The sequence below is a fragment of the Ovis aries genome, chromosome 26, assembly GCF_016772045.2.
Source record: "Ovis aries strain OAR_USU_Benz2616 breed Rambouillet chromosome 26, ARS-UI_Ramb_v3.0, whole genome shotgun sequence".
Taxonomy (NCBI): Eukaryota; Metazoa; Chordata; class Mammalia; order Artiodactyla; family Bovidae; genus Ovis; species Ovis aries.
Genome location: NC_056079.1, coordinates 25,947,843 through 26,069,738, shown reverse-complemented (window position 1 = coordinate 26,069,738; position 121,896 = coordinate 25,947,843). Strand labels below are relative to the sequence as shown.

The 121,896-nt window shown below is 40.6% G+C and overlaps 3 protein-coding genes and 1 pseudogene across 6 annotated transcripts; 2 read left to right on the top strand and 2 right to left on the bottom strand.

The window, feature by feature from the left end:
* The first annotated feature begins 2,826 nt into the window (after positions 1–2,826).
* Positions 2,827–27,034, top strand: PPP2CB (protein phosphatase 2 catalytic subunit beta). Its single transcript, XM_027962740.3, has 7 exons — positions 2,827–3,278; positions 15,787–15,996; positions 17,566–17,739; positions 19,645–19,734; positions 19,851–20,012; positions 21,691–21,809; positions 26,328–27,034. Exons 1-7 carry the CDS (start codon positions 3,177–3,179, stop codon positions 26,398–26,400), a joined length of 930 nt encoding a protein of 309 aa, XP_027818541.1. The 5' UTR covers positions 2,827–3,176; the 3' UTR covers positions 26,401–27,034.
* A 15,202-nt stretch (positions 27,035–42,236) lies between these two features.
* Positions 42,237–60,316, bottom strand: UBXN8 (UBX domain protein 8). 2 transcript variants are annotated; one of them, XM_027962726.2, is made up of 8 exons: positions 60,223–60,316; positions 55,081–55,203; positions 54,215–54,285; positions 52,436–52,558; positions 51,524–51,661; positions 49,838–49,879; positions 44,905–44,979; positions 42,237–42,824 (listed from the first exon to the last, which is right to left on the bottom strand). In XM_027962726.2, the coding sequence occupies exons 1-8, from the start codon at positions 60,308–60,310 to the stop codon at positions 42,657–42,659; spliced, it is 828 nt and encodes a 275-aa protein (XP_027818527.1). In that variant the 5' UTR covers positions 60,311–60,316; the 3' UTR covers positions 42,237–42,656. The 2 variants fall into 2 exon arrangements, with proteins under 2 accessions (XP_027818527.1, XP_042097366.1); XM_042241432.1 differs by lacking the exon at positions 51,524–51,661.
* An 11,517-nt stretch (positions 60,317–71,833) lies between these two features.
* LOC101105800 (large ribosomal subunit protein uL24-like) lies at positions 71,834–72,368 on the bottom strand (annotated as a pseudogene).
* A 4,189-nt stretch (positions 72,369–76,557) lies between these two features.
* Positions 76,558–118,427, top strand: GSR (glutathione-disulfide reductase). 3 transcript variants are annotated; one of them, XM_015104590.3, is made up of 13 exons: positions 76,558–76,866; positions 90,406–90,432; positions 92,612–92,700; positions 94,223–94,292; positions 97,128–97,275; positions 100,511–100,565; positions 105,097–105,196; positions 107,012–107,098; positions 108,939–109,097; positions 111,738–111,849; positions 113,897–114,028; positions 114,821–114,954; positions 117,482–118,427. In XM_015104590.3, exons 1-13 carry the CDS (start codon positions 76,570–76,572, stop codon positions 117,629–117,631), a joined length of 1,560 nt encoding a protein of 519 aa, XP_014960076.3. In that variant the 5' UTR covers positions 76,558–76,569; the 3' UTR covers positions 117,632–118,427. The 3 variants fall into 3 exon arrangements, with proteins under 3 accessions (XP_014960076.3, XP_060263107.1, XP_060263108.1); XM_060407124.1 differs by having other exon boundaries at positions 114,821–118,427; XM_060407125.1 differs by lacking the exons at positions 113,897–114,028; positions 114,821–114,954.
* The last annotated feature ends 3,469 nt before the right edge of the window (positions 118,428–121,896 follow it).

Here is a 121,896-nt window from a genome sequence, read left to right as displayed (position 1 = left end):
CACTCAGGGCCAGTGCACTGGGATGACCCTGAGGGATGGGATGGAGAGGGAGGCGGGAGGGGGGTTCAGGATGGGGGACACATGTACATCCATGGCTGATTCATGTCAATGTAGGGCAAAACCCACTACATTATTGTAAAGTAATTAGCCTGCAATTAAATAAATTAAATTTTTTTAAGTATCAGAATAAATGCCAAGAAATGCTGCTCAGGCTAAGGGCTCTTCTGATATTTATGATAAGTAATATAGAAAAGTATGTGTGTGTTAGGGGAAATAGTGGATTATTGTTTAATCGGTACAGAGATTCTGTTTGGGATGATGAAAAAGTACTGAAATGATTGTCGTAAGTGTTGCTCAACACTGTGAGTGTTCCTAATGCTATTGAATTATATGTTTTAAAAGGGTTAAAATAGTAAATATATTTTACCACAATTCAAAAGTTGCCCCCAAAAAATTATTGTAAGGAAATTTTAGTAGAAAATTTAGAGTAAACCCTGTATGTCATTTATATATGTATATAAAATACATAATAAGAGACCCATGTAATTTTGAGGCAGAGGAGGCATTTTAAATCTCCTTAAAAGTTATTGACAGGACTGGTGGCAGAGCATAACAGACCATGGGTCTGGCTACCCGGTTTCATTTCCCAGCTCCAAATGTTTGGGCCCAGGCCCCTCACTTATTTTCTCTACCTCAGTACCCTCATTTAATTAATTGAAACTATAATGATAGCACCTACTTCATAAGGTTGCAGTGACACAACTAAATGAGATAACAATCTAAGAAGTTAGAATACTGTCTGGCATAAGAAATACTCTTATTATGAATGGCAAGACTCTTATAAACAAACATAAAATCCAAGGAACACTGCGTGAAATATTGAAACAAGTATGTCAAACAGCCTAGAAATCAATCATAAGGATGTGAAAAAGCTGCTGCTACTGCTAAGTCACTTCAGTCGTGTCCAACTCTGTGCAACCCCATAGACAGCAGCCCACCAGGCTCCCCCGTCCCTGGGATTCTCCAGGCAAGAACACTGGAGTGGGTTGCCATTTCCTTCTCTAATGCATGAAAGTGAAAAGTGAAAGGGAAGTCGCTCAGTTGTGTCCCACCCTTAGCATGGACTGCGGCCTACCAGGCTCCTCCATCCATGGATTTTCCAGGCAAGAGTACTAGTAAACACTCAATTCACATACACAGTATAGATGTTCAAAAAATATTTTAAAAAATCATAACTTTTCACCTATTTATTTAGTCAATGCTAAAAATCAGTAGTATCTGAATGTATCATTCAGGCTTGTGTTTAGATGTCAGTAACAAAATCCCCAAACGTAGCTTCAACAAATTATGAGTTTTCTCTTTCACTCATTTCTGAAGCATCATCCTCACAAACTCAGCTCCGTACTCTCAGCTTTAAGAGCATTCTCTCACATTAATCTCAAACACATTTGCTTAGGAAGGACCTCCCTCCCTAAACACAATCTGTCCTTCCCATCTCTCCTCAAGGTATATTTTGATTCTCAATCCATCTTCTCCAGGAACTCCAAAAACACTATTCTTACTCTCATTTCATTCTGAGCTTGACAGGTTTAGCTGAAACTCAACCTTTCAACCTTTATAGACGAACCTCCTCGGAGACCGCAAATCTCCTGAATCACGGCAGGTATCCTGTTTGTTCAGTACTGTTTCGCCATCTTTTCACGTTCTGTCCTCAACTGCTTTGCTGCTATTTACAAGGCACTTGAGAACAGGAGCTTTCCAGCCATATTTCCCACCATATGACTGACTTCCGACGCTAGGAGTATTTATAGCTTCCCGAAAAGACCTCAGTCTTTCACACATTTGTCCTCTGCCACCGTCCAAAAAACAAATCGGTGTAATTTCTTTTCCCTTCTCCAGGCAACTTCAACGTTTTGCCCCGGGGAGAAAACCTTTCGGTAGCTGTTGCCTAGTAGGGATAGTAAGGCAAGGAACATGAGTTCCATTCTGTACTATCGGATAAGCTCTTGTAGAATTTAATCTTCACAACTTGAAAAGGCAGGCCTTACCGCACCTTTGCAACAAATGAGGACTCAGAGGCTGGGGGCAATCTGGTCATTGTCCAAGGACACAGCGAGGAGGTTGGCGATGCCAAGAGGGGGCTCTTGCCTTCTGATAAAGGATGCTGCCTGCCGCCACTTGTCTAGTAGAGGAAGTATGGTTGGTGACCACCTGCTCTCCAGGGTATCTGGCAGTTAGCAGTTGCTCGATGAACATTTGCTGAGTGAACAAATCAATAGAGCTCAGTAAACACTGCATAAATGTGGTGAAGAATGCTGGAGCTGGAAGGGACAACTGATTGATAATCACAGAGTAATCGATTCGTGTTTCTGATGCCTAAAGGGAGGATTCGAGATGTCGGTGCCCTACAGCTTGCTTAATGACAAAGCTAAGATATGGAAGAATTTACGTATGTATCTGTTTAATAGGTAATGAACGCCGGCTATGGGACAGTGCTAGACTCTGGGGAGACTATGTGGTCAAGGAGAAGCACAAGCTTCCCAGTTCTCTCTCCATAGCGCTAAAAAAGAAGAAGAAAAAAAAATTCTCAGAGAAAAGGACGTAAAGGGAAAAGCGAGGAGAGACTGGTCTGGACCCGAGTGGAGAAGTACGATACAAAAGGGAAAAGCGAGACAGCGGCGCGCCCGTCGGCCTGTTTCTCCGCCGCGCCACACGGGGCGCTGCAGGCCTTCTCGAGTCCCGGGCCCGGCGGCGCCGCCCGCTCGCCTTTTTTCCCGGCGGAAATGCCCGGGCGATGACGGAAAGCCGGAGGGAGGGGAGAGAAAGAGCGAGAGAGAAGGAGCCAGGGAGGCGAGAGCGGCTGGCGGGCGGCAGGCGGCGGGTGCCCATCCTCCGGCGGCAGCTGCGCGGAAGCCCCGCACGTCCCCGCGGCCTTCACCGACTCTCGGGGCGCGCGGGCCGGCGGGCCGGGGCGGGCGGGGGTCTCCCGGAGGCCGCGCGCTCGGAGCCGCCCGAGGGGCTTGGGCGGGGCGCGGGGTCCGCAGTGCCCGGCTCCTCCCTCCCCCGCCGGGAGCTGGGCGGCGGCGGCGGCGGCGGCGGGGGGCTAGGGGAGCGGCGCCCGGGGCGGGGGCGCGCGGGGGGCGGGAGGAGGCGGCGGCGGAGGGGCGGGGGCCGCCATGGACGACAAGGCGTTCACTAAGGACCTGGACCAGTGGGTCGAGCAGCTGAATGAGTGTAAACAGCTTAACGAGAACCAAGTCCGGACGCTGTGTGAAAAGGTGAGCGAGAAGAGGGGCGAGGTGCGGCCGGGGAGCTTCGGCTGGGTGCGGGGTGGGCGGTGCGGGGACCCCTCGTCTTTCCCCTCCCGGGCCGCCCGCCCGCCTTCATCCCGGCACCGGGTCCAGACGGAGCTGCGTCTCATGCTCGGCTTCAGCCCCTGGGCGGGGCCGGGCCTTTCCAGGACCCCTCTCGGGACACAGCCCTTGGTTAGGCCCGGACCCCCCCCCCCCCCCCGCACCGCCCCGGATCCAGACCTAAGGCGTCTGGGATGGGTGGGCGGGGGCTCCGTGACACCTGGAATTCATCACCCAAGTGTGATTGTGGGGTGACCGGCGCTCTAGTGAGGGTTGCTGACAACCCCAGCATTAACCCGGGCGGACTGGCAATCCCGAAGCTTCAGCCGCCAAGCAGATTAATCTCCTGCAGCCTCGTAATGGAAAGTGCACCGAAATGAGCCTGGGTGTTGTGAATTATCAACGCGCGTGGTAATAATAAACAGAGGCTTTTTCTCAGGTGACTCGGCCCTTCAAACATCGCTAATACTTGGTAACGCGTCAGGCATTTGTTTGTAGAGAGGTGGGTGTGATGGCAGACTGTGATTTTTTAAAATAGAAGTTGACTCTAGTTGAGACAGATGGTGGCTGGTCTTCACGTTGAGAGGCTCTTTGGAAGCAAAAATGTTTGATTTTTCAGAAACAAGACGGCAAGTCTTAAGTTTGGCAACAGTGCTTACCTGAAATGATAAGTGGGGTATGTGTTTCTCCTGAAGGGTAGCACTTTTCAGAAGGTTATTTCTGTTGCTGTTACATGTAAGGTTTTTTTTTCATTTCCAAAAAGTAATAAAATATGCAGGTGGTTTACTGTTTTCAGTCGCTCTTGATTGTGTGATCGTAGACAATCTTCTGAATTCTGTATCCATTTTTTTCTTAATCACTGGAATTATTTTGGACTTTACATTTTTTCTCATTCATCTTTTATAGCCTAGACTATTTTTATGTAAAAAGGTCTCGTGGAGGAGTAACAAAATTATTTATTCTTTAATGCTTTTGAATTGTTATTTATTTTTAAGCCATACTCCCTAAGACTTTCTTGATTTTGTTTGGAAAGCAGGATGCTTCAGAAAGGCATTGAAGGAAAGATTTTATTAATATTATTTATAGAGTACCCTTAAAATTAAATGTCTTAGGAATGGAAGAGTTAATGCTAAGTTTAAAATAGTGTTTTATTTTTTAAATTAAGTGTAACGTTGTTTTGGGTTTTTATGTACTAACAATTTTTTTTTAAAAGTATAATGTTGCATTTAAGTGTTCAACAAACTTGTTCAGCTATAAATACACAATATTCTTTTTCAGGTTCTTTTTCATTATAGGTTATTACGTGACATTGGGTATAGTTCTCTGTGCTATACAGAAGGTTCTTGTTTCTTTTACATAAAGTAGTGTGTATATGTTAATCGCAAACTGCTAATTTATCCCCTCCCCATCCCCTTTTGGTAACCCTTAGTTTGTTTTCTATGTCTGTGAGTCTACTAAATAGCTGTGTATTGATACAGGAGGATGTATTTCTGTAAATAGAACTACCAAAAAGTGGTATATTTGTGTTTCTGAGACAAATTGCTTATGGACTGCTTCAGGTTCTGGCTACATTCAATTTTCTTGTGTGATAACCTGTAATTTCACGTTTTAAGATTGATGTTTTAAATCGCTGTCTCTCTCAGGCTTGACTGTCGGGTGAAATACCCAGTTGTGAAATTAGCTGAGTCAGTTAACCTCTCTGTGACTAGTAGACATAGACTTTAAGTGGTGGGCAAAGTTGGTAGTTGAATCAGTTTTTCCCTCTGACTGTCTGATAATTTTAAGACGTCTTTCGGGAGAAGAATGTTGCACCCCTCCTCGATCACACTTGATCCTTCGTCACCTGAGCAAGCTTTCTGAATTTGTCCAGAGAGATTATTTTGACTTCAGCTCCTAAATAAGTTGAACTGCCAGTCCCTAGTTTCTTTGAGGTATATTTAAGCTTATATCTTACCTACTTTTTTCTCTGAATATTTGTACTTTTCCACCAAACACGAATTTTTAAGTGGCAGTGCTTTGTCATTTATCTTTATCCTCTGCTTTTGCCAGGGATGTGGAGGGCTGGAGCAGAGTGGCGTGCCCCCCGCAGCCCCTACCCTTCTCAGCGGTGCTTAGTGTGGAGCCCCTTGCCAGCAGCTGTGGCAAACCTTTGTGGTGTTGATTTTCTGTCATCTAACCTTACAGCTCCATTTTACTTCCCTACCTCTGCCCTCCTTTTTCCTGCTGAGTGCAGCATTTGTTTATAATGGCCAGCCTGCGTTCAGACCCTGGCTCCACAGCTTGATGGCTGCGCAGCCCTGCCCCTCCTACTCCTTATCGCTAAGGCTGGGGTGATCACTGACCTCCTGGTTTGCTGACCTCCCGAGGCAGTTGTATTAAGACTCCACTGGAGTGAAGTCCTAACAAGAAATTTGCAGTAGATACTAAATGAAGAAAACAAAAAAAACAAAACAAGTGTAAAACAAACAAAAAACAGCTGTTCTATCTGCTTTTAAGTGTCATCCTGTTTTCTTTTGGAAGAAGCTGCAAAATAAGTGGATTTGTCGATATGACTTCTCTGTGGAGAACGTACTTCAAGAGAGGTTTTCCATCTAGTGGCTCTAGAACTCTGAAAAATAGTTTCGTTATTTCTTGTGGTCCCTGTTACCTGAAGCACAAACTGCTGGGATTAGTAGTAGTTCCTCACTTGGTCTACTTAATATATGTTCTCCCCTTCCAGGTCAAGAATGGCAGGCATAAAGAAAGAATATAAGAGAAAATGAAAAGCCTAATGTTTTAAAACTATAAAAATCACCTTTTTGTTTAATTTTTTGTGACTAGATTTTAGTTTTTTCAATAACATGATTTTTTGAGAGTCTATTAGAAATATTACTCTATAGAAAGTTACATCATAGGATGGTGATTTCTCCCTCAAAATTAAATTTCTGTTCTAACCCAGATTGCCTGAATCACAAAGATGCCTGAATCACAAAGAAATCAGCTGAAATTAAAGACCAGAGTGGTACCGGGAAATAGCCCTGTTTCGAGGTAGTGGCAAAATAAAATCCATCCAAATGCCGATTGGAGAATAACTATTGATTAAAAAATATGTATGGGTATGAGTGATATGGTATGTCTGGCCTTCAAGTTTAGTTTCTGTCTAGAGAAAAACTGTTTGCATAAAATAGTTGAGACATGTCTTCCAAGAAGATGACCAGCTCTTAACATGAACTTAAATTAGCAGTCCAGGGGCTTCCCTGGTGGTCCAGTGGTTAAGACTCCACCTTGCAGTACAGGGGACACAGCGTCGGTCCCTGATCCGGGTCCCACACGCCACGGAGCGACTAAGCCCGTTCGCACTTCCGAACCCATGTGCTGCAACCACTGACGCCTGCATGCTCTAGGGCCCCTGCTCCACAACAAGGGGAAGCCCATGTGAAGCAGCGAAGACCCAGCACAGCCAAAAATTAGATTTAAAATTTTTTAATTAAAAAAAAAACGAGCAGTGGAACTTTGGGGCCAGTGGCACGTTTTGCCCCCTTAGTGTGTAGAGTGGTTGCTTCTGCGTTTGTGCACGGTGTGCACCGTGATGTGTAAAGATAGGGTGCCTGGAGAGCCAGCCTGGCACAGCTGAGGACATTCTGTGACTAGAACTATATTTAACGTTTGGTAGAGTCTCAGGAGGAGACATTTTTAGGCTCTTCGACCTGATAAACTTTATTTTATGCTGTAGAACCTTGGTGATGATATTCTAAGCAGGGAGGGAAATTTTAGCCCCTGTGTGTGCCAGCAGAGCTTTATGCTGATTATACAGTGGCTACTTAGAAACAGTTTGAGGTTTGTATAGATACATATGTAAATTATGTATTGGTCTAATGGATATGTTCCTGGGTCCTGGCCTCAGCCTTGAAAGAAGCAGAATTCTCTGTAGGGTATTACTTCACTGATGTGAAATAGCATGTGTAAATTCATGAATGCCTAAAACCATCTTAATGAAAATTAGGTCCTGGTAAAAATGATTTTTCTGAGTCAAGAAAAGCTCTCGAGTAGTTTTCTTTAATAGTTTGTACTTAAAATTGGTGTTAACAGCCAAAAAGCCTTGTTACTTTCATTTTAATTCCCTTGAGCAAGTATTGGTGCCAGCTCTGGTGGCCCATTGATAGAGTTGAAAAGGCAGTGATGTAGAGGACGTCCCTGGTGGTCTGTTGAGGAAGCACCTGCCTTCCAGTTCAGGGGCGCCGTTCGGTCCCTGGTCAGGGAGCTAAGATCGCACATGCCACAGCGAAACGGCCCACGAGCTGCAGCTGCTGAGCTCCCGTGCCACACCCAGGACCTGACACAGCCGGATACAAATAAGTCATTCTTTTAATTCAGTGATCGAGATAGAGAGTAGCGTGTTTCTTTCTTACTATAACAAAAAATAGCATGACTACGCTGAAATACGAGGTTAAAACCCAGTATTACCGACTGAACAAATCATTTTCCATGCTTATCTAAGCCATCCTTCATGTCAGACAGGTAAAGAAACTAAACCAGACTAGACTAGCATGAACTACTGCTTCTGACTAGAAAGCAGCCTTTTTAAAAATCAGTTCATCATTTCTCAGATGTCCATAGGATGTGTAAAATCATATTCACAGATAAAATGAAGAAAATTATAAACTACTTTCACATGGAGTAGTTTTATTTGCAACATATGTCATTTATTCTGCTTTGAAAATCTTGCAGAGATTTTTTTCTTCATTTTTTTTTTAGGACAAATGCTAAGAAGGACTTGGTAGATGGCGTCATCTTTGATTAAAGGAAATCAAAATTCTATAAATTGAAGCTAAAATTAATACCAAAACAGTCACTGCATTTTAGACTATATAAACTATGTGTATTTCTTGGACTTAGTTTTTCTAACAAAAATGGCATTAAATTCACTGTCGTCCTTTCCTGGCAGTCCAGTGGTTGGGACGCCATGCTTTCACTGCAGGGCATACCAGCTGAGTCCCTGCTCAGGGAGCCAGGATCCCACATGCTGTGTACTGCCGAAAAAGAAAAAAAAAGATCCCTGTCCTCTCTCCAAGAAGGCTAGTTCAGAGCTACAGCAGCGTTTCACATTTAGGTTTGGGCTTTCCTTGTATGTTTAAATTGAGATACAATTCGTATACTATAAATGTTTGCCCTATAAAGTGTACAACTCAGTGGTTTTAGTATATTCCTAGTTTTGTGGTTATCTCTACCATATAATTGCAGGACATTTTCGTCACTCCAGAAAATAAACCTTGTGCTCACTAGCAGTCACTCCTCATTCTTCCTTCTCCATCCCCTGGCGGCCACTGGTGGACTTCTGTCTCTATGAATTTGCCTGTTGTAGATGCTTTATATCAGCGTCATCACGTGATACATCATGTTTTGTGGCTGAATAACATTCCCTTATATGAATATAGCATGCGGTTGTTTTCATAATTAGGTTATTGCCATTAGAATTTGTTTCAAAGTTCAAAAAGTTACTTTTTCTGATTGAAAAAGTGCTTAATCGCCCAGTCGTGTCCAACTCTTCGTGACTCCATGGACTGTAGCCCGCCAAGCTCTTCTGTCCATGGGGGTTCTCCAGGCAAGAATACTCAGGTGGGCTGCATACTGTCCTCCAAGGGATCTTCCCAACCCAGGCATCAGTCCCAGGTCTCCTGCATTACAGGCAGATTCTTTAACATCTGAGCCATCAGGGAAGCCCATTGAAATAGTAATACATTTTTTTTTTAATTTAAGCATCTCAAAAATGTAGGGAAGGAAACCAGCGGGCTCCACTGCTAAACGCACCTTCCCCTCCCATTACCGCCCTACCTCAGGGACAAACCTGAGGTTGTTTTCCAGGCTTTTGTTCTCTCTGTGCAAAAAAGCCTGTGTTTTGTGGGCTAGGAATGATGTTTGTGGTGTGCTGTTTTTATTAAAATGGGATCACAGTTATCCTAAAACCTTTTTAACCACACAGTGTCTTGTTCTGTGTACATATGCATGCCTCATTCTTCCTTAATTTTAACAGAGTATATGATTTTTTTCTTACTTGTGTTTCCAAGCTTGATATTACTTGGTATATAGGCACTTGAGTGGCGTCAAACTGAAAGAAAAACGTCTGTTCCCTTTAAAAAAAAAAAAAAGTCAATTCTCATTTATGGAAGAAACCTTGTAACTGCAGGAGGCCAGGCCACCATGCTTACATTAACCTTGCCCTGTAGGATTTAGAGGGCTTCCCTTGTGGCTCAGCTGGTAAAGAATCCACCTGCAATGCAGGAAACCTGGGTTTAGTCCCTGAGTTGGGACGATCCCAGGGAGAAGGGAAAGGCTACCCACTCCAGTATTTTGGCCTGGAGAATTCTGTGGACTGTATAGTTCCTGGGGTCGTAAAGAGTCGGGCATGACTGAGTGACTTTCATAGGATTTAGAAGTTTATTTAATCTCATCTTTTTCAGAGATCACTCTGTTCTATGGCTTTCTTTAGATGAATTTGCCTAGGAGTAAGAGGTAATCACTTTTTAATAGCAGATGATTTATGTGTAAATAGAGGGGAAAGGAATTTGTATGCTGGCTATCCCAAAACCAAATTCAGTAGCTTTGTGGTATTTTGGCTCCAGTGATGGGCACCCGCACAGAAATAGAGATGTCAATAGCGTGTCACCTGTTGAGGGGCTGGGGAGACTTGACATTTCCATTTTCTGTATTCTTAAAACATGGGTAGAGTAAAAATAAAGAATTATATGTGAATGTCATTTCCAAACTTTTATTTTTTCAGTTCTGTTCATAGATTTGACTTGACAGCAAAAGAAAGAATGTTTTAAGTGGGTGAGAAAACAAGTTTGAATGGGTAGGAATATAGCAGTGCATGCAGTAATAACACCTGTCTGCCTGGATGCATCTGGGCCAAGTGGCATTTTCCATCACCACGATCCTGAACTTCACAGTTTTAACTAGGTCTTATCAGAGTCTTGGGGATGTTCTTGATCTCTGTCACCTGTACAGTGTCACAAACCTTCGTCCATAGTTCTTCAGGCACTCTATCATATCTAATCCCTTGAATCTATTTGTCACTTCCACTGTATAATCATAAGGGATTTGATATAGGTCAAACCTGATGAAATGATCAAGATCATCCCCAAGAAAAAGAAATGCAAAAAGGCAAAATGGTTGTCTGAGGAGGCCTTACAAATAGCTATGAAAAGAAGAGAAGTGAAAGGCAAAGGAGAAAAGGAAAGATATACCCATTTGAATGCAGAGTTCCAAGGAATAGCAAGGAGAGATAAGAAAGCCTTCCTCAGCGATCAGTGCAAAGAAATAGAAGAAGACAATAGAATGGGAAAGACTAGAGATCTCCTCAAGAAAATTAGAGATACCAAGGGAACATTTCATGCAAAGATGGGCTCGATAAAAGACAGAAATGGTATGGACCTAACAGAAGCAGAAGATATTAAGAAGAGCTGGCAAGAATACACAGAAGAACTGTACAAAAAAGATCTTTACGACCCAGATAATCACGATGGTGTGATCACTCACCTAGAGCCAGACATCCTGGAGTGGAAGGCAGGTGGGCCTTAGGAAGCATCACTATGAACAAAGCTAGTGGAGGTGATGGGATTCCAGTTGAGCTATTTCAAATCCTAAAAGATGATGCTGTGAAAGTGCTGCACTCTAAAGTGTCAGCAAATTTGGAAAACTCAGCAGTGGCTACAGGACTGGAAAAGGTCAGTATTCATTCCAGTCCCAAAGAAAGGCAATGCCAAAGAATGCTCCAACTAGCGCACAACTGCAGTCATCTCACATGCTAGCAAAGGACTTCCCTGGTGGCTCAGACGGTTAAGCATCTGTCTACAATGTGGGAGACCCAGGTTCAATCCCTGGGTCGGGAAGATCCCCTGGAGAAGGAAATGGCAATCCACTCCAGTACTATTGCCTAGAAAATCCCATGGACAGGGCAGCCTGGTAGGCTACAGTCCATGGGCTTGCAAAGAGTTGGACACGACTGAGTGACTTCACTTGCACTTTCACACGCTAGCAAAGTAATGCTCAAAATTCTCCAAGCCAGGCTTCAACAGTACCTGAACTGTGAACTTCCAGATGGTGAAGCTGAATTTAGAAAAGGCAGAGGAACCAGAGATCAAATGGCCAACATCTGTTGGATCATCGAAAAAGCAAGAGAGTTCCAGAAAAACATCCATTTCTGCTTTATTAACTGTGCTGAAGCCTTTGACTATGTGGCTCACAACAAACTATGGAAACTTCTTCAAGAGATGGGAATACCAAACCACCTTACCTGCCTCCTGAGAAATCTGTGTGCAAGTCGAGAAGGAACAGGGAAGAAATGGAACAACAGACTGGTTCCAAATCAGGAAAGGAGTGCATCAATTGGAGAAGGCAATGGCACCCCACTCCAGTACTCTTGCCTGGAAAATCCCATGGACGGAGGAGCCTGGTAGGCTGCAATCCACAGGGTCACGAAGAGTCGGACACGACTGAGCGACTTCACTTTGACTTTTCACTTTCATGCATTGGAGAAGGAAATGGCAACCCACTCCGGTATTCTTGCCTAGAGAATCCCACGGATGGGGGAGCCTGGTGGGCTGCCGTCTATGGGGTCGCACAGAGTCAGACATGACTGAAGCGATTTAGCAGCAGCAGCAGCAAGGCTATATATTGTCCCCCTGCTTATTTAACTTATATGCAGAGTACCTGATGAGAAATGCTGGACTGGATGAAGCACAAGCTGGAATCAAGATTGCTGGGAGAAATATCAATAACCTTAGATATGCAGATGACACCACCCTTATGGCAGAAAGTGAAGAAGAATTAAAGAGCCTCTTGATGAAAGAGGAGAGTGAAAAAGTTGGCTTAAAGCTCAACATTCAGAAAACTAAGATCATGTCATCTGGTCCCATCACTTTATGGCAAATAGATGGGGGAACAGTGGAAACAGTGTCAGACTTTATTGGGAGGGGGGGGGCTCCAAAGTCACTGCAGATGTTGACTGCAGCCATGAAATTAAAAGACGCTTACTCCTTGGGAGAAAAGTTATGACCAACCTAGATAGCCTACAAGCAGAGACGTGACTTTGCCAACAAAGGTCCAGCTAGTCAAAGCCGTGGTTTTTCCAGTAGTCATGTATGGATGTGAGAGTTGTACTATAAAGAAAGCTGAGTTCTGAAGAATGGATGCTTTTGAACTGTGGTGTTGGAGAAGACTCTTGAGAGTCCCTTGGACTGCAGGGAGATCCAACCAGTCCATCCTAAAGGTGATCGTCCTGGGTGTTCATTGGAAGGACTGATGTTGAATCTGAAACTCCAATACTTTGGCCACCTGATGCGAAGAGCTGACTCATTTGAAAAGACCCTGATGCTGGGAAAGACTGAAGGCAGGAGAAGGGACAACAGAGGATGAGATGGTTGGATGGCATCACTGACTCAATGGATATGAGTTTGAGTAAACTCCGGGAGTTGGTGATGGACAGGGAAGCCTGCCGAGCTGCGGGCCATGGGGTCGCAAAGAGTTGGACACGACTGAGTGACTGAACTGAACTGAACTATCAGTCTTCATGCATGTTCAGTCATGTCCAAATCTTTGCGCCCTCATGGATTGTAGCTTGCTAGGCTCCTCTGTTCATGGGATTTCCCAGCCAAGGATACTGAAGCAGGTTGTCATTTCCTCCTCCAGTGGATCTTCCCCACACAGGGATAGAATCTGAATCTCCTGTGTCTCCTGCATTGGCAGAAGGATTCTTTACCACTAATCCACCAGGGAAGCCCCTATCAGAGTCATAGAGAGAATCAAACTTTGAGTTCTAAGTCACATTAAAGAAACATTCATGAGAATTACGTGCAGAGTTACACAGTGTACAGAAAAGAGCTGGCATAGCAGCCCCGAGACCACTGTCTGTTTAAAAGCTGGGTGTCAAGGTTCTTGTTGGTGTCTGGAAACTTGGATTTGGGGAGGCTTTGCACCATTCCCTGTTGAGAATTGCTCACTGTGCCTAAACTGTTCATGCAAACAGTGTGATTTATGCTGGACATGTGGTTTTCTTTGGACGTCTAGTACTTTGGTACATCATAGAGGGACCAGCTCCCCGTCTGGGCTCCGAGGCTGAAGAGCTTCCCTGTAACGGGCAGGTTGCACACAGGCGTCAGGTGTGTCTGTGCAGCTCCGCCGGGAGAAGACTCCTGAAGCCTGCCCTTGATTTGCTCGGGGCCGTGCCTCTGCGCCTTTTCCTTTTGCTGATTGTGCTGTGTCTGTTTTTACTGTCGTAAGTCATAGCCGTGAGTACACCTGTGTGCTGAGTTCTCTGGGTCGTCTTTTGTGAATCACTAGCAAACCTGGGGCGCTTTTGGGGACCCCTGACACACAGGGGTTTGTACATTGAGAATTCCAGCTGTCTACAGGTGAACTGTAACTTCTGCCAAGCCAGCCCGCCCTTTGCTTGAAGGGACCCCAGAGTGATTGCAAAATAAGAGCACTTTACAGTAAAGGGTGTGAGCTATAAATCATTTAGAAACATGAGGGATCTGTACCATAAAGATAAAAATTTGTCTGGCCTGATGAAGTACTTCAGCGCTATGTAGATAAAAGCTCAGGAAGTATTGCTGTTAATGTAAAGCAAACACACACTGTGAATCATGTCTCTTAACTCATCTTCATAGTTGTTTAAAACCTGTGCTGGGTTAAGATAACCACATGGCCTTAAAAGAACAGTTGAATTGGATAATATTTACATTTTGGTGCTTTTTATTTCCATGTTTAAAATAAGGTACTGAAGATAGTGTTTGTATGTGAAGGAGATTTCCTGTTTAGATTTGGAACCATCAGCTGAATGTTGAGGGTTTTTCCCAATAATAATAAATATAAGACATCAGGTCCAGGCACTTCCTTCATGGTCCAGTGGTTGACCACTTTCCAATGCAGGGGACATGGGTTTGATCCCTGGTTGAGGAACTAAGATCCCACATGCTCTGGGGTAACTCAGCCTGTGCACCACAAAGAGCGGGAACAGCCAAAAAAAAAAAACCAAAATAGACATCAGGTCCAACTGAACTCCAATTTATGTTCCTCAGTTTGATTTGTTTTTCTTGAACAAAATTAGGAAGCTATTTTTATGGACTAAACTTGATAAAAATGCCGTTTCATTTGTGAACTTGGACATTTCTGAGCCGTTTGTCAAACTTCCTAGGAGATACTTGATAATCTCTAAAATTCCCTTCAGTGCTAATTGGAATTACACCTTGCAGCAGCTCTGCCCTCCTCCTTGCCCCATCCCAGTGACTGACTGTGCAGCAGGGAGCTCATGTCTCAGTTGGTACATATACTTTTACCATATCTGCTCATTACTTCAGAGGATTTTTTCATTTACTTTCTGATTCTGGGCTCTTATTAGGAAAAGTTGTTAGATAAGTGAGGTGTCATGAACTTGAACTTAGTCAATATATTTAATTTGTCACTGTTTATATATAAATTCTGTACTTTAGGGCCTCCAAACAGTAACTTGAGTCATTAAATATAGAATAGTTGAAATAAAGTTGAAAGTTGTCCTATGAGTTGCTGTAAGGTGTTTGTGAAAGAATTTGAATAATTGTGACTTTTTCTTTAATATTGATATTTGTAACCTATAAATAATATTGTTCGTTTAAAAAAACCAGCTTTGAGGTGAAATTTCTATGCAAGTCAGTGATTGTGAGTGTTCACTTCACTGGCTTTTAGTACATTCGTAAATATGTGCATCCATCACTGCCCTATTAGAATATTTTCATTACCCCTAAAAGAAATCTCTTGCCCCTTAGTTATTACCCCTCAGCCCTACCTAGGCAGCCCTGATGTTCTATCTTTGTAGGTTTGTCTGTTCCAAACATTTCACATCAATGGAGTCATCCAGTATGACCATTTGTGACTGTCTTTCGCTTAGTATGTTTTCAAAGTTAACAGCGTGTAATCAGTCTTTCAGTGCTTTTATTATTGAATAATACTCCATTGAACAAATAATACCATTATTTATTCATTAGTTAGTGGGCTTTGGGGTGGTTTCCGCTTTTTGTCCATTGTGCGTAATGCTGCCATGAACATGTGTCAGCTGCAGTTTTCGCCTCTTGAGTCTCTGTCTAGGGATGGAATTGCTGGGTGACATGGTAGTTCTGTGTGTAGCACTGGGAGGACCTGCCGGACTATTTTCCACAGCAGGTGTACCGTTCTAGATTCCCACCAACACTGTGAACGTTCCCAGCTTCTCCACATCCTCAAAAACACTTGTAATTCTTTTGTATCGAGCCATCCTACGACGTGTACAGTCGTCTCTTCTTGTGGTTTTAGTTTTATGATTTTATAGTGCACATTTCAGTTGATTTTTTTCCTCCAGATTTTCTTAAATAGACAAGAAATGATGCCTTCAGATTTGTGAGAGAATCTTCTTTTTTAATTGTTGATTTCATTTCTTTAACAGGCTAAGGAAATTTTAACAAAAGAATCAAATGTACAAGAGGTCCGTTGTCCTGTCACCGTCTGTGGAGATGTGCATGGTCAATTCCATGATCTTATGGAGCTCTTCAGAATCGGTGGGAAGTCACCAGATACAAACTATCTGTTCATGGGTGACTATGTAGACAGAGGTTATTATTCTGTGGAGACTGTAACTCTTCTTGTGGCATTAAAGGTATGACTAATGAAATTCTTTTTTTTTTCCCAAGCTTTAAATCAGCAAAAGACAGAGTGGGCATTGCATATCATAATGTTCTAGTTTATGGTCCATTCATTTTATAGCCCCTTAAAATAATAGTTGATTTTACATCTTTTGGGAGAAAGATATGAAAATTATGCATTAAACTGCTCTTGCCTACTTCTGGTAAATTATTGCTATAGGTCGTAATCCGTAGCTGAAGTCTTAAAATCATTTTTAATCAACTTATCCCACATATATAGTTAATTGATACTCTATTTTTAAAATTCTTGCCTTGAGAAATCTGTTGTTTCTGTGTCTTTTCTATTTTTACTGTCGTTTAATGCATATCTTCTTCATGTCGCTTTAATTAGTACAGTAATGTGGTAACCTACATTTCTCTCTCCAAGACCTGACCTCTCCAAATCTACCTTGCATATGCTGCCAGATTAAATCTCTCTTTTAACTTTCATCTTACTTCAGTGTTCCCAACTCTTCAGTGATTTTGTGTTACCTTTAGAATCAAGCTTGCACTCCTTGACTGATCCTGTACTGTCTAGCCTGAATTTGCTGGTCAGAGTTGGTAGCATAAACTTTTTGCCTCAAATCAGAGAGTTTAAATGTGCTGTCTGTCTCCAAATACTTCCTTATCTGATTTCTTCATAAGATTGGTCTCTCTTATTTCTTACCCCTCTGCCACAACGTGGCTCAAGTCCTACTGCTCCATGTTAGCTTTCCTCTTTTTTCTCTAGATTATCATGAAACTTGCTCTCACATCCCTTATTTATGTCACATAGTGGATTATTGCCTTGTTTTATTTATTTCCCATCCTTCCTTAAGTGAAATTAGTCCCCAACCAGCAGAATTCATGTATTATATTTCTGTGGAACTGGCATCTGGCTTTGAACTCTGTGCTCAGTGTTGGACACACAGTGGTTGCTTAGTAAATATATGTGAAGTATGCACCTGCAGCTTTTTGGTTTACAGAATCTGATGCTTTTTCATACTTCTTACCAGACACATTCCTAACCAAAAATTATGCCATAAAGTACATCTCTATGTTCTGTCATGGAAAGGAAGCTATAAATACATTTGAAATTTTGCCCAGATTTTTCAGGGCCTGTTTCTGTGTTTTGTTGGCAAATAAATTCTTCCTGTGGGAAATAAAAAGGAGGAAGAGTGTAGAGTTTATCTCAAGTCCAGATCTCTGGTCTGTGTCCACTGAGCATTAAAAAGTCTTAGTGTTCTGGAAAGACTGGGAAAGACTAATGATAATTTGAGTATGAAAAAAGTGTTAAGAGACAAAGAATCAGGTACAGTTATCAGTTAGATAAGGAATTCCAGCGAGGGGAGTACGAGTACATAGTAATGAAGAAAGATGACCATAAAAAAATATTTCAAAGTAATCAAGAGGGGACCTAGTGATGAATAAGACAGTTTTTTATTCTGAAAAAGAATTAACATTTAATGTATTGGCCATTAAATAAAGTGGGTCAGAGGTTAATGTGCTTAACTAACACTAGTAGCTACCAGGTATACCATGGGTTCCTTTTCCTTTCCCTCCAGGTGCGTTATCCAGAACGCATTACAATACTGAGAGGAAACCACGAAAGCCGACAAATTACCCAAGTATACGGCTTTTACGATGAATGTCTGCGAAAGTATGGAAATGCCAATGTTTGGAAATATTTTACAGATCTCTTTGATTATCTGCCACTTACAGCTTTAGTAGATGGACAGGTATGTATGTGGGGGTGGATAAAAGATGTTTATTAGTAATTTAGGGTCTAGGTTTATGTGACATTCTTTCTGCATCTCCCTGGCCTTTTCTGTGTCTTTAAGTTTCAGAACAGGGCGTTGGGTAAGTTTTATGTGAGACAGCAAATCCTTTTTTTCATCCTCCTTCACCTTCCTGCTTCCCTTTCCATCTATTGATCCATCTATTTATACACCATGTGTTAAGTGACAGTCTGATTCTAAGTAATCGGACAGATCGCCCTCCTTGGAAACTTTCACAGTCTTCTACTAACATTCATAAGATAAAAATTATTTCCAGATGACCAAGTGGAAATATGGTGCAAACTGAAACTTTTAGATGTCGTAAGGGATGCAGTGCAGGGAAATGCATTTATTTATAAATCATATTTTATCTGTAGAAAAATAGAAAAGAAATGTAAAATAAACATTTAATTCAAAGAGTGAAACAGTAAATAAATTTAAAGGGTTAATTCAAAATAAAAGCAGAAATGGATACCAACAAATACAGAGTTGATGAATATAGCCAAAAAAGTTTTGAAAACTCTATTTGGGAAACATAATAGTAAAAACTGATCCAGAAAAAGAGGAGGAGGTCACATAAAACACTGGGATTGGAAAATAAAGCATTACTGATAAGTATGGAGGTACTTGCATATCACAGGTATAGCTTTACTTCAATAAACTTGAAAAGATAGGTGAAATTTATTATAGCAGAATATTATTAAACTGCTTTGAAGAATTTAGACCAATGTAAATAACTACCAGGCTAAGAAAAAACTGAAGAGTAACCAGATCTAGATAGTTTTATAGGCAGTTTCTACCAAACCTTTAAGAAATACAACATTTCCATGTTTTAGAGCTTAGGAAAAGATGGACAGCTTAAAACTCTGTAAAGCTAGTATAGCCGCAATATAACGTCAGACATGGCAAGCACAGAAAGATAAAATCAGACCAGAACCATCTGAATGCTGTGTCTTTGAAGCTCAGTTAAGGAGTGAAATAGCATTAATTGGATTGAGAAAAAAAAACACTATACTTATCAGCAAGACATCAGAAACCTCTTCAAAATCAGGAGGAACGTGTCCTCTAAAACTTTATTATTATTATCTCTGACTAAGAGTCCCTGGAGGCTGGACCTGGGAGTACTGTCTCCCCTCCCTCCCACCAAATCTTTTATTTTTCAGTTTTGTTTTTGTAAGTCTAGCCAATGGACTGAGCAGTAAAAAAAAATAAAAGGTATAAACGTTGAGACGTGAAAGTGAAAGTCGCTCAGTCGTTTCCAACTCTTTGTGACCCCCATGGACTATACAGTCCATGGAATTCTCCAGGCCAGAATACTGGAGTGGGTAGCCTCTCCCTTCTCCAGGGGATCTTCCCATCCCAGGGATCAAACCCAGGTTTCGTGCATTGCAGGCAGATTCTTTACCAGCTGAGCCACAAGGAAGCCCAAACATTTGAGAAGAAAATAACAAAAATATATTTGAAGGCAATATGATTATGTACTCAGAAAACTCTTAAAAAACTGACAGGCTGTTATATTAGAATCATTAACAGGCATCAGTAGGATCTTTGCTGTAAGAAAAATTTTTATCTGTCAGCAGTAACCAACAGAAAAGGTAATGGTGGGTGGTCATAAGCACAGAAGTTGCATTCTAGAGAAAGCAGAAACACACTACATAAAATACCTAGGATTATAAAGAATAAAGACAGAAGAAATATATTTAAATATTAACTGCTTTCTCCGATAATGTTTTCTGGTTTTTTCATTGTATTTTATAAACTTTTCCACTGAATATTATGAAAGATTATTTTGAAAAGAAAAGCTACTAAGGTTGATGTTTAGCATTTAATAAAACAAGTTCATTTTCTTTTTAAATTCCTGAGCAGATATTCTGCCTCCACGGTGGCCTCTCTCCATCCATAGATACACTGGATCATATACGAGCCCTGGATCGTTTACAAGAAGTTCCACATGAGGTGAACTTAAACTTAGTTTTAATGAAAAAGAAAGATACAACCACATTGTGGTAACCCTGGGTTAGTCACCTATGAGTGCTGATGATGTATGCTTTGTGCTCCATTTTCTTTGCCAGGGCCCAATGTGTGATCTCTTATGGTCGGACCCAGATGATCGTGGTGGGTGGGGTATTTCACCACGTGGTGCTGGCTACACATTTGGACAAGATATTTCTGAAACGTTTAACCATGCTAATGGTCTCACACTGGTTTCTCGCGCTCACCAACTTGTAATGGAGGTATGTCCTTCTCCTATAGGATGATGATCTCTGCTTCCAATAAGTGTTTCGATAGTAAGGCTCCATGACTTAGAATGTCAGAAACATCCCTCCCCATTACCTAAAGGAAAGGAGAAAAAACTTGGCTAGTTTTCGCAAGTAAGGAAAATATTGTTGACCAGAGCAAAATTGTAACTCACTTTAAGACTTAGAGAAAAGTTGCAAAAATAGTAACAAAAAAATTCTTTGTATCCTACACTCAGATTCCTTGAGTATACTTTAATGTTTGCATCATAATTCTGTCTCTCTCTTCCTGTTCCCCTTCCCCCTGACTTTTGAACTGTTCCAGTGTTAGTTGCAGGTGAAATGCTCCTTTACATCCAAATTTCCATGTGTATTTTGTAAGAATAAGGACTTTCTCCTAAATAACCACAGTATACTTAACACAGTCTGGAAATTTTCATTGAGAAAGTACTATTATCTAAATACTTTATTCAAATTTTTTTTATCTCACCAATGTCCTTTTATAGCTAAATTTTTTATAGCAAAATTTAACTCTATTTGTGCGTGTAAGTCTAATATAGGCTCTTGCTGTATTCAGTCCCCTTTGATGTGGACATAATTCCTCAGATTTTCTTTGTTTTGGATAATCTTGACATTTTTAAAGACTACAAGCATTTTGTTTTGTAGAAATCGCCTTTGTTTGTGGTTTGGCTGATGTTTCCTTATGATTCAGGACAAGCATTTTTGGCGGGCATATCACAGTATGATATGATGCTTGTGTCCTTCTCGGCACATCATAGCAGGTCATGAGATCCGGCCCACTGCTGGTGGCATTAACTTGGATCACTTAGTTAAGGTGGTGCCTGCCAGATTTCTCTACCATGATGTTAAACTATTTTTTTAAACACTAAAGGAATATAAATAGCATATAATCCTTCCAAACCAGTAGAGAGTGGCTTCAGGATGTTAGAGAAAACTTCTCTAATCCAATAGAGTCAGGTAGGGTAACAGCATGGTAAATAAAGAACATGAATTCATGTGGTAAAGATAAACCTAATTCTATCAGTCATCATAAGAAATGTGAATGGATGAAAATTTGTACTTCCCTAAAATGCTGAGACCTTCAGATTGGAGACATAATCAAAATTCATCTGTTATTTGGAATTTACCTAAAACATAATGATACCATAGACCAGAAGTACAGGGATGGAAAATGGTGTATCAGTATATCAATTAGATAATTATCCAAAATATAGCTAATAATATGAACAAGGCTTTAGATACTTATAAATAAAAAGTCTTCTCTGATGAAAACTGATCTGGTTCTACGGGAGGGAATAATTGTAAATTTTAGTTTACCTAGTAATAGAGTCAAAATTCATAAAGCAAAAGTTGACATAATTTATGAGGAGGAATCGAGATCTCTTCTGTCATTGTGGGAGGAATCTGAATACACATCCTAGCCCTGATATCAAACATCGATTAAGCAGAAAAAGGTACTGAGCCCTAAGTAACAGAACCCTGTGTCTGCAGGTGAGCCTCAGTGCACATGTCTAGTATAAAAGATGGGCACCGCATCAGGTGCACACAGAACGCTTGCAGCCTTCACGTTTTCGAAGGTTACCTCTGTCAGCATGACAGTTTTATGGTGAAATACTGATTTTGATGGGTCGGGTTTTTTTTTAATATGTTGCAGGGATACAATTGGTGTCATGATCGGAACGTGGTTACCATTTTCAGTGCACCCAATTACTGTTATCGTTGTGGAAACCAGGCTGCTATCATGGAATTAGATGACACTTTGAAATATTCCTTGTAAGTACCTTTAAATTTTAATTGTATGAAATCACTTTTAGAAGGAGAACTATAATGTAGATTATGAAAATTAGAGGTAGAAGATTTCTGGTTTTGGATTAGTGGGCTAAGAAACATAGCAAACCCTCTCCCCAACAGAAACCACCATTGGACTAGAGAATGTGACATTAAACTGTTATTTTTGAGATTTGTCCTAAATGTATACAGCAAATGTAGACACACTGATTCTAGAAGATCTGCTGACTCTCAGCATACACCAGAGTCTGTGGAATTTGAGTCACAGTGTGTTTGTTCTCTCCCCTGTTTCCAGATCCCTGGTACAGAAGCTACTCCGTAGGTGTGGCCAAGAAGATGGGGCTTCTCCCCCGACACAGGCAGATGCCAGCATATCTCAGCCTCCCCAGTCCGGTTCTGTTCAGTCAGTCAGGCTGAGACTCCTTTCCCCTACCTGGTCCTAGGGTGGAGGCTTTATTCCAGTTGTGCACGTTAGGAGCAGAGAATGCTGTGTCCCTGGTTCTTGCCAGCACCTGCTCTAGAATAGGAGATGCCAGTAAGAAGTGGGCCTTCATACCTGCCTGCATCTCTCAACAGTGAAATAAAAGTTCTGTTCAGAAAGATGCAGAAAAAAGTTCCTCACCTTTGCTTGAGGTGACTGACCTTACTTAGAACAGAGGGTCAAGAATTGCAAGCCTAAGTATTGTGTGGAAGACAATGGGTAATATGGTGGAGACCAATAAAGAAGGCTCTATAGCTCCCACAATATTAGTAGCAATAAGCAAGAGAGGAAAGCAAGGAGAACTTTAACAGATAAAACCAGGTAAAGGGAAGAAGAGCTTTCCTGAGATCATCACAGTCAACTCTGGGAGAAAAGAAGGCTGTACTCAGTTACTAGGCTGTATGGACATAGGAGCAGTCAGACGCATCAGGGTCAAAATGCTGAGAGTCTAAAAGAAGAAATCCTGGTGACAGAGAAAAATGACTTACAAAAGAGTACCTCAATGGAGTAATCAGCTGACATCACCTCAGAGAGGCAATGAAACTTTCTTAAAGTGCTAAAAATAAAATAACCCAGGTCATAGCCAGCACAACTTCAAAGTGAATGCAGAAAGGGCATACTCAGGTAAACAGAAATGGAGAGAATTGCGTGCTAGCAGACCTGCCATACAAGATATACTTTCAGCACTTAAGGCTGAAAGCAAGGGACACCAGACAGTAAGTCTGCTACACACAGAAAATAGTAATTGTACCTTCTTAATGAGTTTAAAAATCAGTTGCATGACACAGCATGGATGTATTTATAGTATAGTTGAACTTATAAGAAATGGAATGTACAGAAATGTAGATTTGACAGTAACAGCACAGAACAGGTTGAGGGGAACAAAGCTGTACTAAAGTAAGGGCCACCAGATGGTAAATTTGAATTAAAGGAAGTATATGAAGAAAAAATGAGAAAGATACTTAACAAAATCTATAAATATATACTCACTCTCCTCTCTCGGCTTAAGGTTGTAAGAGTATGTAAAATAGTAATTATATAGTATTATATATAATTTAGGGGTTTGTAACATATATACTCTAAGATCAGTAGCAAAAAAAAAGGAAGTGGAAATGGAAAGGAGCTATATGCTATCTAGGAGTGAACACCTCTTAATTCACTAGAATTTACAAATCTGAAGTAGAATTTTGCAAGTTGTATAGTCTAAGTTCCAGAGCAACTGCTAATAAAAATGTGTACAGTTATTAAGGAATTTAAATAGTATGTTAGAAAATAATATTTTACTACAAAGAACACAGAGCAGGAACCAAGAAACAAAAGGCATAATTTAAAAAAGGAAAACGACAGGTATAAATCCAGTTGATATCCATAGCACCGAATGAGTCATCAACACAATGCTATCAAAGGGCAGAAATTATCAAGCTGGTGTTTTTGTTTTTAAATCTCTAGCTTTATAATGTCTATAGGAAATATAATTTATATTCAAAAACATGAATAGGTTAAAAGAAGCATGATGAGAAAAGATATGCTATGCAAATAGGAACCGCAGAAGTGCTGAACTGGATATGCTAATATCAGACCAAATAGATTTCAAAACAAAAATTGTTACTAGACATGAAGAAGTGTATTTCACAGTGATCAAGAGTCTGACTATTAGGGAAATATATCACAAAGATATGCACTTAATAGTGGAGCCTTGAAATACATGGAGCAAAAACGAACAGAACTGAGAAAGAAACAGACAATTCAACAACAATCGCTGGAGACTTCATTATGCCACTTGGCAATAACAGAAGTACACAGAAGACCAGCAAGAAAATAGAGGACTTGAGAAACATTTTACCTCACATCTACAGAACTCTCCACCCGGCAACAGCAGAACAGTCTTCTCAAACACACCTAGAACATTGTCCAGTACTGACCGTGTGCTTGGCTATAAGCCAAGCCTCAGTAAATTTAAGAAGAATGGGATCATAAAAAATACATATTCTCCAAACATGGTTGGATGAAATTAGAAATCAATAACAAAAGAAAAACTAGGAAAATGTATAAATAGGTAGAAATTAAGACACTCCTAAATAACCTTTCAGGTAGTCAAAAAGAAAATGAGATGAGTGAAAATGAAAACACAGGGTACCAAAACTTATGGGATATCCCAGTGAAAGCAGTATTTTCAGAGAAATTTATGGTGGTAAATGCCTATATTAGAATCAGGTACAATTAGAAGTTGACAGTCTGTAACCCGGAAGAGGGCTTTCACCAGAACTCACTCATGCTGGTACCCTCATCTCTGAATCCAGCCTCCATAACCTCTTTACATCTTATGGACCTAGAAAAAGAAGAGCAAGTTAAAGTTATTGCAAGCATATGGAAGGAAAGAAAGTTAGTGGTGGAAATAAAATTAAATAGAAAAATAGTGAAAACCAGTGAAACCAAACATTTCTTATTGATAGAATTGAAAAGCCTTAAGTAGATTGGCCAAAAAAAAAAAAAAGAGTGACAACCCAATATTAGCAAAATCTACACAAGCCTTACTGAAATAAAAAGAATTGTAAGGGAATACAAGGAATAACTCTGTGGGGGCAAATTAGGTAACTAGGATAAAATGGATGAATTCCTAGAAAGACAAAAAGAAAAACTACCAAGACTGACTCAGAAGTAGAAAACTTCAATAAACTTGAAGCAAGTGAAGAAATTGAATTAATAATTTTAGGACTTCCTACTAAGAAAAGCCCAAGCCCAGTTGGCTTCAGTTGTGAATTGACCAGATGATTAAAGAAATTAGCACCAAGCCTGCACAGACACCTCCAAAAAAACAGAAGAGGAAGGATTACTTCCCCACCCATTCTTTAAAGATATTTCCCTAATACCAAAATCAAAGACATTTTAAGAAAACTACCGACTATAGTCTTTATGCATATATAGATGCAAAAATTTGCAACAAAATAGTAACCCAAGTCCAACTATATAAAAAGGATTATACACTGACCGAGTGGGATGTATCCTAGGAATGCAAAGTTGGTTCAAAATAGGAAAATCAGTTTTTACAATGCCGCTGCTGCTGCTAAGTTGCTTCAGTTATGTCTGACTGTGCGACCCCATAGACGGCAGCCCATCAGGCTCCTCCGTCCCTTGGATTCTCCAGGCAAGAACACTGGAGTGGGTTGCCATTTCTTTCTCCAATGCATGAAAGTGAAAGGAAAGTTGCTCAGTCGTGTCCGACTCTTAGCGACCCCACGGACTGCAGCCTACCAAGCTCCTCCGTCCATGGGAGTTTCCAGGCAAGAGTTCTGGAGTGGGTTGCCAGTGCCTTCTCCAAGTTCTTATAATAAACCATATTAATAAAGGGCAGAAACCACATGATCTTCTCAGTAAGGCCAGAAAAAGCCATTTGTCAAAATCCAGCACCCTTTCACAATAAAAATGCAGTTGACCCCTGAACGACACAGATTTGAACTGCATGAGTCCACTTATATGTGGTTTCCTGTTTTAGTACTCTAGTATTACAGGATCCTTGGAACCACAGGTAGGAACCACATATACAGAGGGCTTGGCTATAAGTTATACTCGGATTTTCAACTGCAGAGGGTCGGGACCCAACCCCCACCTCTTTCAAGGGTCAGCTGTGCTCACCTAGTCAAAGAAGGGAACTTTCTCATCCTGATAAAGGTCATCTACAAAACCCCCACAGCTAATTTCATCATTCTTAATAGTGAAAGACTGAATGCTTTTCCCTTAAAATCTAAAACAAGCATGTCTGCTCTCATTGCTTCCATTCAACTGAATGTAGTATTACAGACGTCTTATGTCAGATGTGAGCCAGACAGCTTCTTAGCTTAAATCTTCACTGTAGCTCAGCTGGTTTTATGGAAGAGAACACTTGCGGTGACTTACCCAGGGTCATAACAGAGATGAGCACTGCTCTTTCTGCCTCAGTGTCTGTTCTTAATTGATTTGTTTGCCTGCAAAGTCAAAACCTGTAACCAATTGCTTTCTCTCTCTCTTTTTTTTGCCATTTATAGCCTTCAGTTTGACCCAGCACCTCGTCGTGGAGAGCCTCATGTGACCCGGCGCACCCCAGACTACTTCCTGTAAATCTCTCTTGGGAAAACCCGCCTTTGTATGTGGAAGTATATCTGGCTTTTATATATATATAAAATATATATATATAAACAAAACAACAAAAAAAAGCAACAGTAATCTATGTGTTTCTGTAACAAATTGGGATCTGTCTTGGCATTAAACCACATCATGGACCAAAATGTGCCGTACTAATGATGAGCGTTCAGCACAATTTGAGACTGAAATTAGTTCAACACTATGTTCTAGATCGATCGGTCTTAACAGTTTGCCTGCTGTATTTGTAGTAACCATTTTCCTTGGGACTGTTCAAGCAAAAAAGGTAACTAACTCCATCTCTTGCACTTACTGGGAAATTTTAGTTGAGAGTGTTTAACTGGCATGGATTAATAGGGTTGGATTTTTATTTTTAAGAAAAATTCACAAGCTAACTTCCACTTAATTCATTACCATTTATTTTATTGAAATGTATAATTAACTGAAAAAAGGATTCTTGGGAGTACGTTGTCATAACATTTAAAGAGATTTCCCTTCTTTAAAAATAAATTACTGTTTTATGTTGATCTGCATATTTCTGTATATTTGTCATGATAGTGCTTGCATTCTACTTGGTGTACTGAGCAAATAAACTTTCTGTTTTAAACAAAAACATGTTGAGTTACTGTGGTACACTTTAAGCGAACATTTTACCTGCTTGAAATTTCATAGGTCTCTGACCTGTAATAAATAGTTGTGTTGAGGTACTTTAAATGTGGTCTTCTTTGTATAGAACTTATTTTCAGAAGAAAAAAATTTTGATAGTACCTGATAACTTTTAGGCCATAAAAGATTATTATTTGTAAACATCATCTCATTAGGTAATTTGTATTATGCAGATTTTTTTTAAGTCTTTATTGAATTTGTTACAATATTGTTTCTGTTTTATGTTTTGGTTTTTGGGCCATAAGCTATGTAGGATTTTAGCTTCCACGTGAACCTGCAGCCCCTCCATTGGAAGGTGAAGTCTTAACCACTGGACCACCAGGGAATTCCCCCTGTTATTCACATTTTAAACTATAGATTATATGCTAAAACTGTAGGATAACATATGGCTGAGTAGACTCTTTTACCTTTTAATCTAGAAATGAGATTAATCTCCAGATAAGCTTTACTACAACTAGTAGGACTAGTTAAGTGTATAGTATAAATCCCAAGTAGTAGAAAGGAAAATAGTCGTTATGTGCTGTGAGGGAGGAAGAAAGGTGGGGGGAGGGGGGGGGACTTGAATTTTTTCACCTTTATATAAGAAAATGACATGGTAAAAATAGGTATAAACATCTCAAAATTATAATCAATGTAAATGAACTGTATTTTCTAGTTGAAAGACAAAGGGTCAAGTTTGATTTTTTTTAGAAAATTCCAGCTGTATAACTGATTGTAAGACACATACAATAGCAAATGATTTGGATAGGTTGAAATCAAAGACAGATTAGACCAAGAAAAGATGCTAAAAAGGGAAATCTGGAGTAGCTATATAAATTTATTTAAAACAGTTGGAGACAATTTTAAGAGTATAAGATCAGTACAAGTTGAGTTAACACATAATTTAAACTTTTATGCACATACCAAAATAGCCTCAAATATTTTAGAAACAAAAAGCCTTAGAAATGCAGATAAAGATTGACAAGTTTGCATTACAGTGGCAGATTTCAACTCACTTCTCTGTTATTATACAATAAAACACAAATTGTGGAAGATTTGAAAACATTTTAATAAAATTGATAGAATAAACATATATACATCTCTGTATCCCAACAGAGAATACACAGTCTTGTCAAATTTATATGGGACATTTATAAAAATTGGCAATTATTAGGCCATAAGGCAGGTCTCAGAAACTTTCAAAGAACTGATACGTGACACCCAATTCGCTGACTAGTGCAGTTAATTTAGAGGTTAATAGTGAAATTTAAAAATAAGGGTCAAAGATGAATTAAAGGAAATTTGAAATTCCATAAAATAGAATTTAGAAAAACCGGTTATGAAAATACATATAAAATTATGTAAATAAAATACCTAAATTTCTTTTTGTGACCTCACCTTGCTGCACATGGGGTCGATAGTGCCTCAACCAGGGACTGAACCCACCCCGTCTACATTGGAAGCACGGAGTCTTAACCGTGGACTGCCGGGAAAGTCTGGATGAAATATCTAGAACAGCCAAAACAATTTTGAGAAACAAGAACAAAGAGTACATTTTCTTCCCTATGTCAGAATTTAACAATACATTTTTCAAGACAGTGTAGTTTAAGAGTAAAGATAAACATAAAGATCAATGAACAGAATTGAGAATCCAGAAATAAATACTTCTATTTATAGTCAATAAAAGTAAGGAAGAATTGTTCAACAAATGTTGGGAAAGTGATATCCACGTGCAAAAGGGTGAACTGAGGTGCTTAACCTATCATACACAAAAATTCATTGTCAAACTTTAAAAAGAAAACAGAACTCCTTTGAGAATGGGTTAGGCCAAGATTTTGTAAATAATACCAAAAGAATGGTGCATAAAATTTTTAAGTTGCTAAATGGCCTCATTAGAATTCAAAACTTTCATGCTTCAAAGTACAGAATTAAAAGAAACTAGAAGATTGCATCGCATATCTAATAAGGGACTTGTATCCAGATTTTAAAAGAACTCTTACCACTCTGTAACACAACCCAGTTAGAACATGGGCAGAGGATGTGAATAGACATTTCACTAAAGAAGATACACAAATAGCTAACAAATAACTAATAAGCATGTGAAAAGATCAACATCAGTCATTAGGGAAATGAAAACTGATGCACAATTGAGACTTCACACTCAGAAAAAGTGTAATAATTTCCTTATGTATTCACAAATAACAAATATTGGTGAGAATGAGGAGAAACTGGAGCCCTCATACATCGCTATCAGTTAATTTAAAAAGGTGCAGCCACTTTGGAAAACTTGACAACTTCATAAACGTAAATTAACTATGCCCCAACAATTCCACTCATTCACATCTTCCCAAGAGAAAATACGTGCATGCAAATGTTCATTAATTATAGGCCCAAACTGGAAACATTCTAAATGTCTGTTAACTGCTCAGTAGATAGACAAAAATGTTATAGAGTGGTAAACCACCACTAATAAAAAAGTTAACTGAAACATAACAACATGGATGAACTTCAAAATATGCTAATGAAAGAAGCCAGACATGAGACACTACACGTATTTCATTTCTAGGAGATGCCTAAAAAAGGCAAACTTATGATGACAGAAGAAGATTAGTGGTTGCCTAGCCAGTGGGAATGGGAATTAACTGTAAATGGTCACAAAGGTACCTGTTAGAATGAAGGAAATGTTCTAAAACTGGTTCATGGTCATAATTGCTCCTTTTGGTCAATTTACGAGAAATCTTTACCCTTGAAACGGGAAAGTTCCATATGTAAAATATACCTCAATGAAGCTGTTCACAGAAATAAAACTTGTGAAATGCAACCAAACCAGGCTCTACAGGAGATTTATAATTAAGTGCTTGTAATAGAGGAACAGCTAAAAATTAATTGAGCTGTGTTTACTATTCCATAAAAGAGGATTTAGAGAAAATATTTTTTAAAATTTTTTTAAATTAAGAGCAAATATCAAAAGACTCCAAATATCAACAGAATGAAAGTACTTCAAAAGATAAAATGAAGGAAAGCATTCAGGGAGCACCAAAAAACCCATGAATTTGCAAAAAGAAATGATTAAAACATTTAGATGGTAGTATGAATAATACTTGCCAATACCTTGGTCAGATGGCATCACTGACTCAATGGACATGAATTTGAGGAAGCCTGGAGATAGTGATGGACAGAGAAGACACGTGCTGCAGTTCATGGGGTCACAAAGAGTCGGACACGACTGAGCGACTGAACAACAACAACGATAAATTTGAAAACAAGTAATGAGCAAATGACTAGGATATTTTAATCTTATGAAACTGACTCAGGAATAAATGAGTCTACACAGACATAAAGCACAGACCTGTGGCTGGCAAGGGAAATGGGGATGGGGGGGCACTGTGGGGGGAGAGGTGGACTGGAAGTTTGAGACTAGCAGATGCAAACTATTATATATAGAAGGGATAAACAGGTCCTATTGTATATTCAATATTCTGTAATAAGCCGTAATGGAAAAGAAAACAATGCAACCTACTGTTACTATGAAAGAAATTGAATCACTCATTTAAATTTTACAAAGAATATATGAGGTACCGAAGTTCTTAGTAGTGTTATTCACAATAGCCAAAAAGTGGAAATAATCCAAATGTCCATCAGTTGGCAAAAAAATTAATAAAATATGGTGTATACATACAGTGGAATACTATTCAACCATAAAAAGGGCAGATTCTGATACATACTACAACACAGATGACCCTAAAAAACATGCTAAGTGCAACAAACCAGGCACAAAAAAGCAAATATTGTTTTAATTCCACTTATATGAGGTACCTGGAATTGGCAAATTCATAGATACAGAAAGTAGAATAGAGATCCCCAGGGACTGGGGAAGAAGGGAATGGGGAGTTAATTTTTAATGCCTGGTGTGTTTGGAATGATGAAAAAATTCTGGAAATAGATAGTGCCACACCATGGTGAATGTACTTACTGCCACTGAATTGTACGCTTTAAAATGGCTAAAATGGTAAATTCTGTTACACATATTTTACAACAATCAAAAAAAATTTTTTTAGAATCAACTTTTATAGTCATACATGCAGAAGAAAAAAAAACACCTGCTAGGATTTTGACCAGGACTGCAGTATCTATCACTGGGGGAGAATAGATGCTTTCACCTAGAGTCTTCCAGTCCATGGAGATGGCACAAACCCCCTTCAAGTCTTAGCTTCTCTCAGCATCATACTATACTATTCGGTGTATAAATCTTGCCATCTAACATTGTTTTTTTGTGTATCTTTTGGTCCCTCAACAACCTCAACACTTGGAATCCTACATACGTGGGAACCAGGAGAAACTAAAAATCATCTAGCTATCTCCTTCTTTCCACCTTTTCCAGACTGGTTGATTGTGGTCCAATTTTCATTTGTTTGCCAACAGTTTCAATCTTCTGTCTCCAGCCACAATCTGTCTTCTGAACTCCAGAGTGCTTCTGCAGCCCCTCAGCCAGGATGCCCCACGGTCCCTGACTCTGAGCACATCCAGGACTGGGCTCTGCACCTCCCCAACCTCGTCCTCCTCCAGGCTACCCTGACCCGGTGAAGCACATCACCACCAGCCCCTGCTGGCAGGGCCACAGTTTGGAGAGGCCCCTTGCCACCTCCTACATCCTCCCACCACCTCAAACATCAAGGTTGGTAGTTTCCACCACCTAATTCACAAAATCTTTCCAAGTCCCCTCTGCCTACTTAGTTTAACTGTCTCACAGCTCTCAATGGACCCCATGCAAAAGTCTCCTTATTAAACCCCCAAGTCTGTTAGTTCCAATCTGTAGCTAGAATGACCTTTAAAAAAATGCTACTTTCTGATTTATAATATCGCCTTTCCTGAAAGCCTTCCAACAGTTCTCCACTTTGAAAAAAAAAATTGGTTATTGTTATTATAGTTAACACTTATAGAAAATCTATTATGTCCCAGAACCTGTTCTGTGGTCTTTATACATAGTAACTCAGTTAATCCTCATAACTAAATATTCCCATTATACAGATAAGAAAACTGAGGCTCAGAGAACCACTTCCAAGGTTTTTGCATCAGCTCTTGCCCCATCATATTTCTTTTAGGCAGCATACAGTTGGGCACTAATTTTTTTAATCCAGTTTAACACTCTGTCTTTAACTGGGAATATTGATAGTATTTACATTTAATTGTGATTATCAGTACAGTTAGGTTTATGTCTGTCATCTTGCTATTTGTTTTCTATTTGTCTCATACATTCTTTTTTTCTTAATTCTTCTGGATTAATGGAATATTTTTTATTCCATATATCATTTTAGTGGCTTATGAGCTTATAATTTTGTTACTCTAACTGGTAGCTTTAGGATTTGTGGTATGCTTTTAACTTAAAACAATGTCTTCAAATAGTATTACACCACGCCACATATAGAATTAGAACCTTATGTTTATCCCCACCCAAACTTTGCACTATTGTCATACATGTTGCTTTTGCACATATTAAAAATCATATATTACTTTGTTTAGACAAGATTATTATTTAAAGAATGAATCACTAGTCTAGGTTCGATACAGGATACAGGATGCTTGGAGCTGGTGCACTGGGATGACCCAGAGAGATGATATGGGGAGGGTGGTGGGAGGGGGGTTCAGGGTTGGGAACTCATGTACACCTGTGGTGGATTTATGTCAATGTATGGCAAAACCAATATAGTATTGTAAAGTAAAAAAATAAAATTAAAAAAATAAATAAAAATAACAAAACAAAGAACTATAAATAATAATGTTTAAGACTTTTATATATGTATTTGCTTGTTTAAATGTAGACTATTTCCCAGACTTCTCATACCTTTATTTAGGTTCATATTTTCCTTTGGTATAGTTATTCTTCTACCCTAAAGACTTGTAGTGCAAGTCTACTGGTGAACAATTCCTTCGGCTTTTGTATGTTTTAGAAACTATCCCATGATTCTTTTATTTATTTTGTGTGTGGCCGTGCCTTGCGGCTTGTGGGATCTTAGTTCCCTAACCCGGGATCGAACCTGGGCCCTCGGCAGTGAAAGCACCGAGCCCTAGCTGCTGGACCACCAGGAAATTCCCTCAAGATTCATTTTTTGAAAGATATTTTCACTAAGTATAGACTTCTATTACTCATAGTCTCAGGGCCCATAGGCCTCAAATTCCACTAAAGGTGGGCAGGCTGCTGTCCCCTTGTGCTCAGGGTAGGTGCTGGGTGTCAGGTTTCCGGGGTCCCTGTGCCCCCCTCAGCTTGCCACTGTCCCTGCATACATACATCAGAGAGTCTTCCTCCGGGCTCTGACACCTTCCCCGGTTGTCCACAGCTGTTGCTTGTGACTCTGGTGCTAAGCTCGTGGTAGGACCAGGTGAGATTGTTTTGTCCCAATTCAGCCTCAAATCTCAGGCAGGCCCTTCGTACTCTGGCTTCACGGGTGAGGTTTTCCTGGCGTTCCTGTTCCTCCTACCCGTGGCCTGCAAATGCTGCCTTGTAACTGTGGTGGTCTGGAGTGGTTGTTTTCCATACACACTCCCCAGGAAAGCAATCACCCGGTATTTGTACTTGCCCCACCAACAGGAGCAGAGACTTCTGGCTTCTACCCTCCCCCTGAGGAAACAAGTCTTTGCCCCGGGGAAAAGGAGTACGTCAAGGCTGTATATTGTCACCCTGCTTATTTAACTTATATGCAGAATACATCATGAGAAACACTGGACTGGAAGAAACACAAGCTGGAATCAAGATTGCTGGGAGAAATATCAATAACCTCAGATATGCAGATGACACCACCCTTACGGCAGAAAGTGAAGAGGAACTAAAGAGCCTCTTGAGGAAAGGGAAAGAGGAGAGTGAAAAAGTTGGCTTAAAGCTCAACATTCAGAAAACGAAGATCATGGCATCCGGTCCCATCACTTCATGGCAAATAGATGGGGAAACAGAAGAAACAGTGTCAGACTTTATTTTGGGGGGCTCCAAAATCACTGCAGATGGTGACTGCAACCATGAAATTAAAAGACACTTACTCCTTGGAAGAAAAGTTATGACCAACCTTGATAGCATATTCAAAAGCAGAGACATTACTTTGCCAACAAAGGTCCGTCTAGTCAAGGCTATGGTTTTTCCAGTAGTCATGTATGGATGTGGGAGTTGGACTGTGAAGAAAGCTGAGCGCCAGAGAATTGATGCTTTTGAACAGTGGTGTTGAAGACTCTTGAGAGTCCTTTGGACTGCAAGGAGATCCAATCAGTCCATTCTGAAGATCAGCCCTGGGATTTCTTTGGAAGGAATGATGCTAAAGCTGAAACTCCAGTACTTTGGCCACGTCATGTGAAGAGTTGACTCATTGGAAAAGACTCTGATGCTGGGAGGGATTGGGGGCAGGAGGAGAAGGGGACGACCGAGGATGAGATGGCTGGATCACTGACTCGATGACCATGAATCTGAGTGAACTCCGGGAGTTGGTGCTGGACAGGGAGGCCTGGCGTGCTGCGATTCATGGGGTCGCAAAGAGTCGGACACGATTCAGCGACTGAACTGAACTGAACTAGGAGAGGCAGATGGATTTTACTTCTGCTGCTGCTTCACAAAGTACCACCCCCAGCACGTCATGACTTGGGCTCTGCAGAGGAGAGGGAGTCCGAGGACGTAGTGGGACTTTGAGCTTGTTCCTCCACAGCCCACCAGTCACCTCCTCAGTCCTCCAGAGCCACCAATCACCTTCACAGCCACCAATCATCACCTTCACAGCCGCCAATCACCTCCTCAGTCCTCCACAGGAACCAATCACCTCCTCAGTCCTCCACAGGAACCAATCACCTCCTCAATCCTCCACAGCCGCCAAGCACCTTCACAGCCACCAATCACCTCCGCGTTTGCAGGGAAATCAGCACCGCACGCTCTCCTCAGAGACGCCTGGTGAAGGCGGAGGGCGAAGAGCTCTCAGGTAGGTGAGAACTCTCTTTATTTCTGAGGACCGGCTTCAAGGCACATGATCTGTGCGTCACAAACAGCCCACACTTTGAAGATCCTTGCAGCTGCTTTCAGGCTGTGCCATCACCATCCTGAATTCTTTATTTTTGAGCAAAAGTTATCGTATTTTCCTTTGGCACTAAGACCCACAGATGAAGTAGCCAGTCCTGTTCCAAAGTGATGTGGTAGCCTTCACAGATGCTAAAATCTTTGCTGAGTTTTTCTTATCAACTTCTAGAGCAGCTACCTTTTGTCCCATCCATGTGAAATGGAAAACAGTCTGTCCTGTCTCTCTTCCCAGTGGATTATCTTTGAGTTCAGTTTCTGTGGTTGCCTTGCAACCTCTGAGGGCTCAAAAACGTTGCCATTGTGTCTTTCATCAAGCTGTTTTTTAGGGTAGGAGAAACATTTTTTGTAGGTTTCTAAGGGAATTTTTTTCACTTCCTAAGTGGAAGTCCAAAACTGCTGTATGGTTCAAAACTTGCTCTTTTCAGGATCTCAAAATTTCAGCCAAAAGAACAATTATCTGATTAAGGCAAGTCTTCCCTCTCCCATCCCTGGCTCCCCACCCCACCCCACCCCTACCTTAAAAGGGAATATCACATTTCTTTTAAAGTTTCCTGCAGAAAAAAGATGGTTTTATGTTTTTTATTTTCTGCCCACAACAAAATATGTGTTAGTGTCACTGTCGATAGTAGAACAACCTGAAATGACAAGTATAGTATTTTGATAATAGGCAGCTATGGTATCATGAAACCCAGTTACTCAACTGATCTCCCCCGTTAGCTCATAACAGGGAGAAAGTTACAAAGTGAAGCATGAACAGAGAGGAGGAGTAATAAAATTAGGGGAAATTCTCTAAGTAAGGATATGTGGCTTGTGCTCTAGAGATAAATAGGTTATATAGTACACATATTGACTGCACACTTTTTAAAAATACTCTTGCCAGCTACAAATTGGCATATGCCATCTACCTCGACAAGGATTAAATCATGAGCTGCTGCTGCAGCTGCTGACCTTCAACACCACTGAAAAGAGCTCAGGGTGAAAACAGGTATGACCTACTCTGTGTTCTGGGAAAAACTGGCAGAACAGGTCTTCAGATAGATATTTTTAGAAGACTGTATATCCGTGGCGGATTCATGTTGATGTATGGCAAAGCCAATACAATATTGTAAAGTTAAAAAAAAAAGACTTTACGAGCCCAATTCTTGCGTCTCCTCATAATTAGAAAAATGCTAACATCATTAATGGTGACACCTGCTCCCTACGACTAGCAGCAAGCCTCTGACAAAATGTGAGCTTGACTGCACTGAGCCCGTCACTGATTCATATATGACACTGACCTTCCCCCCTGCCTCTTGGTAGCAATTTCTCAGTGCAATTTTAAATGCTATCTCCTGGACTTTAGTCCTCATTTTGCCCTCAAATAAAAACATAACCCACAACTCTCATGTGCTTTTTTTTCAATTGCTACGCAGACTCTTCATTAGTACACTAAAGATGAATGTCTTCTAAATGTTTCAGTATCACTCCTTCACTGAAGGATATTATTAAAAACAAAAATACATAGGCTAAGTTGAAATAGGATTCAAGTTAGTTTTCCCTCAGGCTATTCTTTTTTAAAAAATCTAAAGCATTTTAAGTCACACTTCTCTTAGAAATCACTTAGACAAGTTACAAGTCTGCTTCTTTTTCTGTCTTAAGCTGGTGATATCTTTAAACACTTTATCATTTAAACAAAAGTAGAAATAAGAGTGCAATGGCACCTCACTCCAGTATTCTTGCCTGGAAAATCCCATGGACGGAGGAGCCTAGTGGGCTGCAGTCCATGGGGTTGCTAAGAGTCAGGCACGACTGAGCGACTTCACTTTCACTTTTCACTTTCATGCATTGGAGAAGGAAATGGCAACCCACTCCAGTATTCTTGCCTGGAGAATCCCAGGGACCGGGGAGCCTGGTGGGCTGCCGTCTATGGGGTCGCACAGAGTCGGACACGACTGAAGTGACTTAGCAGCAGCAGCAGCAGCAGAAATAAGAGTATTAGGTGCCTCAATGTATTTTTTACTTAAATTTAACATTTATTCATCTATATCCCTACCTACTGTCCCCCTCCGATTATTTTGAAGCAGATTTTGACCATAATTCCTATCATATTGTAGTATATATCTTTAATGGCTTTCCTTTTTTCTCACCTAACCACGATACCATCATCACATCTAGAAAAAAATGTCCTTAATCATATGTTTCTAATTTTTCCAACTCATTGCAAGAAGACTACAGCATAAGAGAATGGTATTATTAACCGAGAATCTGAAGATTTAAGGCATCTGCAGTTTCCCTAAATTAAGAAGAATTAGCTTTTATCACCAAGGAAACAATTAACCATCTATTTTTAGCGCTTTAGCTGTCCATGCAACTCATAGTGTTTTTTCTTTGTGTTAAATACAAATGTACTGCCAGGCAAAGAAATGGCTTTAAAGTTTTTGTATTAAAAATCAGGGATTAGAGGGTTGGAGGAATATTTATCCCACAAATTTTAGGATCTATTTGTTAATGTCTGGAATTTTAGCTTTAAAAAAAAAAAAAAAAAACCAGATCTTTTTTAAATGGTAATAATTCTTTTCTGCAGCCAGTATCCTTGGAAATGGATGTGGATGGACAACTGAAAATAGAACCTGTGATTAAAACAGGTAAACATGGAAATATTTGGATTTTTTTTCTTTTGCATTTCTCTTTGCATTTGAATCTATTTCAAAGAATAATGGAAGCTTCCTGAGTCTTTGAAAGGGATCCTGATTAAGAGATCTAAACAGCTAGAGGAACCAAAGAATCCGAAAAAGTAAAAAGTCATTCCTAAGGACGAAGGTCTTTATATTGCTGGGGACAATGCCCTGAATATTGCTTGTACTAGTTAGTTATTGCCACATAACAAATTTCCCCAAAACAGTATAGCTTAAAACAATGTATATTCTCTCTCCCACCATTTCCATGGGTCTGGAATCCCAGAGCATCTTAGCTGGGTGGTTCTGGCTCAGGGTCTCTGATTAGGCTTCAGTCAAGTTATCAGCCAGGCCTGCAGTCTCTGGATAAAACTGAAGCTGGAGGATTCTCCCCAAGCTCGCTTACAGAGCTGTTGGTGAGAGGCTCCCGTTGTCTGAGCAGTATGATTCCATCAGAGTAACTGATGAGACAAAGCCAGGGAGAGAAGCAGCTGTCCTTTGTCATCTAAGGTAAGAAGGGACACAGCATTATTCTAGTTTATTCTATTGGGCCTGTGATCAACCCTGGTACATTGTGGGCCAGAACAGTGCAGAAGTGTGAATACCAGGACAGAGGGACCACTAGGGCCACCTGGGAGGCTGCCTCCCACAGCCTGCCCCCTCCCAAGGAATATGAAAGTCTCCACCCATTCCAGCATCAGCTCAGAGTCCAGAATCTTATCTAAATCAGGTCCAGGTGCAGATGGAGCTATGAGGATGTATGCAGCACTTAAGCACAGTTCCTCCCGTTCTGTAGGCCTGTGAACAGCAATGGTATCCCCCCTCCCTGTGCCCAGTACACTTGCTTATCAGAAAGGATGATTCCTGCTCAGAAAGACAGAAAATGAATAGCACACACAAGTTACTGGTCTGTAAGTAGTTCTGAAATCCAGCTGGGCAAGTGTTAGAAATTCCTTGACTAGAATTCAGTCTTCCTGCCAGGAAATGACTTTCAAATGGCTTTTGACCTGGGCCCTCGGAGTCTTTGGCCTCATCTTCTGAGTCATCCTTTTACATGAAAGGTTTATGGGGGAGCGATTTTCTCAGCTTGCTTCCCATAAGTAGAATCTTCGGGGTCCAAAGGTCTCCCTGTATTTTCACTTCTCTTGTCTCCTTCGGTCCAAGTTGACCAGGTTCCTGCTGATGTATTTTTAAAACTTTGAATCTTCTTTGAGTCTTATTCTGAGGCATCATTTTTTATCTTTTTTCAGATCTTAACAAATGACTTTACAGTTGTAGTCTTGTGCTTTCCTAAGAGTGTTAGCTTCCATGATGGCTGAGACGATAAAGAATCTGCCTGTAGTGCAGGAGACTTGGGTTCAATCCTTGGGTCTGGAAGATACCCTGGATAAGGGAATGCCAACCCATCCAGGTATGACCTAAATCAAATCCCTTATGACTATACAGTGGAAGTGAGAAATAGATTTAAGGGACTAGATCTGATAGACAGAGTGCCTGATGAACTATGGATGGAGGTTCGTGACATTGTGCAGGCAACGGGAATGAAAACCAACTCAAGAAAAAGAAATGCAAAAAAAGCAAAATGGCTGTCTGAGGAGGCCTTACAAATAGCTGTGAAAAGAAGGGAAGCGAAAAGCAAAGGAGAAAGGAAAGATTGAATGCAGAGTTCCAAAGAATAGCAAGGAGAGATAAGAAAGCCTTCCTCAGCAATTAGTGCAAAGAAATAGAGGAAAACAACAGAATGGGAAAGACTAGAGATCTCTTCAAGAAAATTAGAGATACCAAGGGAACATTTCATGCAAAGATGGGCTCGATAAAGGACAGAAATGGTAGGGACCTAACAGAAGCAGAAGATATTAAGAGGTGGCAAGAATACACAGAAGAACTATACAAAAAAGATCTTCATGACCCAGATAATCACGATGGTGTGATCACTCACCTAAAGCCAGACATCCTGGAATGTGAAGTCAAGTAGGCCTTAGGAAGCATCACTACGAACAGCTAGTGAAGGTGATGGAATTCCAGTTGAGCTATTTCAAATCCTGAAAGATGATGCTGTGCAAGTGCTGCACTCAATATGCCAGCAAATTTGGAAAACTCAGCAGTGGCCACAGGACTGGAAAAGGTCAGTTTTCATTCCAATCCCAAAGAAAGGCAATGCCAAAGAATGCTCAAACTACCGCACAATTGCACTCATCTCACATGCTAGTAAAATAATGCTCAAAATTCTCCAAGCCAGGCTTCAGCGGTACATGAACCATCAAATTCCAGATGTTCAAGCTGGTTTTAGAAAAGGCAGAGGAACAAGAGATCAAATTGCCAACATCTGCTGGATCATGGTTTTCCAAGAGAGTGCCAGAAAAACATCTATTTCTGCTTTATTGCCTATGCCAAAGCCTTTGACTGTGTGGATCACAATAAACTGTGGAAAATTCTGAGAGAGATGGGAATACCAGACCGCCTGACCTGCCTCTTGAGAAACCTGTATGCAGGTCAGGAAGCAACAGTTCGAACTGGACATGGAACAACAGACTGGTTCCAAATAGGAAAAGGAGTACGTCAAGGCTGTATATTGTCACCCTGCTTGTTTAACTTCTATGCAAAGTATATCATAAAACGCTGGACTGGAAGCACAAGCTGGAATCAAGATTGCTGGGAGAAATATCAATAACCTCAGATATGCAGATGACACCACCCTTATGGCAGAAAGTGAAGAAGAACTAAAGAGCCTCTTGATGAAAGTGAAAGAGGAGAGTGGAAAATGTTGGCTTAAAGCTCAACATTCAGAAAACTAAGATCATGGCATCCAGTCCCATCACTTCATGGGAAATAGATGGGGAAACAGTGGACACAGTGTCAGACTTTATTTTTAGGGGCTCCAAAATCACTGCAGGTGGTGATTGCAGCCATGAAATTAAAAGACACTTGCTCCTTGGAAGAAAAGTTATGACCAACCTAGATAGCATATTCAAAAGCAGAGACATTACTTTGCCAACAAAGGTCCGTCTAATCAAGGCTATGGTTTTTCCAGTGGTCATGTATGGATGTGAGAGTTGGACTATAAAGAAAGCTGAGAGCTGAAGAATTGATGCTTTTGAACTGTGGTGTTGGAGAAGGCTCTTGAGAGTCCCTTGGACTGCAAGGAGATCCAACCAGTCCATCCTAAAGGAGATCAGTCCTGGGTGTTCATTGGAGGGACTGATGTTGAAGCTGAAATTGCAATACTTTGGCCACCTGATGCAAAGAGCTGACTCATTTGAAAAGACCTGATGCTGGGAAACATTGAGGGCAGGAGGAGAAGGGGACAACAGAGGATGAGATGGTTGGGTGGCATCACCGACTCGATGGACATGGGTTTGGGTGGACTTGGGTGTTGGTGATGGACAAGGAGGCCTGGTGTGTTGCAGTTCATGGGGTTGCAAAGAGTCAACACGACTGAGCAACTGAACTGAACAGAACCCATCCAGTATTCTTGCCTGGGAAATCACATGGACAGAAGAGCTTGGTAGGCTACAGTCCATGGGGTCGCAAAGAGTCAGACACGACTGAGCGACTAACACTTTCACACTTCCTGAGAATGTCCTTGATTTAACTTTGCTCTGAAGCCATTTTGTCTGGCCTTATTTGGGATCTTCCAAACCAGTGACCCCTGGTTCCTTTTCAAGTCCTTTCTTGAACTTCTCTTCTCACAGTTTACTATAAGCAGCAAGAAGAAACAGGCTGATGTTTTCAGTACTCTGGTTAGAAATAGATTTAGCTAGATACCTTGTTAGCTGCATTTTCCATTTCCCACATAACTGCACAAGCTCCTTCCCCTTGCTGTTGGCTTCACTTGCTTGCCACACAGGCCTCTCCATGAGGCCACCCACAGTATGACTTCTTTCTCCATTTCAGTGACCATTTGCCTATGTCAAAAGCTTTCTCTATCTCCTTTCTCCTTTCTCTATCTCCACTATCTCCTTTAGTAAAACTTTATTACACAAAAGCTCTGAGTGATCAAGCCTCGTCTCTGGCCCCAGATTAAATTCTTCTCCTCCGGGGGCCGAGAATCCTGGCGTCTTTGCGTAATACAACAACAGCCTTTCACAGGGAGCATGGGTTTGACCTCTGATTGGGGAACTAAGTTCCCACATGGCTTGGGGCATGGCCAAACAAACAAAAAAATCTATTAAAAAAAAAAAAGAGTGATAGCATGGGAAAGGGAGTGGCTGGAATAGACAGCCTTTAAACCATCCTTGGAGTTTGAACTTGTTATTAGTGTGAATACACCATTATAGAAGTATAAGCAGGGAAATGAAGTGCCCAGATATATTTTTAAAACTCACCTTCACTTTGTTTTATCTTTAAAACACTGATCCACCTGGAATGTTGTAAATGTTACAGTTCAATGCAAGGCAAAATAAATCTCAAACATTAGTTAAGTAAACATGAGTACAATGTTTACTATCAAAAAGAACTCTGAAGTCTAAAAAGAGCTTTGAAACATTTTCAAAGTTTAATTTCTGGAAATACAGCAAACTAAACATTCCTACTTAGAAGACCTTAAAGAGTTTGAATGGTGAAATGTTCACTATGGCAAGGCCAATGAAAGAAGAAACTGATAAATGACGTCAGCTGGGGAAAATACAAATTAATGAGCACCTTACTGTATACATTTCTATCTCATCCTCATTTGGTACATTGTAATATGGCACACTCCCTAATTATTATATGTAGAGAGCAATCCTTTTGTAATACTTAATGTCCATACATTTCCATGGAGATCAACATTGAAATGTTTATGGCCTTGAGCTCAGTCAACATATGGCATGATTTTAATGTGAATCCTCTATTGTCCTCTAAGGTCATGGTGTAACTGATTTCATGTAAAACAGCTAGTTGGCATTTCTAAACTAGCTGCTCTGCTCTTTCTCTTCCACGTTGAGTACAGTATCCACAGTTATTCCAATGTCCTGCAGTGACCAGCCTCCCTCCACTTCCAGAGGCCTTCTGGGAAAGGAAGTAGAAAGGCTGTATAGGGATGTGCTATACCCAATCTTCATCATCCAGTCAAACAAGACCTAGAAGAGAAAAAGCTTCGTTATAAATAACTGCTCACGGTTGTGTCCCTCATGATAGTTTATGATCTCTCATTGTTAAATCATGCCCCTAGGAGTCATGAAACAGAACTTTCATATCTTTCAAAGGAACTTTCCAGTGTTTAAAGCAAAACAGCATGCCATGAATTTTGAGATGTGAATGACCCTTGATAACCTTTTGTTTCAAAGAAGGCCTAGGGACTACTGACACCTACAGGCAGCAGAAGCATTTAACAATTAGGAAAGCTCCAATCATAGGGAACGGGGAGATTATTCACTAAAAAGGTTAAGAACAAAAGGTTAGCATTTGGGAAAAAAGTCATTTAGATTACAATGAAAGCCAATAGTCCACATCAAAATTACCCAGGAACAGTCAAAACAGACGTGTCCATGGTCCAGAAACTCTGCCTTTTGATAAGAGGCCATCCCTATGAATGTACTGCATTTCCTGTCATAAAGATTCCCACTGTAATTGTCCAAATTTCCACTAAAACTGCTAAAGGATGGTGTGTTGCTTTAGGAAGAAAGCTGAATGACAGAATGTTCTCAGGGGATGCTGGTATCAATTATACATATATCAACTTATATCAATAATTAGACTTTATATCAAAGTGATACTTATATCAATTATAAGTAACCCTTGACTTCTACCACCATCCATGTCCCTGTTGATATTCCATGTAATAAATGTGCATTATGTCATACAATGCCATAATTTTCCAATATACGAATGAGCCTTAGTTTAACCAATGCCTACATAATCACTTATATTATTACCTTTGATCATTTGTCATTATTTCCAAAGAATAAATTCTCATAAATGAAATTACTGGGCCAAAAGATATATTGTAAAATATATACTGATAAATTATCCCACAAGAACAGCAGTCTAAATTACATTTACATGAACAATGTGAATGTAATTTAATAAGAATCTCTGTTTTCTGCACACACTGCCCCAAACTGGGTACTCTTCTTTTTAATCTTTGACAATTTGATAGGTTGAAAATGGTATCCATTTTAATATGCACTTCTCTGATTCTAAGTGAGACCAAACATTCTTTTCATGTTTATCACTTGGTTTTTAATTTTTCAAATTTTTTTAGCTAGCAAATTTTTTTAGCTCCATTACTTTATAAATATTTATTAAAGTGTTGTTTGGTTGCTAAGTCATGTCCGACTCTTGCAACCCCACGGACCCCCACCAGGCTCTTCTGTCCATGGGATTTCCCAGGCAAGTTTTTTTTCTCTAGCTAGCATAATCATTACTTTATAAATAATTATTAAATTGTTGCTGCCAAATTTTTAACTTGATGAGCTTTATAGAATTTAAAATTTTTATGTAGTCTAACCTACTAATATTTCCTATTATAGTTTATAGCAGTCTAGACATAGAAGGTTAAATGTAGCAATAAGGAGAAATTTATTTAGATAATTACTTAGATTTTTAATGCATGCATAATGATAAATTCAAATGTACTTAAAATCAGAAATACACCAACATATTAGTAATTGGCTTTGGTGTCAGATGGCAAATCAAAATTGTTTTTCACTCTAGTTTTCTATATTTTCCAAATCATTGCTAGTGAACACAATATTGTTTTTAAAAGGAAAAAAAGTCTATTAGAACAAAAAGAAACAAGCTTTAGAGAATGATCTGAAAACACAAGCAGTGGGGCTTCTTATATTAATAATATTAATCCATTATTAATAATATTAATAATACATTATTAATAATATTAATAATCCATTAGGGCTAGTAAGAATAGAGCTAATAATAGCTGCTTCCTAAAGATTTGAAAGCATCTTACCACTGAGCTGTGAAAATATAATTTAAAAACAAATTAAAACAAGGAAGAACTGAAATCTGAATGCAGAAATCACAATTCAAGAAGGCTCAGCATGCCTAATTCTCCAAATTTCTGTCACATAAAGTATACATAAATCCCATTTATCTTTAGCTGATGGCAGTGCAGACAACAGACAACACATCCACCCTGCATGGAAATAAACTATTGCCAAATTCAACACAAATATTTCTCCAAATATGATTTTTCCTCACCTGTGAACTGCAAGACTTAAAAAACCTTCTCCTCAGGACACGCCCACTTGGACAGCGGAGAGCTACAGTCACGACCTGAGGAAAAAAGTGTTCAGATGAGAATTCCGACTACGGCTGTCTTTAATTCCAAAATCACTACTCCTGTGAAACACCTGTACCTAGTTCTAAGCACTCATGTGGGGTTTTGTAGAAATTTAGCTCTCAGAATTGTACGCCAACATTAAGGTCCAGAGAAAATTCACCTTAAACACAGAAATAATTCTGAACCTGAAAAATATCTTCCCACTGCTTGAGGAAACCAGTGACAGAGTCTTCCAGAGAGGGCGCCAGAGACCTGAGGTTTCTGTCTGCCCAGACAATATCAAGACTGCAGCTGGGCTTTGAAAGAGGCCTTACCAAGCCAAGTTGATCCAGAGCCACCTCAGAGTCTGCAGGCAAGACAAACAGTGGACTGGAAGGAAACAAAACGTTACCCAGGCCACCCCATCACGTTGGCTGGGCACCATGTCTACCTCATGAGAACAAGAGATGAGCCTGGAGTTAGTCCTGGCTGCTGGGGGTCTTGGAGACACCCTTTTCCTGGGAGCAGCTTTGTTCTACATATTGAGTTCCCCCACAATTTTTCCTCTGATGAAAGTGTTAAATAGCTAAAAAGAGCTTGCAACATCCTAGTAATTTAAAGAACATTCTAAAAGAGAAAAGAGTGGGAAAGACCTAGAGATGACCATACTAATAAGCAAAGTAAGTCAGAAAGAGAAAGACAAATACCATATGGTATCATTTATGTGGGGAATCTAAAAACCGATGCAAATGAGCTTATTTACAAAATTGAAACAGACTCACAGACATATAAAACAAACTTCATGGTTACCAAAGTGGAGGGCTAAATTAGGGGTTTGGGATTAGTAGATACAAGCTACTATATACAAAATAGATGAACAACAAGGTCCTACTTGTATAGCACAGGGAACTATATTCAATATCCTGTAATAAACCATAATGAAAAAGAATATGTATATATGTATAACTGAATGACTGTGCTGTCCACCAGAAACTAACACAACATTGTAAATCAACTATACTTCAATTTTAAGAAAAGAAAAGATGACAAATTAGTCATTAATTCTGACATTCATTATTCATTCTCAGGAAACCCTTTCTGATGGTCCTATGGAAAGTGTTTCTTATGGGTAAGAAAGGCACACTTCCCAGACTAGAATGCTATCTTTTTCTTGTTTTTAACTTTTATGAACGTTATCCTAACTGTCCTGGGAGTTTTTTGGCAGCACAGTTACAGAAATGGTGGAAATGGTTGTTTTATAGCAGCACCCACCCGCTTCAGGAAAGCCGCGTTAGCAAATATTTCCATGCAAGCAGGTAGAGTGTTTTATTCACATCCAGACTGGTGCGATGTTGAGCTCTGTTACTACTTCTACTAAAGGAAAGTTTTATAATAAAACAAAACACAAACTAACAATCACAAAAGCCAATTTTGCTTATTTGTAGAACAATAAAACCTAATTTTTACAGTGAGGTTTTGTTCAAACTTTAATGATCTACGGGGAGAATTAAGGCCAAATGCTTTCAAAGAAACTAAGGTTAAAATATAGTGACTTAATGTTTACCATTGTGATTAGATAAATATTTAAGAGAAATGAACAATCACTGTTCGAAACCTAGTTACTGTTCTATTATTACAATTACTGTGAAAGGTGGGTATGTAATTTCTCCTAAGATTACTGACAGTCTAGTGGACTGACCTATGAACAGGTCAAAGGCCTGGAACACAGTCCAAACTGTAAAGTAAATCTCTGTCCCGAACACAGATTGTTAAATGAAATCTAAATGAAAAGGGGCAGCACTAATTAAAATTTGGCTCCCCTTAAAATGAAATAAGATAGCATGCAACAATGAAAACAGTTGCTATGGTGTTATGGTAATTACATGAGGATTTACAAAACTCTTTTCAAATTATCTTAAATTCTACAATTATTGTCTTTTCAGTTTACAAGTAGAACAGTAACATGTGGTGACTATTCTGTTGTGAATTCTAGACTACTTATAACTTTCGATAGTAGTAATATGAAATACATAACAAGCACTTACTTAAATCAGAGTATAAGGATTAAGAATGGCATTGTTTCAGATACCGCCCCCTTTCAGAAATCTGTGTCAGCCATTAGTTCACTCACATATTAGTCTGCTCCTAAGTCCAAGGAGGCTTCCACTATGACAGGAATTTTCTCATATGGTTATTGCAAAGCGTGCAGAGCCACAGGCTACATATATAGGATACACACTCACACAGTGAAAACTTCACCCTGTTCTGATAACCTTTAAGACGAATGTTAGTCCCTTCCCTGAGCAACAAAGATTTATTAAGATGTCCCTCGATTCTGTGGGTGACACCACACACTTAATGGGCCTAACTTTAATAAGAAAATAGAGAATGTCCTGAAAATGAAAATCTCCAGTATTGCTAAAGGTGAAATTATTCTTTTATATATGGATTCATGAAACAGCTGTGTGGCTTAGGGATTAAAATATATTAGTTATGATGGGCAAGCTTTATGTATGATGATAGAGCATGATTATGGTATCAGAGCAAAGCTTCGAAGTTGACAAAATACGAAATGGTACTTTGCAGAAAGCCAGAAACAAGTATGACTATGTGACTGGCAAAGACAAACATCCTAAAATCTGGAGTAACTGGCAAAGTGCTCACTGCCAACTCCAGGCATGCCTTTTTAACTTGAAAAGCACTTTTTTGGGGTGATGGGGTGAATGGTAGGTAGGAAAGGCACAGTCTCCAAACTAGAATGCTTCCTTTTTCTTGTTTTTAACTTTTATCGTGATGATGACATTCCACGCCTAATGTCTACTTTCATTATTATTAAACAGTCCAACTACAACAGAGGGGAAAGGTCAGGCAGAGACACCTGGAGGGACCAGGCTAACTGCTCAGAAACAGCTCATTAGATCAAAGAGTTGGTGACCAGGTCAAGGAGTATAAACTGGGACACCCAGAGTCATCCAGGGAGGTAAAAATAAGGGCTGATGAATGGCTAGCAGGGAATTAGGAATTCATCCTTTGAATTCTAAGAAATCTATGCACAGTAGCAACTGCACAGGTGGAAAACACCTTGCCCAGTGATGATTCTGACAGAATCAAAATCTTCCAAAATGTATTTTCTTTTCTTGATTAGTGTAGAATAGAATATACTAGACAAGTATCAAGTGGTATTAACTATACATTAGTGGCATTCTTCACAAAACCTTATTATATAATTTAAAGTTGCTTATACCTGATTGATACTATGTATGTGATTCTCAGGTAACATGTAATTCTCAAGTAACAATTTTTTACCATAATTTTGTTGACTTTATTAACCAAAAATAGCAAAGAGGACCAAAAAGCAGAGCAAGGCCAAAAGAGAAGCAAATAGGAGCAAGGAGAAGCAAATAGGGATAGTATTGTTTCTAGAGTAAACAAGGGAATTAAGCCCAGAGGTCTCATGCAGCCAGAGGGCCTGGGCTCCCCCAGGAGGGACCTCAAAATCCTGCCTGTGGCTTCAGCCTCAAGTTGAGGAGATGGGATGAAACATGACTGAGGTTCCATCCCAGCTCTAAAACTCCATTACTGTGACAGACACTTTAATGAGTGTAGCACAGAAGGTCATCTGTCAAGTATGGGAAAAGGGCAGAAAAGAAACAAAATGGAATGACTATGAATAACTCTTAATAAAGTGGAGAGCAACACCAACTGCCTCCAGGTGGAGATGTGTTGACCTTTTTAGGGTCACAGACCTGAGATTCTGAAGAGCACCCTCCTTCTACCTGTAGTCACAAAAAGGTACAATTTCAAAGGATTCACTGACCCCCTGACGTCTGTTGTCACTGGTGACACACTGGTGTTCTGCAGGAATAAGGTCATGTGCTTTAAAGCTGGAGAAAAATCTTAAAAGGCATTCCCCGTCAACCTGAGCTGTACTTAGTTACTCCTGTATTTTAAGTGGTTGTCACGGATACCAACCCAGAGCTTGAGGAGAGGTGAGGATGTAGGAGGGTCAGGACAGACATATCATGGGTGTGGATGTGATGGGTGTAACAGGGAGGAATTAGACCTTTGGTTTTTTTTCTTAAATTGTGTTTCTTCTGGGACTGTGATTCTCCTGGGATTGATTGCACACTTCATTGTCTCTATTTCTATAAGACTTTCAGCATTTTCCTCAGTATTTTAGTATCCAAAATACTAACTTATGTGCTGCAAATGTGTTAGCACGTTCATGGCTGCCTCAGAAATGGTTTTCAGGGAGTGTAACAGTCGCTGAGAGTCAAGAAATGGAAAACCATCCAGCTTTCCTTTGCCTACGCCATTTCACGGCTTTAAAGATGTGCTTCTGTACATTAGAGACTTAGTGAAACTGAGCTGGGCAACCGCAGGAAGGCGGCGCAGATTATGGCAAAGCAGTTGGGCAGAGGACACAATGCCAAGTCGGGATTCAGTCCAACCCTGACCCCAAACAGCAAACCATCTTTCAATTCAAACACCTACAAAGTAGCTGCATCCTTCATTTTCTCCTTTTTAATGGAAAAACTACAATTTGAAGTCATCTGCCTCTTTTGATTCTATTTTAATACGCAACTCATGTGATGACCTAACATTCTGGAAAAAACCACATATCCAATCTCTGCCCGATGAAGTGGGAGGGCTTTAAAACACAAGCTCAGCAGATAGCAGGCTTCCAAAACAGGGCTTGACTGAAGCATTTGATACCACCACATATTTGAAACAAGACCTAATCATGGTGCAAACACATAAACACTGTACTATTTTTTCTTTCTAAACCCAAATGTAGGTAAGATGTATTTACTTGATGTGAAAGAAAATTAAAAATACATTGATTTTCAAAGAAAAAAAAGATAAGCTTACTTCTTCAGCTGTTTCAGGAGGTTCTTCAGGAAAATCAAGAACCTAAAGAAAAGTTAAGTATTTAGTAACAGGAATGTAAACAGAAGAAGAAAAAAATAACCTCAAAGAGAAGAGTTCCTTTCAACATAGAGTTTGGACATATCTATGCTTAATGAAATCTTTTCTTTTAATATACATTTATAAAATGTTTACAATGAGAGACTCAATAAACATTTTTGGATCAGCAACTCTGTGCTAACAATACATCATAAAAACAGGATTTGAAAAAAAAACTCAGATGACAGCTGCTAATCTATACACATTTAAAGAACATTATGTTTATGCTGTTCTAAGATATTACATTAAAATGTACTACTAAAGAAACAGGATAAAAATTAAGTTCAGTAGAACCCCTCGATTATTTAGGTTCACACATATATGCATCAGGATGAGTACATATATATTTCTCTTTATTGGTGCCTTCTAAGGGGCTGGAAAACCACCATCCACTTTGGTTGCTTTCATGATTTATCCACATTTCCCTATTTCTGTTAATCTATTAAAACACCAGATGTACAAAGCATTTTCTCTCACTAAAACACTGTACAACAATTTCACCTTCAAGGGATGCTTTTTATTTTTTAATACCATAGATTCCATATTTTATAACATTTTATCTAACAAATATTCATTGCATTTATTAAATAAATCATTTCTTTTTGTTTGGTATCAAAAACATATGTGATGGTCAATTAGAATTTACCATCAGCATGAGATAATCTATGCTATTAACACATAACAAAGAATCTTACAAATGTAATAAGTCCATGTAGCTCTCTAGATCTTTTTCAAATGTTAGAAACAGTTTAAAGACCCAGTTCCCACCCTCAAGCTCCATGAAGGGACCAGGAAACCTCAGACTGAGAAGCAATACATTGGAAATTACTTTTAGGGAATACACAGCTTAGCAGCTTTACCTAAGACTCGATAGAAATACACTTATTTCAACCTTAACCAGCTCCAAATTGGTCTTCTTAAGGATTAAAGATTTGAAAGAAAAGAAGGAATAATAAACCTGGACATCACTCCAGAGTGAATGGTTGCTAACTCATTCCCTAAAAGGGGCACTGAGGACAATGATATATTCATGTTAATAACGTTAGCCATTCAACTAAGCTCCAGTACTTTAGCCACCTGATGTAAAGAGCCGATTCATTGGAAAAGACCCTGATACTGGGAAAGACTGAAGGGAAAAGGAGCAGGGGGCAGCAGAAGAAAAGATGGTTGGAAGGCATCACTGACTCAATGAACATGAGTTTGAGCAAACTCTGGGAGATAGTGGCGGACAGAGGAACCTGGCATGCTGTAGTCCATGGGGTCAGAAAGAGTTAGACACAACTGAGCAACTCAACAACAAAATATATGACTTCTTGTATCTTAGCTGCCCAAAGGAATGTCTCCGTTAGTAAATATTGCATTTTTTGTTTCTACATAATTAAATTACTTCCTTAAAAAGAACTATTTACTAAATGTACTATCATTTCCCTTCCTAGATTCCTTGTAAGTTTGGCTCAGAATGCTAGTATTTAACAAGAAAAGTGATTCTTAATGAAGCTGAAGTGATTCTTAATGAAGACACCATCTGGATTCCCTCAATATACCACTTCACGCAGATACAGCTCAGTGAACAGGTATTAAGTAATGAACCTCCTTCTTCGTGGGCTGCTCAGTGGGTGGTAAAACTTTGGTTACAGTCTTAGGCAAGTTCCGTCTCTTTGCTGCTTCTCTGTTTGATGTTTCAAAAGACGTCTGACTCTCACTATCAAGCTCCAAATCTTCATCACCCTGTTCAAAAGCAAACTCAATTCAGAAGTGAAGTCACTACCAACAGCAGTTGTATTTTATGTTGCCATCTTTCACATTAACTTTCTTACCAACCCTTGATGGTTTCATGGCAGATTTACCATTATGAAATGGATACAAACATTCTGCTTCATTGTCAGAATCTTGTTTACCCCTACTGGATCATCTTCTTTATGAGATGATGAGAGGTACAGTGTAAATAGAAAGCAAAAAAAAAGTCTTTGGGACAGAAAGCATCTTACACAAAAAAATCTGCAGCCAGTTCCTCTAAAAATGAATTTCTTTATGAATATCCTTTTTTCGCTGAAAGAAAACTTAACATTGTAAACTTCCATTTGCAAATGACAAAATTCATACTCAATGCCAAAGGAAGAGAGTCAAAGGTCAATTTGGCTTCAAAAAACAGAGCTAAACAGAATGAATATAATGTGAGCTTATAATACCCAAGAGATTTGGATGCCCTCATATAAAAGATGTGATTTAGTCAACAGTTTTCTCAGACTGTCTTAAGTTAGAACTTTTCAAGGATCTAAGTTATATGCTCTTTAGGCACCAAAAACCACTTAAACATTTGACATAAAAATATGATCAATAAAAACTATATATATATATAACTGATATATAAGCATTCTTAATAAAGACTCCTAAAAATACACTGGAATAATAATTTGAAATTTTTAAAAAAATTAGTATATGTTAAAGGGAACATAAACAATAGCAGGATTAAAAAAATATGAAATGAGAATATTTTCTAACCCCAAGTTTATGACCATTGCTTAACTTCCAGGTTTCACCCGTCATCTGATAAAAGCGTTCTTCCAGCTTTTTCAACTTCATTTCCTGGCTAGGTTTTAGAACATTCTCTATGTATCTGCTGACCTGTTAAAAAAAAAAAAAATCAGGTGACTATACATTAACACCCCTAAGATTTTATTTACATTGTCTATAAAGTTGTAAATAAGAACCAGGTAAGAAGTGGTGTTTTAACACTGATTCAGTTTTGCCAAAAAACCTACATCCTCCACTGTTGCACTACTCTCTAAAAATTTGCATTTGTACACAATGCAAAGAAAAACAAATTTTCTATCCTTCTGCTTGTATGGCAGTCTGCTGATACATCCTTTAATGGGTTTTCAGTGCAACAAAAACTTACTAGGGTTGGAGATATAAGTATGCCCAAGTGCTACCTGATATTTCAAGATCATGAAAATAACTGTTAGATGATCATCCATGGTAAATGCAACTTCTAATTAGCAAAACCAATCTTGGATAGGATGAAGCAAAAGCAGTGCTCAGAGGTAAAGTTATGGCTATAAATATCTAATTAAAAAAGAAGAAAAGATATCAAATCATTAACTTTACATCTTAAAAATCTTGAAAAAGGACAAGTTAAACACAAAGCTGGCACATGAAAGCAAATAATAAAGAAGACATAAAAACAGGGAATAGAATAGAAAAACAACAGAACCAATGAAACCAAAAAGTGGTTCTTTGAAAAAAAATTAACAAACCTTTAACTTGACTAAGAACAAGAGATGACTACCAAAATCAGAAATAAATGTAGAGAAACTGAGACCCTCAGAAATTGCTGGTGGACATACAAAACGGTGTGGAAAATAGTTTGGCAGTTCCTCAAGAAGTTAATATATAGAATTACCATATGACCCAGCAATTCCATTTCTATGTATATACACCCAAAGAATCGAAAATAAGTTCTCAAATATTTGCACACAAATATTCACAGCAGCACTATCCACAATAGCCCAAAGGTGGGGACAACCTAACTGTCCATCAGTGAACAGAAAAACAAATTTTGATCCATCCATACAGTGGAATATGACTCAGTCCTAGAAGGAATGAAGTGCTGATTTATGCTATATGGATGAACCCTGCAAAACATTAGGCATGGGAAAGAAGTCAGACACAAAAGGTCACATGTTACATGATTTCACTTGTATGAAACATTCAGACAGATCCATACAAACAGAAAGCAGATTGTTGGTTGCCAGAGGATGGAAGGAGTGAGGAATGGGGAAATAACTGTTTAATGGGTTTGGGGTTTTCTTCTGGGATGACGAAAATGTTTTGGAACTAGACAGAGGTAGTGGTTGTACAACATTGTGAATATTCTAAATGCCACTGAATTACGGGCTTCCCTTGGTAGCTCAGCTGATAAAGAATCCACCTGCAATGCGGGAGACCTGGATTTGATCCCTGGGTTGGAAAGATCCCCTGAAGAAGGGAACAGATACCCACTCCAGTATTCTGGCCTGGAGAATTCCATGGACGGTATAGTCCATGGGGTCGCAAAGAGTTGGACACGACTGAGCGACTTTCACTTTCACTTCTCAATGTTTATACCTTTTAATTCTTTTAGATGGGCTAAAAGGGTGATAGGCAGTAAGGCCAGGCGTGAAGTCTGAAGGTGGCTCTCTGAAGTGAAGTGAAAGTCACTCAGTTGTGACCTAAATTTGAAATTCCCCCAGATATTTTTGTATTTTCTCTATATAATACTTTCCAAACAGTAGGCTTTACCTTTTCACCTTGTGCCTCTTGTTGTTTTTTCCTCACAAGTTTTTGCCTTTTCTCGTTCTTCTCTTCTTCTTCTAAGATATCAAAACATACAAGTGCTTTTTAATTCCCATGTATCTGTAAGTTGAATGTTATTTTCTCTGAAAATAATCTGCAGATTTTCACATTTGGGGAGAGAAAAGCTTTCAAAAAACAGATTTATTTTTCAAATAATAAAGATCAAATAGACACAGACAGTTGAAACAAAGAAATCTGCAAGAAATTTCTTTCTGTAAGAAATGTCAATCTGTAGGAAAAGGTCTGTTCTGAAATAAAAACTTTCTGACATGTATTAATGTTGTGTGTTACAGTTTTGGTAGGGAGACTTCAAGAATAATGATGGCGGGGTTTTTTCCTGAAGGTGCCGGATAGGGTTTTAGCAGCTCTACAGAAGCCCATTCCCACACATGAGGTGTAGAATACTGTGCTCTAGCTATCTGGTCACCCTTGGACATGACGGTAAAAGCAATACACCTAGATTCTCAACATGGGGTGTGAGTGGCAACCCTTTCAGTGACTTAACCAATATTAGATTATAAGCCACTGAATGTCAAGAGAAGGGATCTCTGCTGTTGTATAGACTTTTTAAAGTTTGGGTTAGAAATGACATAGTTTCAGACGTATATACAAGAAAAAAGAACAATTTCTCATAAAAATATTGGGGTATAGCCCATTCAAAATTGTTAACTAAAGCTGTAAGTATTACTCTACCATAAAATTACACAGCACAAATGAATGGTAAAATGATGCTTATTGTGCAAAAGTTCTCGAATAAAGGAAAGAAATTTCAGTAGAAAAGTATAAAAGGGTAGCATAAACAGTAAACTTACCTTTCAGATAAACTTGGGAAGGTTTAAACGAGTTAACCCATGAGGTAGTCACAGAAATAATTAATGTAAGAAGAGCAAGCAGTAGGAAAATCCGGCCACACAGCAAAATTAGATCTTTGATTCCTTATAAAGGTTAAAAAAAATTACAATTACAATTCAAAACATTTTTCTTGATACTAATAATGAGTACTAATACATTAGAAGATTATCTGTCTAGAAAAGTAGAGTAAAATTTAAGGTATGTAACTGTCTTTTAAGATTTTTCATATAGTCTCCTTTGGGCAACAAAATTCATGACTGTCATTACCAGAACAAGTTTTCAGAAAATGATTCTAGAACATCTTATCTCTCAGGAATATAAGTATAATCTGAGTGACTGGCTATATTATAAATATATGACTATCAATAATGCATAAATTCTGGTTTCCTTTCTGCCCAGAGAAGGAAAGAAAATAATCCACATAATTGGGAATTAAATTGTGATAGTATCTTATTATCAGATTCTAGTTCTATTTTAAAAAAGGCACTCCCACTGAAATACCAAATTCTTCTCACAGGTAAATTATGCAACTCTGTACTTCTCTATTGCTCAATATTTACTTCATCATTTGTAAGTAAATTTACTAGACACATGTTTGCCTAGAAAAAATTAAAATTTCAGTACTTGATTTTTATTAACCAAATGAAAATTAACCAGCAAAAATGTAACAAGTACCTTCTTTGTGTAATACATTTTGCCAAATGGTAGAGAGTGTACGTATAAAGTTGGATTAAAAATGGTTTCCACCCTCCACAAATTTCTAGTTTTGTTCTGTAATTCTCAAAAGTTACCAGGCAAAAGTACAGAGGAACCATCTTACCCGTGTGATGGGGGCTGGCAGTTAGTCAAATAACTAAGAATTAACAAAGGAATCATATATACAGATTTAAATATTTTCTTTTTAACTAAAAACATATATAGACGCACACATACACACACACATATATATATACACACACACGCATATATATATCATCCTTAAAAAATAAGCAATTTAAATTTGTTTAAAGTTTTTTTGCTTTCTTTTGTATTACAGCCCCTCCAACCTTTGCCAGCATTAACTACTGATTCAGGTATTGTTCAATATGATATGTAATTAACTCTAGAGTAACTATGATCATTTCAAAAGTAATTTGATACCTAGAGTATTCATATTTAGGGAAACAAATGCTTTATGGAATTTATGTTCCATAACACTGCTTTTTGTTCTAACAAGCAAGCAATTTCAAATGGGAATACAGAAGAACTAGATTTATGTGTACACCTCTCAAGTAAGAAATTTTTTAATTAAGTTGAGGTGTTTTGTTTATACTATGCTCAAGAGCCCATATGCAGGACACTTCAAAGGATAACAAACATGATGAACCAGCATTAAAACACTTAGCTTAAGTATAAGTAAAAATGTATCAGCACTGTACAGAGTAGAATGTCCAAAAATATAGCACAGGTGAATGAACATGTCTGAATTCTCTTTGGTAATTCAATTAGCAGTTCCAGCTAAAAGCAGCAGTATCTCTAAGTCCTGGTCCAAACATAACTAGCCCTGCAGCTGTTGCACTGAGATGTGATGATTTTTAAAATAGACTAAAATACTGTTACTGGATATTTGCAGAACCAGTAACAAGAAACCAAAGTAGACAACCACCAGTTCACAATTGTGAGAGGATTCTAGAAGAAAGGAGTTAAGTGAAAAATGTATAAAACTAAGTGGAAAGGCTACCAGGAGCCCAGTTGCATTTTCTAGAATTTTTTACTTTTATTAAATTAGATATTGTGATAAGTGATGGGAATACAAAAAAAGAAGAGGGGGGCCCCTCTGTGCTCAAGAAGTATATTATCCTGTGGTCAGAGCTTATCGTGTGAACATCTCCTTCTGCAAACCTGAGTAACTACCTTCTCATTGACTAGTGACTCAAATAATAGTGCAAAGTATATTATAGATGAGCAGAGTAATGGTGAATTCTGTAAGGTAAGGAAGCAGGTAGATTCTGGAATAAGTGTGAATTTAACATTTCTGTCTATCATTTAGATAAAGGTCTTGTTAGAGTCCAATATGGCTGGAAACTTCTAGAGAATGTCTGTAGATTTTTTAAAAGGCATTTTATTTTAATTTCTTATTTCAAGCAACATTCTGGGTACCTGACTTCTTGGAGGTAGGGTAACGAGAGGAAATATACAAAGTTAAATTTCATCATGGTCTCTTAATTCCCTTCTTCCCTCTCTCTTTCCTTCTCATCCATTCATTGATTTATGGATGCATGCAGCAACTAGAGATTGAACACCTGCCTTCTGCATCGAGAGTGCAAATCCTAACCAATTCCAGGGAATTCTCATAGTGGCCAATTTTAAAAGTGAGTTTAATAAGGGAGACAGACATGTAAATACATCATTAATAGGAAAAGGAGTGTGTCAAGGCTGTATATTGTCACCCTGCTTATTTAACTTCTATGCAGAGTACATCATGAGAAACCCTGGACTGGAAGAAACACAAGCTGGAATCAAGATTGCCGGGAGAAATATCAATAACCTCAGATATGCAGATGACACCACCCTTATGGCAGAAAGTGAAGAGGAACTAAAAAGCCTCTTGATGAAAGTGAAAGAGGAGAGTGAAAAAGTTGGCTTAAAGCTCAACATTCAGAAAACGAAGATCATGGCATCTGGTCCCATCACTTCATGGCAAATAGATGGGGAAACAGTGGAAACAGTGTCAGACTTTATTTGGGGGGGGCTCCAAAATCACTGCAGATGGTGACTGCAGCCATGAAATTAAAAGACGCTTACTCCTTGGAAGGAAAGTTATGACCAACCTAGATAGCATATTCAAAAGCAGAGACATTACTTTGCCGACTAAGGTCCATCTAGTCAAGGCTATGGTTTTCCAGTGGTCATGTATGGATGTGAGAGTTGGACTGTGAAGAAAGCTGAGTGCCGAAGAATTGATGCTTTTGAACTGTGGTGTTGGAGAAGACTCTTGAGAGTCCCTTGGACTGCAAGGAGCTCCAACCAGTCCATTCTAAAGGAGATCAGCCCTAGGATTTCTTTGGAAGGACTGATGTTAAAGCTGAAACTCCGGTACTTTGGCCACCTCATGCGAAGAGTTGACTTATTGGAAAAGACTCTGATGTTGGGAGGGATTGGGGGCAGGAGGAGAAGGGGACGACAGAGGATGAGATGGCTGGATGGCATCACGGACTCGATGGATGTGAGTCTGAGTGAAGTCCGGGAGTTGGTGCTGGACAGGGAGGCCTGGCGTGCTGCAATTCATGGGGTTGCAAAGAGTCGGACACGACTGAGTGACTGAACTGAACTGAACTGAATATGTCCAAAGATGAACGAACTCTCCACCAGTCCACGTTTCCTTTCATTCTTCACTTTATCACTGGTACCACCAACTGCTTGAAGTTGTTCTTTGCCACATGTAGGAGTCATCCTTGAATCTCTCCTTTCCATCACCCAAATAATTAATCCATCAACAACCCTGCTGATTCTACTTGGCTAAAATCCCAAATCTATGCACATTTCACCTCCTCTGTTATCCTAGTCCAGGCCGACTGTCATCATGACTTCCCTCCTTCGGAAGCCTAACATGCCTCACTGCTTCTGCTGTAGCATCCTTGCAAAACATTCTTCACGCAGAACCCAGTGACCTCTAAAAAGCCTTAAGGAAGTCCCTTAACCTCACTATTATCTGAGTTTCTGCTACTCTAATGACAGAAAGCAAAGGGGAACTAAACAGCTTCTTGATGAGTGTGAAAGAAGAGAGTGAAAAAGCTGGCTTAAAATTCAGCATTCAAACAACTAAGATCATGGCATCCAATCCCATCACTTCATGGCAAATACATGGGGGAAAAGTGGAAACAGTGACAAATTTTATTTTCTTGGGCTCCAAAATCACTGCGGATGATGACTGCAGTCATGAAATTAAAAGACACTTGCTCCTTGGAAGAAAAGCTATGACAAACCTAGACAGTGTATTAAAAAGCAAAGACACCACTTGGCTGACAAAAGTCTGTATGGTCAAAGCTATGGTTTTTCCAGTAGTCACGTACATATGTGCGAGTTGGATCATAAAGAAGGCTGAGGACAAGACTTGATGCTTTCCAGCTGTGCTGAAAAAGACTGCGGAGAGTCCCTTGGAATGCAGAGGAAGAAAACCAGTCAATCCTAAAGGAAATCAACCCTGAATGTGCATTGGAAGGACTGATGCTGAAGCTGAAGCTCCAATACTTTGGCCACCTGATGTGAAGAACTGATTCATTTGAAACGACCCTGATGCTGGGAAAGACTGAAGGCAGGAGAGAGGGTGACAGAGGATGAGACAGTTGGATGCCATCACCGACTCAGTGGACATGAGTCTGAGCAAACTCCAGGAGATAATGAAGAACAAAGAAGCCTAGTGTGCTTAAGTCCATAGGGTCGCTGTCAAAGTGTCGGACACCACTTAGCGACTGAACAACAAAAATAGGGATTATAATAGTACCCATCTTTTTGCCTTTTCATATTGATTGTAAAGCGGATTAGATGAAATAATGAACAGTATTTAGAATTTGGTGCTAAATGAATGTTACTGATACTATCTTGAGCCAATCTCCCTCTAGGTCTCCTTGATCCAGCCTCAATGGTCTTCATCCTTTTCCGCCAATGCGTCGCAATTTCTTTGTCTGGAATGTTTTCCGGCTTTTCAAAGGGTTGATCCCTTATCATTTAAATCTCGGCTTAAATTCCTCAGCAGGTTTACCTCACGTCAGTTTATTTCCTTTTGAGCATTCAACACAATTTGAAAGTCCTGTATATGTTTGTTCCTGTGCTTTCTGCCTCTGTTCCCTTACACTCAAAACTTCACCAGATCAAGGGCGACTTTTTCAGCCACCGGCAATCAACTTCCTCAATGCAGCGGGAATCTTGCTTTCCCCCTACCAGACCCCTACCCGGACCCCGATCCAGACCTGGATCCGGAAGAGGGAGGCCGGCGCGGTGCAACCTGGGAGTCGTAGTCAAAGCCACCCAGAGGCATCGCGGCTGGGAAACGGAAATTCATTGCAGTGTTCATGGGGCTGTTACCCGAGTATGAGGGTCAAAATGGAAAAGCCAACACTTACCCAGATCTGGTATCCCACGCCGGAGCTCCAGACACAAGAGGGGGAGAGCAGAGAGTAGAAAAATACCAACAACCCCACGAGAAGCCATAGTGATGGGAGCCCCGCTTCCGGGCGGAAGGCCCGCCCCTTCCGGCTGCGCTTCCCTGGGAAAGTGGAGTGGAGGGAGACCTTGTTAAGGGAGGAATTTGGAAAACAGCTAGACCCTGAAGCCGAGTCGTTGGTCAGATTGAGATGAGCCCAGGTTTTTGAACTCATAATCTGTAGCGTTAGAACAAATGCAGGACACCTCACGTCACGTGGGCGGTGAGAAGGCCTCGCTGGCGCCCGCCTAGTCAAGTCCTGTCAAACGTGCTCGCTGTCAAGTCAAACGTGGGCTCTGGCGAGGCTGGCCGCACCTGGATTCCGGAGGTGAAAAAGAGTTGTCAAGAGTAAAATGAGGCGTAATAGAAAGGGTACGGGCAGTTGACGCTGTGAGGAGGCAGCCTGGCGCTTTGGCCTTGTGTCGGTAGAGGGTGCTTGTGAACTTTTTGGTCGGAGCAACTGAGCGCCACTCTGCCGAAGCACCTTCTTCATCGCCTCAATGGTCTCCGGCCCATTTCGTGGTCTCTGGTTCCTGTGGAAAGACGATTCAAAAGTGGGACCTGGCACCTAATCCTGGAGACCCGCCACCCCTTCCCCGCTCTGGGTTAGTTTTGCCAGCAGGGTTATTGTTAAAGACTTAACTCAGCTTCACAGTTCTGTGACCTCATTGCCATCCCGTGACTCACCTCCAGGTCGCTGCTGCCAACCTACAGCGCAATTAAGCTAGGGAGATCCTTGCAGGTTACAAGCTTTCATGCTTTGAAAGTTCATTTTCTGACCTAGCCATCAATTTTCCCACCCTGGCATTTAGTTTAGCTAACATTTATTGAGCCCCACAGTCTGGTGCCCGGAGGATTTATGAGACTCAAATACGTGTAAATTAGTAAGTTAGTAAGCTTCCTTTGCCCCCAGGAAGCTCAGAAACTCAGTTTAGTAGCCTTGTAAACAGATAAATACAGTGAGTGCTTGAGTGTTGTGATAAGGATGGGCACGTGGCTGTAGAACCCTATCCCCAGCGAGGGCTTGAAGGCTTTCCTGAAGGAAATCATGCCTAAATTATGTCCTAAAGGTTAGGAATTGGGAAAGGCGGCAAGAGGAAGAGTGGGATTTCAAGTTTAGGAAACTGAATGCAGAAAAGCCAGGAATTAAAATATTGCAGTTTCAAGTTTGAGTGGAGGTGCCTAGAGGTAGGCAGTTAGGAGCACACAGGGCTTGGCTTTGTAAGCTAAGAACTTTATCCTGGAAGTGAAGGTGCAAAATAGGAGGGCACAATCTCAAAATCAGTCTAGATGAAGTATTATAAATTTTCATATGGCATACCAATGAAGTAATTAACTATATTGACTCAGAGCTCTCATTTTTTTTGTCTGCATGAAAAAAGGAAAGAAAGGAAGTTCCACACTTAACTGTCTTCATTTTGGTGTGATTTCCTTGTTTAGGCATTTTGCTTCCTCTCTCTGTATTCCTAGTATAATCTGTTGATGACAGCAATGAGTCTGTCAGAACAGTAAAGTGGAGCTTCCCACATACTCTAAGATTTGCCTGAGGTTGTAACACATTTCCCAAACTTTGTTGATTGTGAAGTCTCTTCACCGCAGTTACCTACTTCTATCCACCCCTTCCTCCCGCCAGACCACCAAACTAACCTATTCAACTAAAACCAAGTTTCTCACTGCATTAAGGGAGAACACTGATGTATCATAATTTTTGTAGTATCTTAGAGGGGAATTCAAGGATGATTTTTATAAGGCTTTTCAAATTTAGGTTGGAATGGTTTCAGTTCAGTTCAGTTTAGTCGCTCAGTCGTGTCCGACTTTTTGCGATCCCATGAATCTCAGCACGCCAGGCCTCCCTGTCCAGCACCAACTCCCGGACTTCACTCAGACTCACATCCATCGAGTCCGTGATGCCATCCAGCCATCTCATCCTCTGTCGTCCCCTTCTCCTCCTGCCCCCAATCCCTCCCAACATCAGAGTCTTTTCCAATAAGTCAACTCTTCACATGAGGTGGCCAAAGTACCGGAGTTTCAGCTTTAACATCATTCCTTCCAAAGAAATCCCGGGTTGATCTCCTTCAGAATGGACTGGTTGGAGCTCCTTGCAGTCCAAGGGACTCTCAAGAGTCTTCTCCAACACCACAGTTCAGAAGCATCAATTCTTTGGCGCTCAGCCTTCTTCACAGTCCAACTCTCACATCCGTACATGACTACTGGGATAACCATAGCCTTGACTAGACGGACCTTAGTCAGCAAAGTAATGTCTCTGTTTTTGAATGTGCTATCTAGGAATGGTTTAAGGTAGTCTTTTGGATCCAAGCTCTAACTTGGATTTGACATAGTACATGGTATAAGAGTTTAGTTCTGGTGGACATAGCAAGATGCAGGACTTGAAGGCAGATGTGGCCTCTTTTGATAAGAATGGGAATTTGCCCAGTTGAGTGACCAATTCAGCTTCTTAGTGTAGTGCATGAGAGGGAAGCTTTTTACCCAGATGAGTAACCTGTTGTTCACATAATTAGATTTTCAGGAAGTTTATAAGGCTAACAATGAAGACAATTAAGTTATGTGCTGATTTACAGCTAGCCTTGTTGGTAAGAATTTCCTGGAACAAATAGGAAAGTCATTTTGATTGATGTAAGGTCACAGTTCTCAGTGATCATAATTAAGCTATTGTTTATAGATGTTTCAGTTAATAAAATCTTATATGAACACTGAGTATTGTATAAGAGGAAGAAATGATGTGTTAGTTGCTCAGTCATGTCCAACTCTTTGTGACTCCATGGGCTGTAGCCCACCAGGCTGCTCTGTCCGGGGGATTTTCCAGGCATGTATACTGGAGTGGGTTGCCATTCCCTTCTCTGAGGGAATCTACCTGACCCAGGATTGAATCAGGGTTTCCTGCATTGCAGTCTGATTCTTTACCATCTGAGCTACCAGGGAAACCCTGGTATAAGAGGAAGGGACTTTAAAATCTTGATAGTTTATATTAAGTCATTCTCTATTAGCATTCTTAAAACACAAATTTCACATTTTTTTTATATTTAAGAAGTGATGCTACCAGTTTTCTTCATGTGTAAAAAAGTAGGATTGTTGAGACTTCTGTGGTGGTCCAGTGGCTAGGACTCTGTACTCTCAATGCAGGGGGCTGGGGTTTGGTCCTGGCTGGGGAACTAAATCCCACATGCCACAGCTTGCCGTTTACATCCTGCAACTAAGGATCTTGTGTGCTATATATAGCTGGGATCTGGTGCAGCCAAATAAAAAAATTTTTTTAAGTAGGATTGCCATCACATTTTAAAATCTAATCATATCTGATTGGGGGGGTGGGAATGTTTATTAACATGTAGCCTGAATTGTATGTATTAAGAGTATCCACACTCTGGAAGATGGTGAAGGACAGGGAAGCCTGGTGTGCTACAGTCCGTGGGGTCACAGAGTCAGACACGACTGAGTGATTGAATAACAACAACAAAACTGCTTATGTTACCTAATATTTGGAATTTTTGTATTTAAAAAAAAACTAGTTAAGTTTTTCAATAGCTTATGAAAATTTTCAGACAAAAAAAGTTGAATAAACTTACAATGACTATCCATATATCCACATTTTATTATGTTGTTTGTTGTTTAACTGCTAAGACATGTATGACTCTACGACCCCATGGACTGTAGCCGGCCATGGGGTTTTCCAGGCCAGAATACTGGAGTGGGTAGCCATTTCCTTCTTCAGGGGATCTTTCCAATCCAGGGATCAAACCTGTGTCCTTGTGTCTCCTGGTTTGGCAGGTGGGTTCTTTACCTCTGAGCCACCCAGGAAGCCCACATTTTATTATACATGTTATTGTATATCTGTCAATCTATCCATTCATCCATAGGTCTTATTTTGATGCATTTCATATTTGGAGACTTTAGAACATTTTCCCCAAGATACTTTAGTGTGTGTATCATTAACTATATCATATGTGTCTGTCTGCATACTTCATATATATACTCCAGCATGCATTTCATTAACTACATTGAAAAGCTAACATCTTAACCCTACCCTTCCTTGGGTTCCAACATAATCATTGTTAAAAGATAAACTGAAACGTTAAAAATTTTGAGAGTTTGAGCAAAAGTTGACTCAAATCTTCTATCCTGATAGCAAGGAGCTCTGGGGAGCTGAGAAAATGAAGGACTTTACTAGCCAAAAGGGAACACGAACACGGAAGTTATCTTAGGCAAAACAGCAGGTTGGTTATTGCAAGGCTATTTTAGAGGATGGCAGGGGTCCAAGAAGTAGATTCCCTAACTAGTGCTGATCAGGTGATTCCATTTCTGGGAGAGCTGAAGCTGTAAGTAAATTCTGCATTTGGTGGTGTGGGGATTCTCATAATCAATCCGTTTTAGGCCTCTTGTCTTGTTTCTTAACCTCATATACCAGTGCAAGATACAAGATTTTCCCAGAAAGTAACCATTGTTTTGATTTTTTTTTTCCTATTATAGATTAGCTCTGTCTCTTTTAAAACATCTAAAATCCCATGGACAGAGAAGCCTGGCAGGCTATAGTCCATGGGGTCACAAAGAGTTGGACACAACTGAGCAACTGAACACACACACAGGACTTCTATAAATGGAATGATAGAAAATGTGCTGTTTTCATTAAGCTTTGTATACACATCACAATTTTTTAAACTTTTTATTTTGAGATAATTTTAGATTCACATAGAGTTATAAGAAATAATACAGAGGGAGCACATGCATTCTTTACTCAGTTTCCCCCACTGGCAAATTCATTCAAAATTATAGTATAGGATTTATATAAACAGGAAATTTATATTGATACAATCTATCAAGCTTACTCAGATCTTACCAGTTTTACATACACTCATTTGTGGGTGGGCATTTCGCTGTATACAGTGTTATTACCTGTGTTGTTTCCTGTGACCTCCACTAGTCAAGATACGTAACACATAATAGCTCCATCACTATCTCTTGCCCTACCTTTTTATAGCCACAGGCACTTCATTTTCTATCCTTCATCACCACCATACCCCAGGCAACCAGTAATCTGTTCTCCATCTTTTTAAGTTTGTCATTTCAAGAATATTATGTGAAGTGAAATTGTACAGCATTCATTGACATGAAGTGAAAGTCGCTCAGTTGTGTCTGACTCTTTGTGACCCCATAGCCTATACAGTCCATGGAATTCTCCAGGCCAGAATACTGGAGTTCATTAACTACAATGAAATGCACATCTTTTTTTTTTTAATTCACTTCTCTTAATTGTACCATTCCTTGCGTACCCATATAAGCATGTTTAAAAACAGACTAGTGACTGGGACTCTTGTGCTCCCAATGCAGGGGGCCTGGGTTTGGTCCCTGGTCAGAAAACTGGATCCCACATGCTGCAGCTAAAGCCTGGCATAGCCAAATAAATACACACTTTTTAAAAACTTTTAAAAAATTGAGCCATATTAAAAATTTTAATATTGGCTTTTAAGATAGGCTTTTTTTACTCAGTATACTCTCCTTGAGATTTATACAAGTTAAGTGTATCATTATTTATTCTCTCACAATGGAAACAGTGAGAGACTTTATTTTGGGGGACTCCAAAAACACTGCAGATGGCGACTGCAGCCATGAAATTAAAAGACGCTTGCTCTTTGAAAGAAAAGCTATGACCAACCTAGACAACATATTAAAAAGTAGAGACATTACTTTGCCAACCATGGTCCTTCTAGTCAAAGCTATCGTTTTCCAGTAGTCATGTATGGATATAAGAGTTGGACTATAAAGAAAGCTGAGCACAGAAGAAATGATGCTTTTGAACTAGGGTGTTGGAGAAGACTCTTGAGAGTCCCTTGGACTGCAAGGAGATCCAACCAGTCCATCCTAAAGGAAATCAGTCCTGAATATTCATTGGAAGGACTGAAGCTGAAACTCCAATCCTTTGGCCACCTGATGCAAAGAACTGACTCATTTGAAAAGACTCTGATGCTGGGAAGGATTGAAGGTGGGAGGAGAATTGGACGACAGAGGACAAGATGGTTGGATGGCATCATTGACGCGATGGACTTGAGTTTGAGTAAACTCCAGGAGTTGGTGATGGATAAGGAAGCTTGGCTTGCTGCAGTCCATGGGGTCGCAAAGAATTGGACATGACCGAGTGACTGAACTGAACTGATAGTAAACACATTTTTAGTTTTGTAAGAAAATGCCATATTTATTTTTCAGAGTGACTCCAGAAATCTACTTGGGATCCTAAGCTCCACAGTTGGAGGGAGAAACTCCACAAGGGCAGGCAAAGACAGATCAGGGAGCTGTAAGGTGACTGAACCATACAGCTCACGTAGGTAAGGAAACATTTAGACTCCAACTGACCAGCATGGAAGTCCCCCCCAGGAAAGGAATAAACAAACATTGTATGTAAATGACCAGGTAGTGGTCATTTCTATAAATGAGTAAATAGCAAATATTTTAAGCTTTGCAGGTCATGCAGTCTCTATCTCAAACACTTAGCTCTACTATTGTGGCACAAAGGCAGCCAGTCATAATAAATAATCAAATGGTTATGGCTGTGTTCCAATAAAACTTTATTTATAAAAACAGTCCATTGCTAGATTTGGCCTATAGACCATGGTTTTCTGACCATTCTGTGAGGCATTTATGAGACCACAAGAGAGTTTTACTTAAAGGCTTCTTTAGAACTGCTCTAAAAAAAACTTTAGAAAAGAAGTCACAAAAAGATCAAGTTGATCCATAACAACTTTCTGCAAAAACAAAGAGCAACACTTTTTAAAGAAAAAGAACAAAAGTCAGATATTCAATATCATGTTAACCATTAAATTTTTTAAAATACTTTTTTTTTTTTTTCGCTGTGGCAGGTTTTTTGGCTCTTGCAGCATGTGGGATCTAGTTCCATGAAGTGAAGTGAAGTTGCTAAGTTGTGTCTGACTCTTTGCAGTCCCATGGACTGTAGCCTACCAGGCTACTCTGTCCATGGGATTTTCCTGGCAGAGTAGTGGAGTGGGTTGCTATTTCCTTCTGCAGGGGCTTTTCCCGAAACAGGGATCGAACCTGGGTCTCCTGCATTATAGTCGGATGCTTTACCATCTGAGCCACCAGGGAAGAGCCTAGTTCCATGACCAGGGATCAAACCTGGGCCTCCTGACTTGGGAGTCTGGAATCTTAACACTGGACCACCAGGCAAGTCCCTAAGCCATTAAATTAAAAAATTACTAGGTATGACAAGAAGCAGGAGAAGGTGACACATAAGCAGAAGAAAATCAGGGGAAACAGACTCAGAAATTACATAGATGATTGAATTAGCAGACGTGACTTTAAAATAGGCCAACAAGGAAAAATGGCTACATCAGAGTGGTGAAATTATGGATGATTTTTTAAAATTTCTAAATATTTATATATATAAGGAAAAGTTTCAAATGTTAGCATATTATGTAACTCTAAGTAAAATAATATTGTTTTGCAAACTTTAATATATTCTTTTCTCATTTAATGTTATGTTAAATTGTTCAAAGTTAATTTGTGTAGCCCTAATTTATTTTCACTTATGCATAGTATTCCAATATAAGAACATGGATGTCTGTTTTTCTGATGAGGGACATTTAATTCCAAGAAAAGAGAAGTGATAAAGACCCAGTTGAGGATACTGATTACCTCTGAGGAGAGGAAAGAGGATGGAAAAGGGATGGATAGTTGGAGCTATACAGTGTGGTAAAACTTCATTTCTTAAGCCAAAATGTGTGGATGTTCACTGTATTATTCTTTTTTCCCCTTTTAAAACAATTGAAAAAAGAATAAATAAAAAATTGAGATATAGTTGAGGTACAATATTATATGTTATAGGTGTACAACATAGTGATTCACAATGTTTGAAGATTATACTCCACTTATAGTTATTAATAAATATTGGCAACATTCCCTATGTTGTACGGTATATCCTTGTAGCTTATTTATTTAATACCTAACAGTGTATCTATTTGTACCTCTTAATCCCCTAATCATATCTTGCCTCTTCTCACTTCTCTCTCCCCACTGGTAACTGGTAATTTGTTCTCTATATCTGTGTCCTTTTTGCTATATACACTGCTGCTGCTAAGTCGCTTCAGTCATGTCCAACTCTAGCGACCCCATGGACTGCAGCCTACCAAGCTCCTCCATCCATGGGATTTTCCAGGCAAGAGTACTGGAGTGGGGTGCCGTTGCCTTCTCCGGTTATACACACTAGTTTGCTTTATTTTTAGATTCCATATATAAATGATACCATACAGTATTTGTCTTTTTTAAAAATGTATTTTAAATTGAAGCATAGGTAATTGCTTTACAATATTGTGTTCCTTTCTGCCCTACATCAACATGAATCAACCATATGTCTTCTCCTTGAGCCTCCCTCCCACATCCCACCCCTCATTTCACTTAGCATAATACCTTTCAAGTCCATCCATGATGTTACAGATGGCAAAATTTCATCATTTTTTATGACTGAGTAGTATTTCACTGTGTGTATGTATATATATGTATAGTATATAGAACTAATTATATATATAGTTCTAATAATTTTTTGGTGGCATCTTTAGGATTTTCTAAATATGGTATAATTTGCAGGGACAGATTTACTTCTTCCTTTTCAATTTGAATTGCTCTTATTTCTTTTTCTTGTCTGATTTTTAAATTACTGATTCAGTTTCCTTACTGGTAATTTGCTCATATTTTGTAAGTTTTACTGGTTCAGTTTTGGGATATTGCACATTTCTAGGAATTTGTCCATTCCTCCTAGGTTGCCCATTTTATTGGTATATAATTGGTCATAGTAATCTCTTATGATCCTTTATATTTCCATGGTGTCAACTATAATGTCTCTTTTTCATTTTTTATTTTATCAATTTGGGCCTGCTCTTTTTTTTTTTTTCCTTGATGGATCTGGGTAAAAGTTTGTCTGTTTTTTTATTTTCTTCCCCAATCTTTTCAAAGAGCCAGCTCTTAGTTTCATTGATCTTTCCAAATGTTTTTTTAGGTCTCTATTTATTTCTGCTCTGATCTTTCTTATTTCTTTCCTTATATTAACTTTGGGTATTGTTTGTTCTTATTTTTCTAGTTCCTGTAGGTATAAGGTAGGTTACTTATTTGAGGTTTTTCTTGTTTCCTGAAGTAGGTTTGTATTGCTATAAAATTCCCTCTTAGAGCTTCTTTTGCTTCACCCCATAGATTTGACTCAGGGGTAAAGAATCCGCCTTCAATGCAGGAGATGCATCAGGGGCTGCAGGTTCAATCCCTGGGTCAGGAAGGTCCCCTGGAGAAGGCAACCCACTCTAGTATTCTTGCCTGGAAAATTCCATAGGCACAGGAGCCTGGTGGGCTATAGTGCATGCGACTGCAGAGAGCCAGACATCATTAGTGATTAAACAGCAACAAGCAATAGATTCTGAATCATTGTGTTTCCATTTTCACATATCTCTAGGTATTTTAAAAATTTCTTATTTGATTTATTCATTGACCCATTGGTTGTTTAATAGCATATTGTTTAGCCTTCCATGTATTTGTGCTATTGTGCAGGTTTTTTATTAACTTAAAAAGTTACATAAAAGCTCAGTTGTGTCTGATTCTTTGTGACCCCATGGAATAGTCCATGGAATTCTCCAGGCCAGAATACTGAAGTGGGTAGCCTTTCCCTTCTCCAGCGGATCTTCACAACCCAGGGATAGAACCTAGGTCTCCCACACTGCAGGCAGATTCTTTACCAGCTGAGCTACCAGGGAAGCCCATTAGCTTATAGTTGATTTCCAGTCTCATAGCATTGTGGTAGGAGAAGATGCTTGATATAATTTCAGTCTTCTTAAATTTATTGAGACTGGTTTTGTGGCTAGCATGTGATGTATCCTGGAGAATGTTCCATGTGTATTTGAAAAAAGAATGTATTCCACTACTTTTGGAAGGAGTGTTACATGTATCCGTCTGATCTAATGTGTTGTGTAAGGCCAGTGTTTCCCTACTGCTTTTCTGTCTGGATGATCTGTCCAGATATATCTGATATAATATCCAAAATATACAAAGAACTCCAACAACTCAACATCAAAAAAACCAAACAACCTGATTTGAAAATGGGAGAGGATCTGAATGGACATTCTCCAAAGAAGAGATACAGATGGCCAACAGATACATGAAAAGATGGTCAACATCACTAATCATCAGGGTGATATAAATCAAACCCACAATGAGATATCACCTCACACCTGTGAATGGCTATTATCAAAAAGACAACAAATAACAGGTGTTGGTGATGATGTGGAGAAAAGAGAACACTTGTGTACTGTTGATGGAAATATAAATTGGACAGTGACTATGGAAAACAGTGTGGAATTTCCTCTAGAAATTAAAAATAGGATGAACCTATGATCCAGCAATTCCACTTCTGGATATTTTCCCAAGGAAAACAAAAACACTAATTTGAAAAGGAATATGGACCCATAAGTTCATTCTGGTCTTATTCAAATAATCAAAATAAGGAAGCAACCTAAGTGCCCATGGATAGATGAATGGATAGAGAATGAAATGGAATACAACCCAGTCATAAAAAAGAATGGAATATTGTCATTTGTGATAACATGAAGGAAACTAAAAGGTACAGTGCTATGTAAAGTAAGTCAGAGAAAAACAAATAGTGTATGATTTTACTTATATGTGGAATCTAAAAAGCAAAACAAATGACACTCAAAACAGAAACCATCATATACACAGAGAAGAAACAGGTGGCTGCTGGAGTGGGAGGTGATGGGTAGATGAATGAGCAGGTGAGGGAGATTAAGAGGCATAAACTTACAAAACAAGTTAGTCATGGGGATGAATATACACTGTAAAAAAAAAGAAGTGATTACCGAAATAATAAAACATGTTTAGATTCAGAATAGGTGTATGTGTTATTTCTAAAGCTTTTTAATAATCTCCCCCACTCATATTCTCTGAAAATACATCAGTAAAACAATTAGAGATCAAAAGGGTGAAAAAGGAAATCAGTGCATATATGATTTCTGTCTAGACATATCTTCTGAGGGAGTGGCCCATTTTCCAACAAAGGAGCCTTGCTCTTTCCCTTGGAAAAATTCCTCTTATTGTAAAACTTGCTTTTTGTTAATCTCACATTCAATTATAGTTACTGTTCTCTGTCTCTTCAGTATTTGTTTTCTCAATATGAAACAATGAAATTGTGTAATTGAGTAATCCTTATATTATTTCTTTTCTCATTATTTCTATCCTTCTTATAAATAACTGTAATTATTTTCACATATGCATCATGAGAAATTTATATTTCATTGAGAAACTGGGATGTGCAAGCTTCCTTGTGTACTACTATTTCCTGTACAGACTTCTCAGATTGTTTATTGAAGTACCATTTCTACCTTCCTTCTAATAATAGCTTGTGACAATAGCTTAAAAGAAGACAGAGTTGTAATATAAATGTCACTTATGAGTCATGAATACATTTCCTATAAATTACACTTTAGAAAAAAATGCATAGTGAGAGGCTACAATTAAAATTTTTTTTTTTCATTTTAACAGTTTTTAATGAAAGCTGTAGACAAGATGACTTTATTCCTGAATCTTCTCAATTGTTTCTTCCTTATATTTGCCCTTTTCCTTTCCTACTTGGCAAGATTTGGGTTTACGTTCAAGGATCTTTTGGCAGTCTTTGTCCAGTTTTAGTCAGGTGATAACTACCTTGCTGGGGTGAATGCCCACATGGACAGTCATGCCATTAGCCTTCTCCCACCGCACTCGTTCAATGTAAATGACATACTTCTTCCTGTAAACCTGAACTATTTTGCCAATTTGCTGCCCTTTGTAATGCCCTCATACAACCTGAACTTCATCATCCTTTCAGATGGGCATGGATTGAACGTTGTACTTCTGTCTTTTCTTTCTTTAGAAAGAGGAGAAGACATAAATTTCCTGAAAATGTGGGAAGGCACACTGAAATGCCTTTTTCCGTTTTTGCTTCAGTCAGAAGTCACAAAGGGACTGAACTGCATTTTGGCCGATAGTGCTTCAGCGATGGCCACAGAAGGGAAGAGCAATTTGTAAAATTTCTTATTGGGGTTGCACTGGGTCTTCGTTGCTGTGTGAGGGCTTTCTCTAGTTGTGGTGAGCAGGGGCTACTCTCTGGTTGCAGTGCTTGCGCTTCTCAATGTGGCGGCTTCTCTTGTTGCAGACCACGGGCTCTAGGTGCATAGGCTTCAGTAGTTGTAGTGCATGGGCTTAGTTGCCCTGAGGCATGTGGGGTCTTCCCAGACCAGGGAGCAAACCATTGTCTACTGCATTGGTGGGCAGATTCTTAACCACTGTACTACCAGGGAAGTATGAGGCTACAAGTTCTTTTAACAAAATAAAAAGGGATATTCAACATTTTCTCCTACAAAACAAAAACCCTCTTAAAAAAACTTGGATCTTGTATTTTCACTGAGACAATATCTTTGATGATTTCTTTCCAGTAATGGTTAAGAAAATATGGTTTAGAGTCAGGCCTCCAGGATCTGAATCCCAGCTCTGCCATTCACCAACTGTGTCATCTTATTCAAGTTAAGGCATTTATTCTCTTTGCGCCTTGGTCTCTATTTTCAAAATGGAGATGATAATATTATTTATTTCTTGGGTTCAGGAGGGGATAACAGAAAGCTCTTACCATCATGCTTAATAAAGCTATTTTTTAAATATATATATATTGATTGATTGATTTGGTTGTACCAGGCCTGATTTGTGGCATGTGGGATCTTCAATCTTCATTGCAGCTTGTGGGATCTTTAGTTGCGGCATGTGGGATCTAGTTCCCTGACCAGGGATCGAACCCAGGCCCCCTGCATTGGGAGTGCGGAATCTTAGCCATTGGATCACCAGAGAAATCCGTAAGAAAGCTCTTCAGGACAGTGTTTGGTTCAATCCATATTAATCACTGGCGAAATGGCAACCCACTCCAATATTCTTGCCTGGAGAATCCCATGGACAGAGGAGCCTGGTGTGCTACAGTCCATGGGGTCACAAAGATTCAGACACAACTGAGTGACTAACTTTCACTTGTACTTTATTACTTTGACAAATATTTCACAGTCTTTGTGGAAATCACATAAAATTGTCTAGTGGTCAAAAGAAAAAATTAACGATGAAATTATTAAAACATGAAATAGATGCTTTCCTCTGTTCTTCCTTACAAATTATGGTAGATTATAATGATGTCGTAAGACTGCCACCCTTGAATAGCTTAGTTGATTTTCATTCTCAGCATCCTGAAACTACCTCTTATTAGCTACATTTACTAAATTTTTTCTTTAACTGACATTTCTTTGCTTGAAGAAGAGAAAGTTTAGGTACAGTCTGAAGTCTTCAAGTGCTGGGGATATGGCTACCTGTTCCTTCCCACCTAAGTCAGAAGTTCAAAAAGGAAAAAATTTACATGAACATAATATATATTTTAAAATATTTTAATTTATTTATTTACCTGCACTGGGTCCTTAGCTGCATGTAGTATCTTCAATCTTAGTTGCAGCATGTGGGATCTAGTTCCTGGACTAGGGATCGAACCTGGGTCCCCTGTACTGAGAGTATAGAGTCTCAGCCATTGGACCACCAGGGAAGTCCTGACCATAAAATATTTTAGAGTCAAATAATACATTATGAATCTTTGTTCAACATATTGCATGGGATTATGTACTTAAGGGATGGAAAGTTTTCTGTATTAAAACCAGCAGAGATGTAGACCTTGACCTCCTTCATCATCTTTATATTTGCTTTATGGCATTATTGTCCTCCCATATTTCCTGGTTCAAGACTTGTCATCTTTGACTCTTGCGCCCTCTCCCCAATCTGTCAATTTCACTTTCTTAGTTTGTCCAATCTGTTCCTTCCTGTCTGTTCTCAATACTGCCACCTATTAGCTTTGCCTCCTACACTGCCAGTTTCACCATTTCCAATCCATTTCGTTTATTTCCAGGGAAAGACACTTCTGAGAAATCTCCAGAGGCTACTGCCTGTGGAATAATGTCTAAACACCTTAGCCTGCTTACTAGCAAGGCTTTCCAGGACTCCTCCACCCATCTCCCATCGCCCCCTTCAAGCTGCCTATGGTTCAGCCAATCAGCACTGCTCTGCTTACTACTTCCTCTGCTAGCTCACTTCCTCCACTCTAAGTAATTTTCTTTGTTTGACATGCCTGTCTTCTTTCTGTCAGTCTTCCTACTTCACACATGAAGAAAATGACTCTCAGAGGAATTAAACGACTATGATAGCGCCTTTGTGGGGGGAGGGGGAGTTGAGTTGGATATGAAACCAAGTTTCTCTGACTCAGACTCTTTACTCCTAAGTACTTGCGAATATTTCTTAAGAACAAGGATATTCTCTTATTTAGCCACAGTACAATTCTGAAACTCGGGAAACTTAACATCGATGTATTATTATTGTATATTGCTAAGTCTAAGTCGCTTCAGTTGTGTCCGACTCTGTGTGACCCCATAGATGGCAGCCCACCAGGCTCCCCTGTCCCTGGGATTCTCCAGGCAAGAACACTGGAGTGGGTTGCCATTTCCTTCTCCAATGCATGAAAGTGAAAAATGAAAGTGAAGTCGCTCAGTCGTATCCGACTCAGCGACTTCATGGACTGCAGCCTACCAGGCTCCTCCATCCATTATACAGGCCATATTCAAATTTCACCAATCATCCTTTATAGGAAAATTTCCCCCTCCAGAATCTCATCTAGGATCAAACCTGGCCCTTCATTCTCTTAGTTCTTCAATCTTTTTAACCTGGAATAGTTCCCGAGCTTGCTTTGTTTTTAAGACACTGATAGCTTTTAAAGAGTACAGGTCAGTTACTTGTATAATTTCCCACCCTGTGGCTTTTTCTGAATAGGTTCAGGTGGCTTTCATGAATAGATTCAGGTTATGGATTTTTAGCAGGAATACTACATAAGTGAAGTTGTATTCTTCTTACTGCATTGCATTGCCAGGCACACAATGAGAGCTTTCCCACTATATTCGCCTTTGACCACTGGAGTAGGGTGGTGTGTGGAGTACTGTAAAGCCACCAGTTTCCCTCTTATGATCAGTAAGCAATCTTTGGGGACATATTCTGACTGTGTAAATAACTTTTTCCTCCTCAAACTTTCACCCAGTGGTTCAATGTTTAATGACACAGCGATCACTATGATAGCTGTAAAATGATTAAAAAAAAAAAACAACTCAGTTTCATCTACATTTACTACATGGCAGTCTAGTGAAAGGAGGAACTTTCCCATTTTTTTCTCTATTCCTTTTTAATCAGGAAAAGAAAACAAAAATAATCCAAACAAAATCTTAAAGAATTGGATGCTAGTCTATCTGGAGTGCGGTTGATTCTCCTTCCCCTGGCACATGCGGGGCCTAAGCTTCTCTCAGACCGGACCTTTACTCCTCTGCCTACAACGCTCTCGGCCTCGTGAGTGGTGGGCGCTGGTCACACAAAGTGGTGTGGAGCTGAGAGCCTCCAGATATTCTAAAATGACACCCCAGTCTGTACAGCCTGGGAGGAAATGCTTTTGTGTGTCCACTTCTACGCTATCTTTATGCTTCAACTTTTGAACACAAAAACATTTGTTCCAAAGCCTCCCAAACCGTGCTTAAAGTATCATCTGGTGGTGGTGATGGGGGCTGGGTGGAGGGTTTAAAATGTAGATTGCTTGGGTCCTGCCCCAAAGCTTCCGATTTAGTAGATCTGGGTTAGGGTTCAGGGATCAGGTGGCCTGCGGATTAAACCTTGAGAAACATCACCCTCAAAATGATTGTGGGCAAGTCTTTCCTGGAGAAGTCGGGCGCCACTGGCAACTCCCAAGGGGCTCGCTCAGAAAAGGCTGGGGGAACAAAAGGGGGCATTCATCCTTCCTCCACCCATCCGACTTCAGAAACCTACATCCGGCTGATGCCACTCGGGTGCGGGGACCCAGGTGCTGGGGAGAACACGTAGGCGGCGAGATCGGGAAAGACATCCGCCTTTGGAGCAGGGAACGCTGGCTCGCGGGCACGAGGGGACGCAGAGGGGTCGACACCGGCCCTCGGCGCCAGTCCGCTCTAGCGCAGCCGAGCCTGAGGGCTCCACCCCCACCCCCACCCTGCCCTGCTCCCAGCGAAGCACCGCGCGGCAGCTGAGTGCTTAGTCACCGTGAGGCTGCGCCGGCCCCGGGGCCCGCACGCCCCCGCCGCCCTTCCCTGGGCCCGCCCCGGGCCGCACCCCCAAGGCGCGCACTTCCGCGCGCATGGCCCTGCTGGCCCGGACTCTAATCGCGAGCGAGGGGCACGGCTGGCTGCGGGTGGCGCGCGCCTTCCTCACCTCCGCGCCACCTCCGGCCGGGCCAGCCCGCGCCTTCTCCCGCGCCATGGCGTGCAAGCAGGAGCCGCAGCCGCCGTGCCCGCCGCTCAGCGCCGGCGCCGAGATCTCTTACGACTACCTGGTGATCGGCGGTGGCTCGGGCGGACTGGCCAGCGCGCGCCGGGCGGCGGAGCTGGGCGCCCGGGCGGCTGTGGTGGAGAGACACAAGCTGGGCGGCACATGCGTGAGTACCCCTCATTCCTGGCGCTTCTCCTCGTGCCTGGGTCCCTGCCGAGCAGCGTCCCGAAGCCCAGCTTTGTGTCCGCTGCTCTCTGCAGGAACAGCCTCCGTTCTTCCCTAGTGCGATCCACCCCCACCCCCTGCCCCATGATGGACCCCCCCTCGCCTCCAGCGCAGCGCTTTCCGCTTCGCCTAGCCGGTCCGAGTCAGGATCCAAGCGGGTGTAGAGGAAGGAAGTATAAAAGGACTTATCCGCGACCCTTGAAGCTAAGCTTGCATCCTTTTTGGCGCAGGTGTCATCCTAACGGTGGCCCGAGGTGATTAAATGTAACAGAACTTTCCTACATCCTCACTTCTCTGGGTGGAAGGGTATTCCACGCTGGATCTTAACACCCAGACCCTTGAAACAGAAAACTGCCGCTCGCCCGCGTCTCTCTGGGGCGGGGGGAGGAAAGATGGAGCTTGTGCAGGTCACTGGGGATCCTGGGGCTCTCCCTTCAGTTTCAAGGGCAGAATGAGTTACAGCAGCGGCTCTCTCTCTCTCGACTACACATTCAAGTCACCTGAGGAGTTGAAAAAAATTCTGCTTAACCCGGGTGCAGCCTCTGCTTTGGCGACTCTGAATTGCAGCCAAGGTTGAGAATCACAGACTCCAGTTTACGTGGATGTAGGATTTACTATTAAATGATTTTACAGATCTTTCGTTGGGGCGGGGGCGGTGGTTTAAAACTACCTCTCCGCCAAAGAGGGTTGTAAATGCAGCGATTCAGAAACTATTCATTTAAAAAATAAGTTTAATTTCCAAGTTATTGATGGCTTTTCTCTCTCAGGACTTGGGTGAGGTACTTGCTGTTGGTATTAAACTATTGTATCCCAGGGACTTTGCCGGCAGTGCAGTGGTAACACTCCGCGATTCCGTTGCAGGCGTCGTGAGCTCGATCCCTGGGTCGGGGAATTAAGATCCCGCGTGCCAAAAAACCCAAAAAGTTGTATCTAAGAGTCCCTTGACTTGGGAATGGGTTCTTGAAGTTCCTTTGGAGAGAGATGCTTAAATGACACTACATTGGGAACTCCTTAAAGGCAGAAGCGGGTTTGTATGTTTTTAGCCTCTTATCACTTTAACAAAGTCCCTGCTCAGTAACTGTATGTGAATGAAACTCAAAATTAACAGTTGTGAAAGGTTAAAGGAGACAGGACCCTGTCTCCAGTGTCCAGTGCTCATTTTTGAAGTTCAAAACGGAAGTGAGAACGACGGAAGGAAAAATCCCGGTTTAATGATCAACTTGTACCTTGACGCCTTAGTCCAGACAGAGCCTCGGAGAAGTCTGACTGCAGAAAGCAGATGGAGGGGTGCCAGTAAGAGGCCCCCGGGACAGCCGGTGACATCACTTGATAGCTGCCCATCCTAGTCCTGCTCTGCTTTTCTGTTTTCCTTCTTCCTCATGAATGTCCTAATCAGCCTGGGCATCCTTTATCATTGCCTTGATTAATCGGTATTAATCAAGAAGGGGATGCCCCCACTTTCAGATTCCTGTTAGAAATGTAAATAGATAAATTAAGAGATCAGCTACTTCCAATTTTAAAAAAAAGATCAACTACTTCGGAGAGCTAGCAAAGGACAGCTTAGGAATTAGCCACTCACCGCTTCGTTATAAAGAACCTGGCTTTGCTTATCTTCGGAGAAGGCAATGGCACCCCGCTCCAGCACTCTTGCCTGGAAAATCCCATGGACGGAGGAGCCCGGTGGGCTGCAGTCCATGGGGTCGCTAAGAGTCGGACACAACTGACCGACTTCACTTTCACTTTTCACTTGCATGCATTGGAGAAGGAAATGGCAACCCACTCCAGTGTTCTTGCCTGGAGAATCCCAGGGACGGAGGAGCCTGGTGGGCTGCCGTCTATGGGGTCGCACAGAGTCGGACGCGACTGAGCAACTTCGCTTTGCTTATCTTGGACTTCCCTGGTGGCTCAGACGGTAAAGCGTCTGCTTACAATGCGGGAGACTGGGTTCAATTCCTGGGTTGGGAAGATCTCCTGGAGAAGGAAATAGCAACTCACTCTAGTATTCTTGCCTGGAAAATCCCGTGGATGGAGGAACTTGGTAGGTTATAGTCCATGGGGTCGCAAAGAATTGGGTTGGACTGAGTGACTTCACTTTCACTTTCCTTATGTCATTCTGCTACTACAATTTAGTTTTCTGTAAACACTGATCTCTTGGGGAAAATCCCCTATTTCATATTTTTATGATGTGCCATTTGGGCTTGTATCAAACTGGATTTGGTTTTGAAATGCCAGGAAGGGTGTAGTATGCCTTGACTAACAGAGAAGATAATAACTAATTGATAGGATTCTCAATATCTGGGTTATCTGCAGGTGCCATAACAGACTCCTTACATGCAGTGATTTCCAGACAGGTGTAGGGAAAATGAAAGCACATTTCATTTGTTCCTGTCTTCACTTCACTTCTCTTAAGTGCGAAGTATTTGGACGGGAGGTGGTTGAGAGAAAAGGGTAGATACCAAGATTTGTAGACAAAGGTATCTTCCCTCTAGAAATTTACTGTATGATAGGGGAGCAAAATGTATTGTAGACAGTCATCCCCAGAGTGCGATGGCACCAGAGTAAGATTCCCTTAGAGTAGCTGAGAAATGATCACGTCTGCTTGGACATATTGGATAGTTTGGGGATAGAGATAATAATATCTTTGTGAACTTGAACTGAATGTATATCATTTTTTGACAGGGTAGGGGCAGAGGCACAGAGGCAGGGTGTGTTGTGTAATCAAATTTGACTGGAGCAGGGGTGTCTCCAGTGAGAGACAGAAGCTGATGGGAAGGGGTAGTAAACATATAGTGTTTCTGGAAGCACAGTTAACTATGGAAGGATTTTGAGCAGGAAAAGGACACTGTAAAAGTGGTTTTATGGTCAAGGTATTAATACTGTTGAAAGATGTCCCTTGGGAAATTGACATAGATGTTAATTTTTGACTCTTCAACCAGTTTTTTTCTTAAATATATAAATCTAGGGACTTCCCTGGTGGCACAGTGGATGAGAATCCTTCTGCCAGTGCAGGGGACATGGGTTCAATTCCTGGTCCAGAACTCCCACATGTCATGGAGCAAGCAACTTAGCTCGTGCACCACAGCAACTGAGCCGCGTGCTGCAACTACTGGAGCCCTGGCGCCTGAGCTCTGTAACGAGAGCAGCCACCACAGTGAGAAGTCTGCGTGTGCAGCAACAAAGACCCAGACCAGCCAAAAATAATGAATAACTAAATAATTCTTAAGAGCATAAACTTTAAAAAATATATAGATCTCAAGTTTGGTGGATTTTTAAATTTTTTGCTGTGGGTGAAGTCACACAAAATTTTCAAGTTAGGGCTTTCTAGTGGTGGTGGTGATTTACAGGGAGTGTGATTACATTTTGTTTTTAATTATTTGCTTGTTTATTAGTATACCAGGTATATAGGTACATTTTTAGGTGCTGTGGTCATAGCAACAGACAAAGCAGATAAAAATCCCCATCCTCATGGAGCTTACATTGTGATCAGTATATGTAATTTCTAAATTTTCCATGCGATTTTTAACAAATAAAAAAGTACACATTTTTGTTTTTAGCTTTCCTTCATGAAATCTTAGACTCACGGATTGATGAAGTTGGAAATGATTTTGGAGTCCCACTAATTCAGTCTTCCTATAGTTTTTTTTTTTTTTTTTTAATGGGAAGCCCTAACATAAGTGTGCTGACTCAATTTTTTTTAATGACCATTTGAAAAAATTGTATTACTGTCATTTTTATCAAGAATTTTTTTTATTAAAAGTAGGAAGCTTATGATTCTAAGTAAAGGACAGTTCTTTATTTATTTGGCCATGCTGTGTGGCTTATGAGATCTTAGTTTCCCGCCCAGGGATCAGTCCCATGCCCCCTGCAGTGGAAATGCGGAGCCCTAACCATTAGACTGCCAGGGAAGCCCTGACAGTCCTTTAAATTAAATACTTTTAGCTTTATGCAGGAGAAGGCGATGGCACCCCACTCCAGTACCCTTGCCTGGAAAATCCCATGGATGGAGGAGCCTGGTGGGCTGCAGTCCATGGGGTCGTGAAGAGTCGGACACGACTGAGCGACTTCACTTTCACGCATTGGAGAAGGAAATGGCAACCCATTCCAGTGTTCTTGCCTGGAGAATCCCAGGGATGGGGGAGCCTGGTGGGCTGCCGTCTATGGGGTTGCACAGAGTCGGACACGACTGAAGCGACTTAGCAGCAGCAGCAGCAGCAGCTTTATGTAAATGGGGCATGGGCCTTGTTGCTTTCATTTTATTAAGGATCAGACTCACATAGAACCTTATAGGAGTTTAGAAGCATTGTTCTAGCCTAGGACCCTCATTTTTACCAAGGAGCAAATTGTCAGCTGAAATGTGGTTGAAAACAAACCAAGCATAAAATAATCTATGGAATTAGCAGCCCAGCCATCAGAAGCTGTGGCTTTGGTGTCATTGTGTGGAGTAATTTATGACTTGATGAACATTTTTAATCATTCTTAGCTACACAGAAGGAAACTTCTTCTGTTTCTTAGGAACCAGTCATCATTTTGTGGCTAAGACTCCACTCTCCCAGTGTGGGGATCCTAGGTTCGATCTGAGGTCAGGGAACTAGATCCCACCTTCCAAAACTAAAGAGCCCCGCATGCCACAACAAAGATCCTGCAACTAAGACCTGGTGCAGCCAAACTAAAAAACAAAGCAAAACAAAAAACGCTTGCTTTGGAATCTACCAGGTGGGTGTCCACTTCAGAGCTGATTTAGCAGGTCTGGAGTGAAGCCCCAGCAGGTGTATTTTTATGAAGAGCCCAATTCTGATTCTGGTGTACTTGAGCCGGGCACAATGCTGCAGCCTTCGTGGGAAGCAGGAACTGTGAGAAGACTGAATTCGACCCCATAGAAGCACAAGAATGAATCTGGTGAACCCTGCACAGTTGTCGGGCTCAGATGATAATGGGTTTGGTCCAAGAGTCATTTCCTGCTCTCATCGTTTCATGCATCCAGAGTAAATGCCTTCCATGGGTGTATATGTGGTGTGACTGCTTGCCACATATACAGTTTTCCTTTTCCTGGATGCTTTTTGTCCCTTCTGTGATACAATGGGGACGGCTCCTTCCGAGGAGACACGTATTTTCAGGATGAGTGACCTATGTTGGTATACTGAGAGTTCACTTTTCTTTGATGGAGTTTATCACCTTAAACTGTTACGAAGCTCAGGTTTGAGAAGACTGTGTCCTATACTGTGTACTGTAGGGAAGGAAAAACGTTTCCTCCACCCGTTTATGTTCAGTAGCTGGGGCCTGCAAATTAAACTTGACAGTGGGCAGATTAATGGGACAAAAGGTTTATTTCACATGCACACATGAGTGTCACAGAAAAGAATTGGGAAAAAAGGAACTCGTAGGGAAAAAAGGAACTCGTAGACCTGGAAACTTAATACAAATTAACAGAGGGTGACAAATTGTGGAAAAGTAACCAAAGGAAAGGGGATTTGGACATCTAGAGGCAATAAACTGTGGGAAGGTAAATATATGGAGGGAAACTAATGGAAGATAAGGGTTACTTTAATAAGGTTTTTGTGTGTGTGTGTGCGCGCACGCAGATTCTTCTCATGGCTACCTTGCCATCTCCAGTGATAAGGGTTTTTCTACAGCTAGTATAGGATAGGGTGGGAAACACCTTCACTAAGGGAAATATTAGCTTTGCTTTTCAGCAGAAAGGTGGGGAGATCAGAGTTCCTCCTGTCTGCTGTTTCTAAATTGTCTTCACCTCAAAATAATGCTAGAGGAGTGGCATGGGCAATAGGGTGGCCCACTGTTTCGGAGTAGCACATTCTGTCGCCCTCAAGTTCAATGTGGAAATAAGTGAAGGCTAGTACTGCTACTAAACGTCTAGTGGATGAACTAGGGAAAAAGGCTTGTGCAGCTCTAATAACATGATCCCTCTCTTAAATTAGTCTTTATTTTTCTGGATCAGGTTAGACATTAAAAATGGGAAGCTGAAAGAAATCATCTTTTTAGCATTCAATTAGAAGTAAGTAATCTTGTATTGCCTCCTGCAAGTCATTCATTTCTGAGGGCTGGAGAATACATGAGATAATTTTTGAGATCATTCTGTGGAGTCTCCAAAACGGTAAATAGGGACGTAACTCATTTTGTAGCACTTTGCAGATTCTGTGTTTGTTTTTCCTTTTTGCAAACTGCAGGCTTGTGGCTACCCTGCGTTGCCCACATCTCTTAGTGCCATTTTTGCAGCAGCATTTGCTCACTTCATGTCTCTGTGTCATTTTAACTCCCGTAGTATTTCAGACTTTTTCTTCATTATTGTATCTGTTATGGTGGTCTGCCATCAATGATCCTTGATTTTAACTACACGACTTGGTGAGGACTCAGATGACGGTTAGCATTTTTTAGCAAAAAAGTGTTTCTTAGTTTTGTGCCTTTTTTCTCAATGCTGTTACACACTTAATTGACTACAGTGTAGTGTAAACGTAACTGTTCTATGAACTAGGAAACCAAAAAAATTCATGTGACTCTTGGGGTACTCACTTTATTTCGGTGGTCTGGAGCCAAACCCGAAATATCTTTGAGGCCTGCCTGTATCATGCTTGTCTCATGATCAAGTGCAGACCAAGGGAAAATGCAGAGGTTGCCCAAAGCCAAGGTGAACTAGAGCCTTCTGGGAGTTTGGTTGCTGTGGTTCAGGGCCCTTCTTTCTGACTTACTATTCCCTTGCCCCAGGGCCTGCAGGAGCGCGTATTCCAGTGTTCTTGCTGATGTAGCGATAAAGACTAACCCAGTTTTAGTGTATCAGTGTGAGGTTCTTAACCAATGAGAGGGAGTAAGGGTTGATCCCTGGACAAAAAGTCTTTTTTTTAAAATATAATATTACTTTCAGATAACTTGAAATTTGTATATATTGTGAAATGATCACCACCATAAATGTAGTTAACATCTGTCATAATACATAGTTACAAGTTTTTCCTGTGAACTTTTTTTTCCCACTGTTTAAAATTTATTTTAATTAATTTATTGGACTGAGCTAGGTCCTAGTTGTGGTATACAAACTCTTAGTTGTGGCTTGTGGGATCTTAGTTTCCCAACCAGGGATAGAACCTGGGCCTCCTGCATTGGGAGTGTGGAGCCTTAGCCACTGGACTGCCAGGGAAGTCCCCTCTTGTAAACTTTTAAGCTCTGCCCTCTTAGCAGCTTTCAAATAGTGTTATTAACTGTAGGCACCATGCTGTACGTAGTTACATCCCCGTGACTTACTTACTTTATAATGGAAAGTTTGCACCTAGCAAAAGTCTTCTTGATCATTAATGTCACAGTGAGCTGTGCTGTACAGACCAGTTGGAGAGGCCAGCAGGAGGAGTGGAGGCTTTAAAAGAGGCCTGAGAAACAGCCATCTGGTGAATTGTTGTCTGTATTCATCTAGGCTGTTTACAGGGCCTCCCTGGTGGCTCAGATGGTAAAGAATCTGCCCCTGGTTGGGAAGATCCCCTGGAGAAGGAAATGGCAACCCACTCCAGTATTCTTGCCTGGAGAATCCCATGGATAGAGAAGCCTGCTGGTCTACAGTTCATGAGGTCGCAGAGAGTCAAACATGACTAAGCAACTTAACAATTCTTCACTTCAGGCTGCAAACAATTATGTGGTATAACAGGTAAATCATACACTAACTTGGAGGTAGTCGCAGGTACTTTGATATTATAGTATCTGTAGCCCTAGTAGGCTGAACATGCATATTTTTTAATGGTAAGAATACTTAACATGAAATCCACCCTCTTAACAAAATTGTTAGTGTACAGTACTGCATCACCAACTCGATGGACATAAATTTCAGCAAGCTCCAGGAGATTGGGAGGCCTGGCGTGCTGCATGCAGTCCATGGGGTCGCAGAGTCAGACACGACTGAGCAACTGAACAACAACAGTATTGCTGACTGTAGGTACAGTGTTGTACAACAGATCTTTAAAACATCCTGCTTATCGAGATTTGGAGCCCATTAATTGGTAAATCCACTTTGCCCTTTCCCACCCCCAGCCCTGGCAGCCACCAGTCCACTGTTTGATTCTTTGAATTTGACTGTCTTAGATCCCTCATGTAAGTGGAATCATGCAATAGCTATCTTTCTGTGACTGTCTTATTTCACTATGATGTTCCAAGGTTGGTTTCCCTGGTGGCTCAGATTGTAAAGAATCTGCCTGCAGTGTAGGAGACCCAGGTTCAATCCCTGGGTCAGGAAGAGCCCCTAGAGATGGAAATGGCAACCCACTCCAGTATTCTTGCCTGGAGAATCCCATGGACAGAAGACCCTGGCAGGCTACACAGTCCACGGGGTTGCAAAGAGTTGGACACAGCTGAGCAACTGACACTTTCCCAAGGTTGAACATGCATTTTTAAATGAACATTTACTAAAAGGAGAGCTCAATTTAGGGAACCTTGCCATTAGTTCCTTCAGTATTGACAAAGATCCCTCAAAACCAGAAAATAATCCTGATTATTTCATGAGTTGAGAGTTTCATAAAATGAGGCACACCTATGTTCATAAGTGCCAAAGAAAGGAGTAATCAGAAAGGGTGGGGTTCGTTGAAGCAGGCAAATCCTATTATTGAAGTCTTTTGATTTACCTTGTTGATTGTATAATCTTTTGCAACAGTCTTAGTAATGTTGCTTTGCCATCCACCTCAGAACCCACTAAATTTGCAAGGCCAGTAAAAGGAAGGCTGCCTCTTAATCCTTCAAAGTTCCTGCTTGCGTGTAAAAGGTATTTTGCACAAGTAGCAACAGAATTTTTCTGGTTGGATGGAATTAAAGAATTTTATGGAAATATGAGTGACCTTCCGCATTTCTAAGCAGATTACACACAGTCACAATTAATAACCGTTTATTCACTGAGTGTTGCAACATGAGATATTAAATAGGATATGGGATCCTAGATCCTTTTTCTTTTGGGGGTGCGCAAGCGCTGTGAGGCCAGATAACACTCGGTGGGTGTCAGGTGGTAGAGAAAAGTGATACCCTAGAAGAGCTTGTCTCACATAGCTGAATCTGGTTTCCCCTGGTTGCCCCAGAGTAGCAGTTCATTTGTGTTTGATTCCTGGGACTGGGAGATTGCATGTTAATCTGAGGATCCTCTAAAATAAGAACTGAGCTCAAACAATTTTAGTTCTAACATTTGAATACCTCTTTTATAAGTTCATTTTCTTGCTTTAGATTCTGTTTTACATAGAATACCTTCACTCTTCTTTCAAGCTAGATGCCTTCCCAGACTAACTTTCATCTGAAATTTGAAGGTAAAAGACATGGATATTAAACGTTTAATATGTGCTAGGGTGTGATAATTGGATTTATAATAAGAAATACGTATTTGATCTTCATTCCCATTTCTGGCACAGAGCTCCTAAAACCTTTGGAATTTACTATATGATGAGTGGTAAAGGTGCCTTGACATTCAGCCTCACCTGGGTTTAAGTTAATGTGGTGTCTGATGGAAAGAACATAAGCATGGGTGCTGGTTGGCAAAGGAACCAGCCTAACCCTCTGACCTTGGGAAGGCAAGGACAAGGGTTTGGAGGTCGAATAACACCAGTGGCCAATGATTTAGTCAACCCTGACTGTGTAATGGAAGCCTTCAGAGAAAACCAAAAGGACAGAGTTCAGAGAGCTTCTGGGTTGGTGAACACTTGGAGATTCGAGGAGAGTGGAGTGTGCCCAGAGAGGGCGTGAAGGCTCCACACCCCTTCCTACATGGCTTACCCTGCACATCTCTTCCACTGGTCTGCTCCTGAGTTATGTTACAGCTTTTTATAATAAACTGGTAATCTCATGAGTAAAATGTTCCATCACACATTTCTCTAGGTCCTGTGAGCCACTCTAGCAAATTAATCAAAACCAAGAAAGGGCGGTGGGAGGTGGAGTCATTGAAACTTTGGATCTATAGCAGGTTGGTCAGAAGCACAGCCGATAATCTGGACTTGTGTTTGGTGACTGACATGGGGGATAGGGCAGTCTTGTAAGACTGACCCCTTCACTGCTGAGATCTGATCCTGTCTCCAATGGATGCTGTCAGAATGGAGCTAAATTGTGGAGAAATAAAACACACATCAGGAGTGGTCAGAATTTTGAAGGGACGTGGGTAAGTGGTGTCCAGGGGCTTATTAGCTGTGGATGTAAAGCTGGTGACACTCGCCAAAGACAGATCTTTATCTCTTCTGTTCATCAACACTGAGCCCCTAGAACAGTGTCTTGTGCAATATGACTGAAAGGTCATGCTGAAAGAAGCTGTTGATGAACCAATAGTGCTTTGCTTAGTGAATGGCGATTTGTCACTTGCTAAGTGCTCCTGCCTCAGTTCTGAACTAGATTTTAGGCTGTGAAGAAGGAAAATGGATGGACGAAACCACAGGCAACCCGTGATGGGAAACGGTAAGGGGGAAACCAGAGGAAGGAAGCTTACTGTTACTTAAGCACCAGTGACATTCTTGACCCGTGAGATTGCAAATTAGCCAAGTTACTGTGATGTTTTTACTTGTCTGGGCAGAATTTAGGTGAGAAGGCCAGACCTTGGTTAAATGGTGAAGCTCATGAATTTTGCCACAGGTATCACTGGACTCTTAGGCTTCCTAGGTGGCTTAGTGGTAAGGAATCTGCCAGCCAATGCAAGAGACATGGATTCGATCCCTGGATCGGGAAGATCCCCTGGAGGAGGAAATGGCAACCCACTCCAGTATTCTTGCCTAGAGAATCCCATGGGCAGAGGAGCCTGGTGGGCTATAGTCTGTGGGGTCGCATAGTCAGGCACAATTGAGCGACTAAGACACACACTTTTCTATATGGCTTTTCTACACCAGAAGAGCTGGCAGACTGCAGAAATAATTCAGAGAGGTCAATGGCATCATCAGAACTGTCACGAATTAGGAAACAGGTGCTTTACATACATCATCTCTGATCATCTCAAAACCTCTACAATATAAGTATTATGGGATACTAATATCCCATAAGTAATATAAATCCCATTCTATGGGATAGGAAACCGAGCTCAGAAGGGTTTAGAAACTTACCCCAACAGCCAGCAAGTAGAGGATTCAAGCTCCTGTCTGTCTGACTCTACGTCTGTGCTCAACCTCAGCTAGAGTGGGAAGGAGGGTTGACTAGGGCTGCGTAGAGCTCTCCAACCCAGCTTCCTCAGCTTTGTAGGTAATGAATCATTTTCTCCTTCCACATCAAAGAGGCATTTGATAGTGGGGTTGTGCTGAAGTGTTTGAGGTTTTGGAAACCAGTGGAAACCCCTGGAGGCCTGTCACTAGGAGCTGCCAAAATAGGAGGAGCACGTCAAGGTCATGGGTTTCCATTCAGCCCTAGCCCCAGGTCCCGAAGTGTGCTAGACAGATTCTCTGGCTCCTAAAGCTCATAATTTTCTACCAGCTTCCTCTTCTGACTTCGGCCCAAGAGTCTGCGATTTTAGGGAATGTGGGTGATTCTGCTGCTGCCTCTGGAGTCGGCTTCCTGGACAGGCCAAGCACCTCCTTCTGGTCAGGACTGTGGCTCCAGGAGAGCAGAGTCTGCCTCCATTTAGTGCTCTGATTTGCGTCATTTCTGAGCACTTAATCAGTACTTCTGAATGAATGATTGGTTAAACTTCTAAAAAATAAACTACTCAAAAGTCATACACTTGGCCCCAGACCTGTAATGTTTAGGCATCCAGAGAGCCCGCCTAGTTCTCTATGGTCGTGGTCAGCAGAGGTTATGAGCACCTGATATAAATCATTCCAATGTAACAAATGTTTCCATGTAAAGAAAAATAATTGTATAGTAGAAAATACTGAAAATAGATAAGAGGGATCAAAGAATCAACCATCTAAATTCCAATACCCAGATAAAATCATTTTGGTTTATTTCTTTGTCTAAATGAATTACACAAGTAAGGAATGACATTACAGAAAGCATATGGAGTAAAATACGAACATTTTCTCCCTCCCCAGAGATGACTACTGTTAATAACATGGAGTATGTGCTCAACGTGTTTAATTGTATGTGCACATTTTCAAATATATGTAAATGTTAATTGGAATATACAGAACAAATTGTTTTGCAGCTTTCTTTTTGTCGCTTAATATTCTAAGAAACCCTTCTGTAACAGTAAATAGAAATCACGGAGGCCTTTTAAAGGACTGCAAAGTATTCCATAAGCTCAGTGTACAGTAATTTCCCTATAATAATGCTTCCTTAATGATGGATAGTTACCTTGTTTCCTGTTAATCCCTGTCACAGTGAATGCACGTCCTTATCTATGTATCTTTGGATGCTGGAACATAATATGTGACCGTTTAAGTGTAATACAGTCCTAAATTTAGAATTTCTAAACTCTAACGGTGTGTGCCAAACACTATGTGCAGTTTTAATGGCTTTCTCTTTAAAAAATACATATTTGTAGTCGAATAAGTTTGATGTGTAACATCGTGTAAGTTTAAGGTGTATAGCCTGTCACTTTGATGTATTTATCGATTGTAATATGATTGCCTAATGTAAGAATATGTATCATGTTACATAATTATAGTACAATATTGCTGCCTAAGTACTAATTAGTCTTACTCTTAGCCACAGTTTTTTTCAAGTTATAAATTTTAGGGTGTGATCAAAAGGAGATAAACAAATGTACACAAAAATGTGTGTGTAAACATACATCACAATTTACAAGGACTGTTGGGAGGAGTTCCTCTCTAAGGAGTTTGAATAGTTATATGTTTTTTTATGATGAATAGTATACTTTTAAACATCTGGCTGGTTTTTACTGAAATCTTACTATCTGTGTTCTCCTTTGTATTGTCTGCTAGAAGACTAAGAGTCAAGTTTGTGGTCTGTTTCTAACATACAGACATAAAGGTCTATACATATACATGAATATAAGTGTATATATGGTGTATTATCTTCGTGTATATAAGCATAGAGAGAGATAATGGATGAACTTTACTGCTTGATTCATCATCATACTTTGATCTTGAAAAATAATGTAATTTTTGCTATAGATTTTCTCAGAGGAAACATTCTGGGTGTTTTACCCAGCATAAGCCATAGTAAATTTCTCAGAAATCCTCCAGGACAGCTGCTCGAACGATTCAGTTGCCTTTATTCAGCTGGTGGGTCCTCTCGCCACTGCATCGCTCTTTCTCTTCTGCTGTGTCCCTCTTGGCTTGTGCAAGCTCTGACCTTGGCTACCTCCTGATCTGTATCATCCCTGGAGTGCCTCCCTCCCCCCTGCCCTGCCTCAGGAATGGAATTGTTCCCCCCTGCAACCCACTGCTTTTCTTGACAAAATGCTGATAAGTAAAATTCTCTGCCTTCTCACACAAGGAAGTATTGTTCATAACTTTTGCAACTCTATAATAGAAAAAAGGGAGTAAGTCTCCGGGGTGGATGCTTGGGTTTCATCTTTTGCAGGTTTCTTTGATGGTTTTGAATTGAATATTCCTAAAATATGTCCCTCTTATTTTTTTTCTAGGTGAATGTCGGATGTGTACCTAAAAAGGTAGAACTTTTATTTCTCCTTCCTTTCATTCCCCTTGGGCATATTTGGTGAATCATGATCAGAATAAGGTTATTTTCAGATGTACCAGTTAAAATCCTTGCCGCAAAAAAGAGCTGAGAAACCTACTAATGGTGGCTTAAGCCACAGGATAGTTTTTATTTGTGTTTTTAAATATCATTTGGGCTTCTCTGGTGGCTCGGTTGTGAAGAATCCACCTGCAATGCAGGAGATTAGGGTTCGATCCCTGGGTCAGGAAGATCCCCTGGAGAAGGGCATGACAACCCACTCCAGTATTCGTGCCTAGAGAATCCACATGGACAGAGGAGCCTGGTGGCCTACAGTCCAGGGGGTCACAAAGAGTTGAACACAACTGAGCGACTGAGCATGCACAAATAACATTTATTAAGAAGCCTGAAGAGGGAGAAAAGATGCCTGGGGATAGATATCTGAAAGACCCCTGGCTTCTCTCCATCTTTCCGCTCTGGTATCCTCTGTGTATGATCAGTAGTATCATGCCCCACCCCCTCAAAGCCACAGGATGTCTGGTGGAGCTCCAGGCAGGGTGTCCTCACCCAGCACTTTCCCCGCAGATGGCTTTAGATTCTCCTGGCCAGGGCAAGCTACCGCTGCAGAGGAGACCAGGCAAGTGAGTGGCATATTCAGCCCAGAAGAAGGGAGGGAGGGGCTGCTGCAGAGATAACCACAGAAATATTAGCTCCTGGATACTAACTGCACCATACATACAAAGGAAATTCATCCTGGCCGTTCACCTTGTGGTTAGGTTCTCACAGGGACAAAGTTCCTTTGGGGACACAGCGGGGAGATAACCAGGAATAGAACACAGTGTCGTCTCCAGCTTCTGATGGTCTAGAAGGAACAAAGGCCAACCAAATATGTATAGTCATGATGTCAAAGAGAAGCATTATCTGTCTGCACAGGATAACCTTTTCTCAATCGGGAGGTCCAGCCAGGAAATAAAAACGATTATATCCAACTCTAATCCCAAGTGCCGAAATGAGCAAGACCTAGTACATGAGGGCAGCAAATGGATGGGTGTGCCTCACGCAGGTGGCTTCAGTTAATACCTGGAACCCTCAGTGACTTTGCACAGAGTTCGGTGTTTGCCTCAGTCCTTCTGGTCTATCACCTGCTCCAGTGCAGCTCTGATTGTTTTCCCAGAGAGACTAGAATGGTTTTTCTCCTGAAAAGGTGTGTCAAGATTGTCAGGGTTGTTTTTTGGTTTTTTTTTTAATCTTGATGTTGATAGTTTTTGTTTTTCAGCAGAAATCTATTGCCTGTAAATTATCCATGTTAAAACCATGCGTCATGTGACTTGGGGTATCTCCTGGCCATTCTAAAATTGAATTTCTCAAGTTGCTTGAATGATGTTTCTGAGGATAGTATTTGGATGCCATGGTGGTAAGCAGTTGATAGAACTGCACCTCAGTTAAAAGAGTCCAGCAAAGTCATCAGTTTATTCTTTTTGAGGCACACAGGGAGAAAAGCATAAAGAAGAAATCAAAGGCTTGTTAAAAGTGGAGTCTTGGGCATTTCTGACCAATAAAATGGCAGTTTGCCATCTAGACTTCTGGATGCCAGTTTTAATTCAGTTATCATGACAATCAGTTGGTATTAAACGCTTTTACAGATTATAGGCTACATCCCAGTCAAATCTTATGAGTTCCAGGTGTCTGATTACAGATATCCTTACAAAGACATGTTTGTAGTTACGGGATACATACTCTTACATAGTAAGAGTCCATTCTTTTAAAGTTTCCAGTGCTCAGTTTTATCTCACAGTTTCCTTCTAAATCACTTTAAAGTTGTAGATGCAAAAGGTTAAAGAAATCTGAAACTTAAAACAAATGTAAGCAGTAGTGAATAGAACTGTGAGGCATATACTATTCTGCTTTTATAGAGCTTATAAACTCGGGAATGAATTCAAGAGCAGAAGTAATTTCCCCCAACATTTCGGAAGCCTCACTAGAAAATCTATCTGGTCATATTTCTGAACTTCTCTTTAAAAATGTTTAGTTTTATTTGTTATTTATTTATTTTTCTTATGTTTTTATTTGTGACTTAAAGATCAGTATTTTTATCTATTATATAGTTACCTTTCTATAGGAAAAAATTTCTCTTTTCTCTCAAGACTCATGCACCACTTTTTTTAAAAATATAGGTAATGTGGAACACTGCTGTCCACTCTGAGTTCATGCATGACCACGTTGATTATGGCTTTCAAAGTTGTGAAAGTAAATTCAATTGGCGGTAAGTATAAATGCTGAGATGGTTCTGTTTATAAGTGCAAATTTTTTCTTTCATAATGAAGTGAACCATAAACTTTTGGGGGCATATTATTATTATTATCATGGTAAACAGAATATAACAAGCATTTGGAGGTGATGGATATGTTTATGGCATTGATTGCAGTGATAATTTCGTAGGTGTATACTTGTCTCTAAACTCATCGAGTTGTATACATTAAATATGTACAGCTTTTTGTATCTCAGTCATACCTTAATAGAATGGTTTTGAAATACATATACAACGTACAAGGTCCGTGTTAGCTATTTTGAAGTTGTTGGTTCAGTGGCATTAGGTATATTCATAGTGTTGTGCAGCCACCACCAACATCCATTTCCAGAACTTTTTCAGCCTCCCAAGCAGAAACAGTGTACCTGTGAAACAGTCTTCCCTCCCACATGCAAACCCCTGGTATCTCTACTTTATCTTCTGTCTCTATGAATTTGCCTAGTCTATGTACTTTTTATGCCTGGCTTATTTTATTTAGCCTAACATTTTTAGAGTTCATCCATGCTGTGGCATGTGTCAGAATTTCATTCCTTGTAAGGCTGAGTGACAGTCCCTGATGTTTACATACCGTGTTGTATTTATCCATTCGTCAGTGGACTGCTGGGTTTTTCCCCTCTTTTGTCTGTTGTGAATACTGATGTTATGAACATTGGTCTGCAAGTCCTGTTTTCAGTTCTTTTGGGTCTACACTTAGAAGTAAAATTGCCGAGTCTTGTGACAGTTTATATTTTAACTTTTTTTGGAAGTTTTTATACCTTTTATTTTTTTTTATTGAGGTATAGTTGGCCTACAATATTATATAAGTTTCAGACGTAGATCATAGTGATTCACACCTTTTAAAGGTTATACTACTTTTGTAGTTATTATAAGTCATTGGCTGTATGCCCTGTGCTGTCCAATATATCTTTGTAGCTTATTTTATGCATAATAATTTGAACCTCTTAATCCCCTATGTTTAACTTTGAAAGGAACTGCTATAAACTTTTTTTTTGGTCTCCTTTTGGCTGCATTTTGCAGCATGTAGGATCTTAGTTCTCCAAGGGATTGACGCGTGCCCTCTGCAGTGGAAATGGGGAGTCCTAACCTCTGGACTGCCAGAGAATCCCCTCATATAAACGTCTCTAAAGCCATACATTTAAAAAGTTAGCTTATTTATTCATTTATTGAGCAAATAATGAGTGGCCATGACATACTAGGCTTTGTGCCAAAGCAGTGCTCCTTGCTTTTTGTGCAGAAAGGAGTTTATGAACAGTTTGTGTTAACTGAACGTTTTCCCTGGAGTAGATTAAGGTTTCTCTGCATGCATACGGAAAGCAGACAGACACAGGGGAAGGGGCGCCTGCCTTTAGAGACACTCACCCCCAGGGCTCTCGTGGACAGTCTGATTCTCTGCTCTGGGGTGTTCATGGTCAGAGGCCCTAGTTACCACTGAGCAAGGAGACTACGGATCCTCAGTACTGACTCTGGTCCATTGCAGGATTATAAAGGAAAAGCGGGATGCCTATGTGAGCCGCCTGAACACCATCTATCAAAATAATCTAACCAAGGTGAGTGTGTCGGGCTTTGAACTTTGAGAAGAAACTGTTCTCTGCTGGAGAACTGAATCTGGCCAGACTGAAACACAGCCTGTACATTTATCTCTTTCCTTTCTTTGTGATTAATGGTTTTGATGTTGATCTGTCAGAGCATAAGTTGGACTTGGCAGATCAATCTTGTTTCTGTTTCTGTGGAGAGATGGTGGTATGTGCCAGGTCTCACTGAATACCTGCCTGCACCTGTCTGACCCTCCACTCAGTTCCGGAAACCAAGCACCTAAGAGCCTGATTATGTAACAGTGAGCCAGTTTGTGGATTAAATTCAGGACCATTATCTGGCTGGAACGCTGCCACTGCTCACCTGCTCAGAACACCCTCGTCCTTGGTGGCTGGGTCTACTCAGGACATGCTGTGGTTCAGAAGGACATTTTTGTGAACGTAGTTTGGTCAGCAAAATTAGGCAGACATAAACTGGGCTCTAGATATGCTCATTGCTGCTACAGTGCTATTGGTTTTAGGCCCTCTAGGCCAATGAAGAGATACATGTGTTTGTACTTATCTAGGTATATATTAATAAACGTTATCTATGGAGAGTCTAAAAGTGAAAAGAAAAAAGAAAATCAGGCAGCGGTGTGTTTGCTTTCAGCACACTGGTGTTCTTTGCTATCCTGAGGCCTTTCCCGCCTTGTGTTACCGCCTGAGCCACCAGGGAAGCCCCCACTTTGTGCTTTCATGTCACCCCTTTTCCACTGCACTGTGCCGGAGACATCGACGAACTGTGCACCACGAACCATCCAGCTCTCCTTCCTCCTTTTTATTGATTTATTCTAAATTAATTTATTTTGGGCCACACAACCTGCAGGATCCTAGTTCCCCGACCGGCGATTGAACCCACAGCCTCAGGCAGTGAAAGTGCAGAGTCCTATAACCACTGAACCACCAGGGAATTCCCAACCCTCTTGACGGCATGACTGTCACCATCCTTCAGTGGTCTTTGTGGTCTCACTCTGCAGCTTCTAAGACTTCAGCATCGCTTAGGTTATGTTAGATCAGTATACTTGGGGTTATATTTGGGCCACTGTAATCTCCTTAGCAGCACGTTTATATTTTTACATTAATTCTTTTCATTAGGTTTCTTTTTGAGAAGGTAGTATTTTCTGACCTTAAGCCCAGTTCAGAGGGAACATATTTGGTCTTCAGAGTTCACGGGATTTTAAGACTGATAGACATGAATGTGAGATGCCATTTGCTATACTAAGATACCCAAGTTAAAAAAATTTTTTTTTTTAAATGGAACTTGTTTAAAATACTTTTGCAAAAGAGAATGGAAAATTACTCAGGAAACAACATTTTTTAATACTCACAAATCTTGGTGTGTAGCAGAATTTCCATGACCTCATGTGGGAAAAGAACCATGGGTCATCCAGAAATTCAGAATAGGAAACTTTCTGTTAAATATCCTAGGGAATGAAAATTAAAATTTCATCAGTTTCTTTCCTAAATGATTACCTATATTTATTGCTACTCGACTCACTCCCTTTTCTGTCTAACACCGCATAGGAAATCATTACTTCGTGAAGGAAGGTGTTTGGGGAGCCTCGAGGCTTTTGGCATCAATCTTGTTTCACCTTGATTAACGAGGGCATCTGCAGAACAGGGCTGGAGGGCTGATTAGAAATGAGGAAATAGCTCAATTTAGAACCAGGTGTGCTCAAACTTAAACCGTCCTGTTCTGTGATCATGCTTACAGGATTCCAGTGTCCTTGTGGGTTGCCCGCATTTCTGCCTGTGCGTGTATCACGGCTGGCAGAAACTTGCTGGTAGTTCAGACTCAGTCCCAGGCATGGAGGCTGCCAGTGCGAGCAAATCAAATCCGAGTTCTCAACACCTTCTGTGTAAAACTTCACAGTCATGTGATTGTGGTGTTCTTCCCCTTTTTTGTTTGAGAAAAGAGAAGGACGGCATTTCTCCCCACTTGGCCAGAGTATTTCCCTTTGCCTCAGCTCCCTGCACCTTTATTCTTCTTGTTTTTCTCAGGCTTCTTTCCTCCAGACACATCACTCTTCAGTGTGTTTTCATTCCAAGTGAGGAAGGCTTTCTCCTTCACCTTTTGAGAACAAACATGTAATCTTCTTCCTCATGGGATGACTTGCATATATATTTTTTTAGTTTCTGGGTTTTCACCCAAGATTCCATCTTTATTTCTACTTACTGTGTACTTCAGCATCAATGGCAACCCCCAACCTAACTATCAATCAACAGTTAGAAGTTCTGCAGAAACTCGGACGTCAGAGAGTTGTCTTGACATCAGCAAGCCATAAATCAAAATCCTCCATAGAGACTGGAAAAAATAAGTTGCTACAAGTTTTGTTTTGCTTTTTTTTGGGAGGGGGGTTCTTTTTTTTTTTTTTTTTTTTGCTGTGCTGTGCAGCTTGAGGAATCTCAGCTCCCCAACCAGAGATCAAACGCTGGCTCTGGCTGTGAAAACACTGAGTCCTAACTACTGGATCGCTGGGGAATTCCCTTGTTTTATTTTTTTAATCTTTTTATTTAATTTTTGTCTTTTTTAAAAAAAAATTTAAGTATAGTTGATTTACAGTATTCTGTTAATTTCTGCTGTAATGCAAAGTAACAGTTATACATATATTTTTTCATATTGTTTTCTATTGCAGTTTATCACAGGATACTGACTATAGCTCCCTGTGCTATACAGTAGGACCTTGTTGTTTATCCATCCAAAATATAATACTTTGCATCTGCTAACCCCAAACTCCCAATACTTCCCTCCCCACTCCCTTGTTTTTCAGTCCTACCAACAGGCTAATGTTACTATGCTCTCTTCTCCAGTCCCACATAGACATCATCCATGGCCATGCAGCTTTCACGTGCGATCCCCAGCCCACAGTGGAGGTCAATGGGAAAAAATACACCGCTCCTCACATCCTGATCGCCACAGGCGGCGTGCCCTCGGTTCCTCAGGAGAGCCAGATCCCCGGTGAGTCGTCCAAAGTCATCTGCTAACAAATAACAGTCAGACAGCCCTTACCGTTGTTTCCCACCATACCCGCCACACCAGGGCATCTGCCGTTTGCCAGTTCTTTGTTTTGGACACCTGAGAGGAGGTCTCTGCAGAACCTGAATGTAACTGGCTTAAGTGGTGCCTAAGTGACAGGGCAGGGCTTCCCTGGTGGCTCAGATGGTAAAGAATCTACCTGCAATGAGGAGACTTGGGTTCGATCCCTGTGTTGGGAAGATCCACTGGAGAAGGGAATGGCTTGCCCACTCGTTTTCTTGTCTGGAGAGTTCCATGGACAGAGGCTTAGTCCATGGGGTCGCAGAGAGTCGGACACGACTGAGCGACTAACACTTTGACTTTTCAGTGATGGGGCAATGAAAGATAGATTTCATCCAGCTCCAGGCTACGGGTAACACAGGAGGAAAAATCAGCAATTGCTCCATCCTTCCCCTCTCGGCACAGTGGAGTCTGTTTCCAGCCTCAGTTTGTTATGAGATATTTACTGTTTTGTTTAAAGGAGAGAAATCTTGTATAGATATAATTTCATCAGCTAATTAAGTCTTCTTATATGCGTATTTTTCTCTCATGTAAAGAATTAGAAATTAAAGCAGTAATGAATCTCCAACAGTCATCTGCCTTTACTTTGTATACACAGGGATGAATCATAACGTAATGCCTTGTTCTGTCATAGGAAACTGTCTGTATCTTTTTCCCCAACTAGTTATAAGCTCTTTTATTTAATAGATGATGATCGTGGTTTATACAACTTTTATATTCTCCATGGATTGGCTTCTTCAGGTTTTTTTTGGCCATGCAATGTAGCACGTGGGATCTTAGTTCCCTGACTAGGGATTGAACCCAAGTCCCCTGCATTGGGTGCACAGTCTTAACCACTAGACCACCAGGGAAGTCTCTCCATGGATTGGCTTCTGAAGACCCACGACTAACCTGAACTGATATGGAAAATTTTGAGTTTCTATGCATGTAGGTATTTCTTTCTCTTTGGAGAGGGAATCTGTAAAATTTCATAAGTTTTTAAAAGGGATATGTGGCCCAAAAGCTAAAGAATAACAAGTGTAAAAAAAAAAAATGTTAAAGATACTGTTGTCAAATAATTTAAAATTTAGTTGGTGAGATGGGATATAAACATCCTGATAGGGAACAGCTTTCAAAGTGGATCGTTTAGAGAAAGAAAGCAATGCGCGGAACAATGTGTATAATATGCGGCAGTTTATGTCTTTTTAAAAAGGCAGGGAGACTGTGCAGATGCACCGGGGTCTCTGGAAGGGCGCACCAAACCCTGCAGTCCCCACTCCCCCCAGGAGAGGACCAGAGCCCTGGGTGGGAAAGCGACCTGCTTTTCACACAATGACCTGTGGTGCTTTTTGAAATTTTTAAAACATACACTTATTAAAAACATGTAAAAAAAATAAATGCAGAGAAATGTAAATATTCCAAGGTGATTACCAGACAGTGAGCATTGGGTCGCTGAAAGGGGGGATGCTTTACTATGAGCTAGCATGGACCAAAAAGACTTGCCAGGAGAAGGGCTTACAGATTTGTGTATTATGTGCTGAAGAAGAAAAAAGCCAGAAGAACCAGTGTGTGATAAATAGGTCTTTAAGGGACATTCAGTCAATTCAACCAGTTTTCTAGCGGTGAAATCTGGAAGCAAATACACTGAACTGGGACTTTCCTGGTGATCCAGTGGTTAAGACTCTGCCCTTCCAAGGCAGGGGGCTCAGGTTTGATCCCTGGTCAGGGAAGTCAGATCCCACATGCCACATGGTACAGCAAAAAAGCCCCCCAAAATACATTGAACTGAAACTGGAAGAAGCTTAGGGCCAAATTGTGAGGACTTAAAGTGAAATTAAGGAGTCTCTGTCAGTCATGAAAACCGATTATTAATAGCTTATAAATAGGGTAGTGACAAGATCTAAGTGGTAATTTTAGAAATCTAATCTGACAGTGATTTACAGAGGAGGAAGGCCAGTTAGAAAGTTGCTACAGTAGAATGTGCAGGAGGTGGTAATAGGTTCTGAACTACAGTGTTATTGTCTGAAATGTGGTGGAAGAACTCAGTTCAGCTCTGCAGACGGTTACTGAGCCACTGCTCTATGCCAGGCACTAGGAGAAGAGAGCAGACAGGAAACACAGAAGGAAAAGCCAGCTACTGTATTTCACTGATTCCAAGACACATTTTTAGAAAATGTTCAATACTTCTGAAATCAAGCTGTGTCCTTAATCATTGTGCATTAAATTTGGCAAAATGTAGTATTTTTAATAACTGATGAGATGGTTGTTAAAAGAAGGAATCACAGTTGAGAACTCAAGACTTTGGATTATTTGTTTTCTTAAATAATTATATTTATTTATTTTTGGCTGTGTTGGGTCTTTGTTGCTGTGTGCACTTTTTTCTAGTTGGGGAGAGCGGGGGCTACTCTGTACTTGTGGTACAAGGGCTTCTCATTGCGGTGACTTTTCTTGTCACAGAGCATGGGCTCTAGGGCACGTGGGCTCAGTACTTTTGGCTCCTGGGCTCTCGAGCACAGGCTCAATCAATAGTTGTGGTACCCGGGCTTAACTGCTCTGGGGCCTGTGGGAATCTTCCCAGATCAGGGATCGAACCCATTGTCTCCTGCATTGGCAGGCGGATTCTCTACCACTGAGCCACCAGGGAAGCTCGAGACTTTGGATTATTGATGGAAGATGGTCTTTTTAACTGAAGTGGTAAATGAGAAAGGGATATAGTTCGGGAGATATTATAAAACTTAAGGTTCAATTTGGAAAATAGCAAGTTTGAAGCAGAATAGAATCTTATAGCAGGAAAGTTAGAAATACGGAACTGGAGCCTGGGGAGAAGGTCAAAACTGAAACTATGCATTTGGAAGTCTCCCCGCAATGAAGGGAGAGTTGGTTAAAACCTTTGAAGGAAAAAAGGGAGGGAGAAGAGAACCAAGATAGTGAGCCATTTGAGGGTGGACCTGAGATCTTAATTTCTCAAAGGAATTTAATAGTTATTTAGTCTTCATGGCAGAGGAAATTAAAATGTTGACTTTGGGAAGATTTGATTGGCAGCTTCCTGAGTGGAGACTCTAACAGAACTCATCGAAACAGTGATGAGCTGAGAAGGTCTTTGGTTTGTGCATAGAATATGATTGTTTTACAAGAGAAAGCTCCGTTGGTGTGACCTATATTGCCTTTCCCTACATAGGTGCCAGCCTAGGAATAACCAGCGATGGGTTTTTTCAGCTGGAAGAGTTGCCTCGGTAAGCCGCTTTCCTCCCTGACCTCCGTGTCCATTCTCCCTTAGCCTCCTAACATTTCTTCTCCTTCCTCTTCCCAGATGTTATGTGTAGGGGTTTCCTGGATTCTCTTCTCCCAGCTCTTTTCTTTTTATGACCTTGGGTCTCTCATTCATGAACGCCCCTCAATAAACGACTCAAATCTTTTCATGCTTTCCGTCCGAGGCCATGATAAGATGTTTAGGACCAGACTCAAACGCAGGGGGAGGTTTGAGAATAAGCACTGAAATCCTAAAACTATCTTCTCTCTTCAGCGTGACAGAGCATATGTTGATGATGTGTCTAAAGTGACTCATTTCAGGTTTTCAGAGCGGCTAGCCCTGAGGCCTCTGGATAAATGAAGCCTCCATCAGTCTCACAAAAATAGGTTTCCTGAAGGTGTCATTTATATGTGTTTATCCAAATAACCTTTGTAAACCTCTGCCACTGGTTTAGATACACACAGAGAGAAAATATAACAAGGAAGATGGTTTCTCTCTCTTTTGTTTTTGGCTGTACCATGCAGCACATGGGATCCTAGTTCCCCAAGCAGGGATCAAACCCACAGCCCCCACAGTGGAAGCATGGAATTCCAGCTACTGGGCCACCAGGGAAGTTCCTATGGAAGAGATGGCCAGTTGCAGGCTTCCTAGATGAGAGGGGTGCTCCTCTCACTCATGCTAACTGTGAGGGCACCGGGGAACAGGAGGAGGGGCCCTGTTAGCCCAGAGACTGGTCTTTATCTCCTGTGAGTAGCGCTTACTCACTCCTGGAGTCATTGTTACTGTTGCTCAACTCTGCTGCTCCCTCGGTGGGCGCTGCCAGTCCACTATGGGTCTTAATCCCGAGCTTTTACATAAAGGCCTTCCTGGTGGGTGACTCATAATCCCTGCTCACTTCTTTACCTTGATTCACCTGTAGCCACAGACTGTTCACAAGGGACAAGAGGGTGTCCTGGCATTTTCATGGCTGCTGTGAAAATGTCCCATTATGATATTCAGACCAGGTCATCTTCTGACTTAGAGAAGAGCAAGCAGGTTGTTTAGGTTTGCTGGGACATGGCAGCATGTTAAGAGAGCAGCCTTTTTTCATAATCTTTTTAGTTTTAGGGATGTGAGACGTGAGAATATACACAAAAATATGGTTGTGACTCATCGTGTTTAAATGATATAATTAAGTCTAGACTCAGAGAAGCTTCATTCTAGATATCTGTTACATATTTTTAAACCATTTATGAAACTTCTGTAGGTAGCAATGCAAGTTTCGGAAGTGAATATATATATTGCGTGTTATAAATAAGACTCTGGAAACACAGGAAAATAACAGTTGGTATATGATTTTTGTCTTTTTTTAAGACTCCTTTATCATTGTTATGTTGGTAAGTAAGTGAATAATCAAAGAAGGAACAAATTCTGTAGGTGAGGTTAACACGTGCTCTGGGCCGTATGATCCAGCTTTGCCCTCCATTGGGCTTACGGCTGAGGGGAGGCTTGAGCACAGACCCTGTGGAATACTGTGGGGCAGGGAATTCTGAGGGCCGTAATGAGGGAAAGAGAAGAACTCTGTGGACCCAGCAGAATTTAAGACTGTTTCCACGTGGTGGAGGCCTCCCATGGGTGCCAGCCAAAGTGTCTGTGTCCCCAGGGTGAGCTGTGGCCACCCCTCTCCTCTCCTGGAGACTCTCCAAGACCGGTAGGCATTTAGGGTAAGAAAGAGAATGTGGAGGTTGTTCTTGGTTCGCAATGTTTACCTAACTTACTGAGTTTTCATCTACTGAAAACTGGTGTTTTAAATCAAGAGTCCACAAGCCTGGGTGTCTGCCCCCCAGCCGTAGCTTCAGCTTCTTAAGACCATGCCACTGGGTCTTCATTCCCCTGGCAGTCTGTATCACAGCGTGGAGCCTGGGAATGAAGCCAGCATGAAGTGCAAAGCTGAGTGTCTTTAAGGGACCACAGCGTCTGAGCACCTAGATGCAGCCGTACCTGAAGCCAGAACTTCTTGGTTACATGAATCAATAAATTCCTTTTTTTGTTCTAAACCAAAGCAAATGAAAAGATTGTTTCCAGTGGTTACTTTAGTGGTAAGAAGTGGACAAGACGGTCCTGTGGAAGCTGAGAGGGGAACACTGAGCTCCTTGAAGATTTTTCACCTATTTCTCACCTATTTCTTGTATATCCATTCTGCTGAGAATACATCTCCGAATCAGGAGTGTTTCCTGTGACCTCGCCCACGCAGGAACTGCGTGTCGTTTTCTGTGCTTTAGCGGACCCCTGGGCACGTTTCCCCTCAGGAATTCCTCAAGTTCAGGGATTGCTACCCATGGCGTCCAGCGCAACGCTTAACAAAAGTAGAACTTAAATAAGAAACGTTTGTGCAAGAGAGAGAAGATGGGAAGGGAAAAGGAGGGACTCAGGAGGAAAGACCCAAAGAAAGGAATGAGTCAACATATAAAAGAAAAAGGGACGGTAGAGAGGGAAGAAGAGCTATTTCCTAGTTTCCTAGACAGTTCTCTTTTTGTACGCTGGGTTGTATGAGAGAGTTCTTACCTCTGATCGTACCATTGCGAGAACTCCCTGCTCCACAGTGTTCCACAGGATCCGTGTTCCAGCCTCCCTGCAGCCACTTGGGTTCATTCCATATCCTCCATCCAGACTGAAGCCCTCTAAAGACTGGGACTCACAGCACAGATACCCTACCTGTGCTGGTGGTGGTGGTGGTGGTTTGGTTGCTAAGTTGTGTCCAGCTCTTATGACCCCATGGACAGAGGAGCCTGGCAGGCTACAGTCCATGGGATTCTCCAGGCAAGAATACTGCAGTGGGTTGCCATTTCCTTCTCCAGAGGATCTTCCCAACCCAGGAATCGAACCCAGGTCTCGTGCATTGTAGGCAGATTCTGAGCTACAGATTACAGCTTCTGAGCTCAGATTCTGAGCTACAAAGGAAGCCCACCATTGCTTTGACTAGATGGACCTTTGTCAGTGAAGCGATGTCTCTACTTTTAATATCCTGTCTAGGTTTCTCATGGTTTTTCTTTCAAGGTACAAGCATCTTTTAATTTCATGGCCGCAGTCACCATCTGCGGTGATTTTGGAGCCCAAGAAAAGAAAGTCTGTCACTGTTTCCATTGTTTCCCCATCTATTTGCCATTATGTGATGGGACCAGATGCCATGATCTTTGTTTTTTTGATTGTTGAGTATTAAGCCAGCTTTTTCACTCTCCTCTTTCACTTTCATCAAGAGGCTCTTTAGTTCCTCTTTGCTTTCCACCATAAGGGTGGTGTCATCTGTATATCTGAGGTTACTGATATTTCCCCCAGCAATCTTGATTCCAGCTTGTGCTTCATCCAGCCTGGCATTTCTCATGATGTACTCTGCATATAAGTTAAATAAGCAAGGTGACAATGTACAGCTTTGACGTACTCCTTTCCTAATTTTTAACCAGTCTGTTGTTTCATGTCCAGTTCTAACTGTTGCTTCTTGACCTGCATACAGGCTTCCCAGGAGGCAGGAAAGGTGGTCCCATCTCTTTAAGAATTTTCCACAGTTTGTTGTGATTCACACAGTCAAAAGCTTTAGTGTAGTCAATGAAGCAGAAGTAGATGTTTTTCTGAAATTCGCTTGCTTTTTAACTGTCATCTTGCATATGTTGGCAATTTCATCTGTGATTCCTCTGCCTTTTCTAAATCCAGCTTTTACACTTGGAAATTCTCAGTTCACCTACTGTTGAAGCCTAGCTTGAAAGATTTTGAGAATTACCTTACTAGCATGTAAGATGAGTGCAGTTATGCAGTAGTTAGAACATTCTTTGGCATTGGAATGAAAAGTGACCTTTTCCAGTCCTGTGGAAACCATGGTTTGTAAGATGTTAACTTTATTTTTTTTTAAATTAAAATTATAGTTGATTTACAATGTTGTGTTAATTTCTACAGCAAAGTGACCCGTTACACAATATGTACATTGTTTTTGGTATTGATTTTCTTTATGACTTCCCCCAGGACATTGAATATAGGTCCATGTGCTATACAGTAGGACCGTGTCCATCCACGCTACATCTACTAACCCCACACTCCCAGTCCCCCCCTTCTTCAACCTCCCCTCATAGGCACAACTCTGTCCTCTATGAGTCTGTTTCTGCTTTGTCGATGAGTTCACTTGCGTCGTATCTTAGATTTCACATGTAAGTGATGTCATATGGCATTTGCTTTTCTCTTTCTGACTTACTTCACTTAGTATGATAACCTCCACTTGCATCCATGCTGCTACAAATGGCATCGCTTCTTTCTTTTTATGGCTGAGTAGTATTCCATTGTATACGTGCACCACATTTTCTTTATCCATTTGGCTGTCGATGAACATTTAGGCTGTTTCCACGTCTTGCCTATTCTGAATAGTGCTGCTATAAATATAAAATGTTGACGTTAGGAAAACCTGGGCAGGGATATACTTAGCTTTTCTGTAAATCTACATTTATTCTAAAATGAGCTGATTTACCGATCGTAACCCTCTGCTCTTGTAGCCGCAGTGTCATTGTTGGTGCTGGTTACATCGCTGTGGAAATAGCTGGCATCCTGTCTGCCCTGGGTTCTAAGACATCAATAATGATACGCCATGATAAGGTAAAATCTGTTCTTGATGTTGATCTTTTAAAAACTTTACAGCGAGGACTTCCCTGGTAGTTCAGTGGTTAAGAATTTGCCTGCCAATGCAGGGGACTGGGTTTTGATCCCTGGTCTGGGAAGATTCCACATGCCTTGAGTCAACTAAGCCTGTGCTTCACAACTAGAGAGTAGCCCCCACTTGCCACAACTAGAGAAGGCCCGTGTGCAACAGTGAAACCCAGAGCAGCCAAAAAAAAAAAAAATACAGGGAACATTTCCTCTTATGCTGTCAATAAATACAAGGTGCAGAGTGTGTATTCTGTTCCTCATGGAGCTGCATAGTAGGCAGGATTAGGACCAATGTTCCTCCCCCAGCTGCTAGTTGAGAACAGTGGGCACCCTGGCTGGTGTTTCTGTCATGAAGTAGTGGTTAGTATCCGATGCCCTAATAAGGCATACAGGCTTAAACATAAATATTAGCTAAATTGAGCAGACTGCCAGGTTAATTTCTTATTCTGAAAATCAGTTTCATATAGTCAGATAGTATTGGATTATTAACATTCAGTCAAAATTTAGTACATTCTTTACATTAAAAGGAAACATCAAAGATACCTGCTTACCTATGTTCGTTGCAGCATTATTCACAATAGCTAAGAGGGAGAAGCAACCCAAGTGTCTGATAACACGTGAATGGATAAACAAAGGTATGGTATATCCACACAAAATGGAATATTATTCAGCTTTTAAAAGGAAGGACATTCTGACACGTGCTGCAACATGATGAAGCTTGAGGACATTATGGTAAATGAAATACACCACTCTCAAAAAGATAAATATTATGAGTCCACTTATATGTAGTATCTAGAGTACCTGTGCTCAGAGAAACAGAAAATGGAGTGGCATTGCCACAGGCTTAAATGTAAATATTAGTTAAATTGAGCAGACTACCAGGTTAATTTCTTATTCCGAAAGACATTTGAAATTTCTTATTCTGAAAATCAGTTTCATATGGTCAGATAGTATTGGATTATTATTCCAGTCCCTGGGGGAAGGAAACAAGGAGTTGTTTAGTGGATACAGAGTCTCAGTTTTTTTTAATTGAAGTCTAGTTGATTTCCAGTATCATGTTAGTTTCAAGTGTTCACCATTGATTCAGTTCTACATACATATATATATTCTTCAAATTTTCTTCCCTTATAGGTTATTACATGATATTGTGTGTGGTTCCCTGTGTTATACAGTAGGTCTTTGTGGGTTATCTGTTTTGCATAAACTAGTGTGCATATGTTAATCCCAGCCTCCTAATTTATCCCTCCCCGACTCCCAGAGTCTCAGTTTTGCAAGGGGGAAGATTCTGGCTGCACAACAATGCAAATATACATAACACCATCAAACTGTGTCCTTAGAAATGGTGAAATGGGTAAATTTAACTTTATGTGTTTTTCACCACTGGGGCTTCCCTGGTGGTCCAGTGGCTGAGACTATGGGCTCCCGGTGTGGGGGGCCCGGGTTCAGTCCCTGGTCAGGGAGCTGGATCCCACATGCTGCAGCTCAGTTCACGTGGCACAACGAAAGATGCAGAAGAGCCAAATAAATACTGAAGAAGAATGTGTACGTATAACTGACTGACTCTACCGTACACCTGAAACTAGGACAACGTTGTAAATTAACTATATTTTAGTTTTTTAAAATGGTTAAAAAAAACTCACAATGTGGCCATGAATGAAGAAGAAAGGGGGACTGATGCTGAAATTTCCTCCCAGGTTTGTAGCGTGTCTTTAATCAGGTTTTATTCTTTCCTGCCACCCATCCCTCGGCTGCCTCTGTATACAGGTGCTTAGAACTTTTGATTCAATAATCAGTTCCAACTGTACCGAAGAGCTGGAGAACGCTGGCATTGAGGTGCTGAAGTACTCCCAGGTACGACCGAGCCCTGGGCGAGCTTACCACCCTTGGTCGTCCATCTGTCCTGTGCCCCACTAGTTCTATCAACACAAATTACATGTACCCCAGTTGGTTTATTCCTTTCTAGAGTACTTCCAAGTCTTTTCTTTATCCTAAGAAGCTGTATTTCACATTGATCTTTTAATGAAGTCTAAGGTATAAAAGATTAGGAATCTGGTAGTTGAATTTAGTTTAGTTGGAACTAAAACTATAGTTTTTGTGCTCCAACTCCTCCTCATCAGGGAGTCCTCATCTCCCTGATGGTCCAGTGGCTAAGACTGCACTCCCAGCAGAGAGGGCCTGGGTTTGATCCCTGGTCAGGGAGCTCAGTCCCACATGCCACAATAAAGATCAAAGATCCTACCTGCAGAAGTAAGACCCAGAACAGCTAGATAAATATGTGATAGATAAAATAATAAATGTTTTTAAAAAATCACAGTCTTCATTGAACATCCTTATTTTTCAGGTTTATACTTTTTTCAGGAAATATTATTATGGAATCTCTTTTGAAAGCATTTCATTGAGTTTTGTAGATGAAAACAATGACAAAGTGACTATATATATATGTATATATATATATTTTTAATTCTCAGGGAATCACCTACTTGTTAGATTTTTTTCCATGAGTATGAGCCTTGTAAAAATGATTTCCCCCTTTGTCCTGTCAGCATAGGCCATATCATAAGTAAAATAATAAATGTGAAGTTGTTTTATAAATGCTGAAGTCTAGACTGGTGGTGAAAGTCAACATCAGAATCCCCTTGGGACTCTCACTAAACTTTGTATGTCCTTTACCCTCCTGACCTAATCTTACCCTCCTCCCTGATCCTAAGAGTGTCCTGGGAAAAGCAAGGATTGTGCAGCTCAGTTCAGTTCAGTTGCTCAGTCGTGTCTGACTCTTTGTGACCCCATGAATTGCTGCACACCAGGCCTCTCTGTCCATCACCATCTCCCTGAGTTCACTCAAACTCACGTCCATCGAGTCGGTGTTGCCATCCAGCCATCTCATCCTCTGTTGTCCCCTTCTGCTCCTGCCCCCAATCCCTCCCAGCATGTGCAGTTTAGAAAATTCTTAATGAAGCTGCTACAGCCCATCTCCTCCCCCAACTCCAGTTGCAAATCACTGTGCTTAGATTTGTGATTTAAAGTTTTACTGCAGCTTTGAAGTACACTTTAAAATACTTTGTTTTTAGGCTGAAGTGTTAGGGTCTTGGCATGAGTTGACATTTCTGGCCACTGGCCGTCTGATTTGGGGTCACCGAGGATACTGTCTTGGCTCCAGAGAGTTCTAGTGTGGGTGGCCTTTGGGCAGAAGTAAATTTATCAGCAGGTAGGACTCATGATTGGAGAAGGAAATGGCAACCCATTCCAGTATTCTTGCCTGGAGAATCCTGGGAACAGCAGAGCCTGGTGGGCTGCCATCTGTGGGGTCGCACAGAGTCGGACACAACTGAAGCGACTTAGCAGCAGCAGCAGTAGGACTCATATGTGGGCTTCCCAAGTGACTCAGTGGTAAAGAGTCTGCCTGCCAAGCAGAAGATGAGGGTTCGATCCCTGGGTCGGGAAGATCCCCTAGAGAAGGAAATGGCAACCCACTCCAGTATTCTTGCCTGGAAAATTCCACAGACAGGAGCCTGGCAAGCTACAGTCCATGGGGTCTCAAAGAGTCAGACATGACTGAGCGCACACACTGAATCCTGAATCATTTGCAGTATTCAGTGGAGAGTTTTTACATGTTAAGAATTCTGGTTTCCTGTTTATTTGCTTTCCTTCCCATTCCCCACACCCCCGGTTAATAACTTGTATTTGCCAATAGGTCAGGGAAGTTAAAAAAACGTCTTCTGGCCTGGAACTCCGCATGGTTACTTCGATTCCTGGTAGGAAACCCACCTTCACCACTATTGCAGATGTTGACTGCCTGCTCTGGGCCATTGGGCGGGACCCAAACTCCTGGGGCCTGAATTTAAACAAACTGGTAAGTTGACCTAGTCTGCCTATGATATTCTTCCCCTCACCCCAATTTTGTTTAAAAATGGTTGATACATATTAGTGTGTAAGTTTAGAGAATACAGCATGATGGTTTGATTTATGTATATTGTGAAATGATTACCGCAGAAGGGTCAGCTGACACCCAGCTTCTCATACAGGTGCAATAAAAAGAAAGCAGGAAAGAAAAAAGGAAAAATTTTTCTCTGTATGTTGAGGACTCGGGATTTACATACACTCTTCACAGCAGTGTTGTCCATAGTCATCTTGTGACTATAGACATTGCATCCCTAATACTTACGTTGTAACCGGAAGTTTGTTTTTGACCACCCTCCTTGCCTAAAACATTCTGGAATCAGTTGTAGTCCTGTGGTTTCCCCTGATCCACTCCCAGACCCCCCAAAACTTGAGTGGGTTCTGTTCGATTCTTTTCATTTGTCTAATCTGTCATCAAATCCTATTGCTTCTGCCTCTGAAAGTTTTTTAAAAGTTTTTTTTTTTTTTCCATTACTGGTGCCCTCCCTCTAGATCAGGTCGTTGTCTTGCTATTTCCTGACTAGCCTCATTACAGATTTCCTTCGTACTCTAGTACCTGTCTCTTTAAAGCCGGATAATTATTCCTTACCCTCTGCCGCTCTTACCGTGATGGATGGATGTGTGACTTGTCTGGGACATTGTGGCACCAGACACAATGAAGCTGACCTGCCAGTGCCATCTTTCTTACTTGTCCTTTAAAATTTTAAAGGATAGTCTGGTTCAGTAGCCTGGGATGTGGGTCCCAGTGTTTGACCCAATTTTGAACTTTATACCAGTTTCATGGCCTTAGGCAAGTCACCTAGCTACTCTTCTAAGTTTTAACTGTTTCATGGAAATATGGAAATAAAAATAGTACTTGTCACATTGGGTTAGACAGAAAGTAAATGAGAAAGTGCATGCAAAGTAGCTTGCCTAGATGCTGGCTTATAGTATGAACTCAGCAAACGTTAACCAGCTGCTGCTGATGGTGAGGATAATGATAATTGTTCTGATATGCTATATTCTTCTACTAGTAATAATAGAATATTTTATATATCTGGTGAAGGTTTATATGGGGTGGCAAAAAGTCAGACACGACTGAGTGACTTTTCACTGTATATTTGATGGAGCCTCTTGAGTAGTGTGTGACAGTTTGGTTTATATTCTAATATTAGTATCTGTTTTAAGTTCCATCCCTTTTTCATTTCACTAAAAGGCATTTTTCATAATTAAAAAGAATAAAATATCCAGGGACATGTTTTACTTGATTTTAATCTTATTATCGAGTGAAAGCAAAATTAGTTATCTGTTTTTATATTAATGAAGCTATTCATCCAGCTTTTCACCTTTTGAGAGATGTTGTACCATTGTATAGACCTAAGCATTGCTAGTCCAGTTTTCAACTATAGTTGCTGAATTTTTAAAAAATGAGGCAAAAATTTTCCCTCAGTTCAGTGTTGATATATTTTCAGACTGCAAATTGAATGATTACTCTGCACAAGTCTTGGCAACATGGTACTAGCCTACTTTAATCTTTCAAAAAAAATTTATTGGCATAGAGTTGATTTACAATTTTGTATTAGTTTCTGCTGTACAACAAAGTGAATCAGTTTTACATATACATATATCCACTCTTTATTTTAGATTCTTTTCTTATACAGTGTATTGAGAAGAGTTCACTGTGCTATACTAGCCTGCTTTATTCTTGCCAACAACTGTTTTAGGGGTAAGGGTGAGGAGCCCAGGGGCAGAGATAAGAAATTGTCCACCAAGCTTGTAAACTCAGCACGGAACAGAGATGTCTGTATTATTTACCTCTGTATCCACAGTGACTACATGAATGCCTCATTTAGAAGTGCAAGTATTTGTCGATAAATGGGAGGTCTCATAATTATCAGTAGTAAGTGACAGAGCTGGGACTTGAACCCAGATCTCCATGCTCCAAAGGCTGTATTTTCACCACTACACTACCGTCTCCCTATGCCTGCTGCCTCTCTACTTCTCATTTGAGCGTATATACACCTGGGATCTGCAAAACCACAAGATAAGCATCATACATCTTTTTGGAGCAAAAATTCAACTCAACGTATAGGCAGAAAAAGTTGGTTAAAGGCAACATTGATATGTTTTAGAGTAGAATACAAATTTTGCTTGGGTTTTTAAAGATAAAACTGTAAACTTCAACGAAATCTGCTTTTGATGACTGCTTCAGTCTATGCCCGTCTGAAGTATGAGTTAGCATGCTTCAGGAGCAGTGCTTCCAAGGGAGAAATGGAAAATCACTGTCTTAGATGGACTCCACAGGGATGCCAGTTTCCATGTCTGACAGCTGAGTGATTCCTTCCAAGGCTTGTCTGGCCCACTGAATTGTACAATGCAAAGTCAAATCCTGTTAAAACTCCTCAAAATTAGATAAAATATTTACCTTTTAAGTCCAACAAAAGACACCAAACTTGTCAACTTGCAAGGATGTTTTTCATCCTGTGGTTGAGTCTTGTGGCTTCTTAGAGATTCAGGCTGAAGAGGTGCCTGAAGTGAGGCGGATCCAGAGATGTGAGTTGCTGGGTTTTGTAGATGGGCCAAATACTTACCTGATGTCCCTTTACAATTTTAGGGGATTCAAACTGATGACAAAGGTCACATCATAGTAGATGAATTCCAGAATACTAACGTAAAAGGTGTCTATGCAGTTGGGGATGTGTGTGGAAAAGCTCTTCTTACTCCAGGTAATGTTTCTTCTTTTGGGGGCATACGGGAGGCTCTGTGTGTTATATAAATAAACTGTTGAGCTTTCTACAGTCAAATCAGCTCAAGCAAAGTTGAAAAGATGAGTGTCTTTATGATAAAAATGTTTTGAAATAGATGTTGGTTGGGTACCTGACATTTTCTAAATAATTTCCATTTTTACTTGGAGAATGCTTTTAGTAGTATTCAATTTTCTTTCAAAGATTTTTAAAATGCTTAGTGAAGACTGAAACTTTTGTACAGATAATACAGTCACCCTCTGAACAGTGCTAGAAATTAGAATCCAAGTTGTATTCATGACCGTGGAAGGAAGTAGCTTTGGGAACTAGTGATTTAGAGTGGCTTTCTTATATTTTTATAAGAAAAAATATATTTTAATCTTGTATATTTCTTACATACTATTTAGTCTTTTAAAAAAATTTTATTGGGGTATAATTGATTTACAATTTTGTGTTTCAGGTGTACAGCAAAGTGAATCAGTTATACATATATATATTCTTTTTCAGATTCTTTTTCCATATAGGTCATTACAGAGGACTGAGAACAGTTCCCTGTGCTTTACAGTAGTAGCTCTTATTCAGTTCAGTTCAGTTGCTCAGTCGTGTCCGACTCTTTGTGACCCCACGAACTGCAGCACGCCAGGCTTCCCTGTCTGTCACCAACTCCTGGAGCTTGCTCAAACTCATGTTCATCAAGTTGATGATGCCATCTAACCATCTCATCCTCTGTCGTCCCCTTCTCTGCCTTCTGTTTTATATATAGTAGCGTGTATATATTAATCCCAATCTCCCAATTTCCTGCCCTATTTAGTCTTGATAAAACTAAGATTGATCACCATCCCCTGAATCCCATGCGTCCGCCTAGTGCTGAGTTAACTGATGTTGTTTCAGGCTCTCTAGCCACTTCTGTTGGCAGCATCCCTCCATCAGCTTCATTCTGTCCCCTCTGGGGCCTCACTGGCCTTTCCATAATCGCCCAGTTCTTACTCACCATGGAAACTTCCTTGGTCACACACCCAAAGCCTTACACCTCCTTTAGGAAGCTCTCTCAACGAAAGCAAAGCAAGCAAAGTTTCAAAGACTTCATAACATAATTGAACAGCCAAAAGTTTTGTCGAAGTGGAGAAAATTTCTTCGATATCTTGGAAAAAAAACTTCTTGTCAATTTGAAGTCAATAAAATTAAAAACCAGTGCTTATGTTGAACTCAGGCATTTGTTCTAAAAGACTGTTAGGAATAAAAACAGGCTAAGGAAGGTAAACTTTTTAAAAAATTAATAAATAAAAATAATTTTTAAAAGAAACTTAAAATATTCCTGTGAAGTAGCTGATTTTAAAGTAGAACTGAAGATGCTTGAAATAGATGCTTGAGATAGTTTGCTCTGTAAATATTGTATCAAAAAGCTAATATCCTCATTAAGAGGTAATTGCCACTGGAAAAGAATAGATCCATGTATATGTATGGCTCAATCCCTTTGCTGTCCACCTGAAACTTATCACAACATTGTTAATCAGCTATCGTGTGTGCTTAGTTGCCCAGTTGTGTCTGACTCTTTGCAACCCCGGCCGGAATCCTGTCCATGGAATTCTCCAGGCAAGAATACTGAAGGCATTCCCTTCTCCAGGGGATCTTTCCAACCCAGGGATTGAACTCAGGTCCCCTGCATTGCAGGTGGATTCTTTACCATCTGAGCCACCAGGGAAGCCCTTAAGAAGCTATATTCCAATATGAAATAAAAAGTATAATTTAAAAAATAGGTAACTGCCAGATGTTTGCGAACTTGCAAATGTGTCTCTTGGATGTGGGGGGATCGTAATGGAATGTGCAGAATTCGTATAAGCAAATTGTTTTGGATTGTTAACTAAGGCATTGATAGGTCTTTATTATATCGAAATGGATATTGTAATGAGCATTGATGAAAAACTTAAAACTTGTGTGTTAAGCCAGATGAATAAATGATTAGTAGAACAATTCTGCTTTGTTAAAATCAACAATAAGCTAGACACTGATTTTTTAAAAATCCTTGTAGTTGCGATTGCTGCTGGCCGAAAACTTGCCCATAGACTTTTTGAGTGCAAAGAAGATTCCAAATTAGACTATGACAACATCCCCACGGTGGTCTTCAGCCACCCCCCTATTGGGACAGTGGGACTCACAGAAGGTAGGTGGTTAAAAACGAAGGTCATTTATTGGTTTCTTCCCCTCCTCTGCTAACTTTAGCTAGGTGTCTATCAGCTGACTAAATCTATCTCAGCCCCCCAAATTATAATTCTTTTTATTGGGGTGACTAAACAGTTCGTTTGAGGTTTTCCATAAGATGTTACAGAAACACCTTTTGCGCCAGCTTCTTATCATGTCTCCAGTTTCTTCCCCAACCGTTACTACTTTGAAAGTGTGATTCCTTTTCCCCGCTCCCATTTTATCTGTCTGACTTTTTAAAGCTTTTTAGTTTGAACTAATTTCAAATTTAGAGTTGCAGAAACATCAGAGGACTCCTGTCTGCCGATCACATTTTTGCTTTATCGTTCTTTCGCTATTTGCATACACATACTTCAGTACCTAAGAACAAGGCCATTGCCTTACAGAAGCAGTTTCAAATGGGAATATTTAAATACATGCAATATTATCTAAACTTTAAACCTCATTCAAATTTTGCCAATTACCTCAGATAATTTTACATTTAACATTTTCCCCCATGTCTTGGATTTATTCTAGGATAATACAGTATATTTAGTTTTGATACCTCTTTAGTCTCCTTTAGTCAAGAAACAGAATTCCTTAGCTTGTCTTTTTCATGATATTGACATTTCTGTTGTAGAGTGCCCTTCCTTGTCATTTCAATTAATTTTCCTTCATGACTTGATTCAGGTTATGTATTTCTGGCCATCTCTCTGATTGCTCAGTGGAATTGTTTTAGTTTCTGATAGGTGCTTTTTCCGCCCCTGCCTTACAGATGAAGCCATTTATAAATATGGAAAAGAAAATGTGAAGACTTATTCTACCACCTTTACCCCAATGTATCATGCAGTTACCAAAAGGAAAACAAAATGTGTGATGAAAATGGTTTGTGCCAACAAAGAGGAAAAGGTATGGGCCAAGTCCAGTAAGCTGAAGAGTGTCTTCAAGATTGGCAGGGGTGGAGGTGTTTTCGTGAGGTGGGAAGGGAAGAGACCTAGTAAGGCTTTTTCTGGTTCAGCCAGCACAGTCGCTTTTTTATCTGTCTCTCTATATTGGAGTTATTCATAATATTTCACATAGAAAGAAGGTTCCACTGCACTGAAAATGTGAGGTGGAGAGGAATTCCCTAGCAGTCCGATAGTTAGGACTTGGTGCTTTCACTGTTGGAGCCTGCAGTCAGTCCCCGGTTGCAGAACTAAGATCCCACAAGCGACATGGTTTGGCCTCAAAAAAGAAAAGCATAAGGGGAAAGGGATGTCATTGACCAATAGGCCAGAACAGATAGGCAACTCAGAAATATTGGTAAGTGTAAGAATTTAATGTAAGAAGTTTAGATTTAACATAACCAGTGAGAAAGAAGTTTATTTAGTAAAATGTTCTGAGATAATCAATTATCTTTTGTGATTTGATGTTTTGAGGAACTGCCAAACTGTTTTCCAAAGTGACTGCACCATTTTATGTTCCCTTTAGCAACATATGAGGGTTGCGGGTCCTCTTCACCTTCACCAACACTTGTTATTGTGTCTTTTTTTCAATTGTAGCCATCCTAAGGGATGTGAAGTGGTATTTCACTGTGATTTTGGTTTGAAGTTGAACAGTTTCCTTTTTTTTTAAAATAATTTAAAAAATGGGTTTTGTTTTGATATTAGGTCAGCTTATTGGACTTTTCTATAAATGGAATTAAATATTCAGGTGGAACTTAGCAGTATGCCTTGGGAACATGGCTCTGTGAGAAATGATACTTGACGGTTCAGATGTAGTTTCCAACTTTTCTTATTAAAGAGGACACTAATCTGAATCAGTGGGCCTTACACTAACAGCCGTGAGACAGGCCCTGGCTTATAAAAAAAATCAGTGTCACTGAAAGTTAACAGACGCAGAGAATCAGTATGAAGAGAAGTAAGTAGTTTGGCAGCAAGATAAAAGTTGCCATCTCTTGCCCTGAATGTTCTCGGCAGCCTGAGATGTCCAGTTATTAAAACAGTGAGGTCGTTACTTACCTCTTCATATCCATGGACTTTCCTGGTGGCTCAGAGGTTAAAGCATCTGCCTCCAATGAGGGAGACCTGGGTTCGATCCCTGGGTCGGGAAGATCCTCTGGAGAAGGAAACAGCAACCCACTCCAGTATTCTTGCCTGGAGAATCCCCTGGACGGAGGAGCCTGGTAGGCTACAGTTCATGGGGTCGCAAAGAGTCGGACATGACTGAGCGACTTCACCTTCACCTTCATATCCATTATTTCTTTATACCGTTTATCATTCATTCATTTGGTAAACATTACCTGACAGTCAACTAAAGGCTAAGAACTGGGTATGAACAGAAATAGCATAAGACTAATGCCATCACTAGAAGCTGTTTATGACTCAGTTTAGATCACGGTATCTAAAAATTTAGCCATGTTGAATATATGCAGTGTATGATTTCGGATTTCTTTGTCTTATATTGAGATATACTTTTTTTCAACTGTTAAAAAAAAAAATATATATATATATAAAACACAAAATTTGCACCTTAATCATCTTTAAGTGTACTGTTCAGTTATATTAAGTATATTCCTGATTTGTTTTGAAGCGCAATATTTTCGTGGTGAAACTTTATATTCTTTAACTTTGTCTTTTAGCAGACTATGTACCCTAAAAATATTTGCTGGAGATGAACAGTAACTAGTTTTTAAATATATTTAGATGAACACTAACTAGTTTTTAAATATATTTAGAAACCTCATTGGAAAGTGGGATTTGAAACAAATGCCTCTCGATGGTCATCTGTGCAGTCAGCCAGCACGTGTGGGTTGAGTGCCTCGAAGAGCTATCTCTGTGCTAGGCCAGATGGATAGAGTGGAAAGCAAAAGTGGACAGGGGCCCCTCCATCTAGAGATTAATGTCTGCTGGGAAAGGCAGACTGTAATTGTCCATTCCCCAAGTAATACAACTTTGCAGTTGTGACAGAACCATGATGGAGTAATACTGGGACTGAGTGCTCACGTGATGGATGGTTTAACTTGGTTGGAAAGGCAGGTGTAGCCATCTGAAGAATGAAGGGACTTTAACACTTGAGAGGGGAGGAAAGAGTGTCCAGAACAGAGGGAACAGCCTGTGTTCCATCAGGAGAGAGCGTGGTGAATCCTTAGGCTGGGAGGAAAGCTGGTGAGGCTGGAAAGCGGAGAGCCTTTGGCAGAGCTGAGTGAGGTGGGCTGTGGAGGGATGTTGGGGCAGAATTATGCAGGGCTATATAGGCTGTTTTATGCTATATCAGGATTAGAGATGTAAGTTTTTTTAGAGGTTTTTAAATACCAGGTATCTCTCATGACTAATAAAAAAATCACTAGTGTACAAATGTGTGTGTGCCTGTGTGCACATGCCTAGAAGGAGATTTATCACAAGGAATTGGCTCATGCAATTGTGGAGGCAAAAATTTTTTTTCTTTTCTTTTGCAGGTGGTTGGAATTCATATGCAGGGAATCGGATGTGATGAAATGCTGCAGGGCTTTGCAGTTGCAGTAAAAATGGGAGCAACAAAATCTGACTTTGACAACACGGTTGCTATTCATCCTACCTCTTCAGAAGAACTGGTCACACTTCGTTGAGAACCCAGAGACTTGTATGGCTGGCAGCTGGACCAGTAGACCTTCAGGAAGGAACCAAATCATCACGTTTACTTACTGTTCCCACTTTATGTATTTCTTTATCGTAATCAGAATCTTCCAAGTGTGGAAATTTTCAGTCAGCTTAATTCTGTAATCAGAAATTTGTTTTGTTATTCAGGATTGATTTTTCACTTGGTCACATCTCTCAGTAATTACTATTTGTTTTATTAGTAGCTCTGGGCTGGCTGGGTTTTGTGTTGTTTTAGCCTCGTCCCAAGTATAAAACTATATGAAGTACAGTTAAATGAATGTACCTGAATGAATATCGCTTGCTAATTTTTGTAGAGGAAGATGACAGCTGCTCTTCACATTTAAAGAATGCAAGTACAGAGTCATTTTGTTTTTTATGAAGCCAGTACTGTGCTCTGCATGTTGCAAAGCTGTTTCAAGGATGTGAGTTTTCTTTAAAAACATATAACTTAAGAGGCATACCTCCTGTATTTTATTCTTTCTTTTGTTCTAAATGATTTAAAATGATTCCTGTTAACTTTTAAGAGATGAAGTTTATCAAATTTGGGAAAGATTTGAGGAGGCTGGTTGCGTGAGGGATATTTGAGAAGTGACTCTGGCTTTCAGAAGGAGAGGGACTCAAATACTTCAAAAGGCCTTTCCTCTGCTAAGAGCTCATAGTTCAGTGAATGGTTGCAATTTTTGTATGTGTTCTTGTCATTTTATTTTTTTGAAAACTATTTCCAAAAATCTGAAAATAAAATCACAGTCTTTCCTTCTTATAAAATTTGTTATGAGTTAGTGGGTGACAGTTCATTTTCTAAGAATATTTCAGATTGAAGGGTCAGATGGCCAAAATGAGCTATGTTAAGTAGGCTTAAGACCTTATGGGAGAGAAAAGAGATTTTGCTTTTGTAAGACCAGAGGCATAATAGAAACATTTAGTGAATATAATGGTTGAGAAATCATAAGTTTTCAGCATTTTATTTCCATTAGCCTTTACCAGCTAGGTTAGGTAAGCTGGTTACATTTTCCCCTGGCTTTCAGTAGTGACTTAGTGCTACTGACTTCTGTCATTACGCTTTTACTGAATGTCTTTCTGGTTAGCCATGGCCAGGTTGCCGCTGCACTGACGGTTAAGTAGGTCCAGTCTCAACAAAAGAAAACTGTCACTAGTAACCAGGTTATATATCTGTCATGTCGAGAAAACAGGGTCTGAAAACCTGGGCGTGAACTGACATAATCACTGCCTGTTCTCCACCAGCCAAAAGATCGTGGCCTGTAGTCCTGGGCTCTGCTGACCTGGTGGGTTTCCTTCTATCTCAGGAGCCCTCCACACTGCCTTTTTTCTGGTTCCAGAGTAAACCAACCTGGAAATAACCTTTTCCAAGTGTTAGTCTTCTTTCTCATTTGTCCTCAGCTCAGTCCAGCCTGCAAGCTGATCACCCAAGTTGCTACTGAAGGCTCAGATACATGTGGCAATGCGGTGTAGGTGCTCAGTAGGAAGGAAAGTTTGTAGTACTTGGTTTCTTCAAGTAACCGTATAATCTAGCATAAGAGAAAGAATTCTACACAAATAACTGGGATTCAAAGCAGCATGTTAAGCATGGAGTGACCGTATAATTTATTGACTAGAATGGGACACTTTGGGGAGTGGGAGGGGCACTCTTAATTAATTGGGACAGTAGACACAAATTTGTACTCTTGTGGGAAAAAGGGACAGTGCCATCCTAGTGAGGCTTTGGAGCGGTGGAAGGATACAAGTTCAGAGGAAGCAGAAACTACCAGTTTTCTGGGAAAACTAAGAAAGAGGTATGCAGGATTTGGAATTGGGGATTGTGGAGGAGGTCAGAGGATGTGGGAGGTTCAGTGGGGCAGAGATGGCCATGTATACATGGGGGATGATAAAGTTCAACTTGACTGGAGCTGAAGAGTATGTGTTAGCTGAATGTTCTTTCCCACTTGTTAAACCTGATGATCTGGTAATATATTGATACATAACAAACTGCTTGAAAACGGGCTTAACCTAGCAATCATTTTATTATACTTCACAATTTTGCGGGTCAGGAATTGGAGCAGGAAGGAGCTTGCAAGGATGACTCTTCTGTTGATGTTGATAAAAATCAGCTGGTGGGGTTCATATGGCAGATGGGCTGGCTTAGTGAGTCTAAAACAATCGTCCGTGTGTCAGACACTTGGACAGGGATGACTAAAAGACTGGGTTTAGCCGGGGCTGTCAACCAAACTGCCCACGTGTGGCCTCTCTAGCATGGCCGTCTCCGAGTTGATAGACTTAGATGGAAGCTCAGGGCTCCCAGAGATTGTTTCAGGATCCCCAGACAGGCACTGCAAGCCCTATGACCTAACCTTGGAAGTTCTAGAATGTCACTAATACTATGTGTTATCAGTTAAGCAAGTCACAGAGGATTTAAGAGGGAGTGAATTGGACTTCAACTGTCATTGGGAAGAGGGGTAAACTTGTGGCCATCTGTAATCAGACACTAATGGCAATCTACTCATTTTACAATGCTTGACTAACACCACCTTTGTGAAGACTTTTCTTTCACAGTCTTATGCGTATGTATTCCCATAATTCCTTGTCACATTAGGCGGTCTGCACTATGTGTTCACCTCGTATACGTCACTTTCTACTTAGTGTCGATCATTTTCTGCATTCTCTAGTTCAGTTTTGTAATATTCCTGGTACGTTATACAGCAAATTTGGCTGCACAAGGACAAAGGTATGTGATTGTGTGATTTTTGAGACTAAGATCTATATTTAAAAAGAGCCCTGTAACTCTAACCATAACATTTTAATCCTTAACTTTTTTTGTGAAAAATAGGTATGCAGGATTTTCAGGCCTTCAAACTTTTCATGAATTTTTGCGTGACTCTGACCTCCAGGGAAACAGGTAGATACAGAAAATGATTTCCATTGTGCTCTACTCTGAGAAATACTCTTTTTTTTGCCATTACCATTGATACAATAATTTAGCATGTTGACTCATCAATAAAGATCAAAGTCAACATTTTAAAGGTAAGAATGGTTGTATACAGTCATTTCTCAGTTTTAAATAGTGTACTTTAAGTGCTATTTAATGTCTTAGGAGAAGTTTCAAAACATGCTAGATGGTAGGTAGCACTGGTGTTAAATCTAGATTTTACATACAGTTTTTATGCAAACAATTCCCCTTAAGCTGTATAAGCAAACATTTGTCCATTTTGCATGTTCAACCTCTAAACTCCATATATTTGAGGAATCCGAACCTTACAAACCTTGGAGACGAAGCCCAACTCCCCACACAGAGCCTAGAAATGCTGGATGCAAGGCTTCCCAGTCTCCCTTGCAGCTAAGGAGGAGGCACGTGACAGACTTGGCCAATCAGACTCACCCATTCCTGACCATTCACGAAATCAGTGATGCAAAGAAATGGGGATAGGAGGCTCCATCCTACTGGTAGGTGATAGTAGTCCTGGCAGTAAAATCAAGGGGCAGCCTGGCTGCAGCCCCAGTGCCTGTCTTGTTGGTTTCTAGCTATCGTGATTAGAGCACCATGACGCTAATGCTGACCTCGTGGGCCCATTTCAGAGTCATGGTTTTGGCCACTGTGACTCTGGCTGCCTAACTTCTGAATATGGATCACCAGTCCTCCCAAGATTCTGTGAGCTACCCTACATAGGATACCATTCCTTTTGCTCAGATTAGTCCATGGTTGTCTGAAAGTTACACTGACCCTGTCTTATTTTCCTAAAACCATCTTGAATTTCAAGAGAGCTTGTCTATCTAGGTGCACTTGCTGCACTGCCATTAAATATTTTTCCACGTCCTTTGCTCCTTTCAAAGTCAGGGAGCACACCCTACACATTTTTGTGCTGTGTGTTGCTCTTGTTCACTGCAGCGTCCAGTACTGTTGAGTGACTGGGAGCAGTGGAAGATGACAGTAGAAAATTAGGTTGTGCTGTGCAAAGAGAACCTTGATAAATGGATGAGAAGATGAGTAAAAAGGAATCATTGAAGATCGTCAAAGGAGGAAATGTCACCAAAGTGGGGGTTAGAAGATGAAGGTGGAAATAGCAAAAAAGTAGAGAGTAGGGTGGAGATCAGCAATGAGGCCAATACTGTCTTTGTGTGAGTCCATAAAGGGCCCAGACTAGGGTGGCGGCAGTGGGAGTGGAAAGGAACACATGCGAGAAAAATTGTATTAAAATGAACCTGCAGAATTTGTGAGCTGATTGAATTTAGGGCTTGAGGGGAA

Bases quoted from the DNA above. Each gene is read 5' to 3' on its own strand.
- PPP2CB (XM_027962740.3), top strand. From the start codon at position 3,177: ATGGACGACAAGGCGTTCACTAAGGACCTGGACCAGTGGGTCGAGCAG. The intron at 15,997-17,565 runs GTATGACTAATG...CTTTCCCTCCAG, and splicing joins CTCTTCTTGTGGCATTAAAG to GTGCGTTATCCAGAACGCAT. The intron at 17,740-19,644 runs GTATGTATGTGG...ATTCCTGAGCAG, and splicing joins CAGCTTTAGTAGATGGACAG to ATATTCTGCCTCCACGGTGG.
- UBXN8 (XM_027962726.2), bottom strand. From the start codon at position 60,310: ATGGCTTCTCGTGGGGTTGTTGGTATTTTTCTACTCTCTGCTCTCCCC. The intron at 55,204-60,222 runs GTAAGTGTTGGC...AACCTTTATAAG, and splicing joins GCGTGGGATACCAGATCTGG to GAATCAAAGATCTAATTTTG. The intron at 44,980-49,837 runs GTAAGCTTATCT...TTTTTTCCTCAG, and splicing joins CTCCTGAAACAGCTGAAGAA to GTCGTGACTGTAGCTCTCCG.
- GSR (XM_060407124.1), top strand. From the start codon at position 76,570: ATGGCCCTGCTGGCCCGGACTCTAATCGCGAGCGAGGGGCACGGCTGG. The intron at 111,850-113,896 runs GTAATGTTTCTT...AAATCCTTGTAG, and splicing joins AAAAGCTCTTCTTACTCCAG to TTGCGATTGCTGCTGGCCGA. The intron at 114,029-114,820 runs GTAGGTGGTTAA...CCTGCCTTACAG, and splicing joins GACAGTGGGACTCACAGAAG to ATGAAGCCATTTATAAATAT.